Source organism: Podarcis vaucheri (genome assembly GCF_965113315.1).
Source record: "Podarcis vaucheri genome assembly, chromosome: 1".
Taxonomy (NCBI): domain Eukaryota; kingdom Metazoa; phylum Chordata; class Lepidosauria; order Squamata; family Lacertidae; genus Podarcis; species Podarcis vaucheri.
The window spans coordinates 22,374,059-22,494,509 of NC_138759.1; the positions used below are offsets into that span (position 1 = coordinate 22,374,059).

Sequence of the window (120,451 nt, forward strand, 5' to 3'; positions counted from 1 at the left end):
GTGACTAAAATGTAAAAGAACTTCTCTTTTACATTCGTGAAAATTGCAGGGGGGCGTCAAATGAACGCAATGAAAACTGCCGAAGTACTAATTTTAGCACTGCCAAAGATTACTGCATAGATATTACCTAGAGTGAGGAAGTTGAAGAAGTCACCTCAGCCTGCTCCCAGCTAGACTGCCCTTCTTCTTTTTGGCAGCTGGGCTGTGTGCCAGGGTGGAAATTTCAAACAGAAATTTCAGAGCATAATAGATGAGGCCGCTTTTACAGGATTTCCTGCACCAGGCATTCGTTCTTCCCTTAACGCAAGTCAGTTGGAGCCTCTCAGATGCTATATCTGTGTTTTAGTGAGTGAGGCCATCATCCCCCCCACTGCAATCCTGTAACTCAGTCGCTAAGTATTTTGCAACTCAAGGAAGATGGCCGAGTGGGCTCAACAACATTTCACCATTATTTGTTCTGCTTTATCTCATTGGTAAATCATCTAGCTAGCCTTGCAGAGAGCCACTTTACCTCAGAAGGAAGACATTTTAGGTGCATGAAGGCACATGCCTATATTCATAAAATGATTTGTGGTAATTTTTTGAAGTTTTTTTTTGGGGGGGGTTAACAGGATGCTTGGACCAGTTGGGCCTATGCTCTGATCCAGGAAGGCGCTTCTTAGGTTCCTCATAGCCCTCCACTGCTATGGCTTCTCAGCAACTGGTATTCAGTGATATATTGCCTCTGAAAATGGAGGTTTATTAAAGCCATTGTTTTATTTGTTAAAATTATACACTGCTTGGTTAGAAAAAGAAAAAAACCTCAAAGCGGTTTACAAAGAGCCACCTGAATTTAAGTCATCTAAGCTTCAAAGTCTTGGTGTTTTCTTCTCATAGACTCAATTTTTTACATTTCTGCTGCATTATAATTGCTGTGTGGCTCCATCCTAAGCCACTCCAACAAAGTAAGATCTGTATATACTTTAAGACTTGGGAGCGCAGAAGCACCATCTGTTTCCAGCCATAGAAAGGGATGTAATCAAACTGGTTCCACTACTTCTTCCTTCCGATCGAGAAGGACTGCCATGACATCTAGTGGTGCCAGCTGGATCTGAACAAAAGCCGACTGCGTTTCTCTTCCAATAACTGAAAGGATGCTAAGGAGCTAAGCCTTAACGTTAGATGATGATGATGATGATGATGATGATGATGATGATGATGATTGATTGATTGATACGCTGCCCATCTGGCTGGGTTAGCCCAGCCACTCTGGGCGGCTTCCAACAAAATATTTAAAATACGATAAAGCATCAAACATTAAAAACTTCCCTAAACAGGGCTGCCTTCAGATGTCTTCTAAAAGTCAGATAGTTGTTTATTTCCTTTCGGATGGGAGGGCGTTCCACAGGGCGGGCGCCACTACTGAGAAGGTTCTCTGTAACTTCGCTTCTCACAGTGAGGGAACCACCTGAAGGCCCTCGGAGTCTGGGCTCAACGATGGGGGTGGAGGCGCTCCTTCAGATATACTGAGCTGAAGCTGTTTGGGGCTTTAAAGGTCAGCACCAACACTTTGAATTGTGCTTGGAAATGTACTGGAAGCCAATGTAGGTCTTTCAGGACCGGTGTTATGTGGTCTCGGCGGCCACTCCCAGTCACCAGTCTAGCTGCCACATTCTGGATTAGTTGTAGTTTCCAGGTCACCTTCAAAGGTAGCCCCATGTAGAGCACATTGCTGTAGTCCAAGCGGGAGATAACTAGAGCATGCACCACTCTGGCGAGACAGTTCGTGGGCAGACTATAATGAGGCGAAGCCCATTACAGGGTTGTTTTGTGGCAAACTCCTGAGGACTATGATCTCTACATTTTGTACTTGGTGGGGTCATCTTCTTCCTGGTCACAACTTAAATCATCATTCTGTGCCTGAACCATCCTGAATATTCAATGGCATCCTTTGCATGTGCTATGATGTGTGAGGTTCTCACCTGTAGCTTGCAAAAGTCCAGCCCACCATACAGATTACAAGAACCTCTAAATGGCATCTTTATTTTTTGCAATTGCAAATATTATTTATTTATTTATTTATTTATTATGTCATCACTGAGTAGGGTTTTCTATGTTCTTTCCCAAATATTTTTAAGAGCTTGTGAACTACGTATTGACTGATGGAACCACCCCACATTTTTATGCTCCCATCAGATACTAATCTGAGACATAATCCAGACAGGCACATTTGCCCTCTGCTGCAACTTTTGCAATGTGCAATAAAAAAAATTTTTTCGAGTTCACCACACGTTGAAGGAACAGAACACAATTATCGGATGACAAATGTTCTGTCAAGGGCCATTGCACCATTTTCTGGAATTTGTTTAATAAGGAGGTCTTTACTTTTGGATAGAATATCATGAAGGCAAATTGGCCAGAAATACTAGCAGTGCTAGCAAGAGTGCATGAAATTATTCCCAAAGACTATGACAAGATTTCTCCTACTTTGGCCTAATGCAAAAAGTCTTGCGCAGCATTTCTTGTTGCTCTAAACGAATTATGTCTTTGTTAGTAATTTTCACACACTCTCTCTCATTCTGTTTTCACCTGTTCATTGTTCATTTTGCAAGATTTGCAGGTTCTGGGAAATGGTGCAATAATGTTTGATGGATGGCTGCCATCCAAGAATTATGTGGTCTTCGTCCAAATGCTTCTGAAGATGCTTCTATCCCTAGCAGATTATATAAGGCTTTCAAAAAATTGTTTTGTCCAGCTCATTTTAGTAAAGTTCAATATTGCACAGCAGTGGCCTGTGTATTTGAATGCATGCTTTTAAAAGAAACTGCAGGGTACAATTGAACTCAGTGCAATTTTAGTAACCGTGGAACTTCAGTTTCCCTAGAAACTGAGTAAGCCTAGAAACGAGGCATAAATCAAGCCATTTAAAATGGCATATCCAGCTGTTTTCAAAAGATACATACTTTTTAAAATGAAATGGTGTTTAATCTTAAAGCTTATTGCCACCAGCTTTTGAGTATGAGCCCCCCTCCCTCTTGTAAAAGGCTGCAGCCGATGTACTCTAATGCCTATTGTTAATCTTGTAACTGGGTTCAAGGCCTAACTTTTCTAAAGACTCCAGTTCGATTTTACCATCCTGGTCCCGCCACACAGAGGCTGTTCAGATGATGGTGATGAAGAAGTTTAGTGGAGAAGGCACCTGCTGAATCTCTATTGGCAGAACGGGCCATTAACACAGAAGGCTCAGTTTTGTGTTGATGTCAAATGAGCCTCACCAATGTGGGGCAGCCAGCAATGCTCCTACAGATAATCTCAGTGGTCAAGCTGGGATTCAAGGGTTCAGGTGGTCCCCAAGGTAGCCTGGACACAGTGGGGAGTAAGGAAAGGTGAGCTCAGTGCTACTGAGATAGGCACACTAGTCTGCTCTTTCTCTCTGGGCTCCGGCTGAGGAAGGTCCCCATTACAGTGATTATGGGTAATGCAACTTAGGTCACACGCTACTTCATTAGTGCTCTTTCAGAAGACCATTGCCAGCACATAGGTCTGATGCTTAGATGCTTGGATTGGCTTCCCTTTTGCTACAGGGTCATTTCAAGGTTCTTATGAAGCCCTTAACAACATGGTTCCAGGACCACCTGGTTCTTTATATCCTGGCCCAACCACTGAGATCTTTGGGGGAGTCTCCTTTGACGGTCCCCCAGGGCTCGTAACTACTAGAAGGCATGGGTGCATTGTAGTGGGCCCAAGCCTGTGAGATTAGATCTTGCTGTTCCTGACTTTCTTGCTCCCACAGCATTTTAAGATAGTTTTCAGTTTTATGATAAACGTTTAAAATGCCTAATAATAATAATAATTTACGATAAGCATTTCAAAATGCCTAGTAATAATAACAATACCCCAAGATTGTTTGTGCAAGGGAAGCCAGCTGAGGGAAAAGTGTTCTTTCAAAGCTCTGAGGTGCATGTCCTTGAGAACCAGTGCTTAATAACCACCAAAACTACGCTGTTCTTCCAAGTATGTGGACAGGAAACCGACTTTGGTGTTGCCTTTCAGAAGTGTTTATGTTAAACTTCTTGAAAGCCCTTTCATGCTGTTGTTCTTTTAACTCCACATGCCGCTTACTGGAACCTGCCTGGCATTGCAGCACTTAGTCCTTCTCTGGAAGTCATATGTCCTGTTTGTCCTTTAGTTAATTTGCAACAGACAAAAGTATGAAGCTACACTTTGGAACGGCAAATATTTACCTCAGGATCTCACTCATTTGGAATAATAACATTGCAATTTGATTTGCACGGGAGTCAGAAAAGTAAGAGAGAAGCTGTCCCGTTGGTAAGATTTGCAAAACTAAATTCATTTTAAAAGGATATAATGGAAGGGAGGTCAATTGAAAGTGGTCACTAGTTAATTCACTGCTGTATTTTAAACACTGAGGGTTTGTGTGTGTTTTCGGGCAGTTCAAAATGTATCTCCTACTTTTGAATGCCTTACTACTCTTAAGGGGCGATGTGAACAGCTCCACAGGGATTCTCCTCTGTATTTTTGAACTTTTTTGTTGTTCCAAAAGTAATCCCTATAAGAAGATGCATCTACAGTGGTGGCATTTCATTGGTAAATCCTTAAAATGTTTGGGATTAATGCCTTACATTACAAGCAACTATGGAACTGCACCATTTGCTTGGAATAGCTGTACCAAAAATAGGAAGCTGCTATATACCAGGTTAGGCTATTTGCCCACCTAGCCCAGTACTGTCTACTTTGGCAGCAGCTCTCCAGGGTCTCAGGCAATGCTTTCTTAATGCTTGCCATGTGACTCTTTAAAACGTTCTCAGACTGGCATCCCTAAGGCTGTGTTGTTTACATTCAAGCTAAGCAATATTTAAAACCAAGCTCTTTTCTTATTCTGCATTCACACATCTCCTTCTTCCTCTGGGAGCCTTGAAGGAGGGAGACCCTGCTTTCTAACCCACATTATTTTGAATGCGACTCTAAAACAGTTTGTGTATATTCCAAAGCCCACTCCTAGAACACCCCGTTTTTAATTTTTCGTCTAATCAGAATGTCATTGTTATACCTATTTGGGAATGACACTGCAGGGGTCTTTCCATTCGCATTCACATTGTTCAGCTTCAAACTAAGATTTAAAAACTTAGTCACTAAGTATTTAAGAGGAGAATTAAACTTGGCAAGTGGCTTGGGTGGCTGCAAGGATAAAATGGGGAGGGGGGAGCCTATTTAATCTTAGGCTGTGTATATACCATACACAGTTTGTTAAATGTGCTGGGAATTGTAGCTCTGTGGTGGGTAAACTACAGTTCCCAGGATTCTTGGGTTGGGAATGTGCTGTAAATTTATAATGTGAATTCTGCCTTAGTGGAGCCTTTTCTGAATTTGGATGCCTCCAACTTCCATCATTCCCAGTTAGCATGGCCAATGGGCAAGGCTGGTGGGAGCTGGAGTCCACCAATATCTGGGAACCCCAGGTTAAGGAAGCCAATCTTGGAGAAAAGATTAGATATGAGTATGAAGCATGGGATAAATATACCCTCCAACATTTCTCTGATGAAAATAGGGATGTCCTATTCAGTTGTTGTTGTTGTTGTTGTTGTTGTTGTTGTTGTTGTTGTTGTTGTTATACCCTGCCGATCTGACTGAATTGACCCAGGCACTTTGAGCAGTTTCCAATGTACGTATATAAAAACATAATAAAACATTAAACATTCCAAACCTCACTCTACAGGACAGCCTTCAGATGTCTTCTAAAGATTATATACATTAGTTATTAATCTCCTTGGCTCAGGCATTGCATAACTGCATACCCTCCAATGTTTCTCTGATGAAAATAGGGGTGACCTAAGGAAAAGCGGGACATTCTGGGATCAAAAATTCTGGGACTGCAAAAATAAAGCATCTTCATCCATTTATCTAACCTATTTTCACTTTATTCACCAGAAAGAAGTTCATTGCTGTACTCCAACATGAAATCTGCCTTTTTTCTTGTCTTACTTGAACTGTGGGCTGGCATGTGCTTATCAAATGAAACAGCTGGTGCTTCAGGGGTGGAGACAGAGCAGAGTATCATCCTGAAACTCTGGCCTTTCAATGACACTGATAAACTATCCCTATATAATACTGTGCCAGATCCATCTGGGGAAGAGTTTGTGCCGGAGTCCTCCATGCGCAACTTCTCAGAAAAGAACACCAATTTTGGATTCAATCTCTACAGAAAAATAGCGCTGAAGCATGACAACAATGTGTTCTTTTCCCCAGTGTCCTTGTCCTTCGCTTTGGCAGCCTTCTTGCTGGCTTCTGAAGGGGAGACACACCACCAAATGCTTCAGGCTCTAAACCTCCACCTTCTGGATGACAAAGAGAACCGGCTGCCATCTTTGTTCCAGCAGCTAAGTGTCAGCCTCGCCAAGAACAAGGAGTTCACTCTTTTGCAGGACAGCTTCTCTTTCGTCCAGAAAGGCTTCCAGATCAAGGACATCTTCCGCAACTTGTCCAAGCGATACTTCGATATGGAGTTTCTGACGGTTGATTTCCGCAACTCTACTCATGCCAAGAACTCCATCAACCAACATGTGAAACAAAAGACTAGAGGGAAAATCCCTAGCTTGTTCGATGAAGTCGATCACCAGGCTAGAATCATCCTGGTGAACTGCATTCTCTTTAAAGGTAACGATTATTGTGATCAGATATCATTGCTGTTTTTTGTTTCGTTTCTTAAGAGAGGTGAACAAAGCTGTGGTTAACAGCTAGGTTTATGGAAGAGTCTTTCTGCCTGCCAATCTACATTACCAGCAAGACCAGACCCTCCAAGTGTGCCTATTTTCCAGGGACTGTCCCGAATTTACAGAAGCCATCCTGGTGATCCCACAATGTCCTGCTTTTCCTTAGGACACACCTATTTTCATCGGAGAAATGTTGGAGGGTATGGAATAGGAGGTCCCCAGGGCTTTTTTTCAGCTGGAACTCACCAGAACTCAGTTCTGGCCCCTCTTAGGTGGGCGCCATTGCCATTCTAAGATAATGAGGGAGGTGTTCATGGTGAGTTCCAGCCCTTCCTTTTCTAGAAAAATAGCACTCAACATTTCTACTTTCACTGGAGAAATATTGGAGGGCATGCAAGTCTTATCACCACATTAATTCCTTTTCTCTCATTTCTCTTGTTCCTTTATTGGCACCTGAAGGGTCAGCTGCTTCTCGTTAAGGGGTTCTAGGGACCAGCTGCCCATCCCTAGACTAGGGCTATTCCAGAGAAATCTAGGTATCTGAAGCTAGCATTGTTGCCATAATTGCCCCCAAAAGCAGTACAGTCATACCTCGGGTTAAATATGCTTCGGGTTGAGTGCTTTTGGGTTGCACTCCACGGCGACTCGGAAGTAGCAGAACGCGTTACTTCTGGAATTTGCCCCTCGCGCATGCGCAGACGGTCAAAATGACTTCACATGCATGCGCGGAAGCGGCGAATCGCGACCCGCGCAGGCGTGGGTTACATTCGCTTCAGGATGCTAACGGGGATCCAGAATGGATCCCTTTAGTATCCAGAGGTACCACTGTAACCAAATCTATAAAACAGGAGTGACCAGTCACCTCTCACCAATGTAGTGTAGCTATGTGAACCTTCGAACCACACTCAGGGTGAAGTCGTGTTCTGCTTGCAATCTGCCCCTGACCTCCACGCAGAAGGTGGAAGTTGTAAAAGGAGCTCTCTCCTCCCACGTATTCAATGACTTTCAGGAAGTGAAAATAGGATTCTTAAAACGTGTACATGTCCATTGCAGCTCTCCCTGCAGTTTTCAATGTAGGAGCTGGTCCTCTCATAAGAACATAACATAAAAATACAAGAAGAGCCCTGCAGGATCAGGCCCATAGCCCATCTAAATGCAGCATTCTGGTCTCACAGTGGCCAGAGGCCAATGGGAAGCCTGCAAGGATGTGAGTGCAACAGCAGATGCAATTCCCTGCAAGTGGTATTCACAGGCATACAGTGAAGGCAGAATATAGCCATCAAGACTGGTAGCTATTAATAGCCGTATCCTACATGAATGTCTCTAATCCTCTTTTAAAGCCATACAAGTTGGCGGCTGTCACTGTCTCTTGTGGGAGTGAATTCAAAGTTTAAAGATGTGCTGCTTGAAGATACTAAGGAGTTTTCTCCCACAAGATCAAGTGGGGGCCATGAACTTACATGTCTTTCAGAGAGGAAACCAGTGGGTCTGGCACTGTGTTTTGTTAGGAACATAAAAAAAGTCCTCTTGAGTCATTCCAAAGGCTCGTCTAGTTCAGCATCCAGTGACCAGCCAGGTACCAATATCACTCTTCTCAATTGTGATTCCCAGCAATTGTCATTCAGAAGTGCAGTGGCTCCAACCATGAGGTAGAACATCGCCATCATGCCTTGTAGCCATTGAGAGCCTTTCTCCTCCATGAATTTGTCCTAATCCTCTTTCAAAGTCATCCAGGTTGGTGGTCATCAGCCCATCTCTTGGGCTGTCATATAGATGCGGACCCACGTGGGTCCTCTTTGCTATTGCAGAATTTCGCACATTGGCAAAAATCAAGGCCATCTGCGTCTTCCCTCAATTTCTGTTGACCCTTTTAATAAGTGGAGAAAAAGACTGCAAGGAATGTTTCCAGCCACTGGGTGTTGCTTGTCAGGAATATTTTCAAAGGGCTCCATGGCAACCAAAAAGACACTGCAATTAAATATCCCCTAATTTCTCTCTTCTATATTTTTAGCTCCTGTTCTGATTTTTCACTCCTTCACTAATTGTTGAGTTGCGATAAAGTGTGCTGATGAGAGAAAAAGAAGATAGAGCTATCTTGAGTGCAGGGAGGCTACAGAAGCTCCATTGGCTTCGGTGGGCTTTAAGCAACCTACAAGTATGCAGGATGGCACCCCTTCTGTGATTGAAAGGGCAAGCCTGGGAGGTCTAAAAGGTGACTCATAGAGAAGAAGAGAAATTATGTGGAGTGGGGAGGAAAAGATGTCACAGAATCATAGAATCGGAAGGGACCCTGTGGATACCCAGTCCAACCAATATGCAGTTGTCTCTTCTGGGGATCAAACCTACAACTTATCAGCACCATGCTCTAATCAACTGAGCTATCTAGCCAACTGTTCAGGGTGGGGACAAACAAGAGACTTTTGAAGGTGTTATGATAACCCAAAAGCCACATTTCCTTCTGGGCAATTTTCCAGGCAGGACCAGAGGCAAAAGTGGGAACAGCAATGAATGTAATCCGTATTTTTGTACAATAAGCTAGTTCCTGCACATGCACACACAAACCCCATCTCCATACTCCCCACATAGAAGCCTGAGGCATCATCACACTTCAAGCACACCTTTCATCACGACAAAAATATGTATGAAGTATGGCCAACGGAGGCATGGCTTGGGAAGGAGCTGCCTTTGAGGGCTATACACCAGGAACTGTATTAGAAAAGCAGTGATCAACCATGCCAAAGTTACATGCTTTGAAATCCCATTCATTTCAGCGGAAGGGTTAAGCACATGCTGAAATGGCAATCAATGGGGACTTGGCTTTGTCCGGATTGTCCCTGAAGTTTCCTGCAGCTGATGTGGATTATGTCAGCATTATAGAATAAATGGTTGTTTTTCTGTGTCTATTCTCAGGCAACTGGCTACACCCGTTTCCTCCCAAGCACACAGAACTGGCCACCTTCTATATTGACAATTACAGGAGTGTCCAAGTGCCGATGATGTCCAAGACAGAGAGGGTTGCCATCACGTACGATAAGAGCTTGAGCTGTGTCGTGCTGAAGCTGCCATACAAAGGGAGCGCACACATGCTGGTCATCATACCTGAGAAGGGTGCTGATTTTATGTCCATTGAAGACCATTTAACAAATGAGCTGGTGGAGTCTTGGCTTACGACCATGAATAGCAGGTACAGGAAATGTTGTGCTTTTTGTTGCTAAGATGCTACATTGATGCAAGCTAGAATATTCAAAGGAGAAGGAAAGAAAGAGGGCAGTGTAGCTGAATAAGGAAGGAAAGGGGTTTAACTATGATGGATCCCTGGAGCTTGTCACCTTTTCCACAAAGACAAGTTCTTTGCTTTCACTTCTTCTGGGAAATGATCAAGCACTGGTCCACAAACACACACACACACACACACACACACACACACACACAATATTAAACATAATTGATATATATATATATCCTGTATCTAGGCCCAAACTTCCTACAGTATGTAGAGATGATGGGAACCATAGAAGTTACATTTCCCATGGCTCCAGTGTATCTGAAGAAGTGTGCATGCACACGAAAGCTCATACCAAGAACTAACTTAGTTGGTCTTTAAGGTGCTACTGGAAGGAATTTTTTTATGTTGTTGTTGTTGTTGTTGTTGTTGTTGTACGAACAAATGAACTACATTAAGGGATTTTATATGTTTGTCAAAGTCCACATTCTATGAATGATATAGTTGACTCCCCTACACAGGGATTACATTCTGGGGATAGTGCATAAAGCCAAAATCATGTATAGTCAAAACACTCTTCCTGTGCCTCTGAACACCCTCCCAAGGCCACCAAACACTCTCCTTATACCTCCAAATGCTCTCCCAAGTTGAGTGCAATGGTGGAGGGGGGGATTGCCGATACCCCCCCCCCGGCCCATCCTCTTTTTTTATTATTCACTCAAGTTAAATGTGCATAAGTTGCGAGTCAACTGCATCAGTGGATATACCAAGTCTTTTAGATGATATATTATACACATTAACTGGTGAATGTGCAGTCTCCAAGAGAAGAATATGCACACTGACCAAGCAACACTCATTGCTTTCCATATTCCCTGAGTTCATTCAGAGAATATGCAGACTGAGAGGGCAATAAACAAAATCCCCTGCTTGTAGAGCTGCCATATGTCTGGATTTCCCTGGACACAGCCAGGAAACGGGCTTGAAAATGGAGTCCAGGGAGGATTTCTGTGAATCGGCAAAATGTCTGGGAAAACCCGGATGTAGGGCAAGTAGGGTTTTATTTTTTTTAAAAAAAATCAACAAACCCAGAAAAGCCCATTAAAAGCTCAACAACTTTGGGGGGGAAACCACACACAACTGAACAACTTTGACTCCCCCACACCTCACCCCCGCAAATGAAAGCTCAGCAACTTTTGTCCGGATTTTTACTTTTGGGAATATGGCAACCGTACCTGTTTGTCATTGTTCATTTATGCCCATTCTTCATAGCTGTCCAGTCAATGTGCACAATGAGACGTTTTTATGCACAATCGCCATTCAACTTACATTCATCACCAAATATTGTTTATTTGCATTACAGGAAAATGGACATTTACTTTCCAAAATTCAAGCTAGACCAGAAATACCACATGCATCAATTACTTCAAGATCTGGGAATTAAAGATCTTTTCTCCAATGAAGCAGACCTCAGCCACCTCACAAATGAGAGAGATGTAAAAGTATCCCAGGTAAGTGTGACCACTTTTCCTGCAGAAGTGCCTGCTACCCCATTTCACAAGGCACAACAGCCCCAACATTGAGATCCAGGCACACTGCTGGGTAGCATTTGTTCAGTATCAGTGCGCTGGGAAGAAGATTGGCATTGCCAGATTAGACAACGCTGATCACCCATTTGGAGGCAGGAAAAGAGAAAGGAAACTAGGATCTTAATGCAATCAAAAGTGATGGTGCTTAGGTTGCTTTGGTGGTGTGCACATATCTCTGACCTACCTAATAATTTGCAGACTCCTGTGCTGGATTTGAGGTGTTATCGCTTTTGCAGGACCCAATCCCAAAGAATCATCTGTGTGCAGAACCTTGTTGCAGTTGTGTGGATAGCCACCTTTGCTGGAATGGGACAATATGACTGCAATTAACATAAAAGTTTTTGTTATATTAATTGCAGTGATGGAGCAGCCTGGAGAGACCGAGAGGGTGCAGTTTAAGCAGAAGATTGGTACCTTCTCTCTTTGCCATGGTGCTGGCAAAAATCACCTTTCTGAACTTGCTATCTCAGCCTTTGCCAAGCTGATGCCCTCTAGATTTTCTGTGGTCCAACCCCCCAAACTTGAGGGAAGCACGTTGGCAACGGTTGTGCTATTTGAAGTTGCTTCAACAAAGTCCTGTTCTCATATAAATCTCTAATGACCCCCATGAAGGGCACCCAGCATAACGCCCTCCAGATATTGGACTACAACTCCCATCAGCTCCAGTTAACATGAGCAATGGAGATCAGTGTTGCATGAAATGCAGGCTGCTTTACTATGAAACCTCATCCATTTCCAACGTTCTCAGGTTCTCCAAAGAGCAGCTATTGAAGTGGATGAGTGGGGAACCGAAGCTGTAGCTGCCACTGGGTCGGAAATCATGGCATACTCGCTGCCGCCAGTCATCCGTGTGAACCGGCCGTTCCTTTTTATGATCTATGAAGCGAGCATAAATGCATTGCTGTTCCTTGGCAGAGTTATTGACCCTACGGAGCTGTGAATAAAAGCCACACATTTCTATGTGGTCCGTCTTCTTTTAGTGGTCCATAATGGGTTGAGCTACATGTTACATTAAGCATGCCTCTTTTCAAACTGTGTTTATTGCATTTCCTCTTCCAGAAAAAAAAGCTGGTGTTTGGGACCACAGCACATGGGGAAGAGATCACCTCTTTCCTTCCTACAAATGGTTCGATTGCAGACAGCTGCTCTTTGCCTCTAAAGGTGCTGTTTGCATCTCCACAACACCTGCAAAGAGGAGCTTGCAGGTCTTACTCATGTGAAAGGGGCCATGTGGGGAAAGGAGATGAGAGGATGCATATTTAGCCCTGGGGTTGGGTCCTCCCTCTTCCACCATAACTATCACCGCAGTGGAGCATAATTGCTAGAGCAGGGAGCCTCTCCTGCATGCAGAAACTTCTTGTGTGGTGCAGAATCCAAGGTGCTCAGGGTTCTAGATCACATAGGGAGCCTCCACGTTTAAAGCGGTCTCCCTGATTCAGGCATCCCAACATGACAGTGAGAGAAGCGATGCAGCTCTGGGGATGAGGCGGGCATTCCACAAACACAGCCCCTTTCATCACACTTGTCCCATTCATGCAAATAATGCCTGAGAACTGCAGTCAGAACTCGTTCTGCTCCTAATGCTGCTCAGTAAACACACTGATAGTTCAGCTATGTTGTTGCTTTTTCTCACAAGGGTTAGCAGCCAGGGAACCTCTCCCCCCTCCATTTGCTATTCACCACAGATGTCTTTCTGATGAGGCCATGCATCAGATGTTCAACACACACACACAAACAAACATCCCAAGGATGGAGGTCTGAACCTTGCCTGTTGCATTGCCACCCGAACACTAGCAAGATCTCAGAAGCTAGATTCGAAGTTCACACTTCTCTGAAATTTGCACTGCTGTTCTCAGTCATATGCATGTTCAAAGGTCAAATGCATGTATTTCTGAACGTTAACATTAAGGAACGCATATTATGGGAAATTGCTTTGCAAAAATGTCGCTCCATGACACCCTAATCTCTCAGCCACTCCAGGGGTTCCTGCCCTTATTTGGCTTTGCCTTGGAATGAAGCAGACTGTGGTGTCTTTCAGATATATTGGCTTTATTTATACATATACACAACCTGAGCAGAGGATAGAGGGGCTCACAGCATTAACACAATGACAGCTTTAGGTTTCCAGGGGAGCACCAAAATCCAGCACCAATCCAATGTGTGTCTCTCTGTCACTAGCATCCAGCCTGCCAGCTCTCTCATTTATTATTATTATTATTATTATTATTATTATTATTATTAATACCCCGCCCATCTGGCTAGGTTTCCCCAGCCACTCTGGGTGGTTCCCAACAGAATAATAGAACAGAATAAAACATTAAAAGCTTTCCTAAACAGGGCTGCCTTCAGATGTCTTCGAAAAGTCTTTGACATCTGATGGGAGGGCGTTCCACAGGGTGGGCACCACTACTGAGAAGGCCCTCTGCCTGGTTCCCTGTAACCTCCCTTCTTGCAGTGAGGGAACCGCCAGAAGGCCCTCGGAGCTGGACCTGAACAATGGGAGTGGAGACACTCCTTCAGGTATACTGGGCCAAGGCCGTTTAAGGCTTTGAAGGTCAGCACCAACACCCTCACAAAATGTTGTGGCTATTGTTCTTCTGCCTAGGTTCACATGCTCTCCAGCCAGATGAGGGGAGTGGGGAAATGCTTACCCCGCCTCTGGGAGAGATTCATCACCTGGCTCATTCTTTGAGATGCTGATGAGCAGTGAAATGGCCAGCTAAAGCCATTACCTTGACAGGGACTAGTTTGAGCAGTCCCTTTTACATTCAAGCTTCACAGATACAAGAGCCCGAGAATATGAAGCGACCCAGGGGGGACATCCAGAATGACCCTCTCTCAACTCATAAGAGGAGATATATGCAGAACTGCACACTAAAGTGCCAATGCATTTGCATGATGTGGACATGTGGAGAAATGAACTGAAGAGTGAATAAATGAGAAACGGAGAGGAACTGAAATCAACAGATTTGACCATCTTTAGTGGAGGGTAGGAAGGGATAGCATGGAAAAACCAACCAGCAGACGGGGACATCATCCTAATAAGTGGGAGGGAGGTGTGGTGGAATGTGATAAATGAGGATAAGGCACCCTGAGGATGAACTGGCTAATCTCCTGAGGCTATTGGTCCAGGGGCTTTGCCATGCTGGTTCACTACATATGCTGCAAGTAAGCATATGTTAACTCTTCATGTCACTTTAAACCTGGGAGGCAGGAGATAGGGACCACCACACACCTGCTAAAGCTGGGCTGCAACACCCCAGAAATCTCTTTCAGTATTAGACTGTATTGACGCTGCACCAAATTTTCACGATGTTTGGTTTTTGCAGTGATAGTTCCTGTTCTGTAGGTACAAATATTTTAATTCCTCCTGTCTTTACATGCCAGTTCAAAGACATTCCCACCCCACCTATGTGCTGCTGCTGCTGCGCTTGGACTCTTAAATATTACCAACAAGGCACCAATCTTTTGCATGCCGAGAGGGAATCATAGATCAGAGTTGGAAAGGAGCCTCAGGATCATCTAGTCTAACTCCCTGCAATGCAGGAATATGCCGCTGTCCCTTACAGGGATTGAATCTGCAACCTTGGTACTATCAGCACCACGCTCTAACCAGCTGAGCTATTTGAGAACCAGCTAGATTGGGGTTTATCTCCATACACCTTCCTTTCCCCATCTAAAATTACTGTCATCACCCAAACCACTAAGGTGTCCTTTGCCCTGTAGAAGCCACAGTTGCAACTTCCCAGGGTGAATCTTAAACCCATTGCATCCATTGGGCATTTCATGGACTGGCCCTGTGTCGCCCTGCTGGTGCAGCATCTTCTACCTTATCCATGTGGCTCCCATCTATATTTCTTGCCAAAAGATTTTCTTATACGCATATCAATAAGTTATGGGCAAGGATCATGACTATTGTGTGTGAAGGGAGTGGTCACACCGCAGGACTCTGTGACCCGGACTTCCTCTTGCTAGCCACATTGGGAAAGCCAAAGGCACTGGTTTGCAATTCAACCATATTGTGCGGTGCAGTTTTCCAGCCCGATAACATGTACAGAAATGCATATACGGTGGTGAAGTTTAAATTGTTAATGAAAATATATTAATGAAAATCCTACAAAAGTGCATTATATTAGGGGAAACCATTCTGGGGAAAGAATTGTATTGGGCAAGATTGTACACAAAAATGTGTGTGCTGGGAGAAATTTGCTCTAAAATGCTGATGAACCTCCATGAAAACTTGAAAATAAATAAATCAAGAAACGTATGTGGAAAACTGAACTCAAGAGTGGAAAAATAAGAGAAACCGAAACTAACCCATCCCTAGTTGCTATATCAGCCTTTGGTTATAGAAATGTAAAATATTACACTAGTGTTAGGCCTGGAGCCAGAGCTGCTGGTATAGTGAACATAGGATCCATGTCTTTATGTCTCAACTGCACTTCTTAATTGCAAAAATTAGATCTCTCCCACCCAAAACATGCAAGTACTTTCATATCCTACGTTTTATTGTGCGTAAAGCATTCATTATTCCACATTGTAAAAAGTAACCACACACATATTCATTCACAAATTAGATTATCTTTATCATACACCAATATATTTTAAAAAACAGATTTCTGATATCAATATAGTTTTGCTGATTGCATTTCTGAAATAGAGAAGCTGACAATAGCTTCATACAGTCTCTCTCAAGTATTGGCATAAATAGAACTTTTTAAATAGAACTGCATGTTGCAGGCAAATTTTGATAGAAATGTTAGGATGAATACAAACAAAATGCCGTTGACATAGCTAAAAGCATGATAGCTTGAAATAACAACTAATTAAAAACTAGATTGCATTATTTCTAAAGTGTTGGATAAAGAGAAACTACAACCTGAAATACTAGAAGTTAAAACAAAGTATTTATACAACGAAACTGAGATATGAAACTCATGAATAATCATTTGTATGCATTTTTGGAGGTATTTGTTCTTATTAAAAGGTGAAAGGAAAACCCTCTTGAGAATTTGTATACACCAGGTAAGCAATCTTACTTAAAATTATAACACAACTGTATTGTAAATGACTACTCAATATTTCTTTGTCCATGCTTCCAGGTTCAATACTAAAGCTTTTTTTCAGAGATAAGATGTTACTTGGTCGGTTATTCCTATATGCAGAGCAATTTCACCTATATGGTCCTATTTCCATAGCAAATATATAGTAGGAGCCCTACACTCATAAATAAGTATATTTTAAAGTAGGGGGCACTTGTATTCCAATTTGAAGAACCTGAACTATTAAAAGGCATAATTGAGAGGGAGGAAGGGGAGGTAAAACCCTGTCTCTTTAGCTGCAGCAGTTTTTAAGCACATTGCTAAAGTAACATTGAATTAAACACTTCACTTACAACATTGGAATTCTGCACATATTACATTATTTCTATGAAGATATTTTACAACATAGGAATTTATTTAACTGACAAAAGATGTTAACATTGTGAGATGCAGTCAGTCTCTCCTCTCTGGTCCTTATTGTTCAAGATTTTACTCCAACTCCTGCCAATCCTTTATCCACGTTGCCTCCAGTGGTCTTTGGTGTGCGTCCTTTTTTTCACCAGCTCTAGGAGTTTGACTTCCTGTTTTTCCTTCAGGCAAAAACAAAAGAACCCAAATCACACAAGTCAGATTGGAACAGAATAAAGCAGAACTGCTTTTAAGTATATCAATGGGGGGGGGATTGACTTAGTACAGTCATATTTTAAAAATTCTTTCCTATGGACTTTGTGATCCTCAACACATTTATTACAAGGTAAAAACTCAAAGCCATTCTCCTCCCTTGACTAGAACAAGAAGATATGTTATCTGTGCCTCAACTTTGGTGTCTCTGTGTCCCATCTCTGCATCCCTCCAACGTCACCTTGGCCACCATAAAGGCTTTGGTGTACAGAAGTCTGGCTTCCCAAATGCAGATGGAATTCTCCCTCACGTAAAAGAACTTGCACATCTGTTTCTATGCAGAGAATCAATCAATGAATGCATTCTTTGGTATTGATTCCACCATTCCATGAGCGTGGAAACTCGCATTTGCTAAACAAAGGCACACATTGGGGCCTCAACTTAAGGCAACAATCTAGAGAGGACTAAATCTATTAATTCAGTGTATTTTATTAGAAATATGAGCTATCACAGTATTATTTCTCATCAGTTTTTAAAAACTGATCAACAGTTCAAAGTAGGCAGGATGCAATCTGCTTCTAAATTTCACACTGGTTCATTTGGGGCCCTTAGTCAAACTGTGCCTTGGCAATACATTTCCTCCTGATTCAAAAGAGGAGCCACAGAGCATAAAAACCCATTAAGTATCCCTGAATACAACATACACTCTACGGTGGGAACTATGGCATGGCAGTGGTGAGGGATAAGAATGTTCTGTTCTCCACCTCCCTGTGCATATACTCAGTGTCATCTGGAAGGGCCATTTCAAGTGGTTAACCGGCTATTACATCTTTGTTTCTCCCAGCTAGAGGCTGATGCCTTGGCAGCCGACTAAGACTGACTTTCTAAACTCTTTGGCTGGGATCCAAAGAACTGCACTTCTAGTTCTGCATTGCTGGGGGGAAGTAGCACATCATAACATGTATCAAACTGATTTGGAAACTGGGGTTTTCGTAAACACTCTTTGTTGCAAAGCATAGGTCTGTGTCTCTTTTGTTTAGTGGGGGGGGGGGGAGTCAACAACTCCACTGGGCACACCCAAGTCTAACCATTAGCTCACTTGATCTTAGCCATAAACCACATATTGGAGGCATGCATACAGGCACACGCACACACACACACACACACACACAAACACCTGCCTTCCTCATCTGATCTGTGTTGATCAGGGAAGGAGAGGGCTTATTGTCCCCTTCTACTCTTCATATGATTGAGCTGAGGACTGAGGAGGGATGATTTGCATTTGTATGTCGAGGGCTGAAAAGAGTTATTGAAATCTTTCCACCCATGCCACTGCCATCATAGATGGAAATCACCTACTCCTTGATCAATCTGGAGAGGAGATGATTTGATCACCCAGCACACTTTGGCCCTGCTCTCTGGCTTTGCTATAGTGAGCAATTTCGCCCCTTTCACTTTCTATCCTCACTGTTTGACAAATCTCGGGGGGGGGGAGGCGCAAAATTACTCCTTCATTGTAGTTCTATGCTGATCAGAAACAGGAAAGGGAACTCAGGGCTGTACTTATGTCTCCCAAGTGCTAAGGACTCAGGAAATGTTAAAGCATGCCGAAGTCCTCCCTCCTGTTCTGTTCTGCTTCAGTTGAGGGAAGGGTTCTTCCTCAGAGGTGGTCCAGGGGGTGATGTGTATCTCAGACCTCTGTATTTTCCCCTACAGCTCTTTCCACAGATTCCACTGCCAGGCTGCAGACCCAATTGGATGGTGGTTTTGGGTCCAAAAACAAATGGGGGGGGGAATCAGACCCAGTCTATGGGGCAAAGTAGTTTGCCACTCCTGTTCTTTATCTTGTCTTCAGCAAGGACTTGTTTCCATAAACTGTGAGAAAATATGACCTAAAAGCAACTACCTTCCTTAAACTTAAGATGGTAACAGAGCTCGGCTGAGAAGTCAAGTCCTCCCAGCTCACACTGTGTTCAGCCAGCACTGAGCAATGTGTCGTAAAGTATACATGAAAAGAAGCATTATAGATCACTGATACGTGAACAACTCACTTCTCGTTAAAGATACCTGTCTTTTGGGAGCAGATGTTAAATTACTGGAATTAATTAGAATGTTGCCATGTACTTCAGCACTGTATGCCCATGTGGTAAATTATTACGCACACTCTCGCCCTAACCCATATTGCAGTGATTCATCTTACAAAGTAAGGACACCTGATTCCTCTCCAGATATATATTCAAATCTGTTGCCATGTAGGAGTGTAAGTGTAAGCTATTATGTTGAGAGAAAATTTCTAAAGCCCTTCACAATGAGCAGACACACAGAGGATAATAAAACCAAGCCCAGCATAACAGCATAATAGTAGCAGAACAGATTCTTTTGTTAATCCCCATGTTTATGATTCAGGGCTGCCGTCTATTCTAGGATGACTCATTTAACGCAAACTCATTTAGCAATGAGTTTGTATGTGCTTCCTTCCTGCCCCCCTGAAGAATACCTCCCCTATGTGTGGTCTCCTGTGGGTTTGAGGCACTTGCTGGATGAAACCCTTCCACATTCTACCATTTGCTACAAATGAAATTCATGGGCCTTCTACAGCAGAGGGCTGATTCAGATATCTGGGGGTTCCCAGTGCTCCAAGCTAAGTAGTACCAAAACACACACACCTTGGGGTGCAACCGTGTGTAACACTCATATTTTCAGGTGGAAATAATACATAACCAGCAAAACCAGATTAAATAACACATGTGTGCACACTGAACACATGTGCCTTCTAGAATCTCACATTTCTCTGATCCATAAATCCACAGGTAGTTAACCTCCTTCCAGCATTCATATATTGGGGGCACACAGATGCAGTCACACAAAGTTTAGCTATACTAGACAAACCTATGTTGACTTTCCCCAAATAATCCCAGGAATTGTAGTGTGGTGAAGGTGCTAAGAATTCTGTTACAAATTCTCAGCACAATCATCTATTACAGTCCATGGAGGGTGAATTTTTTATTTTAAAAAAGAAGAAGAAGAAGAAGAGTTTGGATTTGATATCCCGCCTTTCACTCCCCTTCAGGAGTCTCAAAGCGGCTAACATTCTCCTTTCCCTTCCTCCCCCACAACAAACACTCTGTGAGGTGAGTGGGGCTGAGAGACTTCACAGAAGTGTGACTGGCCCAAGGTCACCCAGCAGCTGCATGTGGAGGAGCGGAGACGCGAACCCGGTTACCCAGATTACGTGACTACCGCTCTTAACCACTACACCACACTGGTGTAGTTTCCTCCCCACCCCCGCAAGAAGTAACCCAAAGCAGTTTACATCAATAAAATATATATCCAATAAGACAAACACAAAATGCATTAAAATATCATCAGGAAATACCCTCATCATAAAAATGAAAACCAGGTAGGAGGAAATTACTGTTCGCAGTGTAGAACTCTCCCTACCATCCCTTATAGACTTATATACTTATAGAAACGTCTTCAGCACAGACATTATTTTAGCCCTCATGCTAGCCAGGCTGCCAGAATTCTAGTTCTCCTTACATCCAGGGAACAAGAACACCATATTTGTAGTTAGTTTGCAATTCTCAAGGCAGGGCCTGTTTCTTTCTCTTTCCCTCTTTATTATTGATTTGAGCCATTTTGGGAAACAATAATTTTAGGAAATAAGGTAAAATAAGGAAGGAAGGTTGCACATTTTAAACAGTTTTTTGAAGTTTTGATTGTATTGTTTTAGAATGGACATATTTGCCGCTCCATCAGAGGAAGCTTAAGAAATAAATAGCAATAGTTTTCAAAAAAACAGAATAGGCACAGCCTCCCCAATAAGAAATTATCAAATACCAGAACAGAGGGCTCAATTCTGATTTGCTATGTAATTTAGCTCTGGCTTGTCCAGTCCTATTAATGAATACAACAGATTTGCAACAACTGCAAATCTACTGCAACCACCAGCTCCACACTGATCCTGAGGCTGTGGGTAAATGCAGTGATTTTAAATAACTAGGCTCCTCATATACTTGCAGAAATGCCTACATGGAGAATATTCTCATCATAAAAGCTAATTAACTAAAAATTCAAGGATGGAAAATTAGCCTTTCACTTTATGGCTGCATAGCCTTAAAATTGTGCCCTAACTTTAGTCGATCACTTACAAGCTAACCTTCCGCGAATGGCTTTCTTTACTCCCGTTGCTCTTCTGATCAACTGAATTACTTGTATTACGAGAGGAAGATGGTAAGGTGGAAGCAGAGGAGAACGCAGCAGTCCCACTGGGGTTGCTAGAGCGAGTACGGAAGGAATCATCTGAAAGACAAGGAGGAAATGTTAACACAGTAATTGGCAGTATGTGGGTGCAGCTGTTGCTACCAGAGCTGTGATTTTGTTAGCTGCTTGTACATAATGTTTATAAAGATCATGTGTGCTTGTTTATTTATTTCATTTCTTAAAAAAATATTTTTTATTGAATTTTCAAATATTTTACATTTCAAATTATCTTTTATTATACCATACCTTCTTTGACTTCCCTCCCTCCCCTTCCAAGCTTCATTTAACTTATTCACCATTCCTGCATATTTTAGTGTATCCATCTAATTCTGTTCTCCTATCTTACATCACTTCAATATATGTTATACTGTTGAATTTACTTTAATATTGCCCGTGTTTTCAACTGTGCACAATTATTTTCAATATACTCAACAAAATTTTTCCACTCCTCTTTAAATACCTGTTCTTCTTGCTCTCTTATTCTACATATTAGACCTGCTGCTTGTCTATTTATTTCAGTCTAGCCAGCACTAAGGACAATGGGCCCCAAATGTCTTTGAGCACAAGGGGAAACTAATAAAAGAATTATAATAAACACATTCCCCCCTGAACCCCAAAAAGTAACCAAGCTGCTTACCTGAAAAGGAGAACATAGAACTTTTTCCTACTGCTGAGACTGAAGTATATCCTGTTGAAGAACTTTTGCTGAAGGGGTACAAAAATATGTGATGATGTTATAAAGAATAACCATCATTAGTCATGGGCAGGCCCCCTCCCTCGCATTTCAGAATGGGCCCAGGTAAATAACAAATAATTTCCCTTCCCAAATGGAAAAGAACTTGCATGATTTAAAATCCCAGTCTAGGCACTTCTACCCTCCCTCCACCTTTCCTTTCCTCTTCCCCCAAATGTGCCTGGTGAATTTGTAGCAACGAAGGCTGACACCAGGACCTCTATTATGTATTTATTGTAAAACATTTGTATCCTGCCTTTCAGTTCAAAAATCTTCACGGAAGCTCACATCAGAAACTAAAACAATCTATAATACGTTACTAATACAAAGGCTTTAAAGGAGGGGAGAACCAAATTAATGGGTCACAAAATACAGCAGAGACAAAAAACAACTGCAAGACATAACAGTGCAAGAATATCCTAATGGTCCATAAATATCAATACTGAGGCTACTGGTGCTGAGCCTTAAAGGTAAGATAATTCTGCAACCTGGATGCCACTACAGAGAAAGACCTGTCCTGCATCCCAGCCAATCAGAATGCTGGTAACTGACAGGTATGGAATATGTCCTCCAATGATGGACACGATAGGTGGGCTGCTTCACATGAAAGAAAACAAGTCCTTCAGGTATGGACTTTATACATAGTGACCAGAACCTTCAATTTGTGCCCATAAATGTATTGGTAACTGTCAGAGCTGCTTCCAGATCCGAGCTCACAGAGGATCACGCTAGCCAGCATTCACTGTATAAAAGTCTTTATTGATTTACAGTTTCCATTTTCAAGCTGTAGCGCGCAACTCTACGTCTTATAAGCTAGACCGGCGAAGCTCCGTCTGAGTCCCCGCCTCCTGTACACCAACTTAATACCCTAGCCTTACTCCACCTTTTCCTCCTGACCGTTCTTCTCTGGGTCCCTCTGCCCCCCGTGGTCTCTTCCTTCCGGGACTCTTCTGACGCTGACCCCCCGGACCCTTCTGTCTCCTTGCGGCGGGCTTTAGGACCTGGCTCCCTTTCCGGGCTGCTTACTGTGCCGCCTTCCTGTGCATTTGAACTTGGCGCGCGCGCCCAACCTCCCACTTTCCGTTTGACCGTTTCTTCTCTCTCCGATGGAGGTGTGGCCACTCCTGACTCATGTCCTCCCCCCTGCGGCGAGCCGCCTGATCCCGATGCCTGGCGCCCTTCTTCCCCACTGCGCTCTGTTGGGGATGTTGGCCCCGATTTCCAACTGCTGCTCTCTGAACCCCCTTTTGTCCCTTCTTCCTGGGGTGTCCCCCTAAGCTCCCCCCTTGCTCTGGTCACTGGCGCTCCTTTCTGTGAATCTTCCGATTCACTGGAAATACTTGGAGATCTCGGGTCGTCGTCATCGCTCATCTTTCCTTCGGACTCCTCCCCTTCACTCTCTGTTTCCTCCCTTGCCCTCGCCTCTGCTCCTGAACCCCTGACAGTAACTAATAAAGATGGCATGGCCCAGTTGTGATTCTAGCTGCCACATTCTGTATCAGCTAAAGCTTCTGAACACTCTTTAAGGGCAGCCCCACACAGAGGGATGATCCAATCATCTCATCTAGATAGCATGGAATCTTAGAATTGTAGAGTTGGAAGGGACCACAAGGATCATCTAGTCCAAGCCCCTGCAATGCAGGAATCTTTCCCCAATGTAGCGCTCAAACCCACCAACCACATATTATGAGGCTTATGTTCTACTGACTGAGAACTAGGGCATGTGAGGTAAGGGTGCAAATGGTATACTAACTGAAACTTTGCAAAGGCAGTCCTGTAAAACTGACTCCAGCAGCACCCCAGATGTCCAACCTGGGTTGTAGAAGTGCTACTCCATCCAGAACAGGCTGTAACTTTCATCCCTGACTGGTTCTGCTAAATGACCACTGTATCATTACAGTTTATCACTGTTCTTGCAGATGGAGGAGAAATCAATGTGAAGTTACATGGGGATTAGAATGAAACTTTCAATTGGTTACACACTTCTCCAAATTTTGCAGTGTGGTTTTTGATCAAACATATGCACAAAATGTTTCTTTTTGAGACAAGAGGAACACAAAATGCGGAAAAATGCATATAAAGCAATAATAGTTTAGATGTGCTTTTTAAAAAACTGCAAAAAACTGGGAAAGAATAGACTGCTAGCCAAGCTATTGCAGAATGGAAATTATCTGATCCATCTATCCCTAACTGCCCATCATTTCTCTAGAAATCAACTAAAGAATAACACCATGCTATTAGTATACAACTAGAGAAAGATAAGTACGTTTCCATAAAGAACAACCAAAGTGGTCTATAGGATTGCCATCTCTGTCACAGGCACATAGAAAAAATAAATATTACATACCTGGGACACTTGTCTATGTTTCCATATTTTGAGTGCAAGGCTTGACTACTGAAAGACTGGCTTCGAACCAATTTTGACTTTTTCACTTCTTTGCCTAGGGGACAATTAAAAAACCCCAACACAATTTATTGTGGGCTTATTACATAATTTGCTGGCAAGAATAGGAGGATTCACGCTGCAGGGAATAAACAATTGGAACAGAGACCTATAAAAGCATGATGGAGTTCTGGCAATCAGTTTTCATCGCTGAGCATAAAGGTCTATCTATAATTTTGTGTGATTTTTGGTCAAAACATGTAAGCAGTTACCTGAATTTACAGGGCCTGATATAACTGAAGGAGAATGAGCAGGAAAAAAACTTGTATCAGGTACATGGCCATGAAACCTAAGGAGAGAGATTGCGGAAGCAGAGCCAGCAGGCAGGTTGCCTGAAACCCAAACTGTCCAGTTAGCTAAAGGACAAGGAGGATTTTCAAGCAACAACTGCAGAGGGGTGGGCAGCCACAGGGAATATAGAAGCTATGGTTGCAAGGACACCTGGTCCTGGCAGCGTAAGACTGCAGGGACATTCATAGAGCACCTTTGAATCTTGGCTCCTACCGTTCACCATTTGTTCAACTCTGCACTGGCAACTTCAATGGGTTTGGAGCCCATTCAGCTGTCTATCTTGGGGTTTTCTAATGTTCATTGTGGTGTGGACATATATTTTAAAACAGACAAAAGGTGTTTGTTTGTTCTTTCTTACCTGCCGCAGCACCCGGATTTCCGGAAACAGACATTGGTATAGTTTTGGCCAAAGTTGTTGATGCTTTACTGTCTCTACCTAAAACAAAGGTCATTTTAAGCATTCCACTCAGATTATCTGAAGAAGTAAAGACTGCACAATATGACAGTCTGTCATAACATCTTAAATACCACACAACCATATTGAAACTCTAGAAGAAAGCAGATGGGATAATACATTATCCTGGAGTAAAATCTGCCATGTGTCCCATCAATGTATCAATGCCATGCTTTCAATCACAGCAGAAACTGACTATACTGAAGAGCAGACCACTATCTATTGCAGATGTTTTAGATATGAATTTTTCCTGCCACAGGGCATGAATTGGAATAAGTGCCCCATGTTATTTCTTTCAGCAATAAGGGACTGACCATTGAAACTGATGCATGAAGCACTTAGGAAAGTGTGGTTTGGGGTCTACATCTGGAATGTATTTGTTGCTGATGCAGCAAAAGGTATTGGCCTAGTGTAGATATAATGCTGGCTCCCGGAAAACCATGGTTTTACACCCCTTTTGCTTGTATTTAGTTTTGATTCAGATTTGTCATGGCCAATGGCTAGTTCAATAAATTTATTTGGATTGGATTGAAATCAGGAGCAAATATATTCCTTCCTTTTCTATTTTCCAAAGCGATTCCTCCCAACTTCTCTTCCAGTACTGACTATGGTTTTGTGCTACCTATGCAGGACATGTTCTCTTATAACTATTGTTTGCAAGCCCACTTCAAATTAGAATTTCTGAGCCTGAAAGGAACATAGCTTTCATTAACAATAATTTGCATCAATGCACATGTAACACAAAAACATAGTCAGGCCTAGTAATGGAAGGGGGGCTAGATGGTTGTAGATTACAGGAGGCAGGATCAGAGGAAGCTTACAAGTTATCCAAAAGAACATTTTCAGAAAGCCTGGCACCCTGCTACTCTGGAACCATCTGCTCTAGTGTACTGAATGAGGTTTTGCCTGGTAAGCAGCAGAGAACAGGATCTGCCCCAGTTGCCTACTTCAGTCACACAAGTTATTGATTGTATGACCCCAGCCAAAGCATTTCCTAAATGTTGGGTTGTAAGAGTGTGCAATGCTTTGACATGCGTTTCTCACACTAAATTAGTAGCAGCCAGAAGATTAATATCGCCATCCCCCATGTTTGTGAATGCAACATTAACCCAGTTTAGAAATAGTCCTTGCCACCTCCACCTCAGCATCCTCCACTCCCCATAGAAAGAAATTAAGAAGCCTCTGGGAAAAGAAACAAAAGAACACTTACGCTTCTTTTCATACATTTTATCGCTCATACTGGTAGACCTGCCCTCATTTTGCTGTTTCTCTTTTTCTAATTGTTCCTGTTGTGGAAACAATTTAACAACAGTGGTAATGGAAATTTAAAACCTAAAATTTGTTGGCTGCAAGCTGCAGACAGGCATGCTTCCACAACCCAGTCAGCTTCAGAAGAGAGGAAGATGCAGCCTGAAATGCCACCAATTATAAGTAATAAATTATTATTATTAGTTAAACAGCCATTTGCTCATAGCACACTCTCCCCAGAAATTGTCTCTCCCCTCTGCGGCCCCCCTCCCCAATTACAAATACCTCTCCAGTAATATCACACAGGGTTGTGATATTTTATACAAAACAGAGTGTGGTCGCTTTCCCTCAGCTTTCCCTCTCTGAAATGCCGAGGTAGACTATAGGAATTATGCTGAAAATTGAGTAACTTGAACTCATGTGCAACCCAAACCTGAACTCATGACCTGGACATATATGGTGAAATGTTTGAGACTACTGCAAGGAAACTGTTTTAGCACAGAGACTAAGAATATAAACTGGGATTCAAGATGTCCCAGTTAAAAAATATTGCCTCGGTCATGAACAGGGACAGGTCTGCCATGCATCAGGGTGAAGCAACCTCACCACTGGCCACAGGGAGGATAAACGAGGGTGTTTGAATAGTGCAGAAAAGGGTCGTCCTCAGTAGGGTGTGTGTACCATTTGGGCTCCATTTCACGCAGCAAAAGCTCTTCTGCTAGAACTGACTATGAAATCTGATACCCTAGAGCACTGTTCCTTTATTTGCATCACAGTGCCAGCCTACCTTCAAAAGCTGCTTGCCGGGAAGGACAGAGCTGCCATGCTAGCTTTCTGGCAGGTGGGCCGCTGTTGCTTACCAGGAGACAGAGGCACAGGGGCAAGGCAGCAGAAAGGGTGGCACACTGCAAACACACTATTAGGAGTGCCAGATTGGCTCCGTCAGTGCGTCTGCAACACCCTGACCTCCCCACCACTTCACCCTCCTGGTAAGCAACAGGGGCCCATCTGCCAGGAAGTGAGCAGCGCAGCTCTGCCTATCCCAGCAAGCTGCTTCTGTCTACCTTGCAGAATTGATGTACGGGTTATTGAGATAACGTTAGGTTACACTATGTAAATATTATTATTACTGCTAAAAGAATCACAAACTTGATGTAGTTTACAGGGCATTTTCTCCTGCCAGTAATTTGAAATCTATATACGTAGACTGCAGCTGCTAAAGGCTCTGTCTATTTCCTCCTGCACCAGGACCTCCTCTCAGACAAATAAGCACTGTGACACAGTATGTCTTAGGTTACATATATGGAGAATGTTTAGGATTGCTGTTCCCTGGCCCTGCTTCATCAGGGAATTATTTTAAATCTTCACTTTGGATCCACTGGAAAGTCTTAATGTCTATCGTAAACATACCATTTCCAAAAGTAGGTGCTCCTCTCTTTCTTTTTGCTGGTCCAATAGATCATTTTCATAAAACCTCTTCTGAAACTGTTTGAAGGTTAAAACAAACAAGCCATCAGTGATCATGCCAATGGTTTCAGCTTGTTATTTCAGGTTATCATCTTAGAAGATACTTACCGCATCCAAAGAGGTTTCCATTCTGTCCAGTTCCAGCACCATCTATTTAAAAAGTTTAATTATTATTTTAGGTTGTTTTAATGTTTTGTTTTTTAAAAAAGGCAGTTTGATCTCCTAACACTGAGTCTTGAAATATTTATGGGATTTTCCACAGAGATTTCCACATAAATGTGGGTAAAGATATGGAAAAAAAGAAAAGGAACTAACTAGCAACATGGGAGTCTCACTAAAGTTTTTCGTGTGCAGACATTTTGCATTGTTAGAGTAGTACAGTAAGACATTATAGTAAGGAAGCCCAGCTAGTATTCTGTCATCATCAGCATTCTCTGATCTATTGAAATCTAGATAACACAACTTAGAATAATTTCTAACAATTGTGAAATTTACTGTCTTTTACTGTCTCAGCTCTAGAAACAGGCACTAAATCACAGTTCACACTTTTGCAAATAGGTAAAACATATTCAGAATTCTTCCCACTATGCTATATAAACACAATTTTAAGAAGTAAGACATTTGCAATCACTGAATGACCAAGGGTTGTGTCCAACCAAATTATACTGAGTAGATACACTGAAATTAATCGGCATTAGTACTGTAATGTCCATTATATTTCATAGGTGGTATTCAACACCAGTCCTACTCAGAGTAAAACTAATGAAGTTAATGGTCATGACTAAGGCCTATTAATTTCAATGGGTCTACTCTAAGTAGGACTTAGTTAAGCACAACCCAGTGGGTTTACTCTGTGTGTGACTAGCAGTTGATACAACCCCGGGAAATTACTAAAATGCACTGGCAACATGAAAAAAATACTGGATGAGTAAAAGAAGAAACCACCCCACATACTTTTTTAACAATGCTCAGAACATCTTTGTCTTTCTCCTCACACAGAAGTTTTCTTACACACAGTTCTAGCTGCTGCAGTAAATGCTTATCTGTGGGAACCTTGAGAGTAGACTTCACTTTTGGCAATAAATAACAAAGCTTCATTCTACAGAGGGAAAAGCAAGATTTATATAGGAGGAAAGTAAAGATCTGGCAGTAGGTTAAGAGAAAAAAACAGTGTATCTCTCCTTTATTAGTATCCCTTTGGTTTATGTACATAGGCCTTATATTAACACAGACCTTTGATCCATCAATCTCAACATCGTCCACATTGACTGGTAGCAGCTTAGTGAAAAATACTGTGGTGCACAGCACACTACCCCAGCCTCTCAAACTTAGGTCCCCCAGATGTTGCTGGACTACAACTCCCATCATTCCTAGCTCAGGGTCCAGTGGTCAGGGATGATGGGAGTTGTAGTCCAACAACATCTGGGGACACAAGGTTGAGAAAGACTGCCCTATCCTATATATTTTGTTTTGTTTACTCTTTTTAAAAGTGTGCATCCACCTTGACCCATGCATCTCTTCTGCCCTATCACTTCAAACGCTCTCCTTTTCTAGGTCAAAGGATTCCTGAGTTCTCGATTGCAAAGGAACAGAAAGTACTGTCCTTTTCTTTAGCTTGGTCCTGTCTATCTATATAAGGTTTTAGGCCTCTGAGGCAAGGACCGTGCTATTTATGTGTCCTCTCAACAGTACAATAGACACCGTACAATATAGAAACGCTAAACAATAAATGTTATGAGCTGTGGGAGAGTTATAATGTTCCATCACTTAATAGCAACCAATTTCTCCTGGCCTGCTTTTTAATTATCCTTTCGTGTACAGTATAGGGCAATAAAGTAATAGTAAGGAACCAGTAAAAAACTGCAATCTTTGCTAAAATAAGGCAATGCAGTAACAATCTGCTGAACATTTCGGAGCAACGGGACATGCCACTTTGGGCAGAAGCCCCCTTCAGAGCAAACACTCTTAAAACATACACTATCCTTTATGTATGTGAATTTGTGTAGATGTGTCCACAAGTCAAACAAACCAGCTGGTTCACCAGCCACAGCCATTTCTGGGTAGAAAGAGCTTGACCACAATAATCCATGCTCTAATAACTTCCTTTTTGGACTACTGCAAAGTACTTTAAGATTACTTAGAGGCTTCAACTACTGCAGAATGCAGCTGCCATAGTATTAGGTCAGTTCAGTTAATTGGAATCACGTGACGCTGATTCTAGAAGATTTACATTGGCTATCTACATGCTTCTGGGGTGAATTTGAGGTGCTGGTAACCCATAAAGCCCTAAAAGACTTGGAGTCCAAAGAGCTGGAGGGACACCTCTCCCTGTATCTGTCTGCCCATGAGCCAAGATCAGGAGAGGAGGCCCCTCTTGACGTTCTACCATTGAGACACGTATATCATGCAGTGAGACATAAAAATATATTCTGTGCTGTGACACTCCATCTATGGAATGTCATTCTCCTGGAAACATATTTGGCACTGACATTATTACTGCCAGAGAAAGTTTCATATGTTTCCCTGGGCATTTGCAGCAGTCCTGTGGTTTCCGTAATTTTAAAGTTTGTACTGCACTCTAAGTTATACTTGTTCTTTGTTTGATTGTTATAGTATTTTACATATTTGGGGGGGGGGGCGCTGCAATTTTTACTGTACCCAGCCCTGAGATCTTATGATGAAGGGTGGGTTAGAAATGTATTTAATATAATGAATACGTAATAATCATGACAAGCTCTGCTACACACCCATTAGGGACTTGCTGGAGTGTGGCCCTCATCTCCACCTGCTTTTTTGTCTCTGAAGTTGTCTATTACAGAGTCCCTTTCAACTTCAAAAAGTTATTTGCTCATGCTTCCTTTTTATATTATCTGGAAGGGTACATAGAAAACCACTTCAGCTTCTTCCTTGTAAACATTTTTCACACCTCTCTCCTCATATTTCCTTCTCTCCTCCATATGCCTCTGGGCAACATCATGCCTATTATATATTTTAATTTCTGTGCTGCTTAATACACAATTTGTCAAACAGCCAATATCAAACCTGCTTAAATCAGTAGAAATGTTAGCTTCAGACTTCAAAAGACTAAGGACTGCACTCAGAATAGATAACCTCTTCTGAGGATGGCCATGCCACTGTTACACAACAGTATAATATATTGCAGCATTAATACTGAGATAATACTGGGTAACGAACAAGGTGGTGTAGAGGTGAATTCTTACTCAAGAAATGAATGCAAGGCTTCCCAAGCAAATTGCCAACCCGCTCTATACAACATTGATATAAAACATCTTGACCAAGCCACATAGATTTTTTTAACACAACTTGTGCAGTACCTCACGTTTGCAACTGGATCATGTGTAAGCTCAAGCACTGGGAGAAAGAAGTATTCACAGAAAAAAGATTTGGAAAAGAGTTCTATGATGAATTCACAGGTATCTAAAAAACGCAATCTGTTCCAGTAGCTTTTTCCTTGGCCCAACTCTGGAAAAAAAAAATGATTAAAAGAAACTGACGATCACCATATGTAGATTTTCATTTTGTTTTACTGCACAAGAAATGCATAGAAATGCAATATATGATCTCAAAGTTAATTTAATGGGATGAGCTCAATACAAACTGATCCTGGAAAATGTTTCATGTCATTTTCAATAATGTGAAAAGATTAGTCATAAGTCCTGTCAAGACAGAACACTGTTAATCTTTAAAACAAAGCTGAAAGATCAAGAAATGACCATGGGCTCCCTCCCCCTTCTTCCTCTTTCTCTAGCATGAACTCCACCAGGGTTAGCATTACATTGTACCAACAGCCAGCCTCCCACTTAAGGTGGGTCAGCAAAACAGCTTCAAGCCAGCTTGGTTTTCAATCTTAGTTAGAGAAGCTTACCATGGTTAACACTAACCATGGTTGACATTGATACCATGGTACAGGGTTAAAGCTGACAAGGGAAAGAAGTGGAGGAAATTCATGCTAGGGAGCAACGAAGGCAGAGGGGTCCCATGACCACATCATAACCACAGCTGAGATCAGCAGTGTTTCATCTGCACTGGACCAATTTATTTTCTCAATTTGATTTGACCACCAGAAAAATGCAGTTTCCCATGGGAATAATTAATGCCTGAATTGGAAACCAAGATATATTTGATGCTATTGCCTAAGAAAGTTTGAAGTATGAACATTTAGCTTAATCAACTGTCTCTCATCCTTTGCGTATTCTTTTGGTAGACCTACAAGTGCAGATCAGAAAGTTGATGTCTGTCAGCCATTATTACATTATTTAAAACCTCTAAATTTATAAATATAGCTATATAGATGTAGATTGGATAGTTTACAGAAACTTTAAAATGCAGCACTTTGGAAATGGAGCCTCTGGTTACTCTGATACCAATATAACTGTGTTGAAGTGTCTGAACATGTTACACCACCATGGTATCAGACCACTGGTCCATTTCTATTCCAATTGGCAGGAGTTCTATAAGGTCTTGCTATTCTGAGATCCTTCATTTATTTTACTTTATTTATTACCTTTACATACCTTCCAAGGATGGTGTACATGGTTTCCCCCCCCCCTCCCTATTTTATTTCATCCTTATAGCAACCCTATAACGAGGTATGTTAGGCTAAGATATGGTGACTGGCCCAAGGTCACCCAGGGAGCTTCATGGCTGAATGGGGTTTCGAACCCTGCTCTGTCAAGTCCCAGTCCAACACTCTGACCATTATGTTACACTGGCTCTCTCACACCTTTAGCTCAGAGATGGGGAACCTGAAGCCCTCCAGAGATTATTACACTCAACTCCTAACAGTCCCAACCTGTATGGGTCACTGATGAGGGATGGTGGAAGCTGTACAACAATGTCTAGGGCCACAGGTTCCTCATCCCTGCTTTAACTGAAGATGTGACTGAACCTGGGACTTTAAGTTTGTAAAATGCTTGCTGCGCTGTAAAGACAGGAACCTTCCCCTCTTGTACAACTCTAAACACAGTTGCCATCCCTTTTTCCAAATTACATTGCTGCCCTCAAAACAAAGAGAAAATCAGGACTTACGCTCAATCAGTTTCTGGATGACTTCATGCCTCTGTTCTTGTTTGCGATTGTAACGTAAATATACACACAGGGTTCGAGCAGCTGCTTTTTGGACAGGTAAAACATTCTTCAAGAAAGAAAGGAAATACATTTAATCCTACAGTCCCTGTAAGTATTCAGATTGTTTTCACATTGTTGATTGATTGTATTCACATTGTTGATTGAAGAGCATTAAGGGTAATTAATGGCTAATGGTATGGAGGGGGGGTGGAGGGAGAGAGTAGAAGCAACTGAAGAATTGGTACTTAAGAAATCTGAAATGCACTTAAATTGAATTTGCCACTCACTACTCCCCAAAGCCTAATCCTTAAAACTTGAATCTAAAAAATGAAGCAATTTCAAATGTTTGTGTGATAGTGGGTAGTAAATTCTCAAAATCGTTCCCAATTGATTGGTTTCTAACTGAATATATTGCGTTTTACAGCTTATTTTATTTTGCTTATTTTTGCACATAACATATGCTAAGATTCATAATGTGACATTACTCCTATGGGGAGACAATTGGGCAGGGAGGGGAGCAGGGAAATGTGTCAAGTCAGTGCAAGTTTTTATTTCCCTCATGAACACATGAGTCAGGAAATGGGGGGAGGGAAACACTTTTGTTTAAATGCAGAAGTCAATCTGCCCAATCCACTGAAGTGAATGGAGTAGGCTTTGGAGTTAGGCAAACCCCATGTGCTTCTGAGCCTCTAACCTTGCAGCAATCAATAGATTAAGACAGATGCCTTTGAGGTCTTCATCCAAAACATACAAGAAGCTGGCTTTCCAAATGAGTGGATTTAGAATAGAGGTGTAAACCCTCTGGGAGGCTTCAAATAGAGCTCTTTCTCTTTTTGCTGTCTCAGCACAAGTAGTAGAGTTTTGACCACATTCCACTTTACTTGTAATTTTCAGAAGTTATGCTACCTGCTGAATACTTCAGTGACAAAATATACTTAATAGTAATGAAGAACATTAAAATAAAACAAAATACAGTTCTCATGCTTCACACTGCTAACAAATGTTTTTCCACTACCTGGCATTTCATACTGCCGTGTCGTTTGCTGTTTAAGTTTGAAATCCTACATCCAATTACCTGGGGATAAGACCCATTGAACTCAGTGGGGTTTACTTCAGATTAGATAGCAGGAGAGCGAAAGATCCACCACTGCACCTGAAGCTCTGGCAGATAGTGCCAGCAGGGTGGAATAAACTTCCCAAGTTAGTCTGCAAGGCCATTTCTCCCAAACCACGCCCGCCCACTGACAACACTCCTGACACATCTAACGGGTGCTTGGGCATCATTAAATTCTGCATTGGCTGCACACCCATTCCCAGCAGTGAACAGTAGTGCGAAGGCAAACTGAGCAGGATTTAATCTCTGCTCATCCCACCCCATACAACTACACTAGTGGCCAAAATTGCAGAAACCTTTTGGAAAACGTGTTTTTCTGAGGTTTGATGGCTCATAACACCACTTCGTTTTGGAGTAATACCATAAAATTATATATCAGCCCTCTCTGAGCAGGGCTGCTATCTAAGCTGGCTTTTGCCCTTCCCATTTCTGAAGCCAGTTGCATTGTTAGAATGCGCCACAACATCACCTAGGTGACCTCAGAGATCATTTCAATTTCAAATATTCTGATTATTTCTACTTTTTGTTAAGTATTTTTGTTTTTTTACTTGGTTTAGGGGGGCAACTGCCCCCCCCACGGCTATGCCCATGCCTCCTATAATATTTCAGAAGGAAGTACAAGGAAGCAAGAGAGAGAGAGAGAGAGAGAGAGAGAGAGAGAGAGAGAGGTCACAGGGAACTCACGTTTGTCATAATGATGCTCAACATTCTATGCAAAAAGCGATAATAAATTTGATCACTTGAGATGACATGAGGCAGGCAGGCATATTTTTGTAGTAGCTTCTCATGAGTCCTCCATTTCAAAGAGGTTGCTGCTCTCTGCTCTGCTCTTGTTAGCGCTGGGATCAACTCTGGGAAATTCAGTAACTAAAGAATGGCACGGATCCAGGGGATGGGAGAATAAATGCAAATTATATCACTGAACAACAAACTGCCATCTTTCAAATGCACACAAAGTCTACTTACTCTGCCATGAGCGGTCTTCTGGACATTCACTGTGGTTCTCCCCCACCCCCAGTTGAATTCTCCCTAGAGCAACAGAGCAGGGGGCTACAGCTGAAAAGGAGGACCGGGACTCCCACCCAGTGTGCACACAAGTGCTTTACATATACACATGGGCTCTTTGGATCCCAACCAAATCCTCAGTGTCAGCTCCAGAAATAGCTTAGGTTGTGTGAGTTTGATACTTGGGCCATGTCTACCAAGCAGCAGAAGGAGTGATCTTGGTTGCTTTGTGCTACAAGCTGGTAGTCAGTTGCCTCAAAGAGGCAACTGGGAAACACTTCCGATGCCCAGAACAGGATTCTGCCACCTTACCTTGCTCTCTGTTCCAATGTTTTCTCCTCCAGTAGACAATAGTTCAAGAATTTCAGGAAGGTAGCCTATTAATGCATCTAACACCTAGTTAAAGAAAAGATGAGTCGCTGACATTTATGTGACAAAGACATCATTCACGTTACATCTCTCTAGTTTTCATTTTAGTCTTCTCCATAGGACTACAGCTGCTGCTGTGTGGGGAATTGAAGGGGAAAGGAAAATTCCCACCCTTATCTGTAGGAGCCAGGAGGCAGTGGTGAAGGTAAGACACTATACAAGTCTACAGTCACTGACTGGACAGTTAGTTGGCTGTGGTACAGATGAAGGCTGTTAACATCAACAGAGATGCCTATCCAGTCAGCAACGGTATGTTCGTGTGGTGCTAAAACATCTTTTGTCTCCCAGAACTTACAAAAAAGAGCAAATATCTGAAAGGCTGTCACATGGAAGAGAGCAAAACCTTGTTCACTGTTGCAGAACCAGGTTTAATGTGCTTATGTCACAAGATGATTAAGTTGGCTGAAAATTAAGAAAAACTTCTGAACCAAAATAACAGTTTTACAATGCAACCAATTACTTAGGAAAGTAGTAAGCAGACCCTCCCTGGGGGTCTTCAAGCAGAGACTAGATAGCTATCTGTCTATCTCTGAATTTCCTGCATCAAGCATTGGTTAGATAGAGGCCTAAACCCACTCCAATTCCACGATTCCTCTTCTTTCCAGCATGTATTAAAATACTGAGAAACCATCAACATAGCTATCGAACAATTCTTTTCTAATTTGAACATGCTTCAATCTGCTCATTTTTTCTTCTTATTTTTCAGTCTATAAGACACCCCCATGTATAAGACGCCCCCTATTTGGGGGGACTCCGATTTAAGAAAATGGAGGGAGATGTATCTGTATACAGTATAAGACACCCCCAAATTTTTGACATTATTTTTAGGAAAAAACCTAGTCTGATACACGGGAAAATATGGTATATTCTACAGCCTGACTTCATGCATTTTGATTTAGCAACATAAATTTTGTGACACAACTAAACACTTCATTGCAAAATGAGTTGTTATTAGTGTAAAGTAGAGAATTATCACTGATGACTCCTGAATACAGTATGATTTTTTAACCTAGCCTATAAAATATCGGTAGTCTCTCCCTGCTTTGTGCCATCATCTGCTTATAAGTGATGACTTGATCAAGCCCAAGTATTCTACAAAGGTATTGAAGGATAGTTAATCCAAGATTGACCCTACTCTGATTTAATGTTACTCCAAGAATCAGTACTGTTTGAAGGGCACTTCTGTGTTTACGGTACATTAGTTCATTTGGCTCCACATTTTTTTAACCTCTCTGGGGAAGATGACATATGGGCTTAAGTGAAAAGAGTTCAGTCATCACTTTCAAATAAATCTTTACTAAACACTTAGCATGTTCTTTATGACTAGACCATGCAACAAGAAGAAATGATTCATTCCACCAAGCCTTTTTTACTTAGTTTTGTTATAGTGTCATTTAGGATAATTGTAAATGATCTTAACGTAAGCAACAAATAGGTTATTATTACCTCTAATGACTCATCCTGTAATAGGGCTACCAGTTCTTTATGTATTACATACACATCAGTATTTAAAAGCTTAGCAACCTGAAAAATACAGAACCAACAAAACAGGGACATTAGCCTTCTTAATCTGGTCATATTTATTTTTCAACAAGGTCTGAATAGCCAAAAGGAAACAAGGATGTAGCCTAGATCTCTAATACCAACAATCATACTTAAGAGAGTTGAGGTCATGTCCTTTTCTCACTACTAAGCAGTGTGGCATCACACAGTAGCACAGAAAATAAACATCCTGGCAACAGCACACTTTCAAATTGTGCCCTTGGGTACTGAGGTGACATTTTGCTTCTTTTTACATTTCAAATATCCAATCTTTTGACACAGCCAAACATTTTAGCCTTCTGCCATGTAATTCCTATTAACTTAAAATAATATAGCTGATCTACTCCTAGTTGGTTACATTTACTACTATACTAAACACAGTTCCCTCACTTTTTCCTCATTCCCAACAGAAACCATGGGTTGCATTCAGCTAGGTTTTACTCAGAGCTGACCCACTGAAATTAATGAGTACATTTACTTTGAGTAAAATATAGTTGAAAACCACCCCATATATTTCCACCATGCCACACAGGTCCATGGAATGGTGACACTGACTGGACTGAATCACAAATAGCTTCTTGGCTAGGCAATATAATGGAAACTTTAAAAATAAAAAATATATATTAATGAATTGTCATCATTTGATAGATTCTATAAACTGGATTGGTTGATCGCTTTTTCTTATGAGGATGTCAAAGCAATAGGGGAAAAATTATCTAGCTCTCTGAATGAAACATACTTGTTAAGAGCTATGATTGTTTACTATCAGAACAGAAAGAGGGAACTGTAGTCATCTGCAGAATACTATATATTTAAAATATATCCAGTAGCAGAAATATGTAGATTACTATGGTACAGGACAACTGATGTAATCCAAGGTGGTAATTAACACAAGGCACCAAAGATATGTATTTTTAAAGTCTAATAGGTAATTTTTCATTCATATGAAAAGTGCTTCAGATGAGTACATAAAATTATTCTACAGCAACAGCCAATTAAAATGCCAGGTCTTACTGTCCTACATAAGTTATGCAGAAGCATTGCCAAGTACACCACTCCCACCTCCTCTCACATCTGTATCTAATTCCCTTCTGTTTCGATTCTCTTTTTCCCCAGTCATTGTACTGTTTCTGTCTGTTGACAAGGAAATAGAACTCTCCTTTGGCCCAAATTAATTTTCTAAAGCAAGACCCTAAAATCTAAAACTTACATTATGCTGGGTTAAACCAATTAAAGCACTGTGCAAGAGGAACAGAAACTTCCCTTCCCTCACCTCCACCACATGCCTCTCTGCATTCCACTCCTGATTTGCTTGGAGGGGTTGGGGTAACCCCTAGAGCAAATTTGGGGGTGTGGGGTACATGGAGGGGGGAGAAGGAGGGGAAGAATGAATACAGCTAATAGCTTTATTCGTTCATTCAGCCTTTATTGGCATAATTTAGACAATAAAAACCATAAAAACAATGCATAAAACATTGATTATACAGACATATTAAACACATAAAAGACTCAGTAGCCACCATTAAATAAAATGAAGGAGTTTTATATTTGTGTTTAAAAATCTTGACTACAATAGCTTTATTAATCTGTTGTCCTTTACTTCCTGTGAACTCAGGACTTGCTTCAGCAAGAATTATTTCGCACATAAACAACTGGAAAAATCAAGAGTCCTAATAACACAATTTGTGTTGAAAATGACCTGCTCATAGCCTCATGCACTTATTTGTTCGTACTGGAAAAAGTATACATGGATTTATATTATATTGTATTATATATATTATACATAAAACACCTCAATGCAGTCATATGAAACAACCATAAACTAGTAAGAATCCAAAGTTAGTAAGTTATAAGTTGCACTGGTTTCAATTCGGGAGGTTAGCATACACTAATACTGTATATTAAAGATGAACATATCAATGAGATTGTATGCAATGAATAGTTGTTGAAATTAATCCAAGGAGTATTCCTTGACTTACTTCATAGAAGCCAATAGCCATCGTGTGCCTGACTAGGACTTCAGGGTCATGACATAGACAGAAGAATGTTGAGTACAGTTCCAAATTGAAATTTTTGGGATCCACGAAAACCATCATGGCCTAGGAATAGAAATGATGTAACATTTAATGTGGACAGGAACATATTATAACCACAAAGAGTGGACTCTTTCTCCAAATGCCTACCCTTATGTAGCCAAAAAGGAACAATCAAAATATAAGAAAGAAGCATCACACTGGGCTGTGTGGAATCCCAAGGTTCGCAAGGTGTTTTTTTAAACAACAACAACAACTTTATATTAAAAACAAACAAACTGGGGGTGGGGGCAGTATGCTGTGGCCACATAATGCTGACTGACTTTTAGGAGAAAGGGAACAGAAAACAGAGGATTGGGGGGAAATGGAATGGAGCAGCTGGAACTTGAACAGAAGCACTTTATACTGCAACATTTTGTTGCAGATCCCAAGAGAGCAGGCAAGTGGTAGTGCCTGTTCCACCATCCTCTGCCGCTGCCAGTGTAACAGCAAAGGATGTAGCCCTGCTAGCCTTATAGTCAGTGCTTTTTTTCTCAAAAAATGTTTAGAGGTACTCCTATTTTGACTCAAGAAAACACCATTTTATTGTTCAAATTGGGAGAAAGAAATACAGTAAACGGACAAAAGTACAAAGCTTCACAAAATGTTTAGGGGTATGGGTACCCCTGTGTACCCCCAGAAAAAACCCACTGCTTATAGTACATTTTCTAGTTTGGGGAAAGCATCCTGGAGGTGGGGACATTCCACCTCTTTAAAGCCAGAAGATGTACCAACTTCATTATTACTATTAAACTGATTTATATGAATTCCGGACACATTGTGCACATATTATAAATGGATTTTTAAGTAAATCAGTAGTCCACTCACTGGTAAATTGTAAGCACAGTTCTTTCTCACTGAGATGTACTTCTTTTCCTGTTCTAGGGTTTGGAGTTGCACCTGGTTGTCATTGTGTCCATTTTCCTGCTCTAATCCCAGTGTGCAAAGCTTCTTGTAGAATTCCAAAAATCGCAAATGCTGCTCTGGTGTAAAAATCCCTTCAAACAAATGCAATATGCGTTTATTATTTTACGTTCGCATAACAGCACAAAAATGGTCTGTCCAGTGAGTCAGGTTTGCATAGCAGCTACAGCATTGGAGTCAGGACTGTTGATGCTTGGGTGCACATCCCTGCTTTGCCATGAAGCTCACTGGCTGATATTGGGCAAGTCACCCTCTCTCAGCTTTGCCCACCTCGCAGAATTCTTGTGAAGTTTATTTGCACCATGATGTGGAAAAAACCCCATTTGTTCCAGAAATCACAGTACAAAGCCCTTGTCCATTCCCATGAGACAACTCCCCTGGGAAAGCTTCCTATGTTAGTGTGAAAAGGCATTAAAAATTTGGAGGAATTAGCTATTCATCCATAGGCACAACATTCTTATTTCTGTATTATAGAATTTACAAATGTAAGTGCTACAACCCAACAAGCACCTTCGGGCATGCAGAAGGGCTTGTTCACACACAGTAGGGCTTTCTTTCCCCTTCGCAAAAGCCAGCACTCCCTAGCATGCTGCGAACAGTGATCTGAAATTTCCCTAAGACACAAAGCTAGGCATCATTACCTCTGCATGTGATTTCAGCCACATATTCCTTTAGACCAGTGGTTTTCAACCAATGTGATGTGGCACCCTAGGGTGCCTTGAATGATGGTCAGGGGTGCTGTGGGAAACACGTATCTCTGTCCCTCTTTCATTCCCTCCCTCCCTCCTCTGATGCCCTCTTGTGTCTCTGCCTCCCAAAGGCTTGCACAGCTGTTTGTTGCAGCAGCCCTGGCTACAAATGCAACCAAGGAAATGGTCCTCTGGGGCTGGCCAGGGGTGCTTCCCAGGCCCCTGTGGGGCAGTATAAGGAGGCACCTCTCTTTGGGGCAGGGGGGCAGCTCAGAGACCAGGGGCAGCAGCTGCGGCTGCCCAGAGGACTCCCAAGTAGAGGGGAGAAGAGGCTGAGGGAACACTCCACAAAGAAGGGTGTTTGGAAAGGGATGAGGGGCTGCCAGCTCTGCAGGCAAGGGGTGACATAACTGGGCTCCTGAGCCCTACAGGGGTGCTGCAGAAAAAATGTAGTTGGTCAAGGGAGCCGTGGACCTAAACAGGTTGAAAAACTCTGCTTTAGACAGCAGCCATGGGGACTGTTACTCCAGCTCTGAGGATTTAATATGAAAGAGGTATATATTGCAGCTCTTGCATTAGGGCTCTTCTGCAATGTGTTGTAAGCAGATAGGTGTTAATCTGCACTGGATCTTACAGGGAGAAGGCATTGTGGGAGTAGACTTTTGATCATTTAAGATAAGACCTTAGAGCTAAGGCATTGTCTGTGGTTTATAAGGCCTTGAGGCTAGTTCTGAAACTTAACACACTAGCAGAGATTTTACATCCCAAAGCAGGAAGAACTAAGGCACACCAAGTTCTCATCCTGAGAGGAGGAACTCACTGAGGCAAAGCTATTTGTATTGTTATCTTGCACATGCATATGGAAAATACTGACAATCCAAGGACAAAATATTACACATTCCACATTCCATAGTTTTCATGACTTCCGTATACATAACAAATGTAGATCAATGAATATTCATGTGAAATGTAACTGGAGGTATGCATGCTATATCTGTCATTATTAACACCTTTCAAATGTGTGGGTACAGCTACTGTACTGAGAGAAAGGGAATGGGTTTTTCCATCAATGGTCCCATCACATCAGTCCTCTTTATAAAGAGGGTGTTTGCTGGAACTCTGTGGGAACCTTGCTTTGGACTTTGCTATCATAATTGCAGGGGTTTGGACTAGATGACCCTCAAGATTCCTTCTAACTCTGGAATACTATGATTCTATAATTCATAGCTGGAAGCAAGTAAGGGGCAGGGGCAGAATTGTTGTGTTGTGGCATTGATCTGCTTTCGACTCTGTGCTACACCTCTGCACTGACTGATCAGGAAATTATTTATGTGAACCAGACTGTTAAGAGCACAGAACCCTTTTCAAATTCGCTTCACGACATTCCATGGCAAACTTCATTTTAGTGTAAAAAGCTTAGGTCAGACCTAAAGTTCTAAAATTTCTGGCACTTGCATACTGTTCAGAGATCTTAAGAATATTCACAACAGGAATGGACCTTAAAATAGTCTAACTCCAAACAATAATAACAAATCTCTCCCTCTTCTGTTCCTCTTCAACTGTTGCATCAAATGAGGGTTCAGAAAAATGTCAGGAACAACAGTTCACGGACAAGTCTGCCATTTCTGCTAGTAGTTAACAAAGTTTTAAATGAATTTTCATAGGTTGTACTGTATCTGTTTCCAATGCTATTGCTATGCAAACAAATGTGGACTATAAATTCAAATAAATGTCACATGTCAAGGGAGGGAGCAACAGCAAGTCATTATACACAGTTTTCACCTTGATCATATTTACTTTGTTATTAAAATCATTTATTTCATTTATTTAGGGTTGCAGTGATTAAGATTCCAATGCAAATAAAAACAACCCAGCACCCCTTAAAATATATATCATACTGGGATCATTTGATCATACCATATAGTCCATTACAAAGCTTCCCTAAATGGAAAGATAGTGAAACCAGAATAGATTCATCTGCTTTGAACGATTTTTCACAGAAGGATTTCACTAATGGGAGGACTGTTTGACTTCTATCATCTGAAAAACAGAAAATATTATAAAGATGAACAGAGCTATCCTTTTGTGACCTTTAATCAAAATGTGAAGAATAGCATATTGACAAAGAACATAGTCTGGCAACCAGAGGAATGGCTGTAGTACTAGGTTCAATGCAACTCAGTTCTGATCTTACCTGCATCAAACATTTCCAGCAGATTAACCAAGGTCTCAAAAGCTGCAAGACGTACACTGCTGCCTTCATCCCTTGCTAATTCTACCAGCTCAGGAAGCACTACGTTTTTGGTTAGCTCAGTCCTACAAAAAATATCAAAATATTTAGTAAAAAAAGACAACTGTTGCACTATCCACAGATTCTCCAGAAACAGGCAGGGGCTTCAAGAACGAGCTTGTATTTCCCCATACAACGTACCTTGTAAACTGCTCAGAGGTTTTATTACAATCAAGCAGTATTTAAGTTTTGTTAAATTATTAAAAGACACCAGGTAGAGGTCAAATGGCCATCCTTTCCTTTCCCTTTTCTCATTTTTTATCAGAAACAATGTGACCTTTGGCATGGATATAATTATTTGTTTGTTTATCCCAGCAACAAAAACCCAACCCCAAGAACCCCCATCTTCCCCCACCCATGAATGGGAGCTACGTTATTTATTTATTTTTAAATGATATTTATTGAAAAAAGAATTTTTTAAAAAAAATACAAAGAAAAAAGACAAAACAGAAAAATAAAAAGAAAAAATAAAACCAACATTTTCAAATTCTCCACTTTCATTACCTTCTTTCTATGACCTCCTCCTCCTCCCTTTTCTTGTATCTTGATTAATAGTTGTCACAGCAAATCCTTTCCATAATTCATAGTATTCTGTCATTACATTACCTTACTCTATTTTCATCTTATCTTATAAAAACCTTAAAGCTTAAGACTTAAATCTTATTTTTACCAACTTCTTATAACCATTACCTTTTTACCTAATTCTTTAAACATTTTTACAAGAGCCAAGTAATTTCATTTCAACATTTTTCTAACATTCATCAATTTTATAAGGCATTCCTAATGATAGAAAAAAGAAATAAACAATCCAATCTTCTTCCAGCGTCCCTTCCTCCTGGTCCTGGGTTTGTCAGTCCTTTTTATCCCATTGGTCTGGCACATTAACCTGGTGATCTTATATCCGAGGCATTCAAGTCTCTTCCATGTCACTTCCGCAGCTTTTCTTCATATTTTCCTTGCACTCGTGGGAACTCCAGCTTGGTAGTGTTTTTGACCCTTTTCAACCAATCAGCCCCTTTCCCATAGTCCAGACTAGACTCCATGTGGTATTTTAAGACATGTTTCAAATTCCCTCCAAAATTGGGAGCCCCCACAACTCCAAACATCTGATGGCCCATTGCCAGACTCGGAAAGTCCAAACATCTCTGCATAGTCCAACCCCCCATTTCCAAATCAATCCAAACTTTATCTTTCCAAATCTGGTTTTTTCCAAGTTCATTTGTCCAATCCAAAGGCTCATTTTCCTGCAGGGCCAAAAGTTCCTCCCTTTCTGGCGCCCAAAATTCAGCAACATCCTCTTCTCTCAACTGTTCTGTCATGGCACACTCCTGTTTAAGTTCCTGGGTGGGCTCCACATAGTTTCCCACTACCTGTTCAAATGTTCTGGCCGCGTTAGTCATCAAATCCGTCTTCTGACTTAACTGATCCAATAGGGCATTTATTTTACAGAAAGCACCCAACAGTGCTTCTGAAAGCATTGTCCTACAAGGTCACAAGTCCTTTCCCACGGTTGTAATCTGTAGCAGCTGCAAGCTCCCTAGAATTAGTTTACAGTTTCACAGTCCCCCTCTAGAGGGAAAACTTCTGGTTGTTCTTTCTTTTAAGGACAATAGCAACAAAGTTTCTTTTTTAAGACATTTTGTCAATATTTGTTCCTTTAAAATGCGAAAGGAAACAGTGGAATCACAATGTTACTCTTCTTTTAACTGTCTGTCAAAAACATTTGTCTCTGGTCAATGAGCTTCAAACGTCATTTCTGACACCCCGCTCCAGGATCAGGATGGTGGAAAGTTACTTTACTTTAAACTCTCTTCTGCAGGTTTAAACAGTCCAAAAAAGATCCCCCTTCTTCTCCTGCTACCGAAGGGGGGTTCAACAATTTTAAATGGTGAAAACCAATCCTTTGAAAGTGATTTTCTAAGCTCTAGTTTACATTGTCTTTGCTTTCTTCTGACTACAAGGAAACGGAAGGCTGACGTCCTGTTTAGACCTTCCCGTTTCAGTACCAAATTAAGGTAAATTTTTAAGTCCAATTCCTTTCTAATCGCCAGTTCTTATTTGAAGTCCAATTGTTCAATGTTTAAGTACTCACGGGTGATTACTTTAGATGCCAAATTGTCCCAGGAAAAAGGCAGCGCTCTCCGGCAACGGCTGTGCGGTTTCGCTCCACGGAAATAGCAGTTGACTCACAGCACTACGCCACTTCCCCCTCTTCGCTTCGGAGCCCGTTAGTGGGTTCCTTTGCGGGTTGGGGGGGCGCTAAAGGTGCCCGAGTCCCACGGTCACAGGCTTCATCCGCCTGTGATTTCTGAAAGGGTCCCCGCTTCGCCGCAGTGGAAAAGAGAATGGGAGCTACGTTAATCACCCCTTTCCTCCCACCCACTGCTGCTACTACACTCAACAACCCCCTTAACTGCTTTTCACTTTAAAACACCCCAATCAATACACCAACAGATTGGATAACACTGGACAGCACTGCAGGGCTGTCATATGCTGCTCTCTTTTAGCCCCCTGCCAGGTACAAAGCCACATCCGGCCTGCCCAGGAGGTGGGGTTGCGGGTTTCATGCCCACCCCACGTGAGCGGGGGCTGGTTTCAGCCCCCGCGAGAGTAGGGGAATCCGGGCTGCATCGTCCACCCAGCCAGCCAATCGGGTGCCTGGGGGGCGTGGCCTGTCCTATTTAGGGCCAGCGCGGCCGGGGCTCGCCCTCTTTTGCCGGCTAGCCCCCACGTTTTCCCACCCTCCCTCCCTTTAGGTATGTTTCTGACTTTGCTATGGACTTCGGTCTGTCGCCGCAAGGGGCATGGTAGGAATTTTTCCCAATTGGCAATTTACAGCCTTTTGGTTTTTCGCCTACCTCGTAGCAACTCGTCACAACTTCTCGGCATTGAAGGTTAGGCATTGGTAAGAAGGGGTTTAGAGGATGGGGGGAGGAACACCATCACCTCCCCCCAGAGAATGAAGGGTGGTCCGATAAAGGACTCCGGGCGGCGTGGCCCTGTCCGAAGCCTATGGAGGTGTGGGCCTAAGGCACACCCCCGAGCGGTGACCCGGGGGAGCTCCTAGTTGACATGCCTCAGCAGGAGACTCCCCCACTATGGTGTTAACCCTTCCCGTGTCTCCAGCAAATGGGCTGGAGCCGGATAGTCGATAGGACCAATGCCTAAGCCAATGCCTCTCATTCCTGAATTCAATAAAGTTGTGGCCTAATTTGCCCATTTAACCTTAAATTCTGGTGTCTGGTGTCTTTATATATCCTGGTGGGGGGCGGGAACTCGCCACGCAAGTAACACTGGTGGGATCCACAGTGCTGGTAGCCAGCAGAAAGCCCCCACATGCAGCATTCCATGGGAGAGGAGACGGAGAGGCCGAGGCAGTCTGGGATACACCCGATCCTAAGCTGGCCCCATGGCCATCACATGATGATTACTACACCACCTCCAGGCTGGCAGAGCAAATTGTCGGCATATCCACACCCATCACTACCACAAGAGCTGCGGTGTGGGGCTGGCCCCATTGGTACACTGAAACCCTGAATTTCTCCATTGTTTCCTCCAGGCAGCAATCACTTCTTTACCAAGGAAAATCTGTTATACACCCAGGTTCTTTCAAGCCAAACCAGGAAGTCCTTTCTCCCATTGTCTGAATGCATAGAAAAAGTAGGAAGCCTCCAGTGAACCAGGAAGTCCATTGTTGGATTCATTCCCAGAGAGACCACACAAAAAAGGAGTGTGTATATAGGTTTGCTTCCTCCACTGAAATTAGTGAGATTTGATTGTAAGTAGATGTAAACAGGAATGACAAAAGTGAAGATAACGAAAGTTGACAAGGGAGCGATAAAGCCAGATAAGGTGAAATTATGCTGGGGCAGGAATAGCTTTGCTGAGGAACTGGACCTTGAGGAAAGACTTGAAATGCAGAAAGGAAGTCCCTTGACAAGCAGAGAAGGAAGCTGTTGCAGACCAAGGTAGAAGAGGCAGAGGGCACAGAGGTGGGAGAGGGAGAAGGAATCAAGGACAGCTAGCAGTAGGGATCTCTTGATGGAGACAGAGCAAGAAGCTAAGTAAGAAATGTCAGAGGTAGAAAAGCATGCAGGAGGCAGGTTAAGAAGATGGAGGACCAAGAAGGCACCCTAACATTGGACTAGAAAGTTAAGAGGCAGGGTGTGTTTTTTAAGGAGTAGAAAGACATGAACATGCTTAACAAAAAAGGGAGAGCCAGAGAAAGACTGAGGAGAAGGGCCAAACTACAAATAGCTGCATGCATAATTTGTCCAATATTTTCTTTTCTAACTGAAAGCAGCCTCTGGGGCTGTGATCTTCAGCAGAAGAAAAGTCCTTTACTTTGGGCTATTTTTCTCTTTGAAACCCACGTCCCAGGCTGCTTTTTCATCCTGCAACACAAAAGATATAGGTGCCTGTATATTTTCCGCTATGGGGCAAAACACAACTGGGGTGGTACTTTGAGGCACCCGCAACTTCTCTCCCCAAACTAGGAGCCTTAGAAGTTGGTTTTTGTTACTATGAAAAGGAGAAAAGGAAAAGGAACCAGTGAATACAAGATACACTTGGCTGCATGCAATATGCGATGAGACCCTGAGAATGTGTGCAAAACTAAGAGGGAGGGAGACAGAACTGAAGAAAGAGGGCTGAGGAAGCAGGCTATAAGAGTTAGGAAGCAAATGAAGCAAAGAGATAATGGCAGCAGGTGAGAGGGTGGGCAGTAGGTGATTCACACTGGGCACAGGGAGAGTGTCTATGTAGGTAGAATCATAGAATCATAGAACTGTAGAGTTGGAAGGGACCCCCAAGGATCATCTAGTCCAACTCCCTGCAACACAGGAATATGCAGCTGGTCCATACAGGGATTGAACCCGCAACCTTGGTGTTCTCAGCACCATGGTCTAACCAACTAGTATACTAGTTTTACTTCTATACTACTTTGTACCAGTATTTTAAACATCTGATGAAGTTGGTTTTCGACTGTGTATATGTAGACGTCAGAGTAATGTTGGTATATTCTAAGGGGTCACAGCACTTTCTGCTGCAGATCAGGCATGGGCAACCTTTTTTCTAAGAGTGGCTGGAGTCAACTGAGAACAGGACTGAAGCCAGCAGTAGGCACGTCTATCCCCTTTTCTCTCTTGTTCTTTCTGCTACTGCCTTCCTCCTCCTCCTGAGCTGATCATTTGCAAAGGGCTTACTTGAATTAGGCTACAGGCCACATAAATTAGGCCGAGGACCACAGGTTGCCCACCCCGATTTACACTGTTGATCTTCTGAAGTCATTTCCACTCTGTAGTACTTATGCTCACCCTATTCCTTGAGCTATAAGCTCCAGTTGCCGACACATGCAGGAACGAACTTCATATTCTACATCCTGGCAGAGTGATTTTACCAGCGGAAGAATTTCTCTTTTAATTCTAAAAAGGCAAGAATTGCATTAATCAATAGACAGAAAAAACTCACTCCATATAGTTGACATGTCCAAGCTGAATAATGTGAAAGTAAAACCTTAATCATCACATCACTTTCAATATATAAACTGCATTTCTGCCTTTTTGAATTTTGCATAATGAAGTAACATGTAAGGGAGATACCACAATTTTTAGGAATATATAGGCATGACCAGTGGTGTAGCATGTGGGGCTGGGGGAGGCATGGCCCCAGGCACATTTTTTGAGAGGCACAACAAGGCGCCCCCACAACATCAAAAGGCCGGAGCCACAGGAAGGGAAGCCATCATCATCATCATCATCATCATAATTTATTATTTATACCCTGCCCATCTGGCTGAGTTTCTCCAGCCACTCTGGGCGGCCCCCAATCGAGTTAAAAACAACACAGGATCAGACATTAAAAACTTCCCTAAACAGAGCTGCCTTCAGATGTCTTTTAAAAATAGGATAGCTGCTTATTTCCTTGACATCTGATGGGAGGGCGTTCCACAGGGTGGGTGCCACTACTGAGAAGGCCCTCTGTCTGGTTCCCTGTAACCACTTCTCACAATGAGGGAACCGCCAGAAGGCTCTTGGCACTGGATTTCAGTGTCCAGGCTGAACAATGGGGGTGGAGACGCTCCTTCAGATATACTGGGCCGAGACCGTTTAGGGCTTTAAAGGTCAGCACCAACACTTTGAATTATGCTCGGAAACATACTGGGAGCCAATGCAGATCTCTCAGAACTGGTGTTATGTGGTCCCAGCAGCCACACAGGGCCAGGCCTCTGGGGCTGGGTGGCAGCGGCACCCACTTCTCTCTCTGGTCAGTGAAGGAACACTCATGAGTGCCCCACCCCTGAGCTGGACAGGAGGGGGGGAGGGCAAAGCTGCTGCAGCCATCACTGCCCCGCCCCCCAAGGAGGAAGAGGGAGTGACCTAGCACGGAATCGGCAGAGATGCTGTGGCTTAGCATGTCATGTGAACCAGCCCCCAAACTGAATAGTTTTGGATGATTCAGTCTATTACTTGTTTGTGTCATTGTCACATGTGTCAATATTAATATGTCAATTGTTTTCAAAATACTCACAAAAATTTGTGCATCTTGAAACATTTTTTAAGCTGAGAACTGTGCTACAACCATCATAAAAGCATGGAACCCAGTACGTTACATTAGCCCAGGAGGTGCATTCATATCAGAAATCGTGAAGTTGACACTCCTCAGGCATCCCTATCAGTATAGCTACAAAAAGGGGACTGAGTTTGGGACACCAGCTGTGTAGCTTAATCCTAAAATCTGGTGCACAGGCACATGAGTTCAGGATGTGGCCTTCTAAAATCAGCATACTTCTGGTAAAATCTAACATTTGGTGAGCACATGGGGATACGCCACCAAAAATATTTAGAACTGTGATACCTCCCTATAAAACAAAACGTTACTGTGAATTCAGCAGCAGAACCTCACACAAATAGCAGGCCTTCACTAACTTTGACAGAAGATAAATAATCAGTTGCTAGAGGGTACCCATCACAGCTGAGGGCATGCCTTCAAAATAAACCTTTATGTGGGATTATAATAGAGTTTTGCAGAGAAATTGAAAGCAAACTGGCAAAAAGTATTGGACAGTAAGATCTTCCACCTTTAAAACAAGACTACTGTGAACTTAGATCCAGCATTAATAAATCTCAGGGCATCTGCTGTGACATTTTTATTATTCTGTGAAATTTTAAGACAAGCAAAGAGATCCCAAGTCCATCAGAGGAACAAACAAGGTGGCATTTGAAGATGAAAAAGGAACACCCTGGCTGTTACTGAAATTGGCTTCATGCAGAATGGGATGCTACCATTTTATCCACAATCTCTAATATAGGGTAGCAGTCTTGGCAAGGAGTTTGGAAACGATCCCATAGAAAAACATGGCAGCCAATAGGAAAATTATGGAAATCAGGATGAAATTGGACAATTTATTTAAGGGACCTTGAAAATTCAATAGTGCAGATGAACACCTTTTTGGATCATGCCTTAAGTGTGAGAAAAAACTGTGGTCTTTATTATGGGTACAGCCTAAGAAGTACTCATGCTGTGCCACCTTGGTGAGCTTCTGGAGAAAGGATAAGGATGCACAGCAGCAGCATTGGTAGATTATACAGTTTGAAATAAATTGGCAAAGTGCTCATTGCAGGTCAATTTGTTTCCCTTTCTGCAAGTTTTAATTATTAGGACATCTGAAAAACACACAAGCTACTCACATATGAGCTTCAAACTTGTTAGCTAATTTCCCCAAGATTTTACAACTAACCAAGCGAGACTGAAGTGTTTGGGAAAGCTGTGCCTTGGAAACAAGAGGATTCAGGATCTATGGGGAAACAGAAGAAGAAATTCAAATGGCAAATCTAGGGCTAAACAGAAGCAAAACAATAAAAATAATGAAGAACCACTTCACATATTAAAACTGATCTTAGTATCAGCTGCCCAGTCAGCATTCTTGCAAGTTACAATATTTACACCCTACTTGAAGCAAAATGGGGTACACTCTTTCACCTTCAGAGGAATGACCTCCATGTAAGAAAATTATTGGCCTTCAAGTTAATTCCAAAAAAATCCAAAATGCAGACTAAGGGGAATGTTGGTGTAAATTAGCTGTACTCCTTATGTAAGATCAGAAAGAAGACAGGACAAGGGCATTTATAATTATATTGCAAAAGTAGCACTTCCCACCCCTTTCCAGGAGATGACTTTTTCACAGTACATTAAGAACACATACATTAACAACATTAAAGTGAATCAAGAGCATCGTAGCTCAAAACACTATTATATGCTTTCAGTTCTGTGCTTCTTGTCAGAGGCTTTGTGACTCCCACTAATTGGGACTAGCATGTTGCTTTGTAAATGACTTCTAAATATTTAGGAACATGTAAGTTATCTGCAGTACGAATCATATAAACCAAGAACCACTTCTGACTTTACAGTTTTCATTCATGGGAATGCTCCCACAAGGCACTCCGTGAGATTGTAGACATGAGTCTCAGGCAGTCCAAAGGCCAAGAAAAAACCAGCACATCTATTTATTCCTGTTTATAGATGAATTCGGACTAGTACTCTGACTTCATTTCAATTTGTCATTTCCTGGCTCCACATTAAAGCGCCTGGGGTCTGGAGCCAGGCAGTCTTGCAGCCAAACCAAAGAGCTCCACAATCTGCAGCATCACAGCAGTGCAACAAAATGATGGAGCTGCTGCCAGGCTATACGCTGCCTTTGGACACCCCCAAAGCAGCTGTTATTAAAAGATACTTCTGTCTGCTGACTCTGCAATTAAGAGGCGACAAGAGGGACTGAAAGAATTTCACACAGTCCTGAAAAGCCTCAGATTTTCCCTAGGTCTGAGAAATATGTTGAAGGAAAAATGCCAAGCTGCTGCATATCTCACATACCTGGCCATCTTTCTGCCAAGATCTGCTCTGCTTCAGCCCATTCGCCCTATTTACTTAGTGATCATCTGTCTTTTGCTTTGACAATGCCTCCAGGCATCCAGCCCTAACCTACAGGCTTCCTTTGGTGATTCGTTTAACAGGGCATGCAATATAATGAACCGCCATCTTGAGAACAAAGGAATAGGGTGGGTGGGAGAATGGTTGGGAACAATGTGTATTGATTTTTACAGCAGGGGGTTCTTTTGCTCTCAGGATGGCAGGTGGCACTCAGTGCAAGATGAAGCAAAAAGAAAACATTTATGAGGTTCGTGCCTGTCCCTGTGGAGTGCCGCATGGGCACTTGTGATGGACGCGGACAGCCTGATGGGATGGGCAGCAGGTAAGAGCAAAACAGAGACACTTCTTTCTTTTGGGAGTGCCATTAAGAGTTTCAGACTATGGTTGGGGAGACCCAGGCTCAAATCCCTTCTCAGCCATGAAGTTCACTAGCCAGTTGCTATCTCTCAGCCTAACCTACTTCACAGGATTGTTGTGAGATAACTGCAGCTCTTGAGTGGTCATTTCATAGAATCATAGAATCTTAGAGTTGGAAGGAACCCAAGGGTCATCTAGTCCAACCCCCTGCAATGTAGGAATCTCAGCTAAAGCTTCCATGACAGATGGGCATCCAATCTCTGTTTAAAAACCTCCAAGGAAGGAGAGCCCACCACCTCTCATGGGAGTCTCTTCCACTGCCAACCAACTCTTGCTGTCAGAAAGTTTTTTTCCAAATACTTAGTCAGAATCTATTTTCTTGCAACTTGATGCCATTGGTTGGAGTCCAGTTTGTGCAGTTATATGTATGGATTTGTTCAGGAAGCCTCTAGGCAGGGCTTTTTTTTCAGTTGGAACTTGCCTCTCAGGTGGGCGCCATTGCCACTCTACGAGAACAAGGGACTTCTGGCACCTCTTTTTCTAGAAAAATAGCACTGCCTCTAGGTTAGTTTTGGTGGCTGACCTGCCCCTGTCCTCCATATGGCTTCCCACTCAGTCCTCTCTTAACTGCTACAGCAGAAGTACTGTTTCCTAACTCCAACGTCTGGATGTGGCTTTTCCCTCTCTTTGGGGCCTGCCAAGTTATTCCCAATAATAAATGCTGAATCTGCATACTTGCATCCCACACCCAACACCTACACACACTGCCATAAATATGCATTCACTTATTTCAATTTCAGTCTTGATGCAGTGAATGAGCAGGGGGCGGGGGGGGGGGAGATTCCTGTCCAGAACAATGACTGAACGTTTGCTTCTCCTTAACAATACACATGATTCTGAAAAAGAAAACCCAGTGCTCAAAAAAACCCAACCTCAAACAAATAAACCAGACTGGTTATTTCATGTTATTTTCTATTGCAGACCACTTGAAATATTACAGTGGTCTGAGCACACCGTAAGCCATCCCCATTTTGTTATCTCTCTTTCAGGAGTGGCCTGTGGGGAAGCGTCTGTGAATGAAATGTGTGAAATCAGAAACAATCCTGAAAAGGAAGACTTGACATTTAGAGCAAATGAAACTCCAGAGTGCTTTCGTCTACTCTAATTAATTAGATTATGAAAAGGCCTATATGCCATACCTGACACGAAGCTACAAACATCTTACCAATTATATTCTGCACAACGCCACTCATGAAAGTTAATATTATCTTGTTTTACAGTGTTTCCAGGGAGAAAATGCAAGAAGTCAATTAATTTTTTAAGTGGATTTTTTAAAGCCAGAAGTGCTTTGCACCTCCCAAAACCAGTGTTTATAGTTTTTTCACCCTTTGATTGAATTTTTAAAAAATTCTTGTCATTTATTTCATTTCCTATGCAACCATTCATCTGATACAGTTTTCCTTCAGTAGGATGCCTGCCCCATCTCAGAATTTACAATGGAGTGTGCACAACATACTGAGAACTATTCCTATGCCAATAATATTTGACATTTGTACAGGATATTCTGACTGTTCAAAAACCCTCACGTACCTTGTGCCTTCAACCTTTACAACTGCCCTGCACAAATTTCTAAGCACCAATTTAGAATTTGAATCTATTTTAGTACTTTAACTTCTGTATGTTTTAAAGTATGGCTGCAAATTTTTATTGATTTTATTGATTTATCTTTTTGTAAACTGCTTTGAGGGTGGAGTTTTGGGGGGTAATCAAGCAGTGTATAATCTTTTTGAAATAAAAACAAACAAACGTGTGACTCACCAAGCTGGACAATTGCAGCTCATCAGACCACCAAAATGGCAGGCCGCCACATGGCCTGCATTAATTCAACTAGATGGGCCACACGCTGTCTATGCTTGCTTTTCAACAGGGTTTCCCAAACTTTGGTCTCCAGCTCTTTTTCGACCTCAACTCCCATCATCCCTATCTAGCAGGACCAGTGGTCAGGGATGATGGGAACTGTAGTCCAAAAACAGCTGGAGACCCAAATTTGGGGAAACCTTGCTTTCAAACAATCAGTATGTCAGATGCATGCACCCTTGCCAACCCAGAGCTACCCCTACCTCGTCCATCCTGGCAGATGCAATGCAGTGCCACCAACAAGACACCCCCGCCTCAACCACTGCTGTCTTTGAATGGATTGAAATTCACTTGTGGTGCCCTTTAGATGTTCTCCCAGTCACACGAGAGCAACCTATCTGTGAACAGCTCCAATGGGGCTGAGAGAATATTCAGAGGAACCACGCACAGGGGTGTGAAACATATTTATTGGGTCCTTCCCATGTAATCATCACTACTCCAGGGGGATGAGGGAATTCAGATCTTCTCCTAGTCACACAGGAGCTCTTACAGGTAACTGGCTCCCTTGCAGCTGGAAGAACACCTGAAGCAGGAAAGGGTAACCTGTGGCTCTCCTGTGGTTAATACTAAAATTCCTATCATCCTTGACTGTTGGTGATGCTGGCTGGAGCTGATGGAAGTTGGAACATGTGTCATTAACAGCAGAAGTGGCTTCAGGAACTGTGATACGCCGACTTTGGCTTATGTTCACAGACAACAGTGATGGATGGACTTTGCTGCAACAGCCCTATAGCAACTCAATAGCACAGTGCTGGAGCCAACTACATTTTGTTGCCTGAAGCACACAGCTGGGAATTTTTTATAATATTAAGCAGTATGTAAGTGCTTTTAATCAATCAAATATAATTGAACAGCATGCATAGTTTGACCCTAAATAAAAATGTTAGGCCAAATGTTCAGAAAACTATAGGACACACTACATCCTCCCCCCTTCCCAGACTGTATTCATGTTGTCTGTTATATTCAAAAGAAAACAAAATTACCTCGTGTCTGATGGTTTCTTTTGGCAAAGCTTCTATTGCAGCAAGAAGGGTTTCCAGCCATGCATTACTGACACCTGTGAGGTACAAAAAAGACAGTAGATATATACATGTTATATCATATTCCTATTTCAGGAAGCTACTTCAGGTTGTGACCTCAATTAACCAAGCTCTTAAATGGCAACTAACATGAGGATGGACACACCCACGTGAAACTGCTAAGGGAAGGTCATCTGGAGTTAAAGAACGATGTGTCAGCAATATGCAGATGATATGCAACTCTCTTTTTCATCAATGTAGCAGAGGTACTAAAACAGTGCTTGGCTGCAGTAATGGATAGGATGAGGATCAATAAACTGAGTCTTAATCTAAGCCAAATGAAAGTACCGCTAGTAAGTGGGTTTGCCCTCCCAGGTGAATGGTGACCCACCTTTTCTGGAGGGGCCTGCACTCACCCTAAAGGATCAGGTCTGGAGTTTGGGAGTGCTTTTTGTCCATCTTTTTCATTAGAAGCAAGTGGCCTGGTATGAACTGGACACAGTATTCCAGCTGCGGTCTGACCAAGGCGGAATAGAGCAGTACTATTACGTCCCTTGATCCGGACACAATACATCTGTTGATGCAGGCTAGAATAGCAGTAGCATTTTCAGTTCTTTCCTGCGTAGATCTTTAAAAGATGGAACATTTCTGGGATGTTGAAAGGCTGTTTCCTGATCTAGGACATTCTTTTTCTTCTGGACCGTGCTAACAAAATCAAGTCAGCTTCCGGAGCACATACACACAACATGAGATCTGTTGTAAATCTGCTGATACAATTCATGGCTATTTGAACCGAAGCACAGGCAGTGATCACTTAAAGGGGAATGTAGACTAGGAGCTTCAAGCTAAGGCCCTCAAAGCTCTACTGTACTTCAAAATCAGGTGTTGGGTAATCAACTGCATACTGCATTATACATAGTGTTGGCAAGATCATACTATGGCACTGTTTTATTTTTTTATTGGTGCATGCACTGCTTTAAATAGTATATCACTGAGCAAAGAAAAAGCAAAGCAAGCTAAGAAATCAGCAGCATGTCATGCCTCTGACCTGCATCTCTGTGCTCCAGATTCTGTAGAATGATGTGTAGGAAGGAGTGGGAGTAAGTATGGATGGATATTGACTCCTCTTGTAGAATAGTCAAAAGTGAAACAGCAGCTGTTAACTGCATTTCCACCCCTGCAACAGGCAGGACCTCCTGTGTAATCCGAGGCAGGAGAGAGAAGATTTAAATCAAAGAGTGAGGCTTATAGATATGAAAGGCAAACATAACCATTACAGCAAGAAAGAGCATGGTCAGGCCAAAAATTATCTGTACCAGACAAAACGCACCATAATTTCATAAAATCAGAAGAGAATGCAAGGCAATGTGCTAATAATTCATCTTCAATCCTCTCTTTTTGCCAAATATAAACTGCCCAGCTAGTTTTGATGAGTTTCTTGCCTAGGCAGAAGAAGCTCAGTTTTGAATTATTCATTTCTGCCCCCCCCCTCTTCACTGACCCACATGCACACAAATATCCTATCAAATTCAATCCAATGGGTGCTGCCATTTTAGATTGTGCCATGTGTATGCAGAATACAATCCAGCCTACATTTGATTTGGTCACCGATGTTATGTACCTCTGTTATATATGACTGTCACATCACTATTCTTGGAAAAAAGCCAATAAAAACCAGAATTCAGGCCGACCTTACCGCTGGTGTGATAAACAGCAACATTCATCAAAGGGTTGGATCATTTCCACCAAAAGTAGGTCCTACTCTGTGGTAGTCCTGACACTAATATGGCCTATGAACATTAAAGGTGGCTGATATAAATCTTCTAAAAATTCATGCACCATACCTGCCCTGTTCTTGTTCTTACTTTCTTTATTTGATTTTGCTGAATTAATTATTATTATTATTATTATTATTATTATTATTATATCTTGTAAACAGCTGTGGGGCATTGTATGAACAGAGGCATATAAATATTTTAAATAAACAAACAATTTCTGCCCATTCTCATTACTTAAACACACTGGATTGTTTAGGTTGTTCCTTTCGATATACACACACAACTATATAAATCATAGCCCCAATGTTGTGTATTGGTCACACTCCTGGCTTGGAATACAAAATAATCCAGCTAATTCTCAAGTGGTATGAATTATAACACATTTCACTCAAAAGTTAATTTCTGGAACTAGAATTCTGCTACAAGTTCAGCAGTCAAGGCTGCTTAGGCTGCTTAGTCTGTGGATGTGCATTTGTTCTTTAATATTAACCCCTTACTCTTGCTGAAACTCTTCTTGGCTTTAAAAAATGCAAGCAAACAAACAAAACTGAGCCACTATTGTTTGGCATCTTCGCCACTCGGGTCACTTCTATGAATTGTTTGTTACCAAAACTTTATATTAATACTGCCACCACCCAGTTTTAACCCCCCCCCCACTTGCTCCCTGGTGTACTTTTTTTGGCATTGTGGGATGGGGGCTCACTTTCCAAGTGGCAGCCATAGCTGGTGCTGGGAATTACAATTCACAGTGGGCAGTCTGATAAGCTGCAACACAATCAGCATGCATGCACAGTGTTTAGCCCAAACAGAGTTCTTGGAAACAAACAAGCTTTTTCTTGAACACCCACAAAAAAAAAAACCCCTTCAAAATACAAAGCCACTTCTCAAACAAGCTGAGGAGAGTTCACCCAGTATGTATTAAGATTCCCAAGATTCTGTTGTGTATGGGGTCTGGCTCTGTTTTCAATTGATCCTGCTAAATTCTATTGGACAAAATAACTGGGCTGCAATGTGGAACACAGTTTGGGGGGCAAAACCTGTGCCTCACCTCAGATACGGAGTTAACTTGGGGCAGGATATGGGGATTCTTAACCAGTACTGAGTGAACTCATTTATTTCCTGCAGAATGGCTGCCACTCACTCCACTTGTGGTGGGGAAAGGTAAATTCAGTAAGGGGGAAATGTGGCAGTGTGAGCAACACCTGCCTGCCCTGCCCCCAGCAAAGTGCAGCCCAAACTCCCCTGCAGTACAGTGTGGGTCTTCATACAGAGTCTAGAGAGGTGCCCTCTCTCCATACACAATCAGTCTATCACAATGACGCGCATTTGTATAATCAATAAATGGCATAAATACACCAAAAGCACTGACAGACTCCTGTGCATCAGGCATCAGTATGGCAAAGATGTAAATGGATTATAATGTTTTGTACTGAGTATCATTAACTGTGGCTTTAGGTATCTTTCCTGTTTAGTGAGGCTTCTATATTCATGCGATTTCCTCCGTGCACAGCATGGGTCTGTCAACACAAATCAAGTAGAACTCATTTCAATTTATGTGTTGTGCCTCTGAGCTGGAGATACAAATCTACTGCATACCTAGAAGAGACGTCTAAAATGTACAGGCCAATATTTAACTTTACTTCCTAAATTATTGATATAGAAAGAACGTTTATAGTACAGCAATGCCTCATCTTAAATGGGGGTTCGGTTCCAAGGGTTAAATGTATACGCCGAAATTGCATAGAGCCAAACCCTTGGAGCTGCCCTGCAGCTAGCCAGCCTGCCTCCTCCAAAGTGACTGATGAAATGGGGCGGGGGGGGGGGAGAGCATCCCCAGCAATCCTAGAGCTAGTGTGCTGAGTGGGCCTTGCCCAGCAAACAAGGCCAAGAGCTTAAAAGCTCTTTTCACTCTGGGTCCGCTTGGGGTTACCCAGTAAGAAAAGAGCTTTTAAGCTCTCAGCCTTACTGGCATACCAGCTCTAAAAGTACTAGGGATATTCCCATGAGATCTTGTGGGAAGTCACATTGTCCCGCGAGATCTTGTGAGAGCTCTACCTCTCTTTGAGATCAGAACCAGTGAAGGCGGTGAACGTCCTGTGCGAGTGCCTGGAGACGGTTGGAGGATGGATGGCGGCTAATGGATTGAGGTTGAATCCTGACAAGACAAAAGTACTGTTCTTGTGGGGCAGGGGGCGGGCTGGTGTGGAGGACTCCCTGATCCTGAATGGGGTAACTGTGCCCCTGAAGGACCAGGTGCGCATCCTGGGAGTCATTTTGGACTCACAGCTGTCCATGGAGGCACAGGTCAATTCCGTATCCAGGGCAGCTGTCTACCAGCTCCATCTGGTACCCTACCTGCCCGCAGACTGTCTCACCAGAGTGGTGCATTCTCTAGTTATCTCATGCTTGGACTACTGCAATGCACTCTACGTGGGGCTACCTTTGAAGGTGACCCAGAAACTACAACTACTCCAGAATGCAGTAGCTAGACTGGTGACCGGGGGGGGGGGCTGCTGAGACCACATAACACCAGTCTTGAAAGACCTACATTCGCTCCCAGTACATTTCCGAGCACAATTCAAAGTGTTGGTGTTGACCTTTAAAGCCCTAAACAGCCTCGGCCCAGTATACCTGAAGAAGCATCTCCACCCCTATCGTTCTGCCCGGACGCTGAGGTCCAGCGCCGAGGGCCTTCTGGCGGTTCCCTCATTGCAAGAAGCAAAGCTACAGGGAACCAGGCAGAGGGCCTTCTCAGGAATGGCGCCCGCCCTGTGGAACACCTTCCCATCAGATGTCAAAGAGATAAACAACTACCTGACATTTAGAAGACATCTGAAGGCATCCCTGATCAGGGAAGCTTTTAATGTGTGACCTTTTAATGTATTTTTAATCTTTGTTGGAAGCCACCCAGAGTGGCTGGGGAAACCCAGCCAGATGGGCAGGGTACAAATAATAAAATTATTATTATTAATTGTTGTTGTTGTTGTTGTTGTTGTTGTTGTTGTTGTTGTTATTATTATTACCAGTCCCAGAATCAGCCCACCAAGTGGGTCTTGCCATAGAAAGAACTCGTAAGTTATTGGGCTTGCTTGAGACTTGACTTGCACAATTTCAACCAGACTGTCTTCCACTGTGTACAGTTGAAATTGCACAAGTCAAATGGGCATAAGATGAGGTATATCATCTGGGAGGTGGGAAGGCAAGACATACCGTATTTTTAATTATACGTAGAATGAGATTTATTGATACCCTCAGCCTATTTGTTAAATGGTAAAGTAATCTGCTCAAATGGTTAACAATATAATAAATGAAATGTTAAGTAAGTTCTAATTTCTAGTATGCTGTCAGAGTGAAAGCTGACAATATAAACTGTCAAGCTCTTTTAAAACCTACACAAAGGTATTACAAAGGAATAAAAAGGTGCAGTGCTTCAACTTTCCTTGATGACTCTGATACATAGAAAGAGCTGTACCAAGGTGGAAATTTATGGCACAAAACTGAAACACTTCACATCCAAGTGAAACATCCTGGCTTAAAGATTGTGCTGACAGCTGTTGCGTGAATAGAACGTGAGCACGTCATTTCCTCTATGCAAGATGGACAACCATGACAGTTCAATATGGAAATGTCAATCCAGAATTACACATACGAAACATAAAACTATAAGGAAAATCAATTATTCATGTTTAAGGAGGAAGATTTATATATGTTCACCATAGTGACTGTGTGCCTTGATTAAAGAGCTATATTTAGCATTTTACTGGATGATACGTGTAATTCAAATATATTTTACAATTCCAAGTTTCTCTGATTTTTCACTAAGGGTTTGCCCTTGAAAGCCATTAAATATCCCTTAGAACATAGAACATCCCTTAGAATCCCATAGAACAAGGCACAGATATCTTGCAGTGGGAAAACAAATTGAGAGTGACAGAACATTGGGGAAAAATAAAAAAATTCCTTCCAGTAGCACCTTAAAGACCAACTAAGTTAGTTCTTGGTATGAGCTTTCGTGTGCATGCACACTTCTTCAGATACACTTCTTCTTTCAGAACAAAGAAACAGTGGGGTCACTCAGAGGAGAAGATGGTGAAATGCAAACAGGGGACACAGAAAGGGCTGAACTCCTCAATGCCTTCTTTGCCTCAGTCTTCTCCGATAAAGAAAACAATGCCCGACCTGAAGAATTTGGAGCAAATGATTCAGCAAAGGAAACACAGCCCAGAATAACTAAGGAGATAGTACAAGAATATTTGGCTAGTTTAGATGTATTCAAGTCTCCAGGGCCAGATGAACTGCATCCAAGAGTATTAAAAGAACTGGCAGATGTGATCTCAGAACCACTGGCAGTCATCTTTGAGAATTCCTGGAGAACAGGCGAAGTCCCAGCAGACTGGAGGAGGGCAAATGTTGTCCCTATTTTCAAAAAGGGGAAAAGAGAGGACCCAAATAATTACCACCCAGTCAGTCTGACATCAATAGCAGGGAAGATTCTGGAGCAGATCATTAAGCAAACAGTCTGTGAGCACCTAGAAAGGAATGCTGTGATCACCAATAGTCAGCATGGATTTCTGAAAAATAAGTCATGTCAGACTAACCTGATCTCGTTTTTTGACAGAATTACAAGCCTGGTAGATGAAGGGAACGCAGTGGATGTAGCCTACCTTGATTTCAGCAAGGCATTTGACAAGGTGCCCCATGATATTCTTGTAAAGAAGCTGGTAAAATGCGGTCTTGACTATGCTACCACTCAGTGGATTTGTAACTGGCTGACTGACCGAACCCAAAGGGTGCTCATCAATGGTTCCTCTTCATCCTGGAGAAGAGTGACTAGTGGGGTGCCACAGGGTTCTGTCTTGGGCCCGGTCTTATTCAACATCTTTATCAACGACTTGGATGATGGACTCAAGGGCATCCTGATCAAATTTGCAGATGACACCAAACTGGGAGGGGTGGCTAACACCCCAGAGGACAGGATCACACTTCAAAACGACCTTGACAGATTAGAGAACTGGGCAAAAACAAACAAGATGAATTTTAACAGGGAGAAATGTAAAGTATTGCACTTGGGCAAAAAAAATGAGAGGCACAAATACAAGATGGGTGACACCTGGCTTGAGAGCAGTACATGTGAAAAGGATCTAGGAGTCTTGGTTGACCACAAACTTGACATGAGCCAACAGTGTGACGCGGCAGCTAAAAAAGCCAATGCAATTCTGGGCTGCATCAATAGGAGTATAGCATCTAGATCAAGGGAAGTAATAGTGCCACTGTATTCTGCTCTGGTCAGACCACACCTGGAGTACTGTGTCCAGTTCTGGGCACCACAATTCAAGAAGGACACTGACAAACTGGAACGTGTCCAGAGGAGGGCAACCAAAATGGTCAAAGGCCTGGAAATGATGCCTTATGAGGAACGGCTAAGGGAGCTGGGCATGTTTAGCCTGGAGAAGAGGAGGTTAAGGGGTGATATGATAGCCATGTTCAAATATATAAAAGGATGTCACATAGAGGAGGGAGAAAGGTTGTTTTCTGCTGCTCCAGAGAAGCGGACACGGAGCAATGGATCCAAACTACAAGAAAGAAGATTCCACCTAAACATTAGGAAGAACTTCCTGACAGTAAGAGCTGTTCGACAGTGGAATTTGCTGCCAAGGAGTGTGGTGGAGTCTCCCACTTTGGAGGTCTTTAAGCAGAGGCTTGACAACCATATGTCAGGAGTGCTCTGATGGTGTTTCCTGCTTGGCAGGGGGTTGGACTCGATGGCCCTTGTGGTCTCTTCCAACTCTATGATTCTATGATTCTATGATTCTATGATTCTATGATTCTACGAAAGCTCATACCAAGAACTAACTTAGTTGGTCTTTAAGGTGCTACTGGAAGGAATTTTTTTATTTTGACTATGGCAAATCAACACGGCTACCTATCTGTAACTAGAACATTGGGGAGAAAGGCAAGAAAGCACCAGCAGATTAGGAGCATGAGCAGACTAGGGTCACTTGACCTCATTTATGCCCACTCGACTACTTGGATCTGCAGAACTGGTACTGTTATAGGTGCATATAATACTAGATCCATACTTCTAAGAAATCAATATTTTGGTGTGCCAGCACCTACACTTTGGAACTTATTGACATCAGGCAGGAATCTTCTCTGTACTCTTTTTTGGTGCCTGCTTAAAATGTTTTTGATTAGGTAAGCCTATAGAGACATGTAGAAGTTAGATATGTTTTATTTCTTTTTGGCTACTGTTGATTTCATTATTTCATTTCAGTATTTTTGTAATCCACTTGGAGCTTTCCTTAATATCAAGCAGTATATAAATAAAACGCAATGATCAACAGACTGCCTGCCACAGTCTTTAAAAAGTATCAGAGCCTACCCAGAAGAAAGGTCCCATGGGGATTCGTGCAATAGTGGTTGCTGCTTGGGAAAGGCAACAGATGATATCTAAAAGCCTTCTCAAATGATGGTCAGTTCTCTGTTCCCAAGATAAACAATGGCAGCTTTGGAACTGTGACCTAGAGGAGTGAAGTTACTAAACCAAACCTTGTGCTGGGCCATTGGGCAGCCTGACCTCTAACTCACATGCACTTAAACTGAACTTGCCATAAGTGCAATACTCCTTTTGTTGACCCAAAAGGATCCTACAAAGATGTTCACTTCCTTCTCCTTGAAAATACAGGTTTTTTTGAAATAAAAGAATGCATCATCCTTGTATGTAATGTGCACACTTCCTGCATTCCTGATTGCAAGACATTTTGAGCACTAAGCCAACTTGACTTTTGAGTTTCGGCAAGAAAATTAACTATGGGAAGGACCCAATATTACACAAGAGGAGCCTAACTTCCCTGCTCTCCCCTGCAGTCCCCCTTGCACTACCAAAAGCTGTCCCAGTGCATTTCTTCAATCATTTGGAGCAGATCTTGAGGGAACACAGCAGACTGCAGGCAGGAGCGGAAGGTGAAGTCCCATTGCATAAGTGGAAGTCTGCTCTGTTTATATATGAGCAGCACTGGATACACCCCTAAGGCATTACCAGAACAAAAGCAATCGACCTTACACTAAAATTCTATTATTTAGAACATATGTAACAGGCCAGGAGTCAAAAAGTTACAGTACAAAATCTGTATTTATCTGTGATGGGATGATTAGCTGCTTGTGCGTAAAATCGTGCTCCCTCAGAGTTTGTGCCACTCCACAAACCTCTGTGTGTGACAGAGCTCCTCAAACATGTCTGCCCTAGTCACTCGTAGATTCCGACAGTGGTTGCTTTCGGAATTGTCTCCAGCATAAGAGCTCCTTAACGGAAACCCGCCTTCTGGACTCACGGCGTGACAGTTTCCGGCGAGGCGTGGGTCTCCCTATGGGAGCCTCAGATACCTCCCCACTGTTCTCGCTGGAAGCGTCTCTGAGCCCTCCCTCCTGCTCGCATTCCCTCAGAGATCCACTCCTCCCCCTGCTGGTTCCTGCTTCAGCTGTTGAGTCTCTTCCTTCCTCCCTGAGCCCCTCCACCACCTGTTGCTCCGATGGCAGTTCCCTGACATCCACCTCCCCTCCAGGGCCCCCCTCACCCCCTCCCATTTCCTCTCCTCTGGGAGGTGAGGAGGTAAAACCCCGAAAAGAATCTTCTTCATCTTCAGACGTCTCGAACAATTCCCTCCATCGATCGCCGTCCTGGCTCGCTGAATCCTCCTCCTCCTCGGAATCTGTGAACCCCTCCAACTCCTCTTCTTCGTCGGTGGTGGCAAAGTATTCCCTCCGGAACCTCGCTACAGGCTGAGGTTTACGTGGGAACCTCTGATGAAAAGTTTCTATTAAAACTTCGTCATTGACATCCTCTGCCCTAACCCAGGTGTTTTCCGACTCCGGTTCCCCTTCCCACATTACCAAATACTCTACTTGATCTCCCTTCCACCTGGAATCGAGGATCTCCGCTACATGGTAGCTTTGTTCCCTTTCCTCCATTGCTGGTCCCCGAGTGACCCTCCCTTCTCTGTCCCCTTTATACAGTGACAGCAATGACCTGTGGAAAACTGGGTGCAGCTTCATGTGGTTCGGTAACCGGAGTCTGAAAGCCACTGGATTGACCTGTTGTGTGATTTCAAATGGACCCAGTCTTTTGGGTCTTAACTTCTTACAACCCCCTTTGAAGGGTAACCCTTGGGTTGACAGCCACACTTGGTCCCCCACCCTAATGGTTTCACCTTCTCTCCTGTGTTTGTCTGCCTGCCTCTTATATTCCTCCTTGGCCCTGTCTAAGTTAAGTTGGAGCTGGCGATGGATAGCTTCCATTTCTTCTACGAACTGTTCGGCAGCTGGAACGCTCCATCTCTCCCCCTCCCCCCCTGGGAAAGCCCTGGGATGGCACCCGTAATTTGCCAAAAAGGGGCTCATCTCCGTGGACACGTTCTCCGCATTGTTGTAGGCAAATTCCGCCAATGCCAACTTCTCCACCCAATCATTCTCTCTGTCATTGACGTAACACCTCAAATATTGTTGGAGGATGCCATTGGCTCTTTCCGCCTGCCCATTGGTTTCAGGATGCCGGGCAGTCGAGAAATTTACCTCTACATGCAGTAAGCTCATGAGCTTCCTCCAGAACCTGGAAGTAAATTGTTTCCCCCGGTCTGAAACCACCCTCAAGGGGGCGCCATGCAACCTAAACACATTTTCTACAAACAATTTAGCGGTTTCTTCTGCCGTGACCGCATGCGAGCAGGCTATAAAGTGTGCCATTTTGGTTAACAGGTCTACCACAACCATGATGGCTGTTTTCCCTCTGGACCTTGGCAGATCAGTCATGAAATCTATGGCCACTGCTTCCCATGGTCTTTCTGGTGTGGGTAGCGGTTCTAATAACCCTGCCGGCGCCCGCCTTTCCCCTTTGGCTCACTGGCATTGGTCACAACTCCTCACATACTCCCGCACGTCTTCCCTGACCTTAGGCCACCAAAATTCCCTGGTCACCAGCCACATGGTTCTGTGTTGCCCAAAATGCCCCGCTGTGGGGCTGTCGTGCAGCTGCTTGAGTACCTTCCCCCTCAACTCTCCTTCAGGTATATATAACGCTCCCTTGTAGTACAACGCCCCATTTCTCTCCTCAAAACCTCCGGGTTTATCTCCCTCCCTCCTGAGTCCCCTGAGTTTGTCCTGTGCGTATTCATCGTTCTCCGTTCCCTCTACCAGTTCTCTTTGCCCCACCAATGCCGCCCCACACACCCAGCGGTCCTCTGGAATGACATGTCTCTCTTCGGGTGCTCCCTCCCCCTCCAAATATTCAGGTTTACGTGAGAGAGCGTCCGCCCTAACGTTCTCTGGGCCTGGCACATAACAAATCTCAAAGTTAAATCTGGAGAACTCCTGGGCCCATCTCAACTGCCGTTGGTTGAGCACTCGTGCCGTTCTCCAATACTCTAGGTTCTTGTGGTCAGTGCACACTTGCACCTTTATGTTGTGCGCCAATTAGCAGGTGCCTCCATCTCTGAAAAGCCTCATGGATAGCAAGAAGCTCTCGATCGTACACCGTGTAGTTCCTCTCGGATTTGTTCAGTTTTCGCGAAAAAAACGCACACGGTCTCCACTCTGACTCCTCCCCCCCTGGCTGCAGGAGAAGCACCGCCCCAATGGCTCTGTCTGATGCGTCTGTTTCGACTCTCATCTTTTTTTGTAAATCCACATGCAGAAGTTGTTCTTCAGAGGCGAAGGCCTCTTTTAGCTCCTCAAAAGCTCGCTCCGCCTCCTCAGTCCAAACAAATTTCTTCTTACTGCTGAGACAGTCCGTTATGGGCGCCGTCAGGTGGGCAAAGTTTCGGATGAACTTACGGTAAAAGTTCCCAAACCCTAGGAACCTCTGCACATCCTTCTTTGTTTTGGGAGTTTTCCATTCCAGCACTGCCTGGACCTTGCCGGGATCCATAGCTAATCCCTTGTCTGACAGGCGGTACCCCAGGAACTCCACCTCCTTGGTATGAAACTGACACTTCTCCAGTTTCACCCACAGCCGGTTGTCTAGCAGCCTGCGCAACACTTCTCTGACGTCTCTCACATGCTGCTCCTCATTCTCAGAATACACCAACACGTCATCCAGGAAGGCCACACAATTCTTGTAAAGCAAAGGCCCTAGTACGTGGTTCATCAGCGATTGAAAGCACGCTGAGCCTGCTTGTAATCCAAATGGCATAACGAGATATTCAAATGCCCCCAAAGGGGTGAACATGGTGGTTTTCCATTCATCCCCTTTCCTTATACGTATCAGATTGTACGCCCCCCTTAGGTCCAGCTTGGTAAAAATCTTTCCCTTCCGCACCCTGTTCAAAATGTCATCTATTCTAGGCATGGGAAAGGCCAATGGTTCTGACACTGCGTTTAAGGCCCTGAAATCACACACAAGTCTCGGCTTGTCCGTGTTTTTTTTATCCACAAAAAACACGGGACTACCTCCCACTGCCCTTGACTCTCTGATGAAACCCCTCTTCAGGTTCTTGTCAATGAATTCTCGTAACTCCTGCATTTCTCTGTCTGACATGGCATACAACTTGCCTGCGGGGAGCTGCGCCCCAGGCAGTAAATTGATTTGACAATCAAAGGGTCTATGCGGGGGTAGTTGGTCAGCCTCCCTTTCGCTGAACACATCGCTGAGATCTGCGTATTGTCGTGGTACCTTCACCTTCTCCGTTACTTCCGTCCCTGCTAGGGTAGCTTGGGCTCCTGCTGAACCCTTTCCCTCCCTGCAGTGTTCTAAGCAATGTGCGGAACCGAAGGAAACCACTCTCTGATGCCAGCCCACCAGTGGATCATGTAACGCCAGCCAGCTCATCCCCAAAATAATGGGAGCCCCTCCCAAGGTGGCCACATTAAACGCTATCAGTTCCGTGTGCCTTGCCACCTTCATTGTCATTGGGACGGTCTGCAAGCTGACTTCCCCTCCCAACAGCTCCCTGCCATCGATCGTGGTCACCTGTAGGGGGTTGCTTAAAGGGATCGTCTGTATCTGGTGTTCAGCTGCAAACTCCTTGCTCATGAAATTGCAGGAGCTGCCTGAGTCCAACAGCGCCTTAATCTTCAGAGGGTATCCGTTTTGCAACTCTAGTGACACCTCTATCACTAGGGCAGGTTTGGGAGGTTCTGGCATGGGCACTTTCACTGCTCTTTGGCCTGGCTGCTGTGCCCCGACGGTGGCAGCCAGGCGTTGGCTTTTACTTGCTCCGATATCTCTTCCACTCCTCCCTCAACAGCTCCCACCATTCCTTGCCATTCCTTCCTCTGGGGGCAGACTCTGGCAAAGTGACCTGGCTGTTGGCAGAGATAGCATTTCCGGGCGCCTTTTCCCTCCTTCCTACCCCCTTCGCTGGGCTTTGAAACTGCGCGCGCGCGCGCTGTTCCGATTTCCATCGGCTCTGCCGGCGGGAAAGCTGGCTCAGGAATGTCTGGAATGCGGAACTCCTTCCAACGTTCCCCTTTACCTTCCCGCCTCTCCAAGGCTCTTGCCTCCTGGCGCGCTCCTATGGTCAGCGCAGATTTGGTCAGCTGATCCATAGACACCGCCCTGGGGCTCCGGGACAGTTCGTCTTTCACAGCCGAAGAAAGACCTTCTTCAAATAGCATCTGAATGGGTGCCGCCGATAAGTCCCACCCCAATCTGTGAACCAGCATGGTAAACTCAGTCCAGTACTCACGGACAGATCGGCTTCCCTGCTTGCAAGCCATTAGCTGTCTGCGCACCACTCCCTCCTCAATATCGCTGGAAAACATGATATCCATTGCACGAAAAAACTTCATAGTGTCCTTTAGGACGTCATTGTGCGTTGCCATCAGGGGTCTAACCCAGTCCCTCGCCCCCCTCTCAAGATGCCCAATCACGAAAGCAACTCGCGATTCCTCATCAGGGAACTCATCAAACTGCACATTAAGGGCATATTGCATCTCTGTCCTAAAGGCATGGTAGTCCTTGGGGTCCCCCCCAAACCTCTGCACCAATCCTGGTACCTTTCTGGTGAACTGGGTGGCTCTCCCCTTCTTGTCTGCATCCTGAGCCCTTCTCTCCTCAAGCCTCGCCGTCTGCAGCGCAAGTTGGATTTCCAACGCTCGGTATCTTTCTTCCAAGCTTGGACCAGCTCCAACCCCTGCTCCTTCGGTTCCGGCTGGGTCGCTCATGATGCCTTCTCCTGCACAGGCAGCGTACAGAGACTGTCGGAATGCTGTGATGGGATGATTAGCTGCTTGTGCGTAAAATCGTGCTCCCTCAGAGTTTGTGCCACTCCACAAACCTCTGTGTGTGACAGAGCTCCTCAAACATGTCTGCCCTAGTCACTCGTAGATTCCGACAGTGGTTGCTTTCGGAATTGTCTCCAGCATAAGAGCTCCTTAACGGAAACCCGCCTTCTGGACTCACGGCGTGACAGTTTCCGGCGAGGCGTGGGTCTCCCTATGGGAGCCTCAGATACCTCCCCACTGTTCTCGCTGGAAGCGTCTCTGAGCCCGCCCTCCTGCTCGCATTCCCTCAGAGATCCACTCCTCCCCCTGCTGGTTCCTGCTTCAGCTGTTGAGTCTCTTCCTTCCTCCCTGAGCCCCTCCACCACCTGTTGCTCCGATGGCAGTTCCCTGACATTATCACATTGCCACACCTTGATAAGAACGTTTTGAGGACCAGTGTTATTATTATAATTTGCGGATGTCAGAGCATGCCCATGAGCCACTCCTCTGTCTAAATCCATCTTCTCAGAATGGTTTACACTTAACTAGCTTGTAAACAGCGGCATAAATCCCAAGATTCCGGGAGCAAACCATTACATGTCCTTTTTTTAATGCATACTAAGCATCTCCTTCCAATCTTCTCCCACATACCAGCTGCTTAGCTTGCAATAGCAAGAAACTCAGAATGAACAGTGCTGGCTTGCCCATTAGACAAATAAGACATTTGTCAAAGGTGACAACCTTGGAGGAAGTAGCAAGATGCGCCCCCCCCCCCCGCTTCTGTTCCAGTTATGGAAAAAACCCTAAGTCTTGGTGTTCGTTTTACTCCTTTCCCACTGCATCCTGTCGTGAAAAAATCAGGTGGAAAGGACTGGGAGCCAAGGATGGGATGAAAGGCTCAACTGAATCATTTCTGCAGCTCAGATCCACTTCCTATTCATGTGAAAGAGGTTAGAACCAGACTACATGAGGTTAGACTATTATAACGTTATTTTGAAGCATGATCACAAATGGGACTTCACATATTTTATCCTGTGAACCACCCTGAGAACTGCAGGTATAGGGTGGTATACAAATTTAATAATAATAACAATAACAACAATAATAATATTTAATTTCTTGCCTCCTGGCTTGAGTGCTCTTTAACTGCCATTTGCAAGTGAAATAGGAAGACTGCACTGAGCTGGAAGACTGAGGAGTTTTGGGTTTCATGGTAGCTCAACCATAATTCATAAAGCATGGAAGGATACACAGGGCAGGCATAACTGCTGCTTTTGCCAAGTCCCTACCCATGCTAATATGCAAAATCATTATTCAGCCCATGATATATGACAAAATAATGTCAACAGGAGCAGGTTGGACTACAGCCATAATAGAATGATATACTATCTAAGAAGAGAGGCAAAAGTAGTCATGGATTTACTTGCTATTTGGCACCCAAGAACAAGTCACTGCCTGGCTGTTCCACATCAGCTGACCATCTAGTTTTCTGACGTGAAATAATAATTAGTGCAAGATTATCCAATTATCAACCACATTCCCAGGCAAAGTAAGAACCCTGTTTATTGTCGGGTGTGTTAAAACACATGTTGAAGAACCATTTCCACTCCACTGAAATAAAGTTTTCTAAGAAATGGTGAAACTACCCAAAGAAAACCTGTGAATATTTTGAAAGCAGTATAAGACCTTTCTGATTGTGTTAGCTGAGCAGGATAAGGATGACAGAATGCAAAATGTGTTGTGCTTTAAGCCATTTTGTTATATTTAGATTCCCCCCCCAAAAAAAAATGATTGCTTTTATGCTATCCTGAAATCTCAAAATAAATTAGCTTATACAGTATATTCAAATACATGCAAATTAATATGTTAACATACTTCGGAAAAATCTAGATGCCACAGTAGTGAAATAAATAATTACTAGCAAGCCTGAACTTTGTGCAATACTACTAATGGCAACAACAGTCATCTCAAATTATAACAGTCAACTGCTATGAACAGCAACTCAAAGAAGTAGAAACTTCACTTGTCTAGGTGCTTCTTTGGATGGGGATGCTATTTTTAGAGTAGGATCTGAAACAGGCCTAAGCCCTCTCCAGGCAACAAAAGAGTACATGATTTCATCCTAATTGGAGAAATCTAATTGCATTCCGTAAAATGCTGTTACTGCAGAACTGAATGCAAAAAGGTTGAAGGAAGGACACCAAGTGTGTACACCCTTAATGGCTTACAAAATTTGAGCTCCCATGTGTTTTTCTGAATATAATCTCTGGGCTTGTACACTTCCTATCCCATTTATCTTGTCGCTTGCAGAAGCCAAAAGAATGCACCAGAGAAACCTCTATTTATTTGAACTCAAGATTTAAAGGTAGAAGGTTGCCCTCACTCAATACCTTTTCTCTGTGCTGAGGGCAAAGGTGAGAGTTGAGGAGGGTTACATGGGAGCCTGAAGCCCAAGGGCCAAATAGCAGCCAAACAGGCAGTACGTTTCAAAATACTCTTCACCTCCTCTGCTGAGGGAGACCTCACGGTCAAGCTATTCTTAGAAGTCTTCTTCCTTCAGTAAAAAGTCAGAAGATACCCATATCACAACACTATAGTCAAGTAAGCTGACATTTTTAATAAGTCAAAAGTTTCTTCTCATCTTGTCATTTTAAAGAGAAAAGTGAGCCAACATAATTTTCAACTTGCAGACCACCTAAGAATAAGAGCCATGACAACATGAAAAAAATTAGCCCAAATTATTAGCAATGATAGTCTGAGGCTCTTGCAAGCACTTACAATTATTACTCCTTTTCCGTTTGTTCTGTTTCCCCCCAAAGCCTCCACAGTCACTATTATGGATGACCTTTAAAGTCTATCAAATAATTCAGGGAAACGCAGGAAGAAAGAGGCGGATGGGAATATGCTGGAAATATATTAAAGAGCCCTTGGGCTAAATTAGAAAATTGCCACTTTGTTCAGAACTTAAATGAAAGAAGAACCAACAAACAAATGTTCAGATGTGTTCCAGAACTTCAGTCGGCAAGATTTCAAATGCCACACATGGCTCAGCCAATTAAAAGGGGGCAATTTATCATTAGGACTCCTACTACTTCCTTACTAGAAGGCCACATACCTAACAACTAACAACAACTGAACCCTTCAGTAGATGTCACACTTTTAACAGAAAGAAAATAGAATTCTTTAAACAAAAGGGAAATCTAAGGGAACAAATCTTTAAACAAAAGGGAAATGCTTCCTGTAAGTCAGACTGAAGAGGCTGCGAAAATAGACAGAGCAATTGTACGTTAATATTGTGCTGCCACTCCACTGATGGAACAGCCGCTGCATCCATGCGTGCTTGGCCCAAGGGGGACAAGGTGAAAACACACAACACAGAAAACACACAAGCAGCATAGCAATGACAGACACACCCACAACGTCCCTGAAACTTCTGCCAGCGTCCACCACATGGTAAGCATACATGAAGGGGCTACGGCACACAACCTGCTTCACCACACACAAAACATGCACAACACCATGTCTGCCCCACTCCATCAGCCTCAGTGGCGCAGACAATGATGTTCCCCCAACTGCTTAGTCCCCATGCATCTCTCCCTACAGACAGGGGCTTGAATCCCCTAATGCTCCTCACAACCAGTTTTACAAGCACCACACGTGAGCACACATACACACAGGAACGGACAAGGGGTCATCAGCCACTCAGGGGTTCATGAGCCACTTTTCTGGCAAGCAGCCTATAGCAGGGACCAGGATATGCAATGAAGGCAGCCACAGAAACACACTGACAGCAGCGACCTCCAGTGGCCGACTCAGGAGGGCATGGAGTTCTTCTCTCAACCCGTCTTTCTCCCCCCTCATCTCTTTTCAACCCCACTCACTGTCTCGTACACCCTGGCAGCATCCAATCAGGGGACCTGACTGAGTCGATAAAAGAGAGCTCACTGTCTTAGATCCCATCAAGCCTCTCCCCCCCCCCCCGGTCATATATAATTATTAGTAGTTTTATTATCATAATCTAAACTCCCATGCTTCCAAAAGAGGATCATGGCAGCAGACAGCAAAGAAGCAAAGCAATCAATTTAAAAAATAAAAATAAAGTATTTAAAAACAGTAAGAACTTCTAAAAACATTTTTTAAAAACACTATATTCCGCTACTAGGGTGGGGGAAATGGATCCCTGTATATCAATCCTTGACAACAAAGAAACAACACATACAGCACAGTCAAAATCTTTAATTGTTGGCTAAAAATAAATAAATCCCCTTACTCTGAAATCAGTGGGAGTAAAATTCTTGGTTCTAGCTCTGCAATGGAGATGGAGACTTATTTTGCAGGATCCAAATTAAGTGTGCTTCTTTGCCATGCTGCCCACATTCCCATCCCATTTCAGCCTTTCTGACAGCACAACGTCATAAGCAGAATGGCTTGGATGACTGAGTCATGGCCGCATTCCACCAGCATAGGAAGGCTCATGTCTAAACCTATAGGACCTCAAGTGCCAGACTGCAGTATAGAATTACATCCTAAATATCCAAAGCAGCCACAACAAAAATAAAACACTACTTCATACAAAGCCAAGTAGAGAAAAAAAATCCAAAAGGCAACAGTAAGATTAAGAATGAATACAAGTAGAAATTCATAGGTGTACCAGAAAACAATAAAAACAACAGCACAGAAAGAAAAATCTAATTAAAAGCTCCAACCCCCCCATGAATGTATTTATCTGGTGCCTAAAAGTTAGAAGGGTAGGCACCATTTAAGTGTCCCTTGGGATGTTGCTCTACAACCATAGTGCCGCCACCAAGAAGACACTGTCACCAGTCTCCACCTTCCTCAACTCAGATGGGAAGGACACTTGGACCATGGCTTCCAATAAGGATCTCAAATAACTTCATATTTTATACAAGCATTTCCAAGCTACAACAGGATTCCATTAGCACAGGCAGTCAACACAGAGGCACTATTGTCTGCAATCCCTCCACTACTTTAGGTGTACCAAAGAGCTTCTGCGTGTTCCATAGGCCTTTTCATCTTACAACACAGCATGGAGCACTATTGTTCAAGAATGACAAGTCCAAGGCCACACTAAGTGCCCAGAGCTAGCTGAACAGCTCCTTAAATAATGGGTTCTTTGGATCACATAAAACATGTAAGTGAAAGAGCAGGTGTTTGAACTGGGTGGAAGGAGTTCTCTTGGTGAAAGCTTAGGGTTTTGGAGGAGGAAATTAAAATTATACCTACGGGCTTGTGAAAAGTCTAAAGTTTTCAAACTAAAACATTGTGTGTGTGTGTGTGTGTGTGTGATTGCAAGCCCTTTTGAGTCAAAACCTGTCTCTGTCACTCCCTTGTTAAAAAAAATATAAATGTTTTGTAATCTGCCCTCAGCCCTGGATAGTATAAGCAAGCCTTAAATGCATACATAAATAAACCAGTAGACAAATTATTGACTGGAGACAACTATTGAAAACCAATAGCACTGATATCCCAGAATAATGCAATAAACGTGCATTCATCTCACCAGGATTGCTAGCAGTTTTAATTTTCCATATATGGTTAAATAACTAAAATCTCATACAAATACACTAATTATAAAGAGTTAACAATACAGTGCTATTGGAGTATGTTATTCAATCTGAAAAACATGTTTTCTTTTGTTGCCTTCTTTACTGAAGGTCTGACTCACAACTGTTAAAATCAATGGGAGCTTTGTCATTAGCAAGAATGGGATGTGGGTCGCATTCAATTATTTTAAAGAAGATAAAAAACAACAATCAAAGTAAGGCATACTACACTTACTCTAACTTTTGGCAGGACTCTCCTTAGCGTCTCTGCAGGATTCTGTCGCATCAGAACTGGAAGACTTGCAACCACGCTTGTTCCTTGGATATCCTGACCAGAACTTATAAAAAAACACATTTGTTTTAAAGTATTTTGCAATGAGAACATCTTTAGCAAAAGACAAAAAAAACCAAAAAACTTTTGCTCATATCTCTCTTGTTTAAGCATTACAATACATAAATTACACGTATTTAACGCTTTGAAATTTAATTTAAAAGTGCATGCAACACAAATCTTCATTTAATTAACTAGAAGTAGCATAACAATACACAACAAAAACATTCTACCTCCGATGTGATGTGATTGAAATGCATTCAGTAAAGTCACAATGTATCCTTAAAACACCATTTTAATTGCTTTACCAAAACAGAAGCAACATGCAGCTGAGGCAAGAAACTGTTACAAGCCAATGAAAGTCTTATCATTTCCAGATGTGTAGCAAGTAGTATTTTTGCATCACCAATAAAGCAACTGCTAACTTGAGGGGGCTTGGTAAGAATGTAATCTCAACCCTGAAACCACAAGCAAGAGTAATCTGTAATAACCAGTTGTTGTTGTTATTATTATTAATTGTACCCCACCCACCAGACTGGGTTGCCCCAGTCACTCTGAGCAGCTACCAAGATATATAAAAACATAATAAAACATTAAACATTTAAAAGTTCCCTATACAGGGCTGCCTTCGGATGCCTTCTAAAGGTTGCATAGCTACTTATCTCCTTGACATCTGATGAGAGGGCATTCCACAGGGTTGGTGCCACTACCAAGAAGGCCCTCTGCCAGGTTCCTTGTCATTTCACTTCTCACAGAGCTGGATCTCAGTGAACAAAAGGAGTGAAGATGCTAAGTGCTTGGAATCAAATTATTGCAGCTCTGCTTTCAAAGTACCGTAAGATACTCTTCCTTCATCCACCAACCATTTCATCCAGAGGAAGCAGAACCTGGAAAAGGTCCTTCTATATTCCTCCCCATAAAGCAGGGATTGAGAACCTGTGGCTCTCCAAGTGCTGTGGGACTGCAACTCCCATCATCTGTGACCACTGGCCATGCTTCCTGGCCTAATGGGAGCTGGAGTCCAGAAATATTTGTAGGGCTGCAGGCTGTGCATTCTTGCCACAACAGCTCAGTTGGGTTCCAGACCTTGTTGGAACAAGCTGTTAACATGGAGTTGTCCAAAGTCCAGCTCCTTCAGGCTAGTACTTGCTACTGACTGAGTGGCTGGTATGCTTTTGATTGTCTATGGCTTACATAGGAACAGAACATAGGCAGCTGCATAATACTGATTTAGAGTATTGGTCCATGTAGTTTAGTATAATCTGCGCTGACTGGGAGTGCCTCTCCAGGGTCTCAGACAAGGAATCCCTTCCTAGCCCTACCTGGAGATGCCAAGGATGGAACCAAGCACTTTCTGCATGCAGAGCAAATGCTCTACCACTGAGCTACGGCCCTTCCCCTTTGCCTACTCCTGCTCCTTCCAGAATCTCTTCTCACCCATGGGCTTCTCTACATACAGGACAGGAGACAAATTTATAACATGAGCATGGGATGATATTTTAGGAGCCTCACAATAGCTGGTTCTGGCACTTGAGCCTTATGCTATATATGGGGGAAACTGTAACTTGAGTGCTGGGGAAATACCCTTGGTAGACAAATTTGAGATGAAAACCAACATTCAGTTACGGACTCCAATCTACATCCTGACATACAATCAGAATGGGTTTCTTCAGTAATAAGGCAGGTTATTATACAGAATATTGGATTTCACTAATTTAACTAATAGACAGGAAGATAGATATACTGGTATATGTATGTATATGTATTAGACAACTCTCATACTGGGGAATCATTATCCTTGAATAATATAACATCTGTTATAAAAACTTTAGGGATATTCAACTGGGGTCCTTTTGAAGGGCTGGGGAGGGAAGAAAGATAAGGAGCATAAGAATAACCTCATGGCTTATTTGTAGTTGAAAGAGGCACATAACTCAAAAAACTCAAAATTGAATGCACAATGTTCTAGATTCAAACCACAACATATATGGTTAAAAGGAATTCTGATAGCGTTACTAGAAAATACATCTGTCTGAGACCTTGAAGACAGTATGCTCAGATGCACTAACTATCTGACTCAGTATAAGGCACTTTCACATGTTCATGTTTCTGTTAATAAATTCACACATATTTTAAAAAATAAAAGGGTCCAGATGGAAATTTTAAGTACACAGTGTCAGTCTCTCAAACTATAGCCAAGTTTTGAATTGCTTCCAAGATTTGTCTTTATGGGAAGTTCTTAATTCTGTACTAGATAAATCTTTTTCATATTAATCCTGCTTAAAAAAAAAAAATCTTCATCACACGTTAACATGCTATACTATAATAAACACATATATGTGAATCCTTTTCCGTGAAGTCAACCAATAAAATGATGTGGCAGGGGGGATGGGAAGAGATTCGTTCATTTTGGCACAAAGAGGAAGCCAGCATTTGTGTAAACTGTATGTTAACACAAAAAAGTGGTGTGATGATATGCAATTCTAAAGAAAAATGAGGCCTTTCCTTTTTTTAAAAAAAAGCTCCAAGTGGCTGGCTTGCTGTCAATTTAAAATGAGAAGCAGAGGGTTTTTAACACCTACACAAGCTGTAATTTTCCAACTGTGGAAGATTTTTCTTTTATTTCTACTGAAATAGCAGAATTGGTGATCCTCTGCTCTTTGGTGATTCTGAATTAAAACCATCTATCATATTGTGGTCACTCCAGCAGTTTTAACACTGTAAGATGCATCAAAATATACACACACACTTTTTATTTCAATCAGGGGGTTGCTGCAAATTCAGCATTGTCTAGAAAGTGTCATTTTATTAAAAGCACTAACCATAGGAAAGCTCTCCCAAAACTTAGTCAACTTAACTATTCTGCCATTGTGTGAACAAACTTCACAATGCTAATGTTTTCATGGAGGGAAAATCATTTCTACATTTTCAATTTTTTTCTATAGAAGTTAAGCTATATATAGTGATTACAAACAATCAGGTCCTGCAACAAAATGTTGCAGTGCTCAGTGCTGTTGCTCAGGATTTCAGCGCTTCATCCCATTACCGCTTCCACCCAGTTAGTTTGTCATCACCCCACCAACTACAAAAAAACCCAATGGCAACACTAAGTCAGTATCCTGTGGCCACAAGACTACTGTCTGTCCTCTTAGGCATTTTTTTGGGGGGTGCCAAGCCACCTAAATAATAATAATAATAATAATAATAATAATAATAATTTATTTATACCCCGCCCATCTGGCTGGGCCTCCCCAGCCACTCTGGGCGGCTTCCATAAAAACCAAAAATATAATAAAATATCACACGTTAAAAACTTCCCTGAACAGGGCTGCCTTAAGATGTCTCCTGAATGTCAGGTAGTTGTTTATCGCCTTGACATCTGCTGGAAGGGTGTTCCACAGGGCGGGCGCCACTACCGAGAAGGCCCTCTGCCTGGTTCCCTGTAGCTTTGCTTCTCGCAATGAGGGAACCGCCAGAAGGCCCTCGGCGCTGGACCTCAGCGTCCGGGCAGAATGATGGGGGTGGAGACGTTCCTTCAGGTATACTGGACCGAGGCCATTTAGGGCTTTAAAGGTCAGCACCAACACTTTGAATTGTGCTCGGAAATGTACTGGGAGCCAATGCAGGTCTTTCAAGACCGGTGTTATATGGTCTCGGCGGCCGCTCCCAGTCACCAGTCTAGCTGCGGCATTCTGGATTAACTTTTACCAACCTTGGGGCTCCCTTAAGACTGTTGATGGAGCCTGTGAAAAAGACTGAACTATAGTCCTAGAGTGCTTGCATATATTATGGGAATGTTTGCCTTCCTTGTATGTCTTATTGCAACTTGAGTGGGGGTTACCAAGTTAACTTTGCATTGTTCAAGTGGAAATTTGCTCTGCTAGTGGAATGGCAGAGTTGGGTGTTACCTTTTGTGCTGTTATATACAAGACTGCACAACATCTACACTCTTTGATTCCAGTAGGAAGATCTGCACAGTTGGACAAGTTCTGCTCCAGCTATTTCCATGGTGAGAGGTAATTCAGTGAGTAACAAATGCAAAAACCTCCTAGACAGAACAATCCAGTAGTCGTGGGTATGCTACTGGTACTGATTCCTCCCCTCTACACACAGACACACACACAGAGGAATAGATCACACCCAATAAATACAAAGCTCAACTTTTCTAGCTAGTCTAGAGCATGTTGAAGGTTGTAGAAGCTGGAGGATCCTGCTCTAGCACTATGTTTCTGAAGTCAAGGCAGAGCGTTCTGCTCAAATAGTCTTCAAGATAATGACTGATGCAAACTCTGAATATGAGCTTATCTCAATGCCTTGCCTTCAGAAACATATTTAGAGAGCTTTCTTATCACCATTACTAAGTGGATAAGCAGATCCATTAACAGTTTTGGATGCATGCCTCAGAAATAGTAATGCTGCAATTCTTAAATTACTTGGGAGAAACTCCAGTTGAATTCAGTGGGCCCTAATCTGTTCAAGCTGCGCATCATGAAACATAGTGGGACAAAGGATAGAAATGACAAGACTCTCCACAGTATATTAAAAAGTCATTTCACATGGCTGGGGGCAATTTATATTCTTTGCAGTCTTCCAAATAACTTTTGAACAACCTGAAAGCTCATTGGAATCCTGACAACAGCAATATGATTATTTGTGTTAAAATATATCTAAACTGCTTTAACATATGGAGAAATTCCAAAATGGTGTACAGAAAAAAAGGATAAACAATGCAGAAATATAAGATAAAATCAATTTAAAATACAACAATTCCACAAATCTTAATAACCAGAGTCATATTTAGCTACAGAGTTCAATCTGTCAAGGTTTTAATATTTATATTGCGTTAATACACGTAAGAATGGCAACAAAATGCTGTGGTTTGGAGTGCTCCTGTTCAGCAAGAAATGTTCATGCCCTTTTGCAGGATACTCCATTTCACTACCGTCTTAAGCCCACTAAGCATGGTTAGTCCTCACTGGGCTGTCTTTCACATCCTCCACCACTTTGATACCTCCCTCTTATGCTGACACCTCCCTCTTGTTGATGAATAGGGCCATTCAGACTTCATAAGGATTCAGTTCACTATTGTTATAGATAAAATATAAAAAGCAAGCTCCTAATCCCTTGTGATTTAAAAGATACATTTAAATATGTGACTTACTTAAATACGAAACCTCAAGATAAAATGGAGCCCAAATTCACCACGAATTATTAGCACTCAATATTCTGACCCACATAGTAAAAATTTCCTTGAGTACTGAAAGTTTTCACAATTAAAGGTTACTATTATCAGAGTGCGATAGAATTAGTACAAGGCGTTCACAGAACAGGAACTTGCATATTCATGAGAAAGATATGCAAATTACAGATTTCATGCAACTCAAGTGTGCATATTAACCGTGATCCTCCAACTCAAGATATATTTAGGAAACTGTCTTTAGCATCAAGCAAGTCCCCGTGACCAATACCAACTTTAAAAACCTATTTTCTTCCAAAACATGGGCACAACCAATCAATCATCTTTGTTAGGGCTCAAACAATTCTTGCCAAGTCTACTCAGAAGTCCTAAAAAGAAAGTATAATTTTTGCTTCAGAACTATTGTTTCTACTCATATGCAAAGAAACAATAATTTAATCAGCCGAGTGCATGACATGAGGTACAGATTCTCAAGAACCACTGATCAAGAAGGTTTTAGCATTTGGCAGAAGCCCCAATACACTTGCAGCGTTTCCCAGACTTAGGTCTCCAGCTGTTTTTGGACTATCACTCCCATCATCCCTAACAGGACCAGTGGTCAGGGATGGTGGGAACTGTAGTCCAAAACCAGCTGGAGACCGAAGTTTGGGATACCCTGCACTAGAGGAATACAAGATATGACACCACAGTTACAGATATGCTAGCAGAGTCGTTCTGCTGGCTGAGCAGCTCCACCACCAAACATATATGCAAGGCAAAACAGGGCAGAAACATAGATGGGTCATGGGCAGCACAGGAGAGGAGCACACATGTGTCATACCCAATACTCCTTCCGTCCATGGTTAGATCTTGGCTGATGGCACAACATGTTAGTGGCTACCCCTTGATTTTCTTTCCCACTGACCAATGGGAGATTTAAATTTATATACAGTCAGACCTACATCAACAACTGTTAAACCTATATTACAAAACAAGCTAGGGTGCAACTTGGCATCCAGTGAAATGTGTGTGGTATGGAAGGAGCCAGCACAACCCTCCAACCAGGTAGCCAGGAAGAGGACTTCAACAGCTTCCCAACACACACACACACACACCACTTTCCCCAAATCTCAGCTTGTTTTGTCATCTGGGCATATAAGAAGTTTAGTTTCAAAACAAGTAAACTTTGAACCGTGGATCGTTAAATTAACCAGAATTTATTATAAACCACAAGCTGTGATGCACAGGACAAAGGAAGGAAATATTCAGCAAAGCAAAAGCCTACTGAAGTCTTCTTTCTGGCTGTAGGAGAAAAGTGAGGGGGACCACAAAAGACTAAGGCTCGTGGCAACTCCTTCTTGCTTCTGCACATTTCACTAAAGTTTAACGTGCTATATAAACTTGGTCAGTGGGTCAGGGATTGGACAGTTAAATATACTAGAGACAGAATTCATCCAGAACTGTCTTCTCAACAATAATGGCTGGTGGTTTAGTCAACTTTCCATCATCTCTAGAGGTAAAAGTTCTAAGGGATCCACTCCTATAGACTAAGTTGGAGTCCAGCTGATTTTATTTATTTCATAAAAAATTGTACACCACTTTATTGTATCATCATCAACAACAACAACTACAAAGTGGTGTACAAACAGATAAAACAAGAAAATCAAGATCAATTTACAATACAGTTGTACCTTGGAAGTCAAACAGAATCAGTTCTGGAAGTCCGTTCAACTTCCAAAACGTTTGGAAACCAAAGCACAGCTTCTGATTGGCTGCAGGAAGCTCCTGCAGCCAATTTGAAGCTGCAGAATTCCCACTGGACATTCAGCTTCCAAAAATAGTTCGCAAACCGGGAGCCAAAATGTTTGAGAACTAAGCTGTTCGAAAACCAAGGTACGACTGTACTTTAAAATGTTCAGACCCAAAGGGTAAAGGAACACTGTAATACATACTGTGTTCTTTTCTAGAATAATGTTGACTTGCTTGTTTGTCTTCTCCTTTTTTATTTATTAACCACCCAGCTTGTGAGCTTTTACTGGTTGGAACAGCTGACTGGATACGGTAAAATAGAAAAATCTAACTTCTAACAGATTACAGGCAAATTACCTAGGCATGCAAATAGACAGAGATGAATCAGGCTCTTTTCTGATTAGCCCAAGTAGTAAAATTCAGGCTCTGCTGGAGTCAAATGGCATGGAGAATTGTAATCCAGTTGCTACTCCAATGACTCTAGAATATTAAAAGCAAGATGATGAAAAAGAATTTGAGGATATTGACAAATACAGAAGTGTAATTGGAAGTTTGCTTTATTTAGCAAACATATCCAGGCCTGACATATCAAATGCAACTGACATACTTAGCAGAAAAATGTCTAAGCCAACACAGCAAGATTGGAATGCAATGAAACGTGTTTTAAGATACCTTAAAGGAACCATTCATCATACAGCAGTACCTCGGGTTACATATGCTTCAGGTTACATACACTTCAGGTTACAGACTCCGCTAACCCAGATACTACCTAAAACAAAACACTCAGATATACTCTATGCACATGTGAAATATTGCATTTTTAAAGTGTGGCTCAAGTTCAGGTATTGTTCCACAGAGCTTATGACTACAGATATTTTTACAAAGCATTTGACTGTTGTAAAATTTCAAATGCTGACTATGGAATTGGGACTTACTGAATAAAAGGAGGGGGGAGAATACCAGGTGTTCAAGGCAGAATTTCAAGTCAGGAGGGCTGTTGGAATATTCTAGAAAAAACTTGTAAATGGCCTTGAACAAGTTGCTAGGCAACGGAAAATTTCCCCAGGAACAGGTGTCCTTATCAGGGCATGAGATCAACTAAGTTGGGGTCAGTGTAAATGAGTATGTGAATGAGTCAGCATTAGGTCTCTGGCTGGGTGGCTAAAGGGAGGAAAAGATTATGTTTCTTTATTTGTTTTGTTCTTTATTGATGACCAATGTAAAGTTTTGTAAATAATAAAGACTCTGAGCCAAATGGTGTTTATTCCTGTACAGTGGACGCTCAGACTGCGAACGTTATCCATGCGGGAGGCATGTTCACAACCCACAGCGTCTGCAACCCGCAGCACCGTGTCTGCGCACGCACGGGTTATGATTCGGTGCTTCTGAGCATGCCCAAAATGTGATTTAGCGCTTCTCTGCATGCACGGCCGCTGAAACCTGTTCCGGTACTTCGGGGTTTCAGCGGGTCTGTAACCCGGAAAAACGCAACCTGAAGCATCTGTAACCCAAGGTATGACTGTAATGGGATTTTCACTAAGAGATAGCTGGAATGCTGCTGCTGCTATAAAGAAGTAGAAGGTGCAGGGAAACTGGGGAAACCCAGCCAGATGGGCGGGGTACAAATAATAAATTATTATTATTATTATTTTCTGTAAAAAGAACTCTGCTGCAGAAATAAATCAAAACCCAAGAGTCGATGCTCACACAGCAACAGTGCATACAGATATGAGGCATATGATGTCACACACACACACACACACACACACACACACACACATACTACACAGTGTGAATTTTAATTAAGGGAAATGTATACAAATGCATCACCAAGTTATTTTGCCCAAATAGTATTTGGGTTAAATACATAGATATTTGTAGTCATATGTACAGCCTTCATCAGAGGTCTGTGTGGGGTACAATACATAAGCTGCAATACAGAAGTACATAAACACACTAATAACCATCAGACCTATAAATCAGTATAAATGTCTGCGCTGTTAAGAGATATATGTGTTGGGAAGCCCAGATTGCAGTAAGCTTCCCCTGATATTATGGATTCAGTGAAGGACAAGCATAGCACACACATATGGAGGTTTTTATGCTCTGGAGCACAAGTAACTCATGGGAAACAAAACACATGTATAATAATCCTTTTCCCTGCTATTCAACTTAACACTCTCACATTGGTAGGAATACAAGGAATAAGGCCACTAGGACTCTTCTGCATATATCCATGCACTGTGCCTATGTTCAACTGGAACAAGCTCTATATTTCTGTTTCCTTACTCTGGTTTGGAAACTAATATAGGAAGCAGCTTATAAATTCTCATTAAATTCTAAAAGGTATTAGGAAGGTCATGGCATAAAGCAAGCATATCTTTCCTTTGGATATCTGACACTGATGAAAACTTAGCTTTGCTCCATAATATCAGCAACTAGTGGTTCTGTTTTTGTTTTGTTTTTTTGCAAATAAAGGCTCAAATTCACACACTGTAGCTTGCTAATGGTGATTCAGCAGATTACACAACAGAAAAGTTTTTGGACAACTAGAAGCATTTGAGTCATAATGTACATTTCATATCTAGTTTATTTAATTCACATAGCTATGAACAAAGTATTAAACACGATCAAATTCCTTCCTACCAGGTCAATCACTTGTGGCTGCAAAATGCAAATGGCAAGAATAGCAAAATATGGACATTTATTTGTTCCATTCAGTTTGTACCAATGGTGTCAAGCTACAATGCCTCATACTGATTCGTATTATGGATTTTTCCTATACAAAACACTTACTGTGATTCACATCCACTGTAAAACAACATAGAGGCTACAATGATCACCACAAAGGGTCAAGTGGTTAAACCAAAAGTGGTGGAAGCTCATCCAGGAACATAAACTAATAGCCAGGTTTTAGAACTACCGGTAATGTGGATATGAATACTTATGGAAGTCAAACCACAAATGTGTGAAAATGTCTGGCTATATTACAAAGAAAAACTAGAGACTTCAAGAACAGGTGAAGACTTATTTTGAAGAAACAGCTTTGAAATTAGCACAATGGGCTCCTTCTGTACTTAAAAAAAGAAATCTCTTGTACAAATCAAAAGCATGACTGTGCTCACTGTTTGCCTGCTTTGGTTTTCAGGTCAGAGTAGTGTTTCAATTGAAATGCTGAGCTAAATGGATACTCTGATCCAGAAGGGCTCTGCTTATGTTCTTGTGGCAATGAACAATAAATGAAAGGTAAAATGCAGGGCAAGGGATCCAGAGTGTCCTACTGTCTTCAAAGGAAATGTTTTGCTGAAAGTATGTAAAATATTACTCTCTAATGCTTGATAAAGCCCACAACCACTTTTAAAGCATCTCTCTTTCCTCCCGCCACAATTCCTCTTCCTTAGGTTATCATTCCAATTCTTAACATACTACTGTACCACACTTAACATACTATTTTTCCGTGATGCCCCCGTGTATAAGATGCCCCCTATTTTGGGGGATGTAAAATTAAGAAAACGGGGGGAGATTGCCATGAGTTGTTGAGCTTTTTGGGGGTGGCCAAAAGTTGTTCAGCTTTTTTTAGCAGGAATTGCCAAAAATCGCTCACCCGCCTGACCTACGCTACCACTCGCACATGTCACAAAGAACCACATATCGTCTGTCCCCACAACACCAGAAGCCGCCAATCACCCACCCTGGCGCTGCAGTGACAGCCAATCAACAACAGCCCTTGTCACAGACACCAATAACATGCCAAATACCCGCTTGACAATTTCTGACTCATGACACAAACCAATCCCAACTTCCAAATATGCACTCAACATGTATAAGAAGACACCCAATTTTGGACATGATTTTTTAATAAAAAATGCTCATCTTATACACAGAAAAGTATGGTATATGATATCCATGCCCTGGCTGACACTCTACCAAATTTCTAACCACTGCAGTAGCCCAGGAGCTGAACATATGTTGGACACTTTCACAAAACTGAGAATCACATCATGTGAAGTCTCCAGCAAGCACCCTGTTGTGACAAAGACCCTTAGGTTACCCTCTCATGTGTATATATTGCTATGAGGCTTTTTTGCTTTTTAAGATTTTTACTAAATCTTAGATAAAGATATTTCATAAAGACCATATTTCATAAAGACACTGCAGTGTCTGCTGTGCCTAATTTCTGAAGGAACCACAAACCTGGCTGAGTGCCAAGACCCCTGGAATCTTACACCAGTTGACAAAGATTGGAGTAGCCTGTAATTTTTATTATAGAAACTGAATTGGGCGTGCTGGGGTTTACTGTTCTTTATGTACAACCGCTTCAATGATACCACGTTCTTTGAATAATCATTGCTACTATCCTCTTTGTTTCACCTATTAGAATTCAAGAACCACATTCTTTAAGACATGATATGTCTAATATTCATTCACCCATTAGCTGAGAAGACTCAGCATATGGCATCAGTGATTAGTCAACATCAACTTCCCTTCCAGGTTTTCAGTTCTCCATCTCCAGAGTGCACTAGTTGCCAAGACAAAAAACAACAACACTGCAGATACATATCATTGCCTTTGTGGCAGCAACCCAACTGCTAATTTCAGTACTGATAGCAGAGTTATAACATCAGTTTCAACCAGTGTGAATTGTTACTAATCTGTTGTTAGCATTTTGTTATCAAAACTTTAGGAGATTACAACGTTACAAGTTTGACATTGCTTTGGGCATAGTTGCCACTTCTGATTGTGCTTACATTCTCTACACAAAGAGATTAGAAACACCCACAGAAGATATGCATATGAATAATAATAATAATACAGGTACAGTCTTATTTCATCTGATAAAGGAAACATTTTATGCAGAAGAAAAATGTGTTGTCTGTTATACGAAAATATGAATCTGAGATATTGGGGGGGGGGACACATGCGCTTATGTGAGCAAGCAGAAACACACACACACACACACACACACACACACACACGACCATTAGTCCATCTTGCCCAATACTGCATGCTCTATCAGAGGTTCTCCAAAGATGTCCCCCCCCCCATTTCTGTGGATAGGAAATTCCCGGGCCTCAACCTGAAAACCAGTGAAAGGTGCCAGGAAAAAAGTTCCAGCTAGCATGGGGCAATTGCACGATAATCTCTTTTTTTTCCCTTCCCCTTGTGCTGCCTACATTAATTCCACTTATCCCCAGTCTGTTATGGCTAGCAGAGATCAATACAGGGGTCAACATAAGTTTTTGAGTTCATGGCAATCTGAGCAGGCATACCTAACACTTAAGAAATTATCAGTCTACAAGCATCTTAGAACATTCTGAGCAATGGAAAGCAGGTGCTAGTCACATTTCACCCTTTGTTTACACAATGCCGTAATACTCCTGCAAGCACCAAACTACAATCTACATATACTGGACAAAGAAGGTGAGTAGGTTTGCTGTGTTATTTAACCAAGCCACAGGGCACTATAGCAATCTACAATGTCTATTAAGGTCTTAACCCAATTCACTCTTTCCTCAATATGGTTTTACAAAACAGAACTTTTCATACTGTGAGTCTCCCTAGGACAATTTGAGCCTCCCCAACAGGAAGGCGTGGAGCCCATACTATTCCTCTGACACAGTTCACACTTGGCCCCAGGTAAACAGATTGGCAGGAGGACAGCAGCCATTTAAAATGTGCAGAAATGGCACACCATGCAGCTCTTCTAGTTGTGGGTGTCTGGTGGCATAAATGAGCACCTCCTCATATAAAAACAAACATCACCTTTTTTCTAAACTTAAAAGCCCCAAACAGTGTAATCTTTCCTCATAGGGGAGTTGCTAGATTTATGATACAGTGGTACCTTGGGTTACATATGCTTCAGGTTACATACGCTTCAGGTTACAGATTCCGCTAACCCAGAAATAATAACCTCGGGTTAAGAACTTTGCTTCAGGGTGAGAACAGAAATCGTGCTCTGGCGGCGCGGCAGCAGCAGGAGGCCCCATTAGCTAAAGTGGTGCTTCAGGTTAAGAACAGTTTCAGGTTAAGAACAGACCTCCAGAACGAATTAAGTTCTTAACCTGAGGTACCACTGTACGCTGTAAATGATAGTATGCACTAATGGTGCTGTAGTGAAAACACAAAGCCCAAAAGAAGAATCTCATCATTTCTGTTTGACTTGGCCCAAGTGAGACACTGAGGGAGGTCAAAAAACATCCTTCTTTTTCAATAGTGGCCCCAAGAGCCTGGGAAGCCCATTTGTCAGACTCACGTGTCTTCTTTCAGAGAGACAGGTGAAAAGGTGTTGTTGTTACTATTTTTATATTAATATCACGACTACTATTCACAAGGCTTTGGGAATTGGGCTTTTTGCAAGCTGCTGCTTCTTCTTTATTTTTTTACCCGTTATGAACTTTTAATGTTTTATTATGCTTTGATTGTTGTTGTTTTTTAAGTTGTTCATGTCAATAAAAAAATAAAAGAAATCTGAAGCCACTCTGGCAACTCTCCACACCTTGCTGGGAAAGTCCACCTCCCACTTCGACAGCTAGAAGACCTTTAGAACAAAAGATCTCACCTTACTTACATTGTCTGTAAGGTGAGATCTTTTGTTCTAAAGGTCTTCTAGCTGTCGAAGTGGGAGGTTGTCTGGAACCAAAACTAACGCACTCTATACACTTAGTTTAATTTGCTGCTGTTCTCATTAAGATATCTAGTTACAAACTGGCCTTTACCTGCCACAAAGCTTGTGTCTGAATTATTTAATGGGCTAATTCTACACAGGTTTCCTACTACTTCTGTTTTAAAGAAGGGAGTCCTTACATTTCAATGGTTTGTTTAATTTACCATTAGATAGTCAACATGATTAGCCCACTGTTGTTTAACTATGATTAAATAAAAACAAGAATTGGCTGCATGCTACTGTAGCTATGTATCATAGTAACCTTGTTTACCAAGATCAGCTTGCTCAATCCAAGTTTCTTATTCCTTTGTTTTCTGACGAAAGAACTGCCAGCAAGAATGGAATAATTCAGACAAATGGCTATTTTGAGACATTGCCAAATCAAGTGTATGCCGGTAACCTCTTTCTTTCTTTTTCAGAGTTTATTTCACCAAGTTCAAGCTTTAATTGCTGTTTGCCAACAGAAAACTCCCCCACTCACAATCTTAAAATTAAAGAAATGCTGTAAACATAAGGAAATATATCTCCCGTCTAGAAAAGCTTTAGCTACACAGTACTAGAAATAGTGGAAAGCATTTCCTTAATGGCAAGCTGACATGCTGTTTCCTTCTTACTGAAGAAGTAATTGGAAATCACCAACAAGCTTGTGTGGGTGTTCATCCTTCCGCTCACGACTTTGAAGCTAGAAGCCCTTTTCACACATTAAATGGAAGGAAAGGGATGTACCATCCCTCCTCTTGATCTCCATATTCAGGGGAAGGTAAGGATAAAGTCTACAAGTTTACAACTTGCACTTGTCTCTCTCTGCATTATCAGGTGCCCTCAAAAAGGAAAGGACCCTAATTGTGGATACAGTTCTAAGTTTTTAGACTCTACTTGGACCTTCCACTAAATTCATGTAGGATAAGGTCATGGACAGTGGGTACCTGGAATGTACACACAATCGTAATCAGAAAAGTTCTAAAGATTCAAACATGCAAAAATAGCACACACTGCAGAACTTCCTGGATTGTACCCCTTTGAACTACAGGTAAGGGAGGGAGATCTCATGTTTTAAACATTCTGAAAGCCAGTACAGTGGTACTTCGGGTTACAAACACTTCAGGTTACAGGCTCCGCTAACCCAGAAATAGTACCTTGGGTTAAGAACTTTGCTTCAGGATGAGAACAGAAATCATGCAGCGGCAGCAAGAGGCCCCATTAGCTAAAGTGGTATCTCAGGTTGAGAACAGTTTCAGGTTAAGAACGGACCTCTAGAACGAATTAAGTTCTTAACCCGAGGTACCACTGTATAGCAAACATAGTGCTGGACTTTGACCAGGAAAGTCAGAATTCAAATCCTCACTCAATTGTGACCTTGAATCAGGCACTGGTCCTTAACCTACTTACTCCACAGGGTGGCAGATAATACAATAGGGTAATATGATCTACACTAGTGAAGCTTCTAGGCCTTTAACTAAAAGCTTCCTGCTTATAGGGTCTTCTCATGTTATTGCTTCCTGTTCCATGTGAGAACAGCAATTAATACCCCTTGGTTATCTTCAACTCCTGATGAGACTTTGATGATCTATTCCTTTCATCACTTTTTCTTTCTTTTATAAAGTTTGCTGTAAAATAAAATAAAAAAGAAATGTAATAATTAAAGCCCCCACCCCACCTTAATTCATCAATTCCCTCAGCCCCACTGTACAAGAAGCAATAAAAGAGGTAGAACCCACATTGAGGAATCTATTAATAAACATTGTGGGGAATCTTGCAGGTAAACATTACAGGAGGATCTTGGTCATGAGGTGCAGCACTGCTGGATAATACAATGTAACATTTAGTGTTCCATCATGTCCTACAGTTTTTGCCTGCAAAAGTTCCACTGAGGTATAAAATGCTATCATGAATGGAGCTGTCTGCAGATCAATGTGAAAAGCGTATCTAGAGTAGGCTAGGTTTGTGATAATGTACAAAATTTACATACTGCTTGAATGCAAACAGAATCTCTAAGCAGTTTACAACACACACACACACATACACCTGTGGGCACCCTACCCACCCTCACCATCACCAGTGGAGAAGCAGCAGCTTGAGATCTCCGGGTGGAATGACAGACGGACACAAGAATGAGAGGCTGGCAACTATTTACAGTTGGACTCATGAACACTAATCAAGAGCTCTGCGACTCAGAGCCTTTTCAAGTACACATGGGACTCTTTCATGAACATAGTCTGCAGATGCAAACCTGACAACTCTGTTAAAGATGGGTCAGCACTTCAAAGAAGAGAATGCTCCAGCTAGGGCCATGCATTTTAATGGTGCACTTTGCTTGGCCTGAGTTGTCATGCTTATACTGTTATGGGGGAAACTGTGATTCAGGCGTGACGTACAGCAGAGGCAAAAGTATGAATAAATCACTGCTGTGTGTGTCATATTTCAGAGAAATGTGCAATCCACAAAATTGCACATTTTATGTCACCGTGAGGGAATAATTTTAAGAAACCATTTTATATCCAACAAGCTGATCTAACAGCATGCACAGATTGTGCTATAATTTTACAAACCAACATACAGCAAACTTGCATCTGCTTTTATCAACATCTTACTTTTTCCACATCACCCTTATGTGCAGTAGAATGGTACAAAGATAGAAAGTTTATGTGCACTGCTTTGTCATCTTACAAATATGGGTTGACTAGATCCAAGCAAACTGTAGTAGCTGGTGAAGCTGCCATGTGATTACTTCACAAATGATTATCACAAAATCTGCCTAAAGTGGAATGATCTGTAGTTCATTCAATATGAGTGAGGTTAATGTAAATGAATACTATGATGAAACAACCACACCGTACTTCCCTGCATGCCAAACTTTACAAAGTTTCACACAATCCACATTCTTGGAACGACAATTTGTTCATTTAAATCTTCAACACTGAAAACATGTATGTTCATGACTCAAATCTTAATTTAAAGTGATGTAAACTGGTGCAACTTCTTTACGGATTTTCAAAAACATTGGTTAAGAAACCTCAGGACCAGGGACTGAATGTGGCCCTTCAGCTCTCAAAAAACTCTTCAGGCCTCTTTCCCAAGCCACACCCCTACTCAGGCTACATACACACACCCTGCTCCATGCTCTCCTCAAATGAAGACGTTCAAGTTACAGAATATTTTGAGCCTATTCCAAATATTAGCTATTTCATGTCTATGTGTGTGCTTTTATTTATCAAAAAATTAACTGTTGATAACGTCTGCTACCTTCTGACAAAGTCAAAGAGCACCATTCTCTCAGTTCTTCCCAAAATACCACCTGACAGGACCATTTTAATGTCTTATTGTCCTCCCATTCTCTGAGTTGCCACTTTTCTGGACCTTAGCTAAATAATGGGATCACTAGTTAAGTTTAGGATCCCCTCCCCACCCACATTATTTCAGCCTTTTGAACTGTCTCCATTGCCCAGGATCAGGTTCTCAGAAGTAACAGCTACACCATATCAAGCTAAGCTGCCATGTTTTCTTTTTTATTAGGTGTTAGCCATAGATCAGAGACAGCTTTCTTACAGCATGAATGAATCATTTAAGGTGACTTTGCTTTCTTGCCACAGCTGATTCATACTCAGCTTTTTAAAAAGTGCTGCACTTATATTAACACAGCAATGAAAAAATGGTGGTAAGTGGTTATTTACTGAATAGGCCCAGGTCTCATTTAAGCCACTGGAAAGGTTTCATATATGTAGATCATAAAGGTAAAGGTAAAAGGACCCCTGACCGTTAGGTCCAGTCGTGGCCGACTCTGGGGTTGCGGCGCTAATCTCACTTTATTGGCCGAGGGAGCCAGCGTACAGCTTCCGGGTCATGTGGCCAGCATGACTAAGTCGCTTCTGGCGAACCAGAGCAACGCACGGAAACGCCGTTTACCTTCCCACCGAAGCGGTACCTATTTATCTACTTGCACTTTGACATGTTTTCGAACCGCTAGGTGGGCAGAAGCTGGGACTGAGCAACGGGACCTCACCCCGTTGCGGGGATTCGAACTGCCGACCTTCTGATCGGCAACTCCTAGGCTCTGTGGTTTAACCCACAGCGCCACCCGCGTCCCTCAAATAATTAATGAAACAAATATCTAATTTATCATTTTTGGAACTTCATTTTTACACAGACATACATATCCTGGAACAGATCCTTGCCTAAGCCATGCTGAAATCAATAAAAATTGATTTTTTCAGGTGTATCTGAAGAAGTGTGCATGCACATGAAAGCTTATACCCAGAACAAACTTAGCTGGTCTCTAAGGTGCTGCTGGACAATTTTTTAATTTAATTTATTTTGACTGCATCAGACCAACACGGCTACGCACCTGAATCTAGAATGATGTTGAAATCAGTGAGACTTAAGTGTGTTACTACCAACATTTCCTTGATTTCAGTGGAACTCTTGGTGTAACTAATTTTCTCTGGATTGGGGCTCCTCATCACTTTCATACACTAAAATTCCAGTATTCTGATCTCAGCTAACAAAATGGTTTCACCTACTAACTTAACTGTCAGTTTTACTGCATTTTATTGTAATTCACCATTTTCCAAAATTAAGATTGCTGTGTTTTATTTCTTTATGTGTATCTTAATGACACACACAGGGACAGGGCTCAGCTGGTAAAACTTCCAGTAAGAGAATTAACTTCCTTCCACAGCTGGAAAAGAAAATCACAGTACAAAAACATCTACAGTGTAACAGTTAAGGATGAGCATTAAGGAATGCCCAAGAGCTGAACTGCACACTTAAAAATATATGAAAAAAGAAAATATAATACTCTTGGTGGATCAGTCCAACGGTATACAAAAACCAAAGGTACTAGCAGAGTTCGGCTTCTCCTATCATTCATTGCTATCCCCCAGCATCTTAAATTTTAGAGATATCAGGAGAATAAGGAAGTATTGCCCTGACCACCATAAAACCTATTAAATTTACATTATATGCAAAAAAAAAAAGTTTGACTAGTAGTAGAGACATGTTAAACAAAATGGTTTAAAAAAAATTAAGCACATCACAAGTGAGGGTGACATTAAAAGGGTACTTAATGTGCTGCTAAAACAGTTTTCAACCTGTGAATCACAAATAAGAGGAGATAAGAATAAACCTATATAAAAACAATATACTCAACATGCAGAATAATTTTCTATTCTTATCTATCCATATATTATTTCCCCTACTTGTTTTTTCTTCTCATGGTCCAAAATACAAATATATATACATAAGCATCCCACACACAATGATAATGAACTTATTCGCCAAGTGTCAAGCCTCATGTAGCCAAAATGGGGATGTAATCTTTAAAAATTAGGGTGAGGAGGCCCTGGGGGTGGGAGAAACATCCAAACTGAGCATGCTCAATGTCCACAGAATACTGAGTGTCTTTTAAGAGTGTGGTCAGAAATCCAGGGCTCAGTGATGGCAGAATGAAGTATCCTGAAAAATCTGGCTAGCTGACATCCTGAACACGAGCACTTTACAATGCAATATTTTGCTGTAGGTCCCATGTGTGCATTTGTGTGTATGTACACACACAGAGAGAGAGACACACACACACCACTACTACTTAAACTGGAAGAAGTAGCAACATCTCACTGCACACCATAATCTTGAAACAGATACTTAATGAAAACAATAGGAAGGATTTTACTGTTTACAATTATCAGTGGAATTTCAGGACAAGCAACGCTGAGCCAGTGACTCATCCATTGCTTGATATCAGTGCAAAGCTTCCTGATCCAAAAGCTCGGCTGCATCAGTACGAGCAACATTTTCTCTGCTCTTTCTCCCAGAGCTAACTATTTCATCTGCATGCCTGCATGACAGCATAACTAATACTTTCAGTATTGTGTACATGGCATCCATATGGGTCCTTCACTCTCTCCTCCCCCTTCTCTGGTTCAAGTGCATTTGTTCTGAAGCAATAATTAATTTATCTTCAGTGCAAAAAGTTACATTTACAACAAACATAAAATATCATGGGTGTTTAAAATGAAAGGCTGTGCCTGACTTATTACAAACTCAGGATCTGGTAGAATCTGCGAGAAGGTGACCCAAGGTACAAAAATATTGTCAGCTCGATAGCCAGCGTTACAAACTTCCAGAAGTGCTGCAGTGGGTATTTTGCAACGCGTGTGCTATTTCTGCCATAAATGCATATCTATATGTGCTTCTACATTCAACACATTTGGTTCAGCATCAAGACTGTACATGTTTCAATGCCACCTCTTAAAGAGGAAATGCACCCTCTGTCCATTGTCTTACTCTGGGGCAACTAGGCTGGCTATCAGAAATAGTTGGTCCCTGTTTTCCATTTGTGCCCTTCTCCTGGATCCTTTCCCTTGTACGTAATACTTTTCCAGCTTTTGATGAATACTCTGTAATTGCTGTAGAAACCCTGACAGCACTGTTACACACAACCATTCATGAAAGCTACCTTTGTGAAAGAGTAACAAGGCTTCCCTTGCCAAGATCCCCACCCCCATCCGCTTCCCTCAGGTGATCACATTTTCTCTTCAAACTAAAGCCTCAAAGTGCATGAGGAACAAGATCCTTCCTCGCTGAAGGGTCGAGAGAAGAAATTTGGCTTACATATTTGGACTATTTGGTACATGAGATGAATGGCATGATCCTAGGCAATAAAATGTATGACTAGGTAAATGCGCACGTTAAGATTCTTCTTCATTTTTACCATGAGTGGCAGCTCTAATGACTCCTCACAAGGATAATGAGCAGCAAACATTTCTCCCCCAATCTTTAATAAGAATACGTAATACCCCAGGAGGCATAACCCATTGGTTATGTTATTCCTTGAAAGTGTAAGGCCTTGGTTTTAAAGGGGAGGGGAGAATGCAATAAAGGAGGCGGAGGAGTATTGAGCATCAAAAAGAAATGTCCTGAGGCTCTCCCAAGTCAGAAGCTAAGCCCCAAGAGGCAAGACCTATTAGAGCTTAGGTTCTAATTAGGTGGTCTGAGAGGCTAAAGTGGCTTTTCCAAATACCGTATTTTTCGCTCTATAACACGCAGATTTTTTCTCCTAAAAAGGAAGGGGAAATGTCTGTGCGTGTTATGCAGCGAATGTGTGGTCTCTGGAGCCGAAAAATAAGGCAAAAATCAAACCGCGCTTCAGGGAGAAGGGAGCTCCGTGAGACAGGAAGCTGTTGCTTTCCTGCATTCTGCCTCAGGGTCTTACTGCCCTCCCTGCTCTGTTTCGTTGCTGTGTTTGCTCAAACGGAACAAAGAGCAGGGAAAGCCCCTCCCCTCCAGGCAAGAAGAGGGGAAAGCAGAGCGTCGCTCTATCCTCTCCCTGCTCCGGAGGGAACAATGTTTGTGAAGGGAAGAGAGATTACAGGTTCGGCTTAAAATTCTGATTTGACTTCCTGCTTTTTGTTTTTGGAGACACACAGCATTCAAATATGCTTTCTTCCATTTAAAAGGATGAAATCCTTAAACAGTGGCTGGCTTGTGTGGGTGGGTGGGGGGAAACTTTTGCCTTCCTTTCCTCACGTTATAGCCCTCTCCTGCATTCTTAGCCTTCTGTGTTTTTCCTTCCCTCCCCACTTAAAATGTGGTTACAAATAATAATAATAATAATAATAATTTATTATTTATACCCCGCCCATCTGGCTGGGTCTCCCCAGCCACTCTGGGCGGCTTCCACAGAAACCAAAAAACACTAAAATATCATACATTAAAAGCTTCCCTGAATAGGGCCGCCTTAAGATGTTTTCTGAATGTCAGGTAGTTTTCCATCACCTTGACATCCGATGGGAGGGCATTCCACAGGGCGGGCGCCACCACCGAAAAGGCCCTCTGCCTGGTTCCCTGTAGCTTCGCTTCTCGCAATGAGGGAACCGCCAGAAGGCCCTCGGCGCTGGACCTCAGTGTCCGGGCAGAACGATGGGGGTGGAGACGCTCCTTCAGGTATACTGGGCCGAAGCCGTTTAGGGCTTTAAAGGTCAACACCAACACTTTGAATTGTGCTCGGAAACGTACTGGGAGCCAATGTAGGTCTTTCAAGACCGGTGTTATGTGGTCTCGGCGGCCGCCCCCAGTCACCAGTCTAGCTGCCGCATTCTGGATTAGTTGTAGTTTCCGAGTCACCTTCAAAGGTAGCCCCACGTAGAGCGCATTGCAGTAGTCCAAGCGGGAGATAACTAGAGCATGCACCACTCTGGCCAGACAGTCAGCGGGCAAGTAGGGTCTCAGCCTGCGTACCAGGTGGAGTTGGTAGACAGCTGCCCTGGATACAGAATTGACCTGTGCCTCCATGGACAGCTGTGAGTCCAAAATGACTCCCAGGCTACGCACCTGGTCCTTCAGGGGCACAGTTACCCCATTCAGGACCAGGGAGTCCTCCACACCAGCCCGCCCCCTGTCCCCCAAAAACAGTACTTCTGTCTTGTCAGGATTCAACTTCAATCCATTAGCCGCCATCCATCCTCCAACCGCCTCCAGGCACTCACACAGGACCTTCACCGCCTTCACTGGTTCTGATTTGAAAGAAAGGTAGAGCTGGGTATCATCTGCATATTGATGGACACCCAGTCCAAACCCCCTGATGATCTCTCCCAGCGGCTTCATATAGATGTTAAAAAGCATGGGGGAGAGGACGGAACCCTGAGGCACCCCACAAGTGAGGGCCCAAGGGTCTGAACACTCATCCCCCACCACCACTTTCTGAACACGGCCCAGGAGAAAGGAGCGAAACCACTGTATAACAGTGCCCCCAGCTCCCAACCCCTCTAGACGGTCCAGAAGGATGTTATGGTCGATTGTATCAAAGGCCGCTGAGAGATCCAGCAGAACTAGGAAACAACTCTCACCTTTGTCCCTAGCTCGCCGGAGATCATCAACCAGTGCGACCAAGGCAGTTTCAGTCCCATGATGAGGCCTGAACCCTGATTGGAAGGGATCCAAATGGTCCGCATCCTCCAGGCGTGCCTGGAGTTGTTCAGCAACCACACGCTCAATCACCTTGCCCAAGAATGGAAGATTTGAGACTGGGCGATAGTTGGCCATACTGGCCGGGTCTAAAGATGGTTTTTTAAGAAGCGGTTTAATGACCGCCTCTTTCAGCGGATCTGGGAATGTTCCCTCACAGAGGGAAGCATTCACCACCCCGCAGAGCCCATCGCCCAGCCCTTCCCGGCTAGCTTTTATAAGCCAGGATGGGCAAGGATCAAGGAGACAGGTGGTTGGTTTCACTCGTCCAAGCAGCCTGTCCACATCCTCGGGGGTAACGGATTGAAATTGATTCCATGCAACTTGACCAGACAGGGCTCTAGCACTCTCCCGCCCCAGCCCTGCTCCCACGGTGGTGTCTAGCTCCTTCCGAATATGAGTGATTTTATCTGCAAAAAACTTTGCAAAATCGTTGCAGGAGATCTTGGGGTCTTTACAAGGCCCCGATGGTAAAGGTGGTTCCGTTAAATTGCGGACCACCTGAAAGAGTCTCCTGCTACTATTTTCTGCAGATGCAATAGAGGCGGTGAAGAAAGTCTTCTTCGCCGTCGCTATCGCCACTTGGTAGGCTCGACGTTGAGCTCTAACCTGTGTCCGGTCAGATTCGGAGTGAGTTTTCTGCCACCGACGCTCTAGCCGTCTCAGCGATTGTTTCATCGCCCTCAGCTCCGAAGAAAACCACAAAGCATGGATCCACATGGATCCTCAGGATCTTTGCATTGGGTCACCCCAAATTCACCATCAGAGCACACAGCATGTCCATGGCTACAGCCTGCCCCCCCAAAATCACACACCCATTGTTGCCTGGGGCTGCAATGGTGCAAAAACGTGGTTACAAAGCATGGATCCACAGGGATTCTCAGGATTTTTGCATTGGGTCACCCCAAATTCACCATCAGATCACATGTCTGTGGCCACAGCATGAAGCACAAAAATGATACGTCCACTGTTTCATTCAGAATATTTTTTCCCTTGTTTTCCTCCTCTAAAAACGATGTGCGTGTTATGGTCAGGTGCGTGTTATAGAGCGAAAAATACGGTACATATGGAACAGGATAACAAAGCAAAAGCAACGGAAGTCAAATTCAAGAACAACAGGAAAATATCATAGACGGTGTACTTTCCCTTATAAGAACTTCTATACTGGGGGGAAATGATATTTAGAATGTTACCTTACCACATGCTCATATCATTGTAACATTAGTAATCATAAGGGCTGAATGCAATTGCATGTTGAACTGCTTTTCAGAGGCGGATAATAAAGCCTAAAATGAAGTACAGCACTTGTATCGCACAGTGACTAAGCAATGAATCAGAAAGTTCCACATTCAAATCTCACTTCAGTTGCCAATATTATCTCCGTTTCAGTCCCGGTTCCTATCCCTAGTATTATGCATGGGGATAATAATACCTCCTGCCAACCTAGCAGTTCGAAAGCACATCAAAGTGCAAGTAGATAAATAGGTACCTCTCCAGCGGGAAGGTAAACGGCATTTCCGTGCACTGCTCTGGTTCACCAGAAGTGGCTTAATCATGCTGGCCACATGACCCGGAAGCTGTATGCTGGCTCCCTCGGCCAATAAAGCGAGATGAGCGCCGTAACCCCAGAGTCGGCCACGACTGGACCTAATGGTCAGGAGTCCCTTTACCCTTTACTTTACCCCACAGAGTTGATGAAAGGATGACAAGAGTATGTGAGAACATTTTGAGTATATATAGTGGTACCTCGGGTTACAGACACTTCAAGTTACAGACGCTTCAGTTACAGACTCCACTAACCCAGAAATAGTATTTCGGGTTAAGAACTTTGCTTCAGGATGAGAAAAGAAATCATGCGGTGGCAGCGGGAGGCCCCATTAGCTAAAGTGGTACCTCAGGTTAAGAACCGTTTCAGGTTTAGAACAGCCCTCCAGAACAAATTAAGTTCTTAACCAGAGGTACCACTGTATAGCTACTATTATGACCATATTTTGATTGGTTAAAGAAAAAAGGCAAAAAGGATAGTAGTAAGCTATAAGTATGAACTAGGAGAAACTGCAAAGAGTAAGCAGGACAAGCAAAGTGCTGGACAAAAATGGGAAAATCAGAAGTCACCTTAACTTGCAAGAAAATTTGGTATGTGTTGATCATGTGCAAATAAACTGCAAAGGCAGGACACACAAGGACAATGCTTTCTTTTGGGACAAACTAGGGAAAGATTGCCAAATTTTGGCACAAAAAGAATAGGGCAAAAAGTATTCCAATTGAAATATCCCAGGGCAAGTTCATTACCTATCTTTAGGCACCAGGCGAAAACATTTCTCTATAACCAGTTCTTTGGCTAAGTAACATTCAGTGACCTTTTAAATGTGTTTGAGAGAGCGGTATTATTGGTTTATTTTTCTGTTTGCTTTACTATGTATTTTGTGTTTTTATGTTGTGAACCGCCCTGTGACCTTCAGATGAAGGGCGGTATACAAATTTAATAAATAAAATGTAAAACAATGTCTGCAATGCTCTCAGGAATATATTTTAGAAATAGTTGGCTTTTTATTATTATTACAGATTCATTTTCATATAAGATTTTTCTCTCTTCCATCCAACCCCCCAGTTTGGATATTTCAAATTAATTTTCCTTAACATTTTGGCTGTCAATTGAGTATGTCTCTTTGTACATTTTGTATACCTTGTGCATGCTTTCTGTGTTGTTTCTAATAAAAGTATTTCCAGGTGCAAGGGGAAGGGGGTGACCATGGGCGTAGCCAGGATTTTTGTTGGGGAGGCAGGCGTTTGTTAGGGGGGCAGAACCTAAGATTTGTATTGATTTGCATTGATTTAGGGGGGGGGACAGGTGCCTCCCCCTGCCTACACCCATGAGGCTGACTGGTGGCTGTGTAAGAACTCCTGATCCTTTGGAGCAATTCTTACTTGACACAGGTGACCAAGTAAGTGGCTTTGTCAGAGATGGGATCCTGGGATGAACAGGCCATTGAGTATCTCAATGCTATTCCTATTTCTCTGGTACAAAACATGAAATCAGAGTAATATAACGTTCCATGGTTTGACCAATCAAGTCAAATGACCTCATTATTCCCATGTTGTCTGGGGCACAACAATTATTTTTTTTAAAGGTTACCTTCGACACATTTTCCCCTACAATCCAGATTCAGAAAGCACACTCATTTTTACACATTTCACACAAAAATCTTCAGATTTCAAAATAAAATGGAAACTAGCAAAGTTTGGAGGTCAGATGTCCAAATAAGGCAGGCTTCACTTGCAAGGCAAAGAAAGAAAGAAAGAAAGAAAGAGAAAGCTCTGCTATTTGATACAGCACACAGTGGAGGCAACTGTTCACCCTGGGTCAATTCGCAGATTTGCACACTGTACAATTAACTAAAAATTTCTACAATAGTAGTCCTGTCATCTATGTGCTGCAAAAAGGGGATAGGTAGACGGGCAGGACCTACATGCATACAACAATATGTGGAGAAAGCTTATTTTCTCCTGCTCTGGAGGATAGGACTCAAACCAATGGCTTCAAATTACAAGAAAAGATATTCCAACTAAACATCAGGAAGAACTTTCTTGACAGCAAGAGCTGTTCGACAGTGGAACAGACACCCTCAGGAGGTTGTGGGCTCTCCTTCCTTGGTGGTTTTTAAGCAGAGGTGGGATGGTCGTCTGTCATAGATGCTTTAGCTAAGATTTCTGCATTGCAAGGGGTTGGACTGGATGACCCTTGCAGTCCCTTGCAACTCTACAATTCTATGATTCTAGAAAAGATTCTTAAAAGCCTATGTGCAAAACAGAGGCAAGGAGGAAATGTCTGCCCAAAGCTCATTCTTGCACCCTACTACAAGTAGAGCCTGTGTTCTGGGGAACAGTGTGAACCAGCCCAAAATGAAATAATGTCCAAAAGTTATGTAATAATGCTAGAGATTCAAGGAGAGAATCATACAGAAAAAAATAAAGAAAGAACACATATCAGTCAAGCCAACAGCATGCTGGTGATGTTCAGCCAGAAATTTGACAAGAAATGTCTAACTGGAAGAAAATAGAATTACAAAAAACAACAAGCAAACAAACAAAACTAGTCTATAGGGGGGAAAACACAAGCCATTTTGTTGTAGTTGTTACAGAAAAGCCTGTTCTGAAAAGTGTGGTCAATCAGGAAGAGGTATTCTATGTGCCACTGAATGTACAGAAAAAACTAGGAGTTGAGGTTGGCATCATTGGCCGGGGCAGGGGGGGGGCGGCGGGAATGCACCAAGGAACAACTAGACTACCCAAACAAGAAATGCATGCTAGTGTTGCTACACTGATGACACTCGACACTATTTATTTCACCATATGTCTCAAAAAGAAAACAATTAAAAGCCAACCAACACGAGACTACAAATTGACCTAATTCTCATGTCATAAGCCATAAACCATGGTTTACTGTGCACAAGCAAATTGCTCCGGTTTTGCCCTGCCCTCTTCCCAGCTCATGCCAGGAAGAAACAAACCATGACCTTTGGCTTAACGTTACAATAAAAACAGGGACCAAGGTTTGTTGGAACAAAACAGGATCAGACGTAACTGTTGTAACACTAAACTAGAGGTCATAGTTTGTTTCTCCCCAGTGTGAGCAAAGAGCGGAGAAACAGCTCAACTCAGTGCACTCATAGTAAACCATGAACTAGAGTATACTATGACAGGTGAACTGGGCCACTGTATAGTAAAGTGGGGGGGGGAGTCAAGAAGAATACAAAACCAGTTAAGAATCCTCTTAAACTCTTAAGAACTGTTAAATATATCATATCTTAGCAATTATCTAGCTACATCAGCAATTATAAAGTCTTATCTTAATGAGACTTTTTTGTTTCAAAAAGTATTTGAGGCCTGCAACCTTCCAATACAATTGCATTATTCTCTTTCTCCATTTTTGACAGATTGCAACGTGTTCTATTCATGTGAGGCCAAAAAGTGGCAGAAACCTGCCTTGCATCATCAGACTGTGCAAACGCTAAGGGTAGGCATAGAATCACCAATGACAGCCACCAGAGTGGCCTCTACTACAGTGATTGGTGAGCAGACATTGGTCCAATCTCTGCTTACCCAGTCAAGACACATAAATATTGGATTGTGTGGAGGTCAGTTCCTTTTGGCTGCCCAAGGAAATGAGATGTGGCTCCCATTTGAAAAATAACAAACTATGGTATAAGAAGAATTTTTAATTATTTACCGTATCTTTTTAAACAGGCCCCCCAAAGTTACTAGCCTCCTAAAAGGTTTGTAGCCTGCTAAGAGAGGTTGGAGCAGCAGCAATGGAGTGTTCCATCCATCCTCTGTCTGTCCATTCGCTTTCCTGTATACAATTCCTTTTCATCTAAGTTGACCAGGCAACTGATTAAATATGAGGTGGTTTGCAGACTGGAGGAACAATATTCATGAGGTGGAGGTAGTAGCCATGTACAAAATTATTTTATGTCTCCAAACAACGCAAAGGTCACCCACAGCTATGGAACCCAATATCTGCATGAACTGTATACTATTGATAACAATGAAAAGGGTAAATGGTGAATTCAAGCAAGTACTTCCAAATCACATGTGAGTGAGATAATTTAAAAATAAAACACACAAAAAACAGAGCAAGATGATGAATATTGCCAGATAGGAACTATTATCAGAAGCATAAGTGGCAGATAAAAATGCTGGCTTAAAAAGTGGCAAATAGATTATATTAGCAGAGCACATTTTAAAGAATGAGACAAACATGGCTCTGGAGCACTCTAAAAATAACTGATCAACTGAAAAGAAGCTTACAGCTGGCACTTCAATTAGTGAGCATTGTATAAAAATGCAAGTTTAAATGAAAATCTTTCAGAACAGCACCTCCTTCAAAGATGATATCTACATGAAAGTCAAAGAAAGCCCATGTTTCGGACAGTTAATGTTCAAGGCAGTTAAACATCTGTTAAGTAAGCATTTCAAGCAGACTGGGTGGGGAAGGGTACCAGATATGATTGTGTCAATGTTATCTGCATCTCTGCATTTCTCAGGTGCTACACAACAAATCCTTTAAACCATAAAGTTGTACTATGGAGTTAGTCAATGTGAAATCTTATTAATACCACCACACAATTTGGTGACCCTCAAAAAGAAAAACAATAGCAGCCCAACTCATCAGAGGGAAGGATCATAGTAGAAAGTAGCCAACTTAATAGAAAGTAGCTAAGCATCTGTGCATGCCCATCGTTTCTTCATGCTACTATGTGCATGATGGGCCTTATACAAATTTAATAAATAAAATGCTACCATCACACATTTTAAACTTTCTTCCATGGTGTTATTCCAAACCTATTTTTTTCCAAAAATAACAACATTAAAAATACCACATGAAGAATGGAGATGGAAACATTTAGATAAAAAGTAACATTAAAAAACCCTCTACAACATTATCTGAAGAAATACCTGAGTAGATATACAGCCCTTTCAATATCATTGAGTTCTTCATCAACTGTCAATCTCTCTATTTCTTCTGGTGTCTGTCAAGTGTGAAACACAAATTAACATAATTAACATCTCAAGTCCATGCTTGAATCTGTTAAAAACTACTTCCACCCCAAGTTTACAGTACATAAATATACTTAATCATTGAGATCACTGTGACTTATTCCTGAGTGACTATGCCTAGGATGATGCTGTTAATTATGTTGTACAGCTCGAAACACAAATAAGTTAAATCAGAGTACATGAAATTAAAAAGATGCCAATGGAAAATGAATTCAAGTGCTCCTGCTTAATTGGTTATGAAGCTGTCTTGTATGAGTCAGACCATTGATCCATTTAGCTCAATATGATCTATACCAACTAGCATCTGCTTTCCAAGCTCTTAGGTAAGGGTCTTTCCTGACCCTGCTAACTAGAGACAGTAAGAACTGAAGCTAGGATTTTGTGCATGCAAAACATGTGCTCTATAGCTGTCCCCTTCCTCAGTTTCTGAATCAGAATGTCAGGCTGTAATTTTTAACTCACTTTCTCTCAGTCTCCTGGAAGTCTATAAACAGTTCCAGGGTTTTGAGGCCTTTGGTTTTTAATACTCAGAATCTCTGATAACATTTCAAAAATTAGGTAGTGCACTTTTTTAAAATCAGGAATACACACACCCCACACACCCCATTTATTAAACTACATCCTGAAAGAAAGGAATGAGAAAAGATCCCAAATTATATAATCACAAAACCTAATTCAAGTTAAAGCAGTTTATATCTAGTATTTCTTCCCCCACCTCACACTTAAAACCCCATTTCTGAAATAATTCTACTGTCAGATGACATGATTTAATGCCCTTATCTGTGCAAACTATCTCTTCATTGTAAAACAAGCTGAGCCTGCATATAGCAGATAGTAGCACCATTTGTTTAATAGATTCCAATCTGAAATAACTGCAGTTTGATTAGAAAGTACAGTTTTAAATATATATATATATATAGAGAGAGAGAGAGAGAGGTATACCTTTAGACTCCTGCGTACTGGCCTTTCAATAATAGTAAGTTCTTGCAGATCTTCTATATAACCAAACAGATTGTTCTGGCTAAAATCCATTTTGTAGGAGAAGATGATTATCGGATGCATGTACTAGGTTGGAGCTCCAGTCTTTGACAAAACCAGGGTTGTGTGCAAGCTTCACATTGCACTGAGGCCAGAGAGAGGGAGAGAGGGTTGGAGAGAGAGAGGAGAGCAAGCAGGCAACAAACACCCTCTTCTCGTCTTAAAAAGATGCACTGGTGGAGGTGGGCGAGTAGAGGCTGCTCTGCTGCTGCTGCTGCTGCTCTTGCTGCTTCCTCCTCCTCCTCCTCTTCGTAGGACGCTACTGAGCCCCCACCGCCCAGGAGGAGCCTCAGCAAACACAATGCGGCACCAGCACAGCCCGCCGCCGTTGCTGCTCCAAGAGCATCACTCGCCACTCAGCCCAGGCTCCGGCAAGGAAACTTTCACTCCTGCTGCTTCACTTTCGCCTCAGTCCCTCCAGCGTTTCCAGGGAGAAGGAGACACCAACATCTCCCTTCCTCCACCTTCTCCACCACACATACGCATATACGCACGCCCTCCTTTCACTTCGCTCCTGCTTGCTTTTCTCTCTCTCTCTCTTTTTGGTGGGGGCGCTAAGGGTGGAAATGCAAGGCGTGGGGGTGGGGGATGGAGGCGGATCTGAGGCTGCAACTTTTCTCTTCTTTGGCCCAGGAAAGGAGGCAGATCTTGGGACCCCCCTGCTCCAGGACAGATGGGGGCAGATGCCCACCTGAAAGCTAACACTGAAGAGGGTTTTGCAGTGGGGGTTGGGGGGTTGGAGGAGAAATCGACAACTTCTTCCCCGAACGAGTGCAAAGGGATTATCGGTTTGTATTTTAAATGTGAATTTAGGGGGCGTGCGGATTAGAGGGACCTGCACCCCCGCAAGAAGGGTTGGTTAGGGAGGGCAGGCACCGTTTCCTAGATGCTCCAAGAACAGGGGAGTGGATTTCCCGGGGGGGGGGGTGAACGGGGTGGTTTGGGTGGCAGAACGGGGAGGTGGGCGAATGACAAGATCTATAGCCCTTTTTTTGTAGGGCGGGAAAGATGGATGGGGGGGGGCGCTTACGGAGGGAAACGCAGCGACTCTATCATATATATAAGCCCGAGAGTGCGGTGCGTTCCCACCCCCGCCAAAGGAGCGGCTCTCCTGCCTTCCCGCCGCCCCCGAAGCGCAGCGATTCCCCCGCCCCCTCCTGGTGACGGGCCAGGATGGGGCTCCGCGAACGGAGAGAGACAGGAGAGCGGCAAGCCGGAAAGGCCGGATGCCAACCCCGGGAGATGCTGGGCCACTCAGGGCCCTTCCGAGGGACGCGGCTTCATGGGCCCAGGCGGGCTGCCTGCTTTCCCTCGCCCTGCAGCTCCTAGAGGCGCCGCGCTCCCTCCCCCGCGACTCGAGGAGCCCGAGGGGCGAGGGAGCCGGAGCCGCCTTCGCCTCCGCGGGCAGTGTGGCAGCGCCGAGCCCGTCGCCAGGGCAACGAAGCCGCTACAGAGGCCCCGGAGGGGCAAAAAGGGCCGACCCGAGCGCGCCAATATCGCAACGCGCCCGGGAAGACGGTCCAGGCACATCATATATATAGTATTATATTATGTATGACGGGGCAAGGCTCCATTTCGGCTTAATTTGTTGTTTCCCACCCCTCTCCCTGAGGTAAATTTGACATTCCCGTTTGCCACACGGGCCCGCCTCATGAGAAACTAGCCGCTGTCGCCGCCTGCTACGCGCACTGTCAATCCCTTTGCCCAGCTTCAGGTGGTGAAAGACAAAACGGCTTTTTTAATCCACGGCTGCTGGCCGTTGGTTGGTTGCGCTCTTCCCCCTCGGGAGGGGGTGGTGGTCACGTGCTCCGGGACCAAGGGCCGACCCACCCATAAGGCAAGGTGAGGTGATGGCCTCAGGGGGCGACGATCAGCAGGGGCAGCAGACCTGGCCCCCTAGGAACGCATCACCCGCTGACACAGCGACAGCAGCGCACTCTGTGAAAGCCAAATCTGCCCCCTTATCAGCAACACGCACACACCGCCACGCCACCTGTACAACAGGCCTCACAGTGGTTTGCCTCAGGTGCCAAAAGGTATTGGCCCTGCTTCCCATTGGGATGTCTGGTTGGGTGCTTTGAGAACAGGAGGCTAGACCTCACCTGGAGTACTGTGTCCAGTTCTGGGCACCACAGTTCAAGAAGGACACTGACAAACTGGAACGTGTCCAGAGGAGGGCAACCAAAATGGTCAAAGGCCTGGAAACGATACCTTATGAGGAACGGCTAAGGGAGCTGGGCATGTTTAGCCTGGAGAAGAGGAGGTTAAGGGGTGATATGATAGCCATGTTCAAATATATAAAAGGATGTCACATAGAGGAGGGAGAAAGGTTGTTTTCTGCTGCTCCAGAGAAGCGGACACGGAGCAATGGATCCAAACTACAAGAAAGAAGATTCCACCTAAACATTAGGAAGAACTTCCTGACAGTAAGAGCTGTTGGACAGTGGAATTTGCTGCCAAGGAGTGTGGTGGAGTCTCCTACTTTGGAGGTCTTTAAGCAGAGGCTTGACAACCATATGTCAGGAGTGCTCTGATGGTGTTTCCTGCTTGGCAGGGGGTTGGACTAGATGGCCCTTGTGGTCTCTTCCAACTCTATGATTCTATGATTCTTCTTTATTGAATTCATATACCACCCTATACCCAGAGGTCTCAGGGCAGTTCACAGAACAAAATATGTAATCAAAATATAGGCCACTGGCCTGATCCAGCAGAGCCTCCTTATGCTCTTGGGCCTCCCATGCCAAAACAAAAAAAAACCCAGCAAGGCAGAATAGAGTGGTATTATTACTTCCCTCAATCTGGACACTATACTTCTGATGATGCAGCCTATAATAGCATTAGCTCTTTTCTTCCCCCTCTTTTTTTTTGCTGCTGCGGCATCACACTGTTGGCTTATGTTAAGCTTGTGGTCCACCAAGACCCCTAGATCCTTTTCACATGTATTGCTAGCAAGCCAGGTGTCCCCCATCTTATATTTGTTCAGGTGGTTATTTGTGTCTAAGTTTAGAAACTTACATTTGTCCCTATTGAAATTCATCTTTAGTTTTTTGCATCAACTCAGGCCCATTGGCCACTGTAATGAGACAGGCCACCTTATGGGCACATACATCCAGGTGGGAGCTTCATTTGCAGGCTGATCTTTGGTCACTGACAACAGTTAGGATTGCCATGTTTCAAAAGATTGAAGATTGTGGAGCTTTTTTGCAGAATCTCAAAAAAAGAAGTTTTTGAGCTATTTTTAAAGCCGAATCCCAGCTATATCTGGGAAATTATGGACTAAAAAAAAAAAGGCAAACCGGCATTGTCTTGTGGATGCTGTAAAAAACTTGCATGCATGAGGAGTACCCTTCCACAATAAACACCGTATCTGGAAGCACACTGAGAGTTGCTTTGGTTCATGGTAGAGAAATAGTTAAATGTGGTAGTGTTTCCTCACTTCTGCATCCCCAGGCAGGATAGAACAAGCCCTAGATGTCTCTGCAACTTGCCCATACTGCTGTGGGGACATAAGCAATTTCTTATTCCACTGCTTATACTTCAGAAGTCACTTTTAAGAATCAGGCGACTCTGAATATGCAAAGAGACAGGAGGGACAACCCCTTTGGAATGTGCTACCCAAGGCAAACCTTTCATGCTGTTTCATGTTAAGGTTGGGCCTGGGGGGGTTGCTTCTTAATTAGGCATGTCAAAATTCATTTTCAATAATAAGATGTAATGGAAGACTGAATACACTTTTTACTGGCACTTTATATATTTATTGGTGAGCCCGCCAATTTAATTAGACAATTAACTGTTACTTTTAACCAATAAATGTCAATTAATCTGTTAGCATAGAGCACTGGAGAATCAGAGCTACCGGTAGATACACAGATTTTCATTGTACAGATCCTACAAAGGGCAGGGTGAACTGACATTCCCTGGGGAAAATTCTGCCAAGAGTTGCTAGGAATAAATATGGAGAACCAATTTCCTCAATTTTGTGTTCTCAGTGGGCTGGGGGACCTCAGGCCCTGGGGCTGGATGTGGTCTTACAGGCCACACTGTCTGGCAAGTACAGGGTCTCCCAAGTTCGTGCACCCTCCCCAGCCCTGCAGTCTCGAGTTGTTTTTTGTTTGTTTTGCCGGGCTGGAAGTTTTCCTCTTCCATGGAGAGATGTGTGAGGAGGGTACAGAACCCTCTGAGTTGTGTGTGACTGGAATGTTGCCATCAGCTCAAAGGCAAGAATTGCATTTGTTGTTGCTCTACACAGCACAGGTTTGTGCACATGTACCATACCCCATGGCAGCAGGGCCCCCGGACTCTTAGCTTTCATTTTAAAAAGTAAGGAATAATAATCGGAGATGTACTTAATGTTGAAAAGAAACAGGGTTATACTACAGATAGGGTAAAATGATTAAAATGACATACACCCTGAATAAGCAGACATTGGACGTTACTCTCCATGAACATAGATAACATTGTGATTCTGCCCTGACGTCTTCATGGCTCGCATCCTATTTGTCTGGCATTTTCTATTTGAGTTTTGACCTCATTCCATTTAAATACTGCATGTGCCAAACAGGGCTGCATTTCTACTGCACTCCGCTGAGTTGCATGCACATCTATCCCACCTCCATAGCCCTGCCATGCTGTTTTGTGGAATCTTTCATATTGTTTTATATATAAATTCCTTGAAAGCTCTCTAGAGCATTACATCACAGGCACACCAACAGAGTTTTGAAAGCATCTCAGGAAAAGGCAGAAACAAAGAGGAACAAACAGGGACAGTTCTTTATCAGGGACAGGTAGCAGAAAACAGGCACAGTTGGTCATGGATAGCAAGCGTATGGCACCGGAGATGAGCATTTGGGAACAGCAGGCGAGCAAGGTTTGAAACGAAGAAGGGGCACGCTTTCACTCACAGTATGGAAAGGCCTGAGTGCTATTGTACAAGCGGAACAGCATTGATTACAGGAGATACCTCCATTTATACAGATGGATTTAGGGTTGCACCCCAAGGCTACAAGCCCCAAATTACTCTGCTGTTGCTGAAAGCCGTACTAAAAAATGATTTCAGTAGACGGTTCTTGTGCTCAAAATGCTTTGCTGCTAGTGCATTGCCTCTCTAGACTCCTGTAACTCTTCCTTTCCCTCCATGTTATGCTGGATAACTCACTACACTAACAGGAAATGGTAGACCGACCAACCCCACAAGGCTTGGGGCGGGGGGAAATCAAATTATGTGAAATATTATTTGACTTCATGCACATTCTAATTATACTTTTTATACTAAGCAGACACTAAGATGCAAGAGAACAACCAGTAATGTTTCTGCAAACGAAAATAATGAAACTATGAAGCAGTAGTTTCTTAGCAACAAACTGGAAGCTGTGTTAAGTAATGTTCTTATTTTTATCAGGGCTTGTGTGTATTGGCAGTTTGGCATCTCTATTCTAGGAATTTTTATACGTGCAGATATTTCACTTCCCCCACCCTCTCTCTTGCCATATGTATGAGGAGGTTATGATGACAACAGTGATTACTACCTTTTATCCAGATAGGTGCACTGTGCATTTAGCAACTGCCCAATATGTAGTAATTCAGCTAGGACAGTTTTTTCTGTAGATTGAAAAACAGTAATGAGGTCTAGTCTGTTGAAGTTCTGGCAGTTGTGCAGCTTTTAAAGGCACAAATGTTTTGTCAAGAAAAGGAGAAAGAAACCAACACTTAAAATGACAACATATTTATTTATTTTTAAATGATATTTATTACTTTTTCAACATTTCCAATACAACACTACAAACAAAAAAGAAAATTGAAAAAACAATACAAATACAATACAAAAACGCTACATGGACTAACAAAACAAAGCAAAAACAAACAAAAACAATTTAAAAACACCTCAAACATTTTCAATATCTTATATTTCATTCACTTATTTCCAGCGACCTCCTCACACCTCCCTTTTTGTATTCCACTTCTATTAATTGTTTCAGCAATTCCTTTCCATCTTACTCTGTTTTCTATCCTATAATTATCTTAACACATTCTTGCCTTATTTTTCCTTTAATTTTCTATTAATCTATTTATACTTAATTCCTTATGACATTTCTACTAAAGCCATATAACTTCACTCCAACATTTTTCTAACATTCCTTAATTTTACAATATTTCTATAAATAGTCTTTAAACTTTTTCCAATCTTCTTCCACCGACTCTTCTCCCTGGTCTCGGATCTTGCCCGTCATTTCCGCTAATTCCATATAGTCCATCAACTTCATCTGCCATTGTCCAACACTTCAGTGCTTTCAAGAAGCAGCCATTCTCTCAACCAGCAAAAAGGAGATGGTTCACAACGAAATTTAAAGGTCTGGCAGGGCAGGTCCACCTCCTTCTTTGGCATCCATCAATATCTTAAGTTTTACTCGAGGCTTCCTGCCCTGCCAAACAACTCTAGAAACATCCCTCTGCCACCTCCTGAAACACTCCATCCCATCGAAAGCTTGCAATGTTTGAAACAAAAGCAACATCCCCAGCAACACAGCAGCCCTCATCCCCACCACAGTAACTCGGCCCAACAGTAACAACTTCTGATTTGTCCATATTTCCAAATCCCCCTTCTCTTCAATCCAACATCCTTCACAGTTATCCTTAAACAGATTCACATTATTGGCGGTCATACTAACCCCCAAATACCTCTCTTTCTCAACCAATGTTAGTCCTGTTGCCTCCTGAAACTCTGTCAAGCTTTCCTTTTCCAGTTCAGATAGGGCTCTGGTCCTCAAATTCATCTGTTCTTCTTTAAGTTCAATCATAATGAATGTCAGCTTATGTTCATCAGGTTGTCTTTGTATGGATGGGACTCTCCTCTCCAGTTGTATTGCTTTAGATTCAGCAGCAAGGGTTTTTCCCCTGACTTCATCTGCAGTTTGCCGTATCAGAGTAGATTCCTGTGTCAGTTTCCGGGTGGTTTCTGAATTGGTATTCACCTTTTGTCCCAAGTTATTTAAACTTTCTACGATTAAGTCAATTTCAATATTTGCAGCATCCATTTTCACATTTATCACGTCTGTTTTCTTGTGAAGCTGTTCCAGCGAATTGTTTATTTTCAATAATGCAGCCACTAAGGCCTCTTCTGTCGACATCCCGTCTGTTTTTTCCTTTCCATTTGCCATAACACTTAAGAGATTCAAGGTCAATTCCAAAGTCTCACACTTTTTTATCTTGCAGCTGGAAATTCCCCTAGCCCAGCTCCTGCAAAGTAACCAATTTCAAAAGCTTCCACTAGGGGAAAACAGTTTCTATTTGTATCGGTCAGTATGTCCTCTTTTAAACACAGTTTCAATAATCCAGTTAGTTTCAATTTTCAGTTACTTTCCTCCTTATTTTGAAAACAACCGGAGATAGTAGAAACAATGTATACTCTTGTTTAGCTACCTGTCAATGAATGTTCTAAACGCTGTCAATGGACGTTCCAAAAAACATCAATCCTGCTAGCAGCCCGTTTCCAGGGTCAGAGCAGCGGTATTTTAACTCTCTTAACTCTCTCCTACAGGCATATTCAGTCCACCACTTCCCCCCCTCTTCTCCTGTCTCCAAAAAGGGGGGGGGGTTAGTTCTTTACCGATGGAAATTTAGTCTTTTACAAAAGGCTTTCCAAGACTTTAGCTTGCAGCCTCCTTGCTTCAGTTTATCTACAAAAGGGGGAGGCAGACTTCCTGTACTGAACCTCCCCGTTTCGATGCCAGATTAAACGTTTAAAAATCCAGTTCTTCCCAATTCAGCTCTACTCACGGGTAATTACTTTAGAGTCAAATTGTTCACAGGAAAAAGTCAGTGCTCTCCGACAACAGCTATGCGGCTTCGCTCCGTGGAAGAAGCAGATGATTCGAAGCACCGTGCCACTCACCCCACATCACTCCGGATCCCCGAAACCAGGTTTCCCCGCGAGTAGGGGAGGCGCAAAAGGTGCCCGCCGAATCCCACGTTCACAGGCTTCTCCCGCCTGTGATTTTTACGGGTCTCCGCCTTCGCCATGGCGGTACAGACCCAAATTCCCATGAAACAAATTCCTCCCGATCAGAGGAGTTCCGCCATTGCCGGAGGCACCAACCCGGAAGTCTAAAATGACAACATATTTAAAGTAGGAATTTCACCTAGTGAAAACAGTTCATTTTACTAATGTAAGAAAAGCCTCAAAAGTACCATCTCTTTTTTTCTTTACCAAAAACACATGGGCTCTACTGAATGGTTTGCTCACAGTATCTGTATGTGTTTTGGCTACAGAGATCTTCATATCCCAAGAGCAAGTAGGACTCCAGTCTTTTGAAGAAAGGCTACACCACATTCAGAAAACAATGTAGCCTTTGTCAGTTGTCACCGTTTGTGCAAGAGAGAGCAAGGCTCTCTTGACACCCATATCCCCATTGGCTCTACGAGTCCTAATTTGGGAGAAAAATGGCATAAACATAAGATGACCCTCCTATGGGAAACCTGCAAACAAGCTGGAAATGAGTGCAGCAGCACTCTGACCAGCTGCAGTTCCCAGCAATGTGTAATTCCCCTACAATCCAAGTGTTTTGTGGGTGCATGTCTATAGAGGTAAGTCTGCTCTACATGCATCAACTTCCTCTGGATGCAGAACTCTATGCTTCACTCTGCCCTTCATACCATGGGCATCCATGGGGTGGGGGAGTCCTCACCAATCTCACCCACCTCTGGATGAACGATAATTTCTGGATCCCTTGCTTTCTTTCTTTTTTAAAAAGTCTAGCAGTTCTAGAACCTAAGATATAAGACAAATTTGTACATGCACTATTCTTTCCATTTTTTTATATAGTGAAAACTGGTTTGTCTGCCCCCTTCAGTGTTTTACTTGGTCAGCCTTCTACAGAAAAACTCCTACAGACTCCCATGCTTCACACAATTGTTAATCACATAAGGGGACAGGAACTAGGACTGAACAGACTACTATTCCCTATCACTACTACTCTTCTTCAGAAGAAGCTATGCCAATATTATAAGAACTTAGCACCAGGTAGGGCCAACACATTTAACCAACTGCACCTGGTGGGTGGAAGTTTATATGCATCGATCTGAAAGTTTGCGAATCACCTGGGAAACTCTTCTGCACAGCCCAGATGGAGCAGGAGCAGATAAGGATACCAAATACCACCATTGATAATATCAAAAGCTGCTGAAAAGTCAAGGAAAATGAACAGGGACACATTTTCCCTGTTTCTATCCTGACAGAGGTCATCATACAAAGCAATCAATGCCATATTTAAATATTTTAAAGGCTGTCACATGGAAGAGGGAACATGATTGTTTTCTCCTGCTCTGAAGGGTAGGACTCAAGGCAACGGCTTCAAGTTGTGAGAAAGGAGATTCCAACTAAACATTTGAAAAACTTTCTGAAAGGAAGAGCTTTTTGGCAGTGGAACAGACTCCCTCAAGAGGTGGCGGACTCTCCTTCCTTGGAGGTTTTTAAGCAGAGATTGGATGGCCATCTGTCATGGATGCTTCAGCTGAGATTCCTGCATTGCATGGAGTTGGACTAGATGACCCTTGTGTCCCTTCCAGCTCTAAGATTCTATGAATGCAGTTAGTTCCTATACCATTGTTGTTGTCGTTTAGTCGTGTCCGACTCTTCGTGACCCCTTGGACCTGAGCACGCCAGGCACTTCTGTCTTCCACTGCCTCCCGCAGTTTGGTCAAACTCATGCTGGTAGCTTCGAGAACACTGTCCAGCCATCTCGTCCTCTGTCATCCCCTTCTCCTTGTGCCCTCCATCTTTCCCAACATTAGGGTCTTTTCCAGGGAGTCTTCTCTTCTCATGAGGTGGCCAATGTATTGGAGCCTCAGATTCAGGATTTGTCCTTCGAGTGAGCACTCAGGGCTGATTTCCTTAAGAATGGATAGGTTTGATCTTCTTGCAGTCCATGGGACTCTCAAGAGTCTCCTCCAGCACCATAATTCAAAAGCATCAATTCTTCGGCGATCAGCTTTCTTTATGGTCCAGCTCTCACTTCCATACATCACTACTGGGAAAACCATAGCTTTTACTATACGGACCTTTGTTGGCAAGGTGATGTCTCTGCTTTTTAAGATGCTGTCTAGGTTTGTCATTGCTTTTCTCCCAAGAAGCAGGCGTCTTTTAATTTCGTGGCTGCTGTCACCATCTGCAGTGATCATGGAGTCCAAGAAAGTAAAATCTCTCACTGCCTCCATTTCTTCCCCTTCTATTTGCCAGGAGATGATGGGACCAGTGGCCATGATCTTCGTTTTTTTGATGTTGAGCTTCAGACCATATTTTGCACTCTCCTCTTTCACCCTCAATAAAAGGTTCTTTAATTCCTCCTCACTTTCTGCCATCAAGGTTGTGTCATCTGCATATCTGAGGTTGTTGATATTTCTTCCAGCAATCTTAATTCCGGCTAGGGATTCATCCAGCCCAGCCTTTCGCATGATGAATTTTGTACCATATCCAGGTCTAAACCCCAACTGTAATGGATTTAGAAAATCAGTTTCCTCCAAGAACGCTTAGATCTGGTTCGTGACTCAAGAACCTGGATACTGGTTGTTTAGTTGATATTGAGTCGGAGACAATCATGAACACATTTTGATAACTTGAAAGCAGACATTATGGCTCAGACAGAAGTTATAATAGTATGGCACTTAAATTATGGACTATTGTGAATTTTTTTTTGCCTCACTGAAGCCCTTAAGGCTTTATAAACGCTTTTCAAAAGGGCCTCATTTTTATTCAACATTTGCTCTCTAAATTTCAACTGTGTCTTCTAAGCTGAAATCAAGGAGGCTTACAAAACACAATGAATATTTAAGAAACACAAACACAATCATTATCATAAAACCTTGATGTTCTGTTAATAAGGTGGCACAAGATCACATTGCATAAAACCACTAAATAAATAAATAAATAAATAAATAAATAAATAAATGTGAGCCAGTCTCTCAAAAGAAAATGTCTCCTTGAGGTTCAAAATCAATTGACACAAGCAAGTTCTATGGAAGGGATTTCCTCAAAAGGTGATTGTAATAGCATTGAAAAATTATAAGTGGAAACCGTTTTCCAGTTAAGTTGCAAAGAAGAGGCTTGACAAAAAAATTGTTTAATTCATTAAGGCCCTGAATTCTTTTTATGTAACAATGTTTGTGCAGCTGGTAGGGAAGACTAGGAACTTCAAGTGTTACAACTTTCAAATTCTTTAAAGTGTATTGTACTTTAAAGAACTGGCATGATATGTAATTCTGTCAATGTGAAGGTGTAATGCTTCAAGGAGGAAGGAGTCAAATGTGAAATTGCTGATCTTCTAACGGAAACATGTAACTTGTCCCTCAGATCAGTCTCCATTTCTGAAGAATTGGAAAGAAGCCAATGTAACGCCAATATTGCAAAAAGGATTTGGGGGATCCTGGAGATTATAGGCTGGTTAGCTTAACATTTTTCCTGCGAAAACTGGTGGAATTTATTGTTTTGTTTTTTATAAGTTGACAAGCATATAATGAACCTTGCTGAAGGAAAGCCAGTATGGCTTCTGAAGGACAAGCCCTGTTTCACAATGCTATTAGCGTTATTTGGAAGTGTCAGTAAGCATGTTGTAGATCAAAGTCTTTTTATGTTGAGTTTAATTCTGCATTTTTTCATTTTTACTGGACTTGCGTCATCCACTTTGAGGAGCTGCCAGGCAAGGTGCCAGTTTGCAAAACAAATAATAAATTGGGGTCATCAGTTCTTTGTTATGATAGATTTTAATAGGGATCCCGATTTTCCAATGGGCTTCTGCAGCTGTGCCTGTAACATAGGGCAACTTATGTGTTGCCAAAAAGAGGGCGGAGGGGAATGCATCACACAAAAAAGCGGCCAAAAAAATTAACGTAAACCTTGCATAGTCTAATTTATATTTATAGATGCACATTTATAAATAATTACTATAATAATTACTAGAAACACATCTCACCATAACTGAGAAGATAGTGGCTTGTGTGCCTGCTCAGTCTCCTATCCGGATGGTAATTGCTGATGGGCATCTTCAAATCCCCTGCTCCTCTTTCTCTAGTTTTGTTATTTTTAAACTGGACTAGGACCAGAGAGCCCTTCATAGGACCTTCTTGACCTCCCTTGAAATAGAGGGCTGTAAAGTTGGACACATGGCTACCCTACTGTAACAGCTGCTTGCTCTGTAGCTATTAGCAGATGATAAAATCTTTCTCCTGCTCTGAAAAGCATAATCCCTGCATATCAAGTCTCTGTTAAAAGCACAGTTGCAGAAGCCACCTGAACAGTCCTCCTCAGAGCCTAAAGAGTTGGCAGAGTGGTTCAACCTCCTTATGCCTGTGCCTCTGAGGTAATGTATAGTAATGATTTCCTAGGACAGAAAATGGGTTTCAAGGTGCTGCTTTTCAGCCTCTCTTTACTAATATGGATGCATCAAGGAATAATTTTCAAGCACCCCAATGACTGAGAAGCAACTGGAGATAGTCTTAGAGAGATGAAATCATACTAATTATTGCAATAATTGCATTTCACTGTCTGGCCCCATCCTTTCCCTTCCAGAAATCTCCTGTTTGCTGTCTCTGCCTATGTGTCATAGTATAAGAGAAGCTGTTCCGGCCATCTGTCTGTCTTCATGCTTAACTCAAAAACTCTCCATTGTTTCTGGTGTATAATTTAAGCCGTAGATATTTTTTTTGCCAAGATCAACCTGCAAAATGCTCTCGATCACACAGGGGAAAATAACATGCTGTGTCTTCTGGCAGTGCACTTTAGCTACTTGGAACTCCCCCCCCCCCCCCCGTTCAACATGTTACTCTCCACATGCCCCTTCTCTTAGTGAAAAACACCGGAGGGCAAGAGAAGGAGAACAATAGGAAAAGTAAGAGAAAATAACATGGTTCTTTCTTAGGTGAAGCTTGAAGTGACATTTAAATCCATACAGCCATTGTATTAAGAACATTAACAGCCTTGCTGGGTCAGAACAGCAGACACTTAAAGGGAAATGATATAAGAGCACAGCACTCCAGAGGAGTTCTGCACTCCCTGTTCCTTAATTCTATCAGTGTGGTGAGGACTATTTTAAGGTTACTGGATGCAGCGGAAGATGGGGCTGCTCCCATAACAGCTGGGCAGAAAAGAGAATTCCAGGAAATGCATCTTCACATTCACAGCTGTCCAAGGCTACTGATGGGGGAGACTGCTGTTGCATTCATGTCCTGCTTGGGGGAGTCCCAAAAACATCTGGCTTGCCACTGTGAGAGCAGGATGCTGGAATAGATGGGCTTTGGCAGCCGCTTGACTCAGTAGAACTATGATTGCAGGTAAGAACTGCTGCTCCATCAGCCCGTCACATGTCCGTCCAACATGTCAGGAGGCTAGCAGGCCAGCCACACCGCAACCATGAGAAGGGTGACTTGTGTATACAATGGACGCTTGGGTTGCGAATGTGATCCGTGCGGGAGGCATGTTCGCATAGTGTTTGCAACCTGCGACCCGCATGGGTCGCAATTTAGCACTTCTGCGCAAGCGCCAAAACCCAGAAGTAATCGTTCTGGTACTTCTGGGTTCGGCACAGTGCGCACCCCGAAATTTCGCAACCCGAAGCGTCTGCAATCTGAGGTATGACTCTACTGACATAGACACTCACAGCTCTTCTGTGTAAGGATGGTATCCTGAGTCAGAGTCCTTTCTCAGATGGATAAATGTGATGTGCATTGGTACATGCACAGGGCTCCTGCACATGGTCACCCAATGTATGGTTGTTAAGGTGGAGATGTAGCAGCAAGGTTTATTAGCAGGGACCAAGACTGGTTTGTGATGCTCCTCAACCCTCTCACGTGGGCTTTAAACCCATGATCGAGCAATAGCAAATCAATGCACACACACTTAGCACTGAACAGAATGTAGGTGGATTAGGTAGTGAGGTTTATCTGCCCACCTCTCCCAGTTGACTCCCCACCAGCTGAAGTTGGGATACCTATCTGCAAGAAAACCAACCAACCAAAGGGCATTCCTGGAATCTGGGGCAACCAAGCTGTTTCCACTGCTATCACTTGACAGTATTAGATCTAATCCAGGCCTATATAATCCTGCCTGCACTTTTGCCATATCCATCCTGAACAGGAGGGCTGCAGATGCCACAGTAGTTCTACTCCTCTGCAAAGCCCAGCCAGCACCATAAATGAATTCAATGCACAATATGCAGAGTTAGGAAGCTGTCCAAATCAAGCCAGACTATTTGTCCATTAAGTATTTGCTACTCTGACTGGCAGCTACTCACCAGTGTCCCTGAAAAAGATCTCTCCCAGCACCTACAACCTGTTCCCCCCCCCCAAGTGTAAAGGCAGAATTGAGCCTGTAGTCAAAGCGTATGCTCTACTGTTGAGCTATGTATGGTTCCCCCCCCCCAGAACTTGCCCTATTCTTGTGACTAATTTGATTTAAACTTTTTAATATTGCATTTTGAAATGGCAAGAATTGGACCTTTTGGTGAAGGACAAGTAACAGTAGATGGATGTGGATTTATTCAGTGTTTGTTGTGCACAAGATTTGAATCTGGCGTTTATGGGGAAATGGGCAAATAGGTCACGTGAAAGACGGTAACATTAAGAAAATGTTACCGTTTATTGAATACACTTTGACATTTTTACTGCTTCAATCTGCTATTCTATATAGGACATTGTTAAAAAAATAAAATTGCGAAATGGGCTTGGGTTTGGGGGGAGGGGGAATGTTTTTTGGATGCCATTTCTCATCCCTCCTTTTCAATAATTAATAAAATCAATTTTAAAAGTAGCAGTAGCAGCAGCAACAACAACAATGCAAGGTGAAAAGACTTCAGCAACTTTTAATAAGAAAAAATACAGGGCCAAACGATTCAGACTGAGACTACGGGCATGAGAGCACAAGTGCTCAGAAAGCGTGCAATACCATCCTCCTGTTAATCTGTGATTAGCTGGAGAGGGACGCAGATGGCGCTGTGGGTT

The 120,451-nt window shown here is 42.7% G+C and overlaps 2 protein-coding genes across 4 annotated transcripts; one reads left to right on the forward strand and one right to left on the reverse strand.

Annotated features, from left to right (window-relative positions):
- The first annotated feature begins 4,181 nt into the window (after positions 1-4,181).
- SERPINA10 (serpin family A member 10) lies at positions 4,182-12,480 on the forward strand. Of its 2 annotated transcripts, none has more exons than XM_082228860.1 (5): positions 4,182-4,308; positions 5,929-6,654; positions 9,621-9,894; positions 11,294-11,441; positions 12,268-12,480. In XM_082228860.1, the coding sequence occupies exons 2-5, from the start codon at positions 5,955-5,957 to the stop codon at positions 12,457-12,459; spliced, it is 1,314 nt and encodes a 437-aa protein (XP_082084986.1). In that variant the 5' UTR covers positions 4,182-4,308; positions 5,929-5,954; the 3' UTR covers positions 12,460-12,480. The 2 variants fall into 2 exon arrangements, with proteins under 2 accessions (XP_082084986.1, XP_082084987.1); XM_082228861.1 differs by having other exon boundaries at positions 4,229-4,308; positions 5,933-6,654.
- Positions 12,481-16,955: 4,475 nt separating this feature from the next.
- Positions 16,956-107,167, reverse strand: PPP4R4 (protein phosphatase 4 regulatory subunit 4). Of its 2 annotated transcripts, none has more exons than XM_082232625.1 (25): positions 105,374-107,167; positions 104,330-104,403; positions 75,228-75,330; positions 56,504-56,651; positions 55,420-55,493; positions 50,923-51,029; positions 48,550-48,657; positions 43,139-43,260; positions 42,862-42,984; positions 40,160-40,329; positions 39,239-39,358; positions 37,164-37,241; positions 35,601-35,684; positions 34,968-35,150; positions 33,131-33,236; positions 31,417-31,564; positions 29,036-29,180; positions 28,190-28,231; positions 28,025-28,099; positions 26,577-26,652; positions 25,271-25,348; positions 24,526-24,619; positions 22,083-22,150; positions 21,342-21,484; positions 16,956-17,151 (listed from the first exon to the last, which is right to left on the reverse strand). In XM_082232625.1, exons 1-25 carry the CDS (start codon positions 105,491-105,493, stop codon positions 17,074-17,076), a joined length of 2,667 nt encoding a protein of 888 aa, XP_082088751.1. In that variant the 5' UTR covers positions 105,494-107,167; the 3' UTR covers positions 16,956-17,073. The 2 variants fall into 2 exon arrangements, with proteins under 2 accessions (XP_082088751.1, XP_082088752.1); XM_082232626.1 differs by having other exon boundaries at positions 21,334-21,484; positions 105,374-107,164.
- Between the last annotated feature and the right edge of the window lie 13,284 nt (positions 107,168-120,451).

Coding starts and splice junctions, on each gene's coding strand:
- SERPINA10 (XM_082228860.1), top strand. CDS start 5,955: ATGAAATCTGCCTTTTTTCTTGTCTTACTTGAACTGTGGGCTGGCATG. Junction 6,655..9,620: donor GAACTGCATTCTCTTTAAAG/GTAACGATTATT, acceptor GTCTATTCTCAG/GCAACTGGCTACACCCGTTT. Junction 9,895..11,293: donor CTTACGACCATGAATAGCAG/GTACAGGAAATG, acceptor TTTGCATTACAG/GAAAATGGACATTTACTTTC.
- PPP4R4 (XM_082232625.1), bottom strand. CDS start 105,493: ATGCATCCGATAATCATCTTCTCCTACAAAATGGATTTTAGCCAGAAC. Junction 55,494..56,503: donor TCTGGAGCACAGAGATGCAG/GTCAGAGGCATG, acceptor TGTACCTCACAG/GTGTCAGTAATGCATGGCTG. Junction 35,151..35,600: donor ACATTGGAACAGAGAGCAAG/GTAAGGTGGCAG, acceptor GCCATTCTTTAG/TTACTGAATTTCCCAGAGTT.